The sequence below is a fragment of the Chenopodium quinoa genome, unplaced genomic scaffold (genome assembly GCF_001683475.1).
Source record: "Chenopodium quinoa cultivar QQ74 unplaced genomic scaffold, ASM168347v1, whole genome shotgun sequence".
In the NCBI taxonomy this organism is placed as follows: Eukaryota; Viridiplantae; Streptophyta; class Magnoliopsida; order Caryophyllales; family Amaranthaceae; genus Chenopodium; species Chenopodium quinoa.
In genome coordinates, this window is record NW_018743175.1 from 5,276,127 (window position 1) to 5,416,876 (window position 140,750).

Below are 140,750 nucleotides of genomic sequence, written 5' to 3' on the forward strand. Positions count from 1 at the left end.
AGTTACAAGAGAGCTTCTTAACCCTAACAAGATTAGGAATAAGATAGAATATTAACATAACTAGGAAATCTAAAGATATTATACAATATACCTAATAATTATCTTATCTAAAGATATTTACAACTTAATTGGGTTAAGGTGGTACATAGATAAAAATGAGATACGATATTGGCACACCAAGCTAGGGCTTATATGATGGTTGAAATCAACATTTAATCTGCAGATCAAAAGGTTCCTTTAAATTAGTCGAATTGGTTCATCTCATAAATTTGAGAAATAAACTAACACGAATAACTATAATTAGTATGAACATGTAACTCTAGTTTCTCAATCTCCTAATTCTATGAAACCATGCATGACAAGCTAAACGACGCCCTTATTTTACCAGGTAACGCCCACATTTAAATATGAATGGACAAACATACCCTCACGTGTATTGCATGTGGGAGATTCGAAAATTCTAGGCATTTTATCCCGTAGAATTCTCCAGTTTTTTTGCATTTTTTGTTTTTATCATAACTTTTGATCCCAATGTCGGATTAAGACAAATAATATATAGTTGGAAATCTCTGGAAGTCTACTTTCCAACCCAATTCAAATCAAGTTAATATCATTTCTAGATCTTAAGATATGATCGCAATAGTGCAAGGGTGTTGATTTTGGACCAAACTTAGTATTGTAGCCATATCTTAAGATCTAGAAAGGATATTGATCTGATTTCAATTGGGTTAGAAAATGAACTGCTAGAGCTTTTCAACGGTATATTATTTGTCTTAATTCGAGTTCTGGATCAAAAGTTATGATAAAAACAAAAAACGCAAAAAATGAAAAATTCTACGGGTGGAAACGCCTAGAATTTTCGAATCTCCTAGGGACTTTTGAAAATTCTTTCAAAAATTCTAGGCGTTTCTCCCCTAGAGTTTTGAAAAAATTTAGGCGTTTGGCCTCCACAAAAAAAAAAAAAAAAAAACGACTTTAATTCCGGCGATGTGTCCGATGACCTTGCCCTCGGTCGGTGATGGTTTGTTGGGAGAAGAGAATGTACGATTGAGTTAGAGGCCAGGGAAGAAAAATATGGAGTACAAGCAAGTGTAATTAAGTGTTCATTTTTTTTTCCTACTCTAATTTAAACCATTTCGTTCTTTGTCAAGGCAATGATATGATTTTTAATTATCCAATTATTGACCTTTGATTAATCTATACGGACAAGTACAAAACCCTAGTCATCAAAGTTTGAAAAACATGACAATTAACATCAATAATTCAAGTATTTTTAATAAATTGACCTAAATTTACACATCATCATCACATCATTCATTATATATTGATTATTTAATTAGTCTTCACTAATAGAGTTATAAATCATCACTATATTATGATGTTTATACTACATATATACCAAAGAAGCAAGAATATATAGATAACCACACGCTAATTCAATCAAATACAAATTATCTATAATACTATACAAAATTAATTTACATCATAAAATTAAAAAGATAATCTTATTCAACTCTTTCATTGGTGGTTGATCAAAACCACTCTATTAGAGTAGGTAACTTTACTTTGGACCTTACCTAATAAAAAAACCATAATCCCTTCAAAAACAACTTTTGGCATCATTTGCATGAAGATAAAGTATCAAATATATCTTGACATTAAACTATATAATTGCTTACAACATAAAAATAAAATCTTAGCAAAAATTAGTAGAGTTGTTAGAGTTGTTGTAGAAAGTATATCAAATCATCTTTCATTTTTTAATAAAACATTCAACCAACTATAACATAAAGCTCATATATATATGATCCATTTAAACCTAACCAAATTAAACTTCATTGTTCATAATATTTTCCCATATAATTTTTTTTCTTCATTTAAGGAAATTTTTCCTAATGACAAAGGAAGTAAAAAGTGTAACAAAATCAGAAAAACCATGGAGACCTATAACAACAAAGTGTTGTTCAGTAGAGGACTCAGTGATCCTAGGGATAAATTTCGGTAGGAAGTCCGGAACGTCGGAGCTTATGTCGAAGAACATTGCACCGTTGCCTTCGTTTCGAAGGCTGGCGTATTCAGGCCACCTGAGCAACCTGAGCAGCTGCTCGTCGCAGCGGATAAACGAGGACTTGGCACAGTCGTTTGGGCCGGACTTGATAGATTTTCAGTTGAGTGAGTTAAAGGTTATAACTCAGAATTTTTGTAGGAGTTATTTGCTTGGGGCAGGTGGGTTTGGAAAGGTGCATAAAGGGTATGTTGATGAGAATTTTAAGAGTGGGTTGAAAGCTCAAGCTGTTGCTGTTAAACATTTGGATATTGAAGGGTTACAAGGTCATAGAGAATGGCTTGTAAGTTTTTATTTGTTTATCATATATTTTGTATTGTTTGACATAATGTTCAATCGGTCAATCTTGCTGACTTTTTAAAATCACGGGTTCATTTTTAAATTTCCATATAAGATTGTTCTATCGTCATGTTATATTGTATGTTATTAAGTTTTAACTTTCAAGTGACATGCGTTATTTTAAAAGTAATTTAACCAGTAATCTTATTTTATTACTATAATTATATGTTGTTATTGTATATGTAAATTGAAATAAGTATTCCAAATAAAGAACGAGAAAAGATTATTAATTAATATAACAGACATATAATTTTAGTAAAGTGGATAATACGTGTATTATCATCATTTTACAAACATCTAGCTAGGAGCTACTGATAATTGTTTAACAAAACACCTTAATCATGAATTTTGACTCTTATGATTAAGGTTTCTTTGAATGAAATGAACAAGTATACAATATCAATTCATTTGGTACGTTGTGTAATTTAAAATAATTTAAGGCGACACTCCATTATGCATGAATTGTGGCTAGTTACCTAATAATCATCAGTGGTTGAGTTTGTTTAATAATCAAAGAATTATATTGATTAACTAAATTATATTGTGGGACAGTCTGAGGTGATATTCTTGGGGCAGCTAAGGCACAAAAATCTGGTAAAGTTGATTGGATATTGTTGTGAAGATGAAAAACGTCTACTTGTCTATGAATTCATGCCAAAAGGCAGCCTCGAAAATCATCTCTTCAAGAGTAAGCCTATAAATTGATAATGTTACGCTATTTTTCTACAAGACAGTCGTACACAAATGTATAGGACTATACTAGCACGTGCTTTATAAGTTTATAAAGTCAACCCGATCTTACAATAGACTTTTATGCAAAGTTTCACTTAGAGTCGCGGTTGTTGTACATTGGCAGGGCTTTCCTTATCAATGCCATGGGGTACAAGACTAAAGATAGCAATAGGAGCAGCAAAAGGCCTTGCTTTCTTGCATGGAGCAGAGACACCAGTCATATACCGTGATTTTAAGACCTCCAATATTTTGCTTGATTCTGTACATCTCTTCTCATCCTTTAAACCCTTTCTTTTGTCACAATATCTAATTTTTTTATAGGCTAGATTTATAAATAATGATTTACTTAAGGAAAAAAAATATATACTCATAAATTTGTTCTGTTTTTGGGTTTAGGATTTCACTGCTAAATTGTCTGATTTTGGGCTGGCTAAGATGGGCCCTGAAGGATCCGATACCCATGTTACTACTCGGGTTATGGGCACCTATGGTTATGCTGCTCCAGAGTACGTTTCAACGGGTAATGTTTCACTTTTCATATACTAACTTTTTTTTAGCTTTAAAATTTTACAATTATGAATATTATGATTTTTTTATATGCTCTTGACTTTTTATGTGTGTTATATATAGGACACTTAACAACCAAGAGCGACGTCTACAGTTTTGGGGTGGTATTACTAGAATTACTTACAGGAAGGCGATCAATGGAAAAATCGAGGCCAAAGGGAGAGCAACACCTAGTTGATTGGACAATGCCATACTTGTCTAGCAGCAGGAAGCTAAGGTACATAATAGACCCAAGGCTAGGAGGGCAATACTCGGTGAAAGGAGCAAAATATATGGCTCAATTGGCTCTACAATGTGTGAGTCTAAACCCGAAGGACAGGCCGAAGATGCCCATGGTTGTACAAACACTTGAAGGGTTGCAAAACCACAAGGATATGGCAATTGCTTGTGGATTATGGCCACCACCAAATACAAAAACAAGTCGAGTTAATGGAAATTCTGCCAAAGGCAGGGGTTATTGTAAACCCTCACCTGTTGCACCAGTTAGGAAAACATAATTTTCTAGTTGGTAAAATAAAATTATAAGAAGTATATTATTATTAGTGAAAAGGGGGTGTACCCAAGTTATGATATATTATGATGCCATCATATATAGATAGTTAGATGTGATAATAATATGTCAGATCATGCTTAAATAGTTGTTAGTATAAGTTGTATAGGATATATAATTATATATGGTCCTACTTAGCAAAGTAAGCAAAACAACTTTTAATAGAAACTTTTTTCAATGAGCACCTTTCATTTTAATTGTATATATTAGTCTATATGAACCAAATAAACACCAGTTGCTTTAACTAATAAAACAATCGGTCAATCAAGCTAATTAAGGGTAGTTGGTTAAGGATCCATCTTGTCCTTTACCGAGTCCCTCTCCTCCCACGAAACTAAGCACAATTAGAGGTGTTAGTTGAGTAACTTAGATGATAAAGTAGGACTTTAGCCTAAGCTCGTTTCCATACCTAGGAACATAACAGCTAAACCTATAGCGTATGTAGGTAGTTTGATTGATATCGATAATAGATTCTGATACTGATTTTTCTTAAAAACCTTACTTTTCTTTGTACACATACGAGTTCTTTATTCTCGAGTACTTGTATAAACAAAATCGATTCAACTAACAAAATTTTCTAGTTGACATAAGATATTGAATATGTATCCCAATTAAGGTACACCTACGTCACTAGAATAGAAAAAATATCTTTAAAAGCTAGGCCATAACAAACATACAAGTAATGACATAACACATACATAACAATTACCTCTATTCATTGGGCTCAAGTTGTTAAAATGGAAAACAATAGTCAGCAAAATGGAAAATTATAGCTCGAAGTAGACACTTGTGTATAAATGATGAACAAATTGCTTTGGTAAAGTTGGACGACCAAAGAGTTTATTGTATTACATCACATTAAAGTAATAAGAAATAACAATAGAGGGTTCGTTCACATTATATATATATATATATTGTTGTTGACCGTAACTACTACCCCAAATTCAAGCTATATATCTTTACATGTAATTCATGCATTTAAATATAAGAAAGGCATCTAGCGTTATGGTGCACTTGAATCAACACTTATCAAAAGCCATAAGCAATGCTAAGAGCCTATCTATCTCATGATCATCAATAAATAGAAGTATAAAAAACAAAGCTTTAGTTAAATCGAAATTTAGAATCCAACATACTCTATAATTGGCATTGATAGATGCACATAGATTCCGAATTAAAGTCTTCTCATTGATAACCAAATGATACGTATCAGCCTATTAGGTAAGTCTTCAACTACGAGGATCCAAATTACTAATAATTCTCCAGAAATCCAAACTAAGCGACCATATAAAAAGACAATTTCCTTCTATAAAAATACCTTGTTATTAACAAGTTACACCACACAAGCTATAAAACCGAATACATGTGATACTTTCAATAAATAATGCTAGCTAGTACAGAATTCAAGACTAGCAGTTCACTTGAAAAACACGGCGCCATTCTTTTTCAAGAAGAAGGCAGCTATTAATTTCCTATAATTTGCATCTAGAATATATATTAATTAGTAAAAATACTGCAACATTTTGACCAAAACTTAAGAAAATGAATAACAAATTTAGCATTGCTTGTTAAAATGGAAAAGTTGGGCAAATCTCCACAACAAAAGCGTGAGAAAGGCACTACCTCACGTTGAAAGTCCAACACTCTCCCTAACAAAGAGGCACACATGCCTTTGTGCGTGCTTACCGCCTAATTCATCATACTTCTTTAATTCATTTTAGCCTAAGTTTTTATTCATCCATATGCCCAAAAATCCCATTTATTTTATCAAACAATGGCATCAAATATGAATAACAAGATTAAAAAATCTCATGCTTCATCAAATTCTAATTTCAAACTTTGTATTACACTTTTTTTTGTTGTTATTTTCACTATTCCTGCCCTTTTTCTCCTCCAAAACAACCCTTCTTCCTTGTGCTTCCCACCTTTCTCCACCACTACTATAACCAACTCGTGGGCCGGGGACTTGCGAGCTGCCACCTTTGCTTGGAACCACCTTGCCTTGGCTGAGCATGGGCCTCGGCCACTTAAGATCGCGGTCTTTTCAAGGAAGTGGCCCGTGGGAGCTGCACCAGGAGGGATGGAACGTCATGCATTTACACTTCATACTGCCTTGGCCAACCGTGGACATAAGATCCATGTCTTTACATCCCCTTATGATAAAGGGATGATGCCAAGCCCAAGCTCATCATCGCCGGCCTACCCGATGATACATTGCCATGAGGGCGAGCCAGGGAAGTGGCGGTATAACAAGGCGTGGGAGCAGTTTACTGAGGAGAATGACAGGGAAGCCTTCGACGTGGTCCACACAGAAAGCGTGGCACTCCCTCATTGGCTAGCGCGCCAACTAACCAACCTAGTGGTTACTTGGCATGGCATAGCCCTTGAAAGCTTACAATCAAGCATCTACCAAGACTTGGCTAGGCAACCTGGTGAGCCTATGTCCCCTGGTTTTAACCAAAGTATTCAAGGTACTGTCCCTAAAGTACTTAATGAAATAAGATTTTTCCACAATTATAAACATCATGTTGCTATTAGTGATAGTTGTGGTGAGATGCTAAGAGATGTGTACCAAATACCATCTAAAAGGGTACATGTTATTGTCAATGGTGTTAATGAAGGTGACTTTAGGGAAGAAGTTAAACTAGGCCGAGATTTTCGGTCCAAAATTGCTTTGCCTAAAAATGCTACCTTAGTCATAGGTGTGGCAGGGAGATTAGTGAAGGACAAAGGGCATCCATTGGTTCATAGGGCATTAGCTAAGTTTGTGAAGAACCATCCGAATGTGTACCTGATCGTAGCAGGGTCAGGTCCATGGGAGAATCGATATAGGGAATTGGGACCCCAGGTGCTAGTCTTGGGGTCCATGAAGCCATCTGAGCTAGGAGCTTTTTATAACTCGATTGATATTTTTTTGAACCCAACCTTGAGACCCCAAGGCCTCGATCTCACACTTATGGAGGCGATGATGAGTGGAACCCCTGTGATGGCTTCAAGATTTCCGAGTATCAAGGGGACCATTGTGGTGGAAGAGGAGTTTGGGTTCTTGTTTGCTCCAAATGTGGAATCGTTGGTGGAGACATTGGAGGAAGTGGCTGCAGAAGGTCCGAAAAGGCTAGCTCAAAGAGGAAAGGCTTGCAAGGACTATGCACATACGATGTTCACTGCACACAAAATGGCCTTAGCATATGAAAGGCTTTTTCTTTGTGTTAAAAATGAAACATTTTGCATATATCCTTGAAAGTTTAAGAGTAATTATTTTCTTATTTCATTTTTGGCATAAGTTTTCTCCCAAGTAGAGTATACATAATTCATTCAAGTACTTGTTTTACCAGAGTTACTTATTTTAGAAATTACAGAGCAGAATTACTGTAATGCAGATCAGGCATTGTTAATGGCATTTCAGATCTGTTGTACCAATATTTGATACAGGTTAACATTGAAAAACAGAGATTTTTTTTTTTTTACATTTCTGCACAAATTTTCCGTCAGATCTTTAGAGTATATACGACTGCAAAGTCCAAATTTGCAGGTTCTAACTCTTGTTCTTAACATATCGAAGCAGACACAATACTAGTACAGTTGATCAAAAGCCGTAAACACAGATATGAATATTCAAGATATAAACATAAAAGTTTCATGTTATTGAGTAAGTAAGTAGACTTACAAATCAAACAAACAAAATTTTTAGAGCCAAACTTGTTCAGAAGAGATCAAGAACAGTCAACCATGCTGTACAATGATTACTTCAGAGATTAAAGTGATGGCTCTCCACATGTTAGCCCTTTCAGCATTACTCAATGTGTTTACATTTCCTTCCAGCAGACTTGCAGTCTTGCAGATTTGTCATATAGCAGGATCATGAATTTTAACGCTAATAAGTACAGATTAGAATCTCTATATGTATCATTTCCATCATATGGAGTTGGGGGAAAATAGAATGTTATTTATATTTTTTCTGTACAAAAGGGAGTGCAGACAAACCCTCAACCTCCTCTTAATCCAGTTGGGAAGAAATTCTATCACGTTCAAACCGCTCATAAGCATGCCTAGTTCTCAAGAACAAGAGCACACACGAAAAGAGTCCAAAAACAGAGAGGCATCCCCACCAAAAGAAGGTCCAAAAATAGCAGTGTCTCCCCATACAAATCAAGGTATCAGTAACCATTGAGATCCCCTGTGACGAGTTTACAGCGTTAGAATCATACACTACAGCAGCTAGTAAACCATAAACCAGGGAACCGATGGGGATGTTGGTGATCAGGATATTGTGGTTGACCCCTACACTAGAAGGGCCAAATAGCTCAGATGTTATGGAAACTGCTGCAGCAAATATGAAGCCAGAGCTAAGTCCAATTAGCGACGTTCCTGCTTGGAGTGCCAGGGCACTTCCAGATCCTGTAAGCAAGAAGAAGGCAATGGGAGTTGGTGTAAGTGCGATTGCTAGCCAACCAGTTCTTGCGAAGTAGAACTTCCTGTTCAAAAATAAGAAAACTGCAATAAGTTATGCATCCCACTAAATCACAGTAGTACAGGATAGATAGATGGGAACTAATTACTTCCACAATTTTTTTAAATAATCAACTATATGCTTTAAGTCAGGACCAATTAATTGATACTTAAATGCAGCTTGATATATAAGATATGTCATTTAGAAGGATCAGTTACTCACGCACGAATATAATCAGGAGTGGCTGATAGTAAGCGACCGAAGAAGGAAAAAGATGAATAGAGAGTTATAAGAGTTGTGATGCTGGAACTCTGCCCAAGTGACTGAGCAATCTGTCCTAGATTATTACTGTAAACCAACCCAATTGTACCTCCACAAAAATAAGCAATATAGTAGAGCCAGAAATCCACCCTGCGAACAAGTACAGAAGCAGGATGCTCTTCCCCTAGAATCAGCAATCGATCCTTCCTGATCACTGGCCCACAGCAAACTTCACTCTTGGCTGCAGTAGGCTCAGTGAAGCTATAAGTAGATTCATCTCCTTTTTCTTTCCAGTTCCCGAGCAAAGACATGGTATCACTAGCATAGTCACCCCCTCGTATGGACATTTCCCTATGGACCTCCAAATCATCATCTTCAACAAGAATGAAACCCGAGCCATCAATTTGGAAATGTGAATGAATCTCTTTGAACCACTCTCGAGCATATACAACACCGGGAATGCATAGGGGAAGGATAAGCAGGAAAATCGCCCCACCAAAGAGAATACGTGCAGATGACATATCATTTGTAGATGAGGAAAGGAAGAGGAGGTAAAGGCCAGTCAAGACTGCTAAGAAGTTAAGGAAAAAGAATATAAGGGAATCCCTTTGAATAGCTTCAGAAGGGAGAGGATCGAGTTCAGGTTGCCTTAGGATTGGGATTAAGGCAGCAAGGGAGGTTAAGAAGGGAATGAGGGCATTTAGTAAGAGGTAGAGGGAATGGGACGATGGATCAATTGAATTAGCTGCTAGGGTGTATAGTGCAGCACTTACACCATTGAAGCCGACTGTCAGGGAGAGTGCAAGAGATCGGTTTGCTGGGAAGTTTTTAATGCAGAGAACAAAACACACTGTGTTAAACCAGCAGATGCTACACCCAGCTAATAAGCATAGGAAAAATACCTGTCAAATAAAATCAACATTATCTTATAAACATGATGTACAAACTTTCATGTCCCATAGCCAGTTGAGAGCAGTTTTGAGTCTTTACTTTTATGACAGGAAAAGAAAAGGGAAAATTCATGCTATTAATTGCTAGAAAAGCTTTATAAGGCAAATTATGGTCACAGGGTTGTAAAGATTCTTATTTGTCTGACTGAACCTAACACAATCTCTAGCACTTGAAGGTAAAATAGCCTAAAGTTCTAGCACATTCTTGTTATAATGTATTCACATTTCACATTATGCTATATATGGAGCTTATTGCAGCTAACAGGTTCGGTGGCAATTTACAATCATAGAACAACTGTCTTTTGTCTATTCAATATTAGATTGATCATCAGAGCTTCTTGTATAAAATAGATGCAGTTTGATTTTCAAAATATATTATGATTTGTTTAGAGAAGGTAAAATTTTCCTAGGCCAATTTGGACCATTATGGAGCAGAAGAGAAGGGGAGAAAATTCTTCACAGAAGCATGTAGAATCCAATCCTTACTTCTTGTGGTTAGAAGATGATGAGGGAGTCACTATCTTGCCCCCACTCAATTCTCTTTATCACTAGATATTTTCAGTTATTTTTCATCTATTTATTCAGTTATTAAAGTTTTTCCTATTGCAGGCTATTGGATACCACCAGAAAAACTATGACCATATAAAAAAAAAAAAAAAAAAAAAAAAAAAAAAAAAAAAAAAAAAAACTACCACTATTTTAGAAAAGTGAAAAGATGGGGGGATACTCCTTTCTAAAATTAGTAGAGCTCTGAAGAATCAACTAAAATGGGGTAGAGAAAAAGGTAAAGGTGGCAAATGTCTAATGAGTTGTTTGGAACCGGGTTTGATTTAGGTCAATACGGTTTGGGTCATATCCAAGTGATGAATCATTTGATTATGTTGGGCCATTATTACCTTTTTTTTTTTATCATTGATATTTGATTTCAGTCATCAAAATTGAGTTGTCTTATTTAGTGTACGTCGATTCTGGGCCATGTCAATCTTATCGGTCTTTGAGAAAAGTGCAATTGTAAAGTTAAACTTTGAGGCTACAAAAAAAAAGGTGCTAAAGAGACTTTAATTTTAGCACCATCAACTGATTGGGTAAATGATGAAGTATCTCTTAGCATCCAGAAATTCCTAGTGATAAATAAAGAATGGACCCTTTTACAAAAGGTGGGGTTAAATTGGTGGTTATGTACTATTGTAATAAATTATGTGGTACAAGTATCCCACACAGGCAGCCAACCATCTGTAATCTGTTCTTATAGAGGGGGGAAAAAAAAAAGGCTTGTGAATGTCAATAATTATTCATTTTTGTGTACATATTTGTTACACATTTGACTAGTAAAAAGGAATTCTATGTGAAAGAGGTAGAAACTAGAAAGGACTTTAAGACTTTTAAGGCTTGTGAAACTCTATTATGTCTTATTCTGATGTGTTTTTACATCATCAATTCATCATGTATGTACAAAACTACAAAATGTTATGAAATTGACTAATCCGTTAATCACTCATCAATCCGCTTTCCACCAAACACGACAAAATTTAACTTAGATGTATGTATGTATTCTTTTTGAAACCCAGAAGTGTAATTGAAGGTACCAATCTCTTAGTTAGAAGTATAGAACCAGCAAGGGGCAACTTTTTCTTTTTCTTTACACCCATTTTCTATTGTTTTGGCCTTTTGGGTAATAAACAAAGCAAAGCCTTCACCAAACTTCAGCTAATTTGCTTTAGATTAATTGGAAAAGAGTAATGAAATTATAAAAAAAAAAAATTAAGTTTCCACCAAAAATTATTAGATGGTCTTAACCTCCACATTATTTTTAATTCCAAACCCAATTAACTATAAACTACTGACATGCTTCAATTCATTTTTAATTTGTATATCCTTGTTATGATATACCTTATGTCCCCGTGCATTAGCATGTGCATAAACTAGTTATTGATTAAATACTTAACCATTACTCTGAACTTTGTAATCCTATACCAAGCAATAATCTCAATTTCAACAATACTACTAGCAATTATTGACCATTGGCCATTTGCAGTAAATGGGTAGCCTTACTAAAATTTATCAGTTTCCTTGTTTCCAAAAACAGTTATTGAATATTGAATAAATTACTTAACCATTATTAATTATTGATTGAATAATTAACAATTACTTCAAGTGTTTCCGGCAATGACAGATCAGTAGATCAGGGGCTCAGGGAGTATTTTCGTCTCTTACCCATTCCCAAAAAAAAATAAATAAAATAAATAAAAACCAACAAAAACCATGTCGATTGATTATTTAACCACTTGAAAATGCCATTTAATTAATTAATTCTCCGTATCATTTAAATTATTCAAGAGCATAAAAAAGTATTAGCTACACTAATAAAATTAATTCCGTGCGCGCGCAAAACTTTTCAACAAGGCATAACATCAATGACATTGACAGAAGTACTAACAATAAAGAAATCCCACTTTTGCATAAAAAAAAAAAAATAAAAAAAAAAAATAAAAAAAAAACACACTCCGTAAGAAAGAGAAAGAGGAGAGAGAAAAATAAAAGAAAAACGTACCACAAAATAAGGGGGAGAAAATATGCCACGAAGAACAAGCCATTGAAGACCATAACCAAGAAAACCCATGAAAGCAGCAATGAACATAACAACCCATAAAGGCAAATACATCAAAGCTAACCCAGATGACCAACCAAACGCTTTTCCTAAATCCGACGCAACGGCTAAGTAATTAAGTTGTACTTGTGAGATTCCGAGCATAATCTTCATTTCTGAAGAATATGCAGAGAAATCGAAGTTTGTACCAGTGAATGCCTGCAACCATATTGTAGCTACTAGAATTGCCCACTTTCGAGATTGTCCTGCCATTGATATGATCAGAAATAATTTTGCATAACAAAAAAGGCGCTGTTTTCGACGTCCAAACCAAGATTGCTTGTCAGCCTTTGATGGTGGTGGTGGGTTGTTATTAATGGGGGAATACTTGTAGTATGAAGATGATGTAGGGGAGTCTTTTAAATTGCGAGGTCTCATTTTTTTGTTTCTTTTTATGGGTTTATATATCAAGGAAATAAATTTGGTATTTTTTTTTTTTTGGGTATTTTTGGAATTTTGGGTTTGATGGGATTTTGATTTTTAGGTGGGCTCACTTTGTTGTCACTTTCATTGGATCATCTTCTTCAATGAGGTGAATTGATTGACATGTGATAGTGAGGAGAGAGAATTAAAAGGAAGGTACTAGTATTCTGGAAAATGGAATATTAGAAGGAAATGTACATACATGGTTGCACATTCGACTTTGATAATTTTTTTTGTCAAAAAATAAAAAAAAAATAAAAAACTTTGATAATTTTAAGTAAAAATAGCTCAAATTGTGAGAATGCAATCATTTTGTGAGAATATAATTAAATTTGGTTGGGAGGAGTATAAATAGATGGATGTAAAATACATTTATGAAATAATGATGTGAGATGGAGAATGTAGAAAATTTTAGTTCTTATATAATGTTTGTTATTGAGTATTCTAGGATGAAATCCAATTTGATATGGCATTTACTAGTTTTGTATTTTTATTATAAATGTCGTATCACGTTTGATTTAAAACTTAATTGTGTTGTAAATACTGTTATATAAGTCTGGTCATTTTTTTTATTATAAATGTCGTATCACTTTAGATTTAAAACTTAATTGTGATGCAATAATGTTACATAATCCTGATCACCACTAACAAAAACTATGAAAAAAAAGAGAAGATTAGTGGAAAGTAGATTTTTCTTTAAATAAATTTTTTTATTATATGAAGGAGAAAGATATTTAAAGACAATACTGTTATTATTACTCTTTTTTTTTAACCATTCGGAATTTATTAAATAACGAATTTAACAAAATTTCATAAAACTAGGTATTGTTTAAGTGTTACACTTTCTTAATCATCCGCTTTTTTGAAACGAGAGGTCTAGTCCACTTTATTAATCCATCGGTATCTTTGTAAGTGAAATGTTACTCCTGACCACGCATGCTAATACAGAACTTTGACCATTAATATCTTATTTATCACGGAGTAATAAGTAAAATTATAACAATTGAATATTAATAAACTATTCATTTAGGCGATTCTAACATGTACCCTATAAATCACTAACATTAGTCCAATCGATTAGGTGAATAGTGTAAAAAGACAAAACGTTTCACTTAAAAAAAATACGTAATTAGTATTTACTTATTTCAAGTCAGATTAAAAAAAATGGACATACTTTATTGTTTTAAGTGCAAATTTTTATCACTTAATATTCATAATTTCTTAATGAAAAAAATTGCGTATGTTAAACATCGCCCACAAATTACTACATAAAGCTCACAAAATTCACTTGGTTTCCCAAGCCCTTGACCTTAAAAAAAACACTCACACTCTCATCACTCACACTCTCATCACTCACACTCTCATTGCTCATCTTCTTTCAACCTCTCTAAAAAAAAAAATTTCAAAATAACGGCAATGTCGAGGCGGCAAGGCAAGGAAGTGGCGGCGGCGGCGGAGGGAAGGATGTCCCAAGGAGGAAAGGTATATTTTGTTTAAAAAATAAAAAAAAAAAAGGGAAAAACCGCCGTGAACGCGGTAGGGCGCCCTGGCTGGACGCCCAGCCAGCGGTGGTGGCGCCAGATGCAGACGCCGCCACCAGTTGGCTGGCGCCTGGGCTGGACGCCACCGCCACGGTTGTGGCGTTTATTCTAGGCGCCGCAGCCGTGGCTGTGGCGTCCAGCCCAGGCGCCAGCCAACTGGTGGCGGCGTCTGCATCTGGCGCCACCACCGCCGGCTGGGCGTCCAGCCAAGGCGCCCCCCCCCAATTTTTTTTTTTTTTTTATTTTTTTTTTTTATTTTTTTAATAAATTGTTTTTTTTTTTTTTTTGTAATATAATTTTGAATTGTTTTTATATTTTGTTGTTTATTTTTATAAATTTTTTCAATTTCGTTGTATTTTTTCTACGTTTATATTTTGTTTACAATTATTTGTATGTTTTTAGTTTATTTGATTTGCGATGATGATTATTTATCGTATAAATTTTTGTATGTTTATATATTTTAAAATTTTGTGTAGGGTCGTCATGGTGGGGGGAAGAATATAGAGCTTCTTAGTAGAAGTTATTCAGTGGAGAGGTCGGGGCATAGACATGTCAGATCCCGTGGTATTTCGGCCTCAGTTCGTAGAGAACGGATCCACCGTCGGGATGAGGATGACGATGACGATGATGATGCTGAGGAGGGTGACCAGGAGGAGGAGCAGGAGGAGGGCGCAGATGAGGATGAGGATGTGGACGATGGCAGTGGACCGTATGATGATTACGGTCCATTCAGTCAGAGGGTTGATGACATGTACGAGGCGCATATGGTGGAGGTGCGTAAGGGTAGGGGTGGTAGGTTTGTTAGTAGATCTGGCACATCATCTGCGTCCACTGTATCTGGGGCAAGCAGGAAACGGTCGAGGGCGGGTAATGATTCTTGGGTTGTTAGGAGTGAGGTGCCCGGTGGGCCTGTTGACGGGAGTATGATTCCTAGCTTTCTAGGACACATAGTTGCCCGTATTTGGGAGGACCAGGAGAGGCCTTCAGTTACGGGGTTGTTGAAATGTCATACCCGGGAAAAGACTTGTAGCTTTTTGCGTACATGGGCTGAGGCCTGGCCGGCGGAGAGCGAGATGTTCGAGCGACTGGAGGGCACTGGGGTGAAGCACGTTCCTGCCACCATGCACGATAAGATTGACAGTACGCTGATCACGGCTTTCATTGAGCGATGGCAGCCGGATACAAACTCTTTTCACCTTCCGTTCGGTGAGATGACGATCATGTTACATGACGTCGAGGCCATTCTGGGGATTCGTGTTGAGGGTAAACGACTTTGTGCTGTGGCTGATGCGGATCAGGCAGATTCGCTGGCGGAGTTGTTGGCGGTGGACAGGGCTGCACTGTACACCGAGGCGCTAGGTGTTTGGGAACACGGAGGTGTGAAGATCGCATCCGTGTTGCAGCGGTGTTTGTACCCGAGTGCACGTAGGACGCCCGACGCACAGCTGAGTGCTTATGTTTTTCTACTCCTCGGATGTACCTTGTTTCCGGATAAGAGCGGCGGAAACAAGCTCAGGCCACGCGACATCGTAGAGGCGTGTGACCCCGACAGTGTAGGCCAGTTTTCCTGGGGATCGGCTACGTTGGCGTATTTGTATCGCCAACTAGGATTTGCGAGTCGGGCTGACGCGGCAGGTATCACTGGGTGTCTGACTCTATTGCAGACTTGGATATACGAGTACTTTCCTGCATTGCGACCACATCGTGACCCAGTTCCTATTGATGAGGGGATGCCGCGTGCTTGTGCGTGGAGTCCGCGCTCGGAGAAGAAGTCCGTTGACCGCCTCCGATCGATACGGTTATTACTGGACAGGCTGTCCCCCTTAGAGGTAACGTTTATTTATAGAGTCTACATTTTATTATTTGCACATATTATATTCATGTTATTAAATTTTATATGTTGTAATTGTACAGGTGAACTGGATGCCTTTCGGCCCAAACCCTAGTGTTAGGGTACCCAGGACCCTGTACACGGGACTCATTCAGTATCGTGACATCGTCGAGGCGTACATGCCCCAGCGTTGTCTTCGCCAGCTTGGATTTGTCCAAGTTGTCCCTCCTCCCCCGGCGTGTCCGATGAAGGCGGTCCGACCTGCATCGTCGAGGGAGTACGTCGTGGAATGGCCGGATATCATGACCGGGACGTGGGACCAGTTTCCGATGGTGGCCCGCTTATGGACAGCGGAGTTGCAGCGGCCGCCCTCTGGGGTTACTCCCATGTGTGACCATTACTACATGGAATGGTTCAACCGGTATTCGCACCCGAGGTTGATCGCTGATCTCGACCACAGCGATGATGATTATGTGCCACCGCCTACTGCCACGGAAGCGGTATGTCTTTTATTATATTTATCGTTGTCTTTTAATTAAGTTTTATTTGTTGTTATTGTATTTCATCTTCTGTTTTTTGTTGTATGCAGTGGATGGGAAAGATAATGCAAGACGTTCAGAAACTCTCTCTTGAGAAGGACAGCATGAGTGCAACAGGGAGAGCTGTTGTTGATAGTCTGGAACAGACCCTTGCGCAGTGGGAGTCGTCGTCGAGGAGGGATTACTGATGGTTATTGTATTTTATTTATAGAGCATTATGTTGGACATTATGTTGTAAAATTGTAACATTTTAGATTGTTCTTTTAGCTTCCAACTTAAACATATTATCAGTGCTGTTTTTAAATTTTGATATAACCGTTCGTGGATCCGCGCAACTTACCCATGCAACATATAGAATGCAGTAAGCAATACAATATAAAATATTAATGTTCTCATTAAAAGAGCAACGTACAAATAAGATTACAAATAAAGAATGTAAACAAGAAAAACTAAAATGCAGCTAGGTTGTTCCATTCGTGGATCCGGTCATTATATAGCGCATCCCAACCCTCTACGCTCGCTGTGCGAATGTTGTACCACCGAGGTATAATCGGTGACACCGGAAAATCGGTTGACATGTCTAGTCGGATGAAATGTCTGTATGACGACCCAAGAAACGCAATAGCTAGCTCTCTGACCGGTGTGGTGACAGTCTCACGCGACCGCCAAGGGAGAACCGTGGTACAAGGATAATAAGCTTGACTATGCACTCCCAGGCCGAAATGCATGACTGCGCATTTGTAAATGTTTGCAACGGCAAACAGATCTAGGGGCGCGTCAAAATAATGATTTTCGCCGCAAGGTCCACCTCCCCACCGGATACGCCGGAGAGCGTCATCCAAGTCATCCTGGTACACATGACGATAAACATTTCGGTTAGAGGCAATTTCGCTGTACATCAACTCACGCACCAAACCGTAGTTGTCTTCGCCCATTTGAAAAATATCAGCCACGACCCGGAATCCGCAGTTACCATCTCCGATTACATCATTCCACCCTTCCAAGTACGACATGATGATCGCAGGTATCCTTTCCTTGTACGGAAACTGATCAACATCGTTTCTTCCTATTCACCATATAATTAATTATAGACAGTTAAGAAGGCAGGAGTAACACTTTAAAACTATGTGCAATAAAAACAACCAAAACGTACCAGTTCTCAGGGGCATATTCACAGACGATGAAGATTGACTACGACTAGATGACGATGTCCGACCACGAGAACGACCACGACCAAGACCACGGATATACTCAAACGCACTCCTGTTCCGCCGTTGTCGACCTCGAGGACGGTCAACTCCTTCGGGTTCCTCATAATCTAAGTTAGACGGGTGGAACATGTCATGAAGTACATGAGTAGCGTCACGAATAATAGAAGGATGGCTGGAGGACACTCGGTCGTACATCGAACGGAACTGCTCCAACTCCTCCTGTTCACGGTCGGCCGTTTGATTGTCTGCATGCTCACCAATAACAAGCGTCCTCCAGAATGAATGGACCTGATCAACATGTAACGACGCCCTTTCTTCTGTAATAACGCGGTGAATGGTGCATGCGCAAGGTAATCCATGAGTTACTGAAATAGTACACCCACACCGAGTATACACTTCGTCAGCCAAGTCCCTCACCCTGTTCAGCTCAGTGAGAATCAACCCCAAGCAGTAGTGCGACACACGACCTTGGAGAATCTTAAATATAAAATGGCTATACATCGTACCATGTCGTCGTCTGGAGTCCTCTAGAGAGTTCCTGATGTCGTTCTTCTGAGTTTCAATTGACTTGTTCAGTCTAGCGAACAGTGTATCCAAAGCAGCGGTCGATGAATCAATCCAGTCCTTGGTAGCTCTATGAGCGCTCTCAACTCTACATGTTGTAGTGTTCCCAAAATGAAGTACCTGGTTTGTCCAATATTTGACAAACTTTTCCCTGTGAGGGACCCATTGATGCATCACATAGTCCACCAGTGCCGGACACCACTGGTACGAATCCCTGAAGTTAGCCAATGCTCGCTCATACGCTTCCTCTGTGGTAGCCTGTAGGATCTTCCGCCACTTACCATTCACCAATCTCTCTGCCATTTCCAAATTCTTCTTGAAAAGGTTGTAGGCTTTCACTTTCACGCAGTTGTTGATGTGCCATGTGCACAATAAGTGGTTCGATTCGGGAAACAGCTCTGCTATGGGGGCAAAGAGACCTCCCTCACAGTCGCTGACGATGGCTGCTGGATGAACATTAGGCCCGATGTGGTTTCTCAGCTTCTCCAACACCCAATAATAACTTGGAGCCGTCTCATCCCTGATGATTGCATGACCAATCAGAAAGTTCTGGTTCGTTGGAGACATCCCAACCATCTCAACCAGAGGGAACTTGTACTTGTTTTTCTTGTACGTTGAGTCGATCAAAATCACAAATGGCCAAGACTTGATCATATCAGCACAATCTGGATGCACAAGGAAAAGATGAGTCACCTCCGCTGTATCTTCATCAGAATCAAACCAGAACAGGTAACCACGTGATTGTGCCTGGTGTAGCAGCTGCTGTATAGGGTTCCTTCCCTCTGACCGTTCAAACCTGAGTTGCTGTCTGACGTTGTAGATGTGTCTTCGGTTTGGATGGTCTTCTGGAAATTTCTCTAACACAGATGCTAATATTTTAGCAGGCTTCACTTGAGCATCACTCATTTCTTTCACAACTAGTTTTGCAGCAGGACTTAAGCCGCTCAGTTGTCGATGACCCTCTTCATATACTATCATCTCATGGTTGTGATACCCCCATTTAGAGTAACCTATCACTTCCCAACCGTCACGACTCCGTAGTTGTCGAACCTTTACTCTGAACTCACACCCACAACCTTTCCGCTTTGTGTCAAACCGAGTGGCTGTACGAAAATCTCTTTCTTCTCTTTTGCGATAACGGTCACATCTCAAAATGCGATCCATTCTACCATCCCGTTGAGATTTATGAGTTGCTACTACCAAGCAAAATCCAGCTGCAATTGCAACCTGTTTTGCCCAATCAATCGCCTGTTGAGCTTCTTCGAATGGACCATCATGTCCAAATATCTCACTGTAATCATTTCCGTCTCCACCATATTCCTGCATCAATTATATATTACAATAAATACATTTAACGGATAATACATTTAATTTCTATATTTCCACATAATTAACACAAAAAAAAAACATAATTATATATAATCAAACTTAATTTTTATAAAAACCCAATTCGAATTTTCAAACTAAATTTAAAAATATACCATTTCGAATTTTCAAATTTAATTTTAAAAAAACCTATTTCGAATTTTCAAATTTAATTTACAAAAAACCCATTTCGAATTTTTTTAAAAAATCATTTTCGATTTTTTTTTTCACAAAAAAATTAAATAAAAAACAACAACAAAATCAAAAAGGAAAAAATAAAAATTAATTATTAAAGGTGGCGTCTGCCAGGGCTGCCACAACCACTGGACTGGCGCCTGGCAGGGCCGCCTCACCCAGTGGAGTGGCGTCTGCCCAGGACGCCAGTCTGGTGGTCTGGGCGTCTGGGCTGGACGCCACTCTGGTGGTCTGGGCGTCTAGCCTGGACGCCACTCTGGTGGTTCTGGCGTCCGGCTTGGACGTCCAGGCTACGGTTTGGGCGTCCACCCTAGGCGCCGGAGCCACTACGACGGTAAACCGTGAATTTTAACGGTGACTTACCTCGTTTTCCGTCGACGACGACGTACCTCCGGCGTCCCCCGCATCTCCGGCCTGCCATCCGGTCTCCCCCGGCGAGCCAGTACGGCTCCACATTTTTTACACCGAGATTATTTCAATTTTAGCAAAAGGGCATAATGGTCAAATCATAACATATTTGTGGGCTTTATATGGTAAATTGCGGGCGATGTTTAGCGTTTCACTAATACAAATCTAATAAGATCCAATTTTAGTTTAGCTAAAGGTCATACTCTAATTAAGGTACGTAGAAGAACCTTCATGCTATGATGCTATGTATATATCTTTCCTCTATGACTAGTTATGAGTTATGAAGATGAGTAAAACCAAGGAAATGCCCCTCGAGTAGGGATGACAATGGGTCTGGAACTCTACCCAGACCCTGACGGACACTACCCTAAAATACGGGTATAGGTCTTTTTTTGTAGACCCTATGGGTACGGGTAGGGTATGTGTCTAGGCGGCATCAGGTAGGGTAAGGGTTCGAGTATGATTTTTTTAGACCCAAACCCTACCCACGGACCCTTGAGACCCATACCCTACCCAGACCCGCATAATATATTAACTTAGACAAAGTTTCAAAATCAAATAGAAAAAAATCTTAAGGATGTTGATTTTGTAGGATGTTAATGATGAAATCGAGTATGATACGAAAGACGATTATAAATAGTAGGCTATTAACTTTCTAGTCGTGCACTTACTTTTACAAAACTATGATTGTAATGTGCTTATGGATAATAATAATAATTTGTTTATCTATCATTCTAATATATTTTTTTTATTTAATTTAAATTGTTTTACAATATGTCTAATTAATCGGTCATGTTCTTATGTATTAGTTTATTTGTTTTTTGCACAATACATGCAATTGTACAATATAAATTAGTCGATTAAAATTTGGAAAAAAAGGTTAGTGAATGGCCTATATTGGACCCTGAACCCTACCTAGACCGTGCTAGACCCATAGGGTCCGGGTAAGGGTCTTAAAATTTTAGACCCTAAGGGTTCGGATAGGGTACAGGTATGGATTGAAAATTCCAGGTACGAGTACGAGTATTATTAGACCCTACCCAGACCTTACCCATTGCCATCCCTACCCTTGAGTTTCACGAGACATAAAAGCCAAGGAGCCGTGAGTATTACAGTAGTACGAGATATAACAAGAATCATTTTTTTTGGCTTAAGTAAGCTCTAATGTATGTAATGCAAATTATAACTATTGAACATAAAGTATTATCAAATAATAAATGTTGCTTTGCTGATAATTGTATACAAGACCAATCCCGATGCTAAGTTGATAGTTGAAATCCTATGATTAATTTTACACTCTGTCGGAGTATCAGTTGGACTCGCAATATCTAAATCAATTGGCTATACAAACACGTAACAATAGTTTTCCTCGCATTGATTTTCAAAATTAAAAATGGATCAAATCATAAAGTAGTACGAAATACTTGTATTAGTTGTATATCATATGGTAAGGACCGTCATCACCCATAGAAAAGATTATAATTATAAATTCATAGTCACATAATTTAATTAATCACATTGTTAAGTGTATTCTCAATTAGAGCTGGTGATGTCTTATTGGGGCCAATGGAATTAAGATGCAAACAAGTTGGTGACTTCCAAATTTGGTGTGTAAAAAAACCGTTAGCAGTTTACATGTTGGATGAATCAGGATGACTTCAATTCATTTGATGAGTTTATAGGAATTTGGAAGCATTATTGTTCAGCAATTACCTAGTAATCTAGTATTAGTAAAATGTTAGTTAAATTCCTGATATATTGCATAGTGTAGCAATTAGCTTAGCAAGTGTAAACCCTTTCAATCCATGGAGGAAGGGCATGGAGAGTAACGAAATTTTTTGACAAGGCTTGCTTGATATTGTCGGGCTAATTAGGTATTCTAACATGTGGTCATGGGACTAGGTACTCTTTTCTTGGATCCAATAGATAAGAAAATAGCTATGAAAAATGTTAATTATAACTTTTATAGTTGGATGTTGATCGTTGATGGTATAACAAATTTACTAGTGATTCTGATAGAGTACATGACCCATCATTATTTTTCTTAAAAAGTTAAAGCTTTTGTTCATTCGAATGCTTACATTGCCAAAACTTTGACTATGAAGATGACTAGCAAGTAAAACTTCTCGAGTACAAGAAAAGATTAAAGCCCCATAACTTGCTTTGTTCTTGTTTGCTTATTGAGATTTTAGAGGGTGAAGCCATAAATTAGTCTTTTGATTTATATACTTCATATAATTATGTAGCTTCCACAATTATGACTATTATGTACTTCATATTAACGTAGACTCTCTATGTTTACAATTCTCCTAGGTTCGAAAAAATTGTAAACTAGAGCATAAGGTGATTTTATGAGTCATTTGTCATGAAATTTAGATCATACACTCGAGAGCATGATGTGCATTATGCTTACAAAAGACTAAATAATTTTAAAGTAAAAGAACCCCAACATCATTTTGAACGATGTGCATGTACACTCGCATGTAAGATCAAATTTGCTCATCCTAAACACTCATTAATCTAATCACTTTGCAATAATATACCCTTCAAAGTAAAAACGTTCAAGACCAGAGTTTACTACATCTGCAAACTTTTATCTCCAGAAGAGCAAAATTAGCCCAGGCGCCCACTAACTCCTTTGAATTGAATAACCCCATTTTTATAATTCTGAAAACTCGAAGAAAATCAATCAATTAAATCACAACTGATGTTGAAGACCCTTTCTTTGTTTCCTCGTTTACCCTTCTCCTCCTCTCGAAGGTCCATTTCTCTTTCCCTCTTTCTTTCAGATTATTGGCATTCTTCATATTCTTTTGATTAATATATACCTGTTATCATTTCTGGGTTTTCATTAATTTTGATTTTTTGCTGTTAATTTTTAATGGGTTTTGCCAATGTTGTGTGTGTGTGTGTGTTTTTTTTTTTTTATTTTTTTTTCTTCTCAATTTCTGTTCATGACATTGAAAGTTTGGAACTTTTTTTTTTGTTTAATCTATATTTATGTAAGTTTTATTTCTTCAATAGGGATATCTGGTGACATTGGCCTGCCTTTAAATTGATTGAATCAATATTATGAAAACAGGAAGTATGGAAAAGAAAAAGAAATTGAAAGACATGAATTTAATAAAACCACTACAAAAATGAGCTTGACAAGTGTTGCATACTGTTGAATTGCTGAAATTATTGATTCTTTCTTATTCTTGTGTTTTTATCGATTCGATGGCTAATGCAATGCATTCAATAGGATGATAACGTTTATGCTTCTACAGTAAAGTCTGATGTGATGTGGTACATTTTTAAGGATGATTAGGTTGGTGAGCTCTAGTGTGATGTGCTGCTTGAAAGGATGATTAGGTTGGCCCTTTTATAGTAGGTTCTAGCCAGTTTTCTTCCCTTATCAAACAACTTGAATTGATGAGTCTTTCAACTCAGATGTCTACTCCGATTGTTTCACTTATATGCCTCATATTGATTGTTGATGCAGTAGTTTAGCAGTAGATGTAATCAAATGCTGTTGTTGATATTCGATCAAGATCCTATTATATATCTGAAATAATTCTATATAATTGATTTTCATTCAGATTTCCTAATTTTGCCACAATGTCTGTGGAAGCAGTACCATTGTGTCCCAAATTTGTTCCTGTGGAGCAAAGTAAAATTATTTCGATCAGCAGCTCTGAAGGTAGGTTTGTGCTTTATAAGTATTGTCCTAGCAATCAGGTCTGCCAGTTCAAGATATGGGGCATAATCTTTTATCCTGTAAAGAGTGTAAATCAATGATTCATAAGTGTAACATGTTTTTGATGACATGCATTTTCTGAACTGATAATTTGTTAAGCACTTAACTGAAAATCTGACACGTGATATAAATATGAATTTTGTGTGACCCAAATGGGCCCAATGGGAAGCCTGATCAGTTTCATCTCCTAGCCATGCTTTGTGATTAGCAGTTTAACACTTTAACTTCCCTCATCTTGATTGCTTGTAAGAGAAAGTCTCCAATTCTTGAATGGTATCATCCTCAGAAGATAGTAAAGAGTCTATCATTGTTTTCTTTCATGGGAATTTTTTCCTGAAGCAAGCTAACAAGAAATGAATTCTGTCATATGATATTTTGATGAAATAATGGGCTATCTATTTTAGCCTTCCTATATGGGTTAATAACTGTATAATATTGTATACCATGCACTTTTTTTCCCTACCTTTTGACTCTAGATCCCTAACCGCTGATCATGTTAGTCACTACCATTGGAACTTTTATGTAAACCATGTCTAAGCAAATTACTCTTACTATTGCCCCACCTTCTTATATACAGGAAGCCTTTTTTTTTTTTGGGTGCATTTATCAAGAAATTGCAATTATAATATGATAATATCATCCTATTTTTTAGTCTAAGTATCTTATGTGACTTATGGCTGACTGGCATGCCTTTTTTTGTTTTGTTTTGCAGCATACAAATTCAGTGTAGTATCATATAATATTTTGGCACAGGTATGTGATGTGCTTTAGTTAGTGACAAATACGGAGTTGAAGAAATTCCTTATCTTTGTGTTTATTAATTCCGAGCTATGTTACTTAGACTCTTCATTTCACCTTAAGTACTTATATTGGATCATTGACACTTTGACATAGTGAAGCGGACACCGGGACGTGAACTCCTGTTGGTCATGATTACCCAGTCTGAGTAATGTAGCTTCTGAGTGAAAGTTTGCTATTTTGCTTACTGTTTATGTTTGTAGCTGCTGATGAGCTAGAAGTTTCATTTAGTATAACTTACAACTACTGCATATGTTATGTTTTGCTATAGTAACCTTGCATTTTGTTAATGGAGAACCTCGTCAACATCAACCTTAACGTAATCCCAATGTCTGTAAGCAGGCTTTCCTCTAAAGTAGTGGGCAAAATGGATGTATGCAGTCTGCGATAACCGGAAGGTTGTTTTTACTAGACCTTCAATCTAAAATGTAATAATTGTTTACTGCTTTGTATTGAATAAAATTTAGATTATATAAGTTGATGGAGAACTTGTACTACAGAAATCTGACTAAAATTTAATAAATACTTATCCAAAATGAGCTACTGGTGCATCAGTAAGAACTGTGAACTTCTCACCCTATTCCCATGGGATTATGAGAAGAGGAATTATGACAAAATTTTCAACTTACAATAAGATCTTAGGATCAACAAGTTATTATTCTTCTTGATAGATTTACAGCTTGACACTGTCTTCCTTATTCCTGTAAATTATTATATAATTCTTGTGTATACTTCAAGTAAAACTAATTTGTAGTCTTTTTAAATGTCTGTTTGCCTACTACTTTCACTACATTCTTCAAAAATAGTTTACATTTGTTTGTGTCCCCCCCCCCCCTCCCCCCTTTGAACTGGAAATTGAGAGTTGAAAGAACAGTCTCACTGCTGTGTCTATTGGCCCTGCAGTGATTCCAGATAATGGTAGTGGTAGACTGGTAGTCAGTTGTTTGTCAACCTATATGATTGGTTGGAATGTCATTAGGTGATGTCAATTGTAAATCTTACTAACTTGCTTACCCTCTTGTAAGAGAGGACAGTTATGGTATTAGAACGTCTTTTCAAATTTCATGGTGTGATTTTATATTTGATTCCATTTTGTAGGTATTTGTGAAGAGTTCCTATTTTCCACACTCCCCAAAACCTTGCCTCAGGTATATTATTTGTTTGAATTATGGGTTATTTATTTGGTGTTTGATCCTGCATCTGTTGGTGAATAATATGCATCCATGCTGTTGTACATGCCCAATTTTTTCAATATATTCGAATTTTTTTTCTCAATTATCTATTTGTATTTGTGCATCAATTTTGTTTCCTTTGATTAATTGGGTATAATGAGCTGTGTGGCAGATAAAATACATCTATACAGCATTAGAAAGTTGAAGGAATTGTGCTATTATATCCCTTGATGTCACCATTAACCTTAGGTGTTGATCCATGATACTCGACTGTATTATGTCAAACAAATTGGCTTTATTTAACGTGCTTCTTATCGTATTCTCGTGAACTTTCTTTCAAGGAGGGTTTTTGTTTGTACAGTTTTATGTATATCTATAGTTTTTAATTTTTGAAGTTCTAGTTCTGAATGATTTTGCTTCAGCACTTGATGATAAAATCTCCTTCTATGTTCTATGTGACGAGTTATAAAATTAAGAATGTGGCAGTACTGAATTTGAGACTGATTGTTCTGGGGTTATCCATGATAGATGGATCTAACATAAGGGCTGGATATAACTTTAGGGCTGCATGGTGTCAAATGGCTAATAGCTATGATTTTGTTGAGAAATAGATGATGATTGATAAAATCAAAAGGAGAGAGAACTTGCATTATAGTAAGTGCTAATTTTAACAAAATTAATTTCTCACACTTTTATCCAAGTCCAAGCAGTAACTTTTAACTGAAGGTTGGTCTTGTGTTTTTGCAGATGGAAGGCTCGTTCCAAAGCTGTTTTAACTGTTCTAGGAGATTTTGATGCCGACTTTCTCTGCTTACAGGTCCTTTAGCTTCTCTGTGACAACAATAGTTCGTGTTTTATCTCTTATATCTACTGCTGTTAAAAGCTGCAATGTTAACATTGGTGTTGTTCTGGCCAAATCAGGAGTTAGATGAGTATGATAGCTTTTATAGAGGCAATATGGAACGACTTGGATACTCAAGCATCTATATCCAAAGGAGTGGCCAAAAGCGTGACGGTTGTGGAATCTTTTATAAGCTGACCAGGTACATGGTGCTGTCTGAATCCTATGTTTTTCCTTAATCTTAGATGATCAAGCTATTATTGTATCTGATTTCTGCTATGTACAAAGTTTTAGTTTGTTAGTTGCATGTCCAGTGTCGGCCATATGAAGCATTAACTTATTAATGCTCATAAGTTGTACCCAATCCACATGATGGTGTATTGTTGTGGTGAATGTGCTAAAAAAGCTAAAAAAACTGAGAGCGCTAGTTAAAAGCTTATAGGTTGGCACAATTCACCTTGTTTTATGAAAATCCAATGTTGGAATCACTTGAGCTTGTTGTCACATGAACAATTTTTTAAACAAATACTTAGTACTTTTTTTAGTGGTGGAAAAATTACAGAATTCATAGAAAACACTTTCGTCCAATTTTTATGTAGTTTGGTTGTTGGTAGACGTGATGTCACGACCATATTTTTTTGGCAAATGATGTCATGATATCATGAACATAAATTTTGGAATTGTTTCTTATAGTTCATGAAACTAGGTATCATAGTATCATACAGTGTATTTAATTCATGCACCTGTTAATTTTTTGCTATGCTCAATATTGATCTTTGTTATAGTGATGATTATGCTAGTTGTGGATCACATTTACATAAAATATTTTTTCCGCTTGTTGGCCCTGTTCTTCTAATGGCACTGACTATGGTGCATATATTTGACAGCATAAATTGAGTGGACACCTAGCTACTGGGGGGTTTTGGATAGAAAAGATGAATATGTTCTTACCTTAATCTTTGAGCAAAAAACTCTGCCTTTGTCATAGTCTATATTTTAAGATCTTTCTTAGTGTTGCAGCTTTTCTGATATACCTACGTTACATCTCATTTTTTGGTACTCCTTACTCTATTTTGTGTATCACTCTTTATATTATTTCCTTATCTTAGCTTTTGGCGTGCTCCAGTGCAGAGTTGGTCTTACAAGAAAATATTGAATATAATGATCTAGTGAAATCTATTGACGGAGAAACAAATAGTAGAGTGATGGATAGTGCTGTGTCAGTTGCTGGAGGAAATGCAAATGCTGAAGAAACCCAAGGTTATTATTATTTTTCTTTTTGTCTCTAATTATGATGTCCTCTCTTGATATTCTAATTACTTACCAATTTAGGTAAATCCCCTACTTCCCATTTCTTCTAAACTCCCCTGTATTACCTTATTCCTCTAATCTTTCCTGATCCATTCCCCAATCTTCATCTGAGATCCCTCTTGCTGTTCTGAACCTAAATGGCTGTTAATGTGATTTCTCGCCCAAATGTTGCTGCGGCTATATTACTCCACATTTAACGTAAATTAATGAGGGAGAAATTAAGACGTGGAATCTTCTACGGAGTATTAATTTCTTAGCTGTAGTTTCATTAGGTTCTCTCTTTCTAATATCCACCCACACCAAATATGTGATCATTACTTCTCATGGTTTTTTTAACTTTCATTTACATGCGTGTTTTGTCGAATTTCAGGTTCGACAGAGAAAGGTGCTGAAAAAGATCGTGGAGACCCCAATGATCCTCGTGTCAGACTAAAACGCGATTGTGTTGGAATTATGGCTGCATTTAGACTAGAGAATCATTCTCAGCATCTTATTATTATTGCAAATACACATTTATATTGGTATGTTGACTCATTTTTCAGTCTCTGATTATTTGATTTACTTTGGCTCGTATGTATCTACTTTGACTAGCATTCTTACCTCCAAGAAAAAGAAATTCCTCTGATATTATTGAATGGCTGTCATCTATTCCAGGGATCCAAAATGGGCTGATGTTAAGCTAGCTCAAGCTAAATATCTACTGTCGCGTTTAGATCAATTCAAAACTCTAGTTTCAGAAAAATTTGAATGTATTCCTTCTGTTATTTTGACTGGCGATTTCAACTCTACCCCAGGAGATCAGGTAGGATTTGTCAACTTTTCTACCTTTTGCATTTTTAATTTCTTCAGAAAATTTTGTTGTATTCCTTCTGCTATCACTTTACCTAACAGTTTGGAGTTCTGGCACTGCTGCTTATTGGGTTAAAACCTAAATTTTTATTCCCTTTTGCCTGCCAGGTGTACAATTACCTAATTTCCGGCAGCTCTTCCTCGGAGTCTAGGGTAGAATGTCCTGATGAGTTGCCCATTCCATTGAGCAGTGTCTACGCCTGCACAAGAGGAGAACCGGCATTCACCAACTGCACCCCTGGCTTTACAGGTACTTTGGATTACATTTTCTTTTCGCCTTCCGGTTGCATACAACCTGTGAGCTTCTTAGAACTTCCTGATGAAGACTCTCCCTCTGTGGCTGGTGGGCTCCCAAACTATCAGCATCCCAGTGATCACCTTCCCATTGGTGCAGAATTTCAAGTCCATGCACAATAACACTACCTGTTCCTTTTGCTTCTGGGGTCCTTTTCATGTTCTCATGATTAAATTTTGTGATCATTTATTCTTCTCCAAACCATGCTAGACTACAGTAATTGATTTTGACAATATAGACAAATTTTTGCACTCCTTTTAATTGTCTCATTTCTTGTTTGAACTGCTCTATAGACACGGTTGTTAGTCCTAGACAGAAGAAAATTGACTAATTTGAAGTGTTAGACCACGCTTTGACCAATTTAGTCCAATGCATCAAGCCGATCTTGCGTTTGGGTCGAATATCTGTCACCTGACCGGCAATACCGAATAAAGCAGGCTTTTCTAGCCATTGCATGGTTAAGACGGACTGTTATGCCTGCCCAAAGCATGTTTAATTTTTAATAAATGGGCCCAAAATTTCTGCGCGAACCCAGGTTGTTTTTCGGGCCAAGCTAAGCCATTCTTAGCCAGACCACTCTTGATTCTTGAACAGCTCTAGTGAATGTTAATAATTTCATAATTTGATACACTGTACTCTCCAAAAAAAAAAAAAAAAAAAAAAAAAAAAAAAAAAAAAAAACATACTCCTTAAAAGAAAAAAAAGGGAACAAGGATTAGTGGTTGACAAAATAAATGCAGCATGAATAAAATTGATGTACAGCTGGGTGGGAAATGAACAGAACAAGGGTCAAGTCTAAGGCGGCGTAGATTTGCGCTGATATCCATGTCTTGCAGAGTGTCGGTACTAACGCGTTAAACAATGTCACATACTATCATTACTTCATGCCATGTGCCTAAATCCACCCCACCTTCTGCCCCTGTTTTTCTTCATTCATGTCCAATGGAACCTCTCATGTTTGCTTATCCGAAACTACTCGGTCAGTCCGATAGATCAACGGTTAAGAATACATGACGAAAAAGAAGGAGTATATGTTTTCGGAATAGGGTTCTTATTCTATAATTGAGAGATGGGTGCAAAGTTATGGAGAATATTTTTAATGTGTTTGGTCATAATGAGTTCAAAGACGTTATTTATTATGCTAAGCCTCTAACGACTAGGAATGATCAATCAATGGCTCCAACTTAGTTTGAAGAGCTAATTGAACATAATATTTCCATGGATATAATTTTAATTGAATGTTAGAAAACCATAAAAGTGATTTTCTTACATAGTTACATGTGATTGTGTTGATTTGTCATATATACATATGTTACGACACTAGTTTTTTGAATGCTTGCATTAATTTGGCTTTTATATATGTCAAATGTAAATCCATAATTATTAGCTTCATTATATCCGTGTTGATATTATAATTTAGAAAATTAAATTACGAGCTAATCAGCTAATGACTACGACCCTATGATTGAGTCCCTAATAAAGGTTGACAGCAAATTGGAAAATACACGAATATGATCCAATACAATGTCCACCTATATGGTTGTTTTCTTAGCTATCCTTGTCAAAATTGCCATGTATGTAGAGAAAGAGATATCAACCACCAAAATTGAATAAAAGTGGATGTGATTTGTTTCTAGTAGTAACACATACACTTTTAATTGTTAGATTGGATGCTTTACGTAAAGCTTTTAGTTTTCATCCGTGATTATCTAACCTTAGTTTAAGGTTTAATCCCTCTTTTGTGTACGCGTGTTCACAGTTGAAAGTATCACGCTCGAAGTTCATAATCAAACAAACCTTTAACACATATAATTATAGTAATATTTTTTTTAACAAATAAATTAGATTTTTTTAAGTTTAAAATTTGTTACAAATTAAGTTAACAATTAGGCACAGTAGAACTATTATGCATGGAATGCCTAATTTTTTCTTGACACAGCTAAGAATGCCTAACTTTTTATATCAAACACTTTCCAAAAAAAAAAAAACAAAAAGGACCACAATAAACCATTAATACTTTGTCAAATTATTCACCATAAGTCACATTAAATACTACTAAATTTAAGACACATGATTATATGAAGCATGTGTACCTAAGTTTTAAGTAAGCAATTAAAGTTCTTACGAGCCTAATTGAGTGAGGAGCAGAGTTAGATTAGAGATTGAGAGAGGGTGCCTCAGGCTTCTATACAATTGTTATTAGTTTTGATCGGTAAAATTTAGTTTTGCTAATAACTATCAAGGTAATTCATGTACGTAAAATCACGTGAATATAACAAAGTTGTAAAATTTATAGACATTTTACTAACATTCATAAAAGTTGATTTCTATATTTTCAACATCTTCTAATTGATAGGGAAATACTGATCTTAAATAAGTAATAGTCAGCCCTACTAAGAGATATAGCCAATACATCCTTCTTAAATATCCCAAAGAAGCAAATGCAAACAAATGTCAACCAATACAGTATAAAACCAATTTGAAAATACTGTATATATAAGTAACATTTTATTTATTTCTAACACACTCCTAAGTCAGAGAAAAAGCTAATAAATATTTGACTTTTTCCCATAAAACAGATTATTATAAAATACTACTGTAATTTTACATCTTTGATTCTTGTCTTCTCAGCTAAAAACCAATAGCTATTAGCTACTTTAACTTTTTGTAAAGGAAAGAACTTCTCTATTATCTTTTTTTTTTTTTTTTTTTTTTTTTTTTTTTTTTTTTTTGTATTATTCTAGGCAACTTCCTTATATAGTGAGCACTACATGTTCCTTTAAGCTCCAATGGCTTCATTAAGCAAACCTCATTTCAAGTACTTTTTCTACCTTAATTTAAGACTAATTTTTTTAGCTAATTTAGTAATTTTCTTCTCAAATATCTTTTTTATGATATTAGTAAGCTTGAATTTCCTTTGAAATAGATTATGCATAGATTTGTTTTTGGTTTGAATTTTGATTGGAAAATTTAACAAGTTTTGTGTTTTTGTTGTGAAAACAGGATGTGTTATTCAATATGGTTTCAGTTTCTAGTTTGTGTTCTAATGTTGTTGGGAGTGAATGGTTTTCAAGTTCCAATAACTTTTGTTCAAGATGCTGTTGCAAAAGGAGGTGGTAAGTCATAAGTGAATTTACTGTCTTTTACTCTTTTGTTCTAGCTTTATTAAACTTGTAGAGTCGTAGTTACCGACTTACTGTTATAGTAACATTGTCGATGTGGTGTTACTTTAAGATGATTAGCTAATGTAGTTTTACCATTGGCTCCTTTTTATACAAATCTTTCCTCTCGATATTAAGAGGAATGTGTGAGCCCGCGAGGGTGACATTGTAAGATGGTGTTATTGTAATAATAAAGATTTTTTTTAAATAAAGCTAAATTTGTAAGAAAAACGTAATTTTATGCAGTTTGCTTGGATGGGAGTCCACCAGCTTACCATTTTGACAAGGGATTTGGTGCTGGCATTGATAATTGGTTGATTCATATGGAGGTATGTACCCTTATATTATATGGCAATTATTTATTTACATATGTAAAAAAGTAAAAAAAAAACCATTTCATATACAATATCGTTGTTTTAGCATGCATAGTGTACTAGATGTTTAGATGCACGCAACCTTATTACAACGAGGCCTCTAAATTACTAGTAGGTTAGACTAGCATCTTGCTATGGAGCACATGATGATGACGAGACAGATTAAAAGAATAAGTACTTATGCAAAATCACGATTTTGAAGGTTTAGATGTACGCAACCTTAATGTCTCATAGCATTAGCTGCAAAGGCCACCAATTCATTTTAATTGTAACAATGTGCTATAATACACAATGTATGTAATAGGATGTTTGGTGTAGTATATGTAATTTCTCTTGGGTTTTTTTTGTTTGGCTAGGGAGGAGCATGGTGCAACAATGCAACGACTTGCCTAGAGCGTACCAGAACTCGTCTAGGCTCGTCTAAGCTAATGACAACACAATATACTTTCTCAGGGATACTAAGCAACAAGGCAAAGTACAGTCCTGGTAGTATATGTCCACTTCCTAATAATATTCATATACTTCGTAGATTGTAGTATAACTTTCTTGATTCTGCTTCTATTATATGGTTAATAATAATAATTCTAAGACGCGTTATTGTGATTGCTAGACTTCTATAATTGGAATCGAATTAAGGTCCGATACTGTGATGGATCATCTTACACTGGAGATGTTGAAGCTGTTGATCCAGTATGTAAATTCTAAAACTTCAACTATATCATTGTCCAAACTTATTTATGATGTATATTTCGTATTTTGTAACAATTTAATTTGAATTTTTTCGATGTCATAATGAGCAGAAGGCTAAGGTTTACTACAGAGGAGCTAGACTTTTGAGGGCAATTTTGGATGATTTATTAGCTAAAGGAATGAAGAATGCTAAAAATGTATGATTTTATTATGATTGACATTTGTGCATTACAAATTACTACTGATACTCTAAGAAACTTTAAAAATTTGGTAAATGCAGGCAATTTTTGGTGGGTGCTCTGCTGGTGGACTAGGTGCCATACTGCAATGTGATAACTTCCGAGCTATGCTACCTTCCGGTGCCAAAGTGAAATGTTTCTCTGATGCCGGTTTCTTCATTAACGCGTAGGATTCTTGAAATCTCTTTAACCATTTCACATTAGTTTTCTGAATTTTTTTCTGAAAACTGACTGAAATTGGTCATTTTTTACAGCAAGGATATCTCTGGAGAATCACATATTCAAGAAGTATTTGCTGACGTTGTCACTACACATGTATTGTTCTCTCCATCCCGAAGTTTGTTAAACAGATTAAAGTTGAATTTTATTTTCATTTTTGATAGAATTTTATTGTTCGTGTTTTTATGTTAGGGATCTGCGAAAAACTTGCCTACATCCTGCACCTCTAAATTCGATCCTAAACTGGTAAGCATAATTGATTTTTCTTAAGCAAGGTATGTATTAGCTTTAGTATTTTTAATAAAAGGACTAAAGTATCAACCATTTTTCAGTGCTTCTTCCCTGAGTATGCTGCAAGGGGGATCCAAACACCGCTGTTTTTACTGAATGCAGCTTATGATTCATGGCAGGTTTGCTCATATATACTTCGTATTTTTCAGTTCTCCTCATCTGTATTCTAATTGTGAAAGGTACACTTGGGAGCCAATTAAAAAAAAAAAAAAAATCTTAAATGTTGCACGAAATCTATTTGATGTGATCATCTTTGAAAGTCATTTTGATATGTATTATAATTGTGAACTTTTATGCTGAGCTAATAATTGAACAAGGGCATGTGATATAAAGTAGAAATCAAAAGCATCCTATACACTTTCTTAGAAAATGACTGGTGAATTGATTTTATTGTGGAATGTAAATCTGTGTGAAAATAACTTCTCCAAACCATGTGTTCGAAGGATTCCTAATGTAGAAAGATAGGCAAAAGTAGCAACTACCTAAAACAAGTACAATATTCATATGCATTGCCTTAGAAAAAATGTCGTAATGTATAAGTTTCATGAAGAGTAACTGTATAAGTACATATAAGGGATAGTTAAGCTCAGTTCACACCAAAATAAGTTCGAACAAGGGACTTAAGTTAAGACAATCATGGTTTATAAGGAAGCCAAAGTCATTGAATTAAATTCAGGATGATTTTACTGCTGCAGATAAAGAATACGTTGGCACCAGGTGTTGCTGATCGTCATGGGACATGGCGCGACTGCAAGGCTGATATACTCAAGTGTTCAGACAGTCAGCTCCAAACAATGCATGGTAAGTAACTCAGATATACTAAATAAAAATTGGAACAAACTCAAGTATTAGAAACCAATCAAGAGATGTAGAGAAAGAAATAAGCAGATTAAGCTAATGAATTTACTTTCTTACAAAAGCATTATCTTTGATGTACTAATAAATAATGATTGACTATTAGTTATAGATTGACACAATTATAAACTTGAACTTTGTACAATGTTTCAGGCTTTAGGCAAAACTTCCTAGCCGCGTTATCATCCCTCGGCAACTCACCCTCTAGGGGGTGGTATATCAACTCTTGCTACAGCCATTGCCAATCAGGAACCCAAGAGACATGGCTAAGGGATGACTCTCCCTTGTTAGATGGCACGGTATGATGAGACTCAGACTCCCCTGTTTATATATAATCGCATAGTCTAAAACTAACTATTAGTCACCTATATTATTTAAGGATACTAAAAAAAAATTCTATTAAAAATTATGGCTTATATGATCATTTTTCCGAAAAGCTAGGTTCTTGCATAAGAAAAGATAAGGAGAAATAGACATAACACAACTATTATGCATGGTATATTACGTTAGTAAATTGATAATGTATCCTAATTTTACTAGAAGTTACGATAATGTGGCAACTAATTTTGGACAAAAGTGCGTAATTCTCATTTAATGATACTTGTTCATCATAACATTTTTCTCAACCTTATATTCTTGCAGACTATTGCAAAAGCAGTGGGCGACTGGTTCTATGATCGGAAACCATTTCAGAAGATCGATTGCCCCTACCCTTGTGACAAAACTTGTCACAACCGTGTGTTCGAATAATATACATAGAATCATCTCTTATATTACTGGATACAAGATACAACTCCATGGATCAAGAAGTTATACTAAACACAACATATTTCATCACAATCATGTATGCATAAGCATGTCTAATATATGTATCAAGCTGATCATATATAATTTTAGGCAAAGGCAGGCAACTAAGCTGTACAATAAGTGAAAGTGTCTTGTAATTGTATACTTAAGTTATCATTCATCATGTACCACTATACATTATTTGATCTATTTGGATTTATATTATATGAAAAAAATGGATAATTGAACTTTATGCTGAAAATCATAACTTTAAGAATAATTTGTGAATGACACTTTACTTTTGAAGAAATTTTGCGAAAGACACTTGTTAAAAAGGTATTTTGTAAATAAAAGCATATAATTTAAAGTCCCATAATAATTAGGTGACAAAAATAGCTTTATAGTGCTTTCATGAAGTTGTATTAGGCAAAAGATCGAATGGGTTGTATTGTATCAAAAGTCCTTTTTTCTTTGAAGATGTTTAATGTTATAAAAACAAGGCACATGGTACTTTGAAAGGAGATATCATGTAGATGTATCCCAAACTTGAGTATCCAATTAGCTCACTACTTACATATCTTCCACATTAATGCTTGAATGCTCAATTGCTCATATGATTGACACTAGGTTAATAGTGATGGTGATAGTGATTGTAATGGTGTGGTGTGTAATTAGATGTATTGGATCAATTTGAATATTTAGTAAAGCAAGTAGCAAGGGTAATAGTGATTACTTTTTTGTCATTATTTTTTGTATATAATATTGATGCTGCCAACTTTGTCGTTATCTTTATCAAGTTACCTTGTCGTTATCTTTATCAAGTTGTTACAGTTGTTTATGTTTATCGTAACTATTTCCTATAATTTTTCTTATACATATCTTACACAATGTATGTAGCCATAAGTTGTATCTAATCGATGTTTATTGAGGTCTAGTGCTTCCTCATATACAATAAATATCCAATATGTAACAAATGGTCAAATAGAGTCAAATAAAACTTAAAATCTATATATATTCCTCTAATCTGTACTTGTTACTACCTTCATTCAAACTTGCCTATCTCAAACTACAATTGCTAGAGATAACTAGTTTCGGAATGAGTTAGTGTTACAATATATGCTACAATAATATTAAATTTAATTGTACATTATAGAAGTAATTTACAAGTGATTTTGGCCATAAAATGCAGTGGTTGAAACTGCAACTTGAACTGACTTAATGTAGTTAGGATTTCGTTAAAATGTCACTACTAAGATATGATATGGAAAGGGCCCCACCTAAGGGTTGGCCCATAAAACATAGGTTGGTCATATAAAACTTGATGAATCAACTGGCAGATATCAGATTTCCAATATGCCCATATATCACGCATTTATTGGTGCTTCTAATCTTCTATGCTATGCAATGTATGCATGTTTTGTTAATTTTGTTGGGTGCAATAATGTCAAAAGGCATAATCACCATTTAACAATTTGATGATTATCTAATACTATTTGATCCACCTTGTTGTATTGTTGTTTATCTTGTTTATCTTGTGGGGTTTTAACCAAACATTATAGTTTTTATTTGAGATGGACAAAATCACTAATTATAGCTTTAATTGATGGTGGGAAACACCAAGAATATCTTAGTGATAAGTCAATGATTATCTTAATCTTTGTTAGGATTAAAAAATTTATCCCGAAAAATGAGATATCTTATCTGAATTTTTAAATCGAATTAGATACATGATTTTTCTCATCTGTTTAATATGTGTTGTCACCTTGGCAAGATAAACACATTTATTTAGCTGTAAATATAAGAAATTATTCCATTACTTCTAATCCAAATGATAACCGGTGTATCAAATATGAAAAAATGTTATTTAAAATGATATATCTCATGCCTTAAACTTATGGATTACTCCTACCGAGTATATTCTTTATTTACTCATTACTTTTGAAAGCTACATACATGAATCCATTTTTGCTAAGCTAATAGTTATTGATCCCTTAGTCCTTATCATAACAGTTATTAATCCATTAATTCTTACAATTAGACAAAACTACTTTATTATTACTAGTTATATACACGTATAAGATAGCTGCTTATACTACAACCGTAGTAAAAAAAGAAAAGAAAAAAAAAAAAAAAAAGCACGAATCCATTAATGTGTCTATACTTAATTGTTTGACGGGGGCTAATATTGATTATTCCCTTCCCATTAAAGAAGGAATAAATGTCTCAACATAGGGTTAAGCACTTTTGCACCAAAATTCAAACCCAAATTATACTCATGTCATCGTCTTACGTTTTAACCTTACAAATAAAAAAATAAAGAAAAAGTGTTGCACTGATTCCATTTCTAATACAATGTCTCTTTCTTATTTTGGTACACCATCTTTCTCTCTCTTTCTCTTTCTCTTTCTCTTTCTCTATCCTATTGGAATTGGCTTATTGCCAAAGCTTTCCGCCGTTTCCAACTTCATTATATATATACTTAACTTTTCTCAATCTTATTTACCCTTTTGGTAATCACAATTATTATTTTTGTAATTATTTTTCCTCTGTTTTTTTATTTTTTTCTTACAATATTCAAGGTATATTTGTCATTACTATATACTAATCATCTATATACTGTCATATCTTCTGTCTTTTACCATAAAGTTTCAATCTTTCGTTTGTTGTTATTTGTATTTTTATTGTTTTTTCTGGGAAATTTCTGGGTTTTATAATGTTCGATTTTGGATGATATTGGGTTTAGGTAAATTACAGAATTGGTAAAGAATATTGAGTTCTTTCTACAATGTGAAAACAACCTAATTCTGTAAAATGGGTTTGTTGGTTCTGTTTTGGGTTGAGTGATGAATGTTTTGATTTGTCATCTTCTTAATTTCTTTCCTTTGTCGATGGGCATGGGCTATGTACATTTTAGGCTATTTTAGTGGTAGACTCGAGGCCGAATCGGCCCAACTATAACGGGTTTGGGTAGAATTTCTGGTCCGGAGATAGGCCCAGCCTAGCTGACCACTTAGCCCTTCGGACCAGCTTTATTTTGAGAAAGTCCGGCTCGACCTGTGATCACCTCTGCCTTTTTATTGTTACATACGTATTCGAGTTATATGTATGTCATGATGTTAGTTATTGACAGTGTTGAAATTAAGGAATTTCAATACCACATCAATCATGTGAAAGATTGATTTTGTCAGTGCTACTGTTGCAAGTTATATCCTTTTATATCCCTTTTTGTGGGAGTAGCATTTTTTTTAGAATTTATTTTATTTTATTTTATAGTTATATTAATCTGGCAATGTCTATTTTTTAATGTGCAGAATGACCTTCAGAACAATCCAACAATGGATGAAGCTTCTAATATTCATGGGTGTATTTCTGAAAACAGAAAGTTTATATGTTGGAATTACAAAAGTCAGAAGTGCAGTGGCTAAAGGAGCTGGTGAGTAGCATGGTACAAGTTGTGTTACGTGCTACGTGCAACACTCTTTGTTCAGAATTAATTGTCATACTTTGAGCGTATCCAATGAAGGCTGTATAATTTGTTAAATTTAGAAAGAATTATATATGTGACCTTCTCAAATGCTGCATTATCAAGTTTAATCTTAGGTGGTTGTTATTCTTGTTGTTGTGATTGTACAATCTAATTTGTTTGTCAAATGTAATGTTATGCAGTTTGTTTAGATGGTAGTGCCCCTGCATACCACCTACATAGAGGACATGGAACTGGTGTTAATAATTGGTTGGTTCATGTTGAGGTTAGTCCTACTATATATTAATGAGTTTTCCTAGTAACATTTTTAGCATTTTCAATGAATTCAACTCTAGAAAACACAATTTAATGAGGTGATATTATGATTTTCTAGGCTTAGTATATAATATTGAGATAAAATTTGGCTTGTTCAAACAAAAACACCTTGTTTTTATAGGATGGATTTGTTTGGATGATTTACCAGCTTTGTATTTGCTTATTCAGGGAGGAGGTTGGTGTAACAATATCACAACATGCCTCGAACGAAAGTACTCTCATTTGGGTTCATCCTGGAAAATGGAAAAGCAGCTTGCATTTTCTGGAATTTTGGGCAATAATCCAATGTTTAATCCAGGTTTCACCAATTTTCATGCAATGAATTATAGTCTATAGTTGTGTTTAAAGCTTGAACTTACTTAAAAATTGTTTTTTTTTTTCTTCAGATTTTTATAATTGGAACAGAGTTAAAATTCGATACTGTGATGGTGCCTCATTTACAGGAGACGTTGAAGCTGTCAATTCTGTAAATTTATTACCTAACATATCTTTAGTTTATGCTTTCATTTACATGAATTTGTTGATGAATTCTTTTTCAAATTTCTTTTGTTTATAGATTACTAAGCTTCACTTTCGCGGAGCTAGAATTTGGCATGCTGTTATTGAGGATTTATTACTGAAGGGAATGAAAAATGCTAAAAATGTATGACTCTATGTATTGTTAAGCTTAAGTGTTTTCCTCGCTTCTTTTGCGTTACATACACGTGTTTGTCGTGACTGCTGAAAAAAGTTGCTGCATTAGGCTATTCTTTCTGGGTGTTCAGCTGGTGGATTGACTTCCATTTTACATTGTGATAGCTTTCGAGCTCATCTCCCTGTGAGTGCTAGGGTAAAGTGCCTCTCAGATGCTGGCTATTTTATCAATGTGTAAGCAAAAACTGCCTTTACAAAAACTGTTTTTCTTTTCATGTCCTGCCTTCGGATTGTTTTCCTTGACACACTTTATGTTTGATGTAACAGAAAAGACGTCTCCGGAGCATCACATATTGCTTCTTATTTTGATCAGATAGTCAAATTACATGTAATACTCTACTAGTTTAAATTAGGAATGTACCCTTTACTTAATGTTAATATCTGTGAATTTTTTCTCATTTTCTTCTGATTCTCTACATATATGATCAGGGCTCAGCAAGGACTTTGCCTGCATCTTGCACCAGGACTTTAAGACCTGATTTGGTAAGTTCATGTTTCTGGTTTTCTCTAGAGTCAACAAGTCATGATCGCTTCAGTTCTTCAGTCTTATTTGATGCACGGAATTGATGTTTTTCAGTGCTTCTTCCCACAATACATGGCAAAAAAGATCAAGACACCACTCTTTATACTAAATGCAGCATATGATAGATGGCAGGTTTGGTGTTCTTCTCTTGCTTGGAACTTTGCCTGAAATAATGTCAATTAGATGAGATATCAATCTTGTACTATCCTGTTCTCTTTGATTATCGTGACCTTAACCTGTTAACGCATAGTATGATAATAGCCTCGTATGGTAATTAGAAGTCAAGAAATAGAATCATTTGGTTTTACTGGCATATAACATTAGTAGATACTGCAGAAAGTATTCAGTTGTAATATTATTTATAAGGGTGTCTTTTAGTATTGATAAATCCAATCTTTTACTGATTGAAGTGGCTCAATTGTGTTCAGATAAAGAACATTTTGGCACCCGTTGTAGCCGATCCTCAAGGCTTCTGGTCTGACTGCAAGATTGACATAAAGAATTGCTCAACTAATCAGCTTACTGTCATGCAAGGTTCACAGAACTCTTCAATATACCTCTGCTGTTCTAGTGTTCTTCCTTTGATTGTATCAAATATTATACCTGTAAAATCTTGTGACATTACTAGTTTCATCAGATTTTAGGTCCGAGTTCTTAACTGCTCTGAGTAAACTGGGAAAGTCACCATCTAGAGGATTGTTCATAAATTCGTGTTACGCCCACTGCCAGACAGAATTGCAGGAAACATGGTTTAGTCATGACTCCCCAGTTTTGCACAAAACGGTATAAAGTGGTTTACTTTTTCTTAATCCAATTGTTATTTGCTAACTTAATGAAGAATAACAAAACAGGGAACTGAAGTGAGTCTTGTGTCAATTATTATGCTTTGCAGAGAATAGCAAAGGCAGTTGCAGACTGGTTTTACGACAGGAGACAGCTTCAGATGATAGACTGCCCATACCCTTGTGATCATAGTTGCCATGACCGGATTTTTGAGCCAGACGAACCACATCATCACCATCATTATCAACAACAACAACAAAAAGTATAGTTATTTCTACCCAGCTAAAACACATTCATATTATTTCCTACTAGGTGGTAAGAATTGGATCAATATATATAGGAAATTCATTTCTTCAATTGAAGGTAAAGTATAAAGTTGATACAAAGAAAATATATTTTTAAACACAATTCATTGTTTGCCAAGAAATTTATGGCATTTTTTTCCTTTCTTTGATGAAAATATGTAATAATAATTCATTATACATTTATATACAATATATACACTCATTTTACAAAAGCTTAATACAAGAACAGTCATTTCTGTATGAATTTTGATGGTCAAGAACAATCTTTATTATTTATATACTCCCTTTGTCTAATTTTTATTGTCCTTTGAATAATGAAGGATACCATGATTTTACAAATTAGATTAATTTAAAAAGTATATAATAGAAAAAATAATATGGAATACATTCACAAAGGTTTACAATATAACGCGACAAACTTTTTTGCACGTTCTAAACCAATACAAAGTATATGTGACCATTATACCAGACAAAAGATCAGAGTATTTTACATGCATACTAGATTAAGTTGGTACACTAATTAAGCTTTGATTTGAAGCTTGACATCACATATACATGCACAGGGCGAAGGTGAAAAACGATGGAGATATATGTTGCTCGAGAAACTACTACTAGTTCTATGTTTATTTGGCTATGTAACCATTTTTTAGATGGAAGTTTTTATTAGGCTTTGTAAATGATATGGCTCACATGCAATATACTAGTGATACCGTTTTTTCTGATAATATTATTTCATTTTTTTTCATCTAGTTGTATGTCATCCAATAATAATAACCTTATAATCAGGCCATTTAACAAAAAAAAGTTGCACAACAACAAGATTACATGCAATTTTCAACCCAAATTAAGTTGTGAAGTCAAATCTTACCACTAGATCAAGTCTTGGTCGATATACTACTTGAGTAATCGAGGAGTGAATTCATACACATTAGCAACAAAAATAAACCGATGTTTCTATTCTATTTCCATTGACAGATGCTGCTAGAACCAAAAACATATATCAATATATAGTAGTACTACTTGTTGTTTGGTGTTACAGGAGAAATTACCTAAAGAAGGATGTAATGTTTGGCTCTGATCTCGCCATCAAAGGTAAAGCACTTGCCACCAACAAGAGTGACGAGCACCTCTTCAGGAGAGGTACGTTGGACTCTGAATAGAAAGAACTGAAGATTGGTCTTGAGTGGTTGATTTACAGGAGTTGGCCAAGCACAAAACATTGTTGCCCAAATGAAGCATGCTAAGGAATTCAGCAATGCAATAGGGGGCAGGAAAATACTCAGAGTACGCAACCTTCAAACAAGTTTTGCTGGACAGATCATAGGCAGAAAGGCAATCAGGTTTTTTCTGCCTATGAAAGTAAATAACATCGTCGAGCAAGGTCGTGGGCCTGAGACCAGGGCCAGAAATCATGTGCGAGACAATCCCAAGTAGCAGTAGCAGGATAAAAAGCAAAGAGGGCAGAAATACACTTGACATGCATTACAAGCCTATGATGCTAGGTAGTCCACAGCACGCTGAAGAGGTTAATGCCTTTCGGAGGATGGTAGGAATGGCAAGTCCTTCCACTCTCCAACTTGAGGATCAAACACCTGTACAAGGAGGCCTATATCAGAATGTGTAAAGGTATATATATTCTACCGTCGAATATGGAGCAAAGCGAGGATGCAGCAAACGAGGAGCAGCTTGAAACCTAGTAGACTTTACAACCAATCCGCCTTTACGAGCAACAGCATTAGCATCAGTATCAGGATCAATATCAGTTGTTTGTATATTACCGTCCTGTGGTATGATCAGCTCAGCACAGGATGCGCCCAAGTGAATGTGGTGATCGCCAACAATAAACTTAGGAATGATCCTACTTTCTAAAGACTGCCCGCCAACAACATAGATCTTGGATCCTAAACAAACAGTGTAAGCACCTTGATTCAACAAAACGGCAACAGGGTTTTTTGTTATTTTCTCTGTTTCCAGATCCAATACATAAAATTCTGATTTCCTTCCTAACACCGCAAGATTGTGAAATGGATATGATGATTACTGAAAGAAACAACAACTTACCTCAGAAGCTGCTGATTACCATAATTAGTGCGCTTCAATTAACCTTTGTAAAAAACAATGATGATGATATAATGTTAAATACCTCATTGTTTTTAAACTCTTAAAAATAGTGTGTTTGAACATTTATACATTTAAAATATTTCGATACGTATTTTCCCCTTATTAACGCCGACAACAACTAAAGTTATGACATAGACAAAACAAAAAAAAAAACTCTTTGGGTATGGTTAGCAATGGCGTATGCATCGCGCGCGTTACCCGCGCTAGTAATTATAAAACTAAATATGTAATTAATAAAATGTAACTATATAGTGTGTAATAAAGTGATTATGAGACTGGGCTTACATTTTGGGCTTGTAGTATATTCTATTATATGGGTTGTATATTTATACTTGGTATGTTACAAATCAATTGCTTAGCTTTAGCACTTTCACTTTGCAAGAGAGTGTCTTAACTAAAGACACGAGTGTATTATTTAGCCATTAATTTTTTTTGCCGATTAACATATATAAAACATAAAACATCTAGTCATATTTTGTAACCCACTATTCCATGTCACCAGATGGACTCAGTGACTCACCACTCAGGTTTCATTAATACAACACTAATACGTAGTACTAGCTAATTTATACGAGTACAATCCAACCTGCTAATTTGTTTAAAAATACACTTAATACTAATTACATCATCACAACAGAGATCAGAATTTGTATACATACATAGTTTCAAATAGAAGCCCAAGTCCAAAATAAGATATGGGCAGATACTGTCATAAGTATCCAACTGATGAAGGCAACTATAATTGAAACCATGATCATACCACAAGGACCTGGTGTTTCCAAGCAATTACCCTTATCGTGTGCATATAGAACTATGGCTCCTCCTGATGAGCTTGTCGTAGCGAGCGATGTAATCCATGTCACCTGATATCAATTTGTTTTATAGTTAGTCTATTATACTCTTAATACAAATTAAACACATATTTATATATGCATACTACATACCGCGTAACTCACAACATCATGATTTCCTAGTGTTTTTTGAAATATGCAATAAACCTACAGCGAACTCTATGATTTCTTAATTATAATCGAAACATACCCGATCACCAACAAGAATTACAATGAAAAAGGAAGTAGTCCTTAGATCCTTGTTCATTTTGATAGCGAATATATCTATAATTTCATTTTGACGTCCTTCATTTTGCTTTTCTTCTTGCTAGCTGCTCCGTTGGTCGTTGTTGCTATTGTTGAACGATTGATACTGCTGCTTTGAAAGTTTATGAGATTTTTTTTGTAAGAAAGTAAAGTAAAAGGAATAATCTATCTAAAATCAAAATGAATACTCCCCTGTTATCCTGCTTCTTGAATTGAATTATTGGTAAATAAATGTTAGCGTGTTTAAGAATACTCCCCTGTTATCCTGCTTCTTGAATTGAGTCCATGTTAGTTGCTCGTAGCTTAGCAAAAATCATCTGTAATTAGTTAGAGGAGTACCTGAGGCTATGTAAAGATCTTCAACTTTTGCTTGATTAACAAAATGCTAATTAAGCTTGCTGGTGGTGATTCAAGCTCTTCGTCGACGGTTCAAACTCAGTCCATTGTGAATTTGTGATGATGAAATGTTTTTTCTCACATTTCCACCTAATCCCACGGAGTATTAATTTCTTACTGTGTGTTCAACATAACAGAAATCTTTTGTCCTATATACATATTCATATGATAAAGACAACTCCCAATTGTTCACTCTTCGTTTTATTATACTTGGAACAATTTGACTTTTACACTATTTATATGTTTCGAATAACTCATTTGTAAAGGTGGATCTCCAAAGACAAAATACTTCACCCGGAAAATCACCTAGAAAAAGTTACTTAAAAGTTACAAAAAATGTTGTTACGACTGAGAAAGATGCACAAATCAAACTTAGTCTATATGAGCCATCAGAGTTTCATTTCATCAACCCGAATAAGAAGACACAAGTTGGAAATCCGGTTGGGTATAAACTAGTTCCGGGTGCTAATGCAGCGAGCTTGCTTGATTTGGAGGATCCGCCTCAAAAGAGGGCGGCATTCACCAATAACCAAATATGGGTCACCCCATATAACCAAAGCGAGTTGTGGGCTGGTGGGTCGTATGTTTGGCGATGACACTCTTGCAACATGGTCTAATAGGTATGTAAACATGTACAAAGTATATAACATAAGTTATATTCATTCGGTTCCTAATTAATTTGCAAATATTATTCGAGTTTTGCAGGGGCAGACCTATAGAGAATAAGGATATTGTACTTTGGTACATCTTAGGCTTCCATCACATACCATGTCAAGAGGATTTTCCCGTCATGCCAACAGTTACTTCAGGTTTTGATTTAAAACCTGTTAACTTTTTCAGCAAAAATCCAATACTTGCAACTCCGCCAAATTTCGAGAATGATCTAATTGTATGCCCAGCTACTTAGCTATTGTGCCTTCTTGAAAAACCCTATCAAGCTTAATATAGAGAGATCATTAATGTATAATATGATTATGGTTCTTTACTTCTTCAGGTTTTGAATTAAGCTGTAATTTGTGACATTGTTTCCCATATGGGTGATCGATTATAAATAAACAGTTTCTCAATCTTATTGTTTTGTAATTAGGCACCCTCCTCACAGTACTCTTTTCATTTTGTGGAAGAATACAAATTCTCAAATCCTAAATTATTTCACCCTAAAATAGCATAAACTAAAAAAATCAATCATAAACAAATTCTCTCATGGCCATGATTCAACATCCAAACCTCAATACAGGATAAAAATCTCAAATCCTAATTTGTTTCACCCTAAAAGAGCATACACTACAATGCCTAAATCAAATATTATAGCAGCATGAGGCTCACGTGAGAGAACTTCACAGTGCTACTTGTTCCTTCGAACAAATAGCTTGTGATCAAGAGATACATGTGAAATTGCTACTTCTTTGTCATGTCCAACGAATGATTTTTAACATAACAAGTGTTTAGAAGGCCAACAAACCATATTTGTGGAAGGAAGGAGAGCGTAGCATCTTCACTTTGGCAACCCTGTTTCTGGATTAAGAAGAGCCTGACTTTCATCTGATAGCACAATAGGGCCTTGTCCAGGTCTTGTACATATAAAGTAACTAACGTCTCCAGCATACTTCTGGTTGGAGTTGACATCCTTGATTTCTGGAGGTGATGGCAGGGACTTCACATCTTCCATGTCTTTAATCCCAGCATCTTGAAGAATAGACTTATCACCAAGAACATAGCTACAGAACACAAACAAGGTTTAGATTAGTGAAATCGATAAGCTATTCCCACAAGAATAAAATGATGGTTGCTTCATAACATAGTCAATCTACTGATCTAGCAAGTACATTACCTATTCAGATCAACATCGGCACCAGGGGGGAAGTGAAAAAGCATCCGTCGCAAAAGCAGAGAAGCAGTCTTTCTGTCACGTGCAATTAGGACAGCATTTGGTCCTGCATCAAAAGTATATGCCACCTGCCAATTTTCTAGATATTAAAATATTGTAGATAAAGCCAAACCAATGTAAATTTTCTTAACAAAACAGCTATAGTGAAAATATTACACAACAGCCTCACAAGAAAATAAGAAATATGCAAATAGATGATCACTTAGTTCTGAAGCAGACAAACTATCAGCTGAACAGTTTAGCCTTTATGACCAGGGCAATCCTACATAGATATTTTAGAAACATCTTGACAAAAAAAAAAAGCCAAAGCCAAAGCCAAGCTAAGCCAAAGAGATAAAGGCACAGTCCCTAGCTCTCTACAGCAATTCTTAGCGTTCCTAAGTGGCAACTGATAACCAACAAGTCGATGCAGTTAAAATGAGGGCAGCCCGAAAACATCCGGGTCAAATATGGCTTTTATACAAACTAAACACATTCATTGAACTGTGTTAAATAACAGAGCTGAACTCTACAATTAGAGTTCAACCACCAATTCTTATTGAATTCCACTGAAAAAACTGCAGATAGCAAGGTAAAATTTTTGCTAGGCTTTTTAGTGGCTCAATGATCCCAAAGATCATGCAAACTACAATAATAGTTGACATTCATGTGACACATTCAGGTTTTCAGATCACATTTACGTGTAATTTCTCTAATACAGAGAGGGGCAATGTCAAAGTTAAGGGTTGGATGCAGATATACAATCAAAGCTGACAAAATGGCTATTTGAGTTACAACCTACGAAGTAAAACATTAGATAATCCAGTTTGTCATCTGTGAAGGCACAAAGACTATTTTCCAAATTCTATCTATCCTTTCAAATCAGCAACATAGCTATTCCTAAACTTGGCAAAATTTAGCTTTAACATTGCTAGCCAAAGATCATGTATCAGTTAGAGGACAGTCAGGTCCCTCCATATTAGCTTTCCCCATAAAAACATTATAAGAAGTTTTTTATCAGGGTAAAACAAGCATACCAAGAATTTTGTTTTGATTCATACCCTGTTGCACATTTCCATTATTTTCATATATTATAATGCAATTTACCCTTCTGTACCAAATTTTCATCCACAAGATTAAAAAACACATCTTCCATTGTACCTTAAAGTGTTTGAATTTGTTCACAGCAAATTAAGGAATCACCAAGACAACACGATAACAGCATAAACGTTTAGGTTTTTATATTCCTTCTGGATAATTCTTATCAAGTGATTAAGTCTTTTTGGTATTCCAAGACAGAGACGACACACAACACATATTTGTAATCCCTATAGACAATAAATGTAATTATCCTCCAACATATATCAACAATTTCAGATCGTAAACATCAGAAAAACAAATTTTGAAAAACTGTGTAAGTATTGCCACTTTCTAGTGCATGCAGCATTCAAGCTGTCTCAAATAGGAATATAAGAATGTGGCCAGAAGACAAACCTGAGGTGTTGTTTCAGCACGATTCCACTTCTCCACAATGCTAATAATCCTGAATTCATATAATTATGTGATAACGTGTTCAGATTGATAAATAGTAAGCTTAACATACTACTAATTGAAAGACCAAGCAACAGGGAACTTACTTATGAGATGTGTCATTCATGTAAAATATAGGAGGAGTTGTGTCCAGGCAAGTAGCATGGAATTGGTTGCTATCAGCACAAGCAAGACGAGCAAAAGAGGGAAAATCTTTATTTTTAATGGCTTCTTCCATCTGAATCATGCGCTTCGGTACTATTTCCTACAACAATTGTAGTACACAGGTGTCAAATGACACATGAATACATAAGATAATCAACCACTAAAAGTAACTAAACAGTGGTAAACAATGATCAATAGATCATTTTTAAAGGCGGTGAGGGAGTAGAAAGGGGTAAACACAGAACTGAGAGACTTGGAAAGTACATATAGACATTAGTGATAACACCACCAAACAGGGTGGTGGTACCCACCATTGGCAGGGAAATAAAAGTCACTGAGAAAATTTGCATAGCCTTTCTCCTAACTAAGAAAAATAAGCAGTTTACAAGAAACAGAAGCTTCAGCACCAGTTACTAGAGAATGAAGGGAGCTGAAGCACTTTGGTAACATGTCAGACATCTAGATACTTATTTAACATTATTTAATTCTAATGATGCAATGATGTTGATTGAAAGGTTTTACAACTCCCTGCTAAAACAAACTTTATAGACCACTAAACAATTGGATTTCTGGAATTTTCTTCATCAATATGGTTTCTTATTGCCAAAATTCTACTGTGCACTAGGAGAAGTAAGGTGGTGATATGGGTCTTGCTAGAATCCCTACACAAATCTGGTGACTGAAATGAAGAAGTCAAGTACCTGTGCTCTGTGCTTCAGCAGCAAGCTTGTCTCAACACTCTCACGCATCCCAGATGTACTGCTTGTCTCTTTTTGCCGAGAGCTTACCTGTATAGTATATGATCGGGATTATTTCATAGATTGTGTAAGCAAAGACCTATAATTGGAACAGAAGAGTTCAATATACAAACATATGGAAGATGCCAAATCAACAGAAAGTAAGGCTTTAGTTTGCATAGCATACTTGCAAGGAACACACCATAAGCAAACATGCAGAAAGACAAGCATTTTGCACATATTTATATCAAAAGTTTCATCTCAGGTCAGAGCAGACTATATACAAACAGCAGATTTTGATGGAGAAGCTAATGGCGAGAAAAGCTGGTTAAAATTAACCAATATAATGTCCACAGGTTCAACCAAAGAGAGAAAAATCAAGAAACAGTAACTTGAATAACACTTTTCAGAACAAGCATGGTTATAGTAATGACCACTCAAAGAATATTACATACCACAGCAATCAAAATGACAAGATCATCCCAGTGCTTCTCATCTGTGACTTGAACTGCAAAACTGTCGCTTCCATCATCATTCTACATGTAATCCACACCAACACTATTAAATCACATGAAAGTAAAAATGTTTCCTCTTGACATAACTACATAAGTAAACAATCCTCTAATTTCAATATGGTTTTCTAACTTATTCTTCAGGGCTGTCTCAATTTTTACTGCCCTAAAGCTTTTAAACTCACAGTCTGTTTGTAGCTTGACAGTCCAGCCAAGTGTTATAAGAAATGACATAGCCCCTCCATTTTACAGTAATTGTTAGGGTTTAAAATTAGCAACTTTCTAATTGACAGTCTAGGGGTCCATTATCTGTTCAACTAAAAGATAATTCCTCATGCTTCCCACTTTTCTTTCAACTATGTAACTCAGACATAGGTGCTCGAGTAACATAGAATTTAGCTTTGGGAAAAGATAGGCTTTGATTGATTGATTAATTGATTGAAAAGATAGCTAGGATGATAAAAGTAGTATACCATTAAAAACGTTTCTATGTATTTGTAGAAATCCAAGCAAGACATTTAAGATAGGCCAGCAGGAAAGAAAGAATAATTATAACAAGAGCTTACGTTTCCCATGATCCACTTGACAAAACCACCATGTAAGCTGCGACAAGCACTACCAGAACCTTGTCTGTAAAATATTTAATTTACAAATTAACAATTCAAGCAATAATTAAAATATTTTGTTGCACATTCATAATAAATACTCTGTAGAACAGAGCCACATATATCATAGCTGTCTTAGATGTACATGCAAAATGTAGCACCTCAAAATAGATTGAATACCTTGCTATGGCAGAAAGCTGTGCTTGATCTTCCTTTAAATTCATGAGTTTTGCTAGAGAAAAAACTGCGAACATAGACATAACTGACTTTTAGTACAATTAGATTCTTAGAAGTCTATCTAAAGGAAAACATTAGAAAGTCTAAAAATAACTAATAGCCGTGAGGGGAAACATTCAATAAACATGCATGGAAATGAGCTTAAGGTAGAATTGGAATCAAATACTTCCTCCCTCCCTAAATGATAGGCCACATCATATCAATATTATTTCTAAGAAACTTGCATAAATTTATTATATCCATCCTTCGCTTTAAACTTCACGTGGTCATTACGTGGAACCCTTCATAAGGGTAACCTTAACAGGGTGTTTGAATAAAGGAAATGAGACTTGGAAAATTAAAGGGTGGGAAGGGGAAGGGGAAGGGGTGACTGAAAATGCAATAAGTAGTATCTACAACTAGCCTCTTTTCTCATTTACTGAATGGCAATTTGGTCTTTTCATATAAACATTGTTTCCAAGCTCCCATCCCAATTCCGTAAAATAAAAATAGAAATGCCCACTTAATATGATTTGGACTCCCATTCCAAACCCCATATTCACTAACATAGACAACCCCCTGAATTGTGATAAGGAAAATTAACTTCAACTAACTAAATCTACAAAAAACAAAAGCCCAAACTAGAAATGTCACATACTCATACCATTTAAGACCGTAGGGAATACAGAAGATGAACTGTGAACCAAACAACAGATTATCATAAAGTAGAAATGATTTCCAAGAAACATCAGAAATTACCAAGGCAAGCCAAACCAGCAGCTGAAGAAGCGAGCCCAGCAGCAGTGGGGAAGTTATTGTATGAAGCAATATGCACATGTAAATTTTCCCAATCCTTCTTAGCTATTTTAATGCCTTTCTCCTCCTCTTCAACATCATTAGCACGTTTACGAATTTCTCTCAGACAATTTTGGAATCTATCTCCAGCTAGGGAAATCTCCTACACTAACCCAAAAAGAAGACCAATACAACAAAAATTGAGCTTCTTTTTCTAGAATAAATGTAACTATTACATTAAATGATGCAACTTGCGATCAAGAAAATCAAACTCTATGCAATTACTATTTACCAAACATTATACACTCATAGTTGCAACACCATCAAATCATACAATTTTCAAATGATAATTTGAGCTAAAAAAATATTAAGGCTAATGTTAATTAAAAAAAAAAAAAAGGCTCTGATCACACTAATACCTATCCTAATTCAAAAAATTTGGTACATTTGAAACAAATTAAGATTTCTGCAATCATATGTGAATCATACAAATTTCAAATGCAAAACTAACCAACTATAAATATCACTATCAATTACTCTTCAATCAACACACAAGCCAAATGATTACACACATTAATTCCAAATAGCTCTAATTTACAGCAATTAAAAAAAAAACACTTGCAAATTATTACTCAAATCATACAAATTTCATATGCAAAATTTGCCAGCTATTAGTAATATGATTACCAATTTTTTGCAAATTTCAATTTTTCTTCAATTAACACAAGAATTTGCAAAAAATTACACTTTAATACCAGAAAGCTCAACTTTCCAACAATAACAATAAAATCATAGCAATACCTTGCCATTGAGCCACATACGATCTTGATGAAATGCAGGAGAAACAGCAACAGTAGTAGTAGTACAAAGATGATTAGGATCAAGAGTAACACTCAAACTATCATTAATCGGCAAAATTAGGGTTTCATCTCTCTTTCCCCAGTACTTAATCACTGCAATGTTCGTCGGCGTTTGCGCCGTCACTAACCTCACCCAACTCTTTTCCGCCGCCATTGTTGAAGATCTCTGAGAAAATTAATCGATTTCTGAGAAAATTAATCGATCGATGAAATTGATAAGAAGAAGAAGAAGAGAGAGAATATGATGAGATCTCTGGTTTTTGAGGAGAGAGAAAGTGAAGATTAGTGTGATGAATTGACATGGTTTACTCGTTGTTTTCTACTCTGTATTTATAGTCTATGCTGCCCGACCTCGTGGAAAATGAGGACGTTGGTTGGAAAAAAAATGTGTATAAAAATATTTATAATGTAATTATTTTGAATATTTTTAGCAAGAAAATAAAATCAAAATATGTGTATTTTTGATGAAAATTGGAAGATTTGGTGCTTGGATCAACTCGTTTCCCTCGAGGGGTATATACTTACCTAAGATTGCATTTGATATGATGATATATATGTAACTATGTTTGATTAGTATTTAGCCAACCTAGATTGAATTTAATTAGGATTGTTTTGTTTGATTTGATTTTGTTTGGGGTGACTAGTAGTGCTAACAACTAGTCAAGTATGTCTAGTTTGCAACATAAACTAGATTGAATACTTAAGTCGAGTAATTTCGTGTTGTACATAACGGTTTGTCTGACGTGTGTTCATGGACACATGTTAAGTTATCAAAGTAAATGTTATTAGCAGTGAAATGTGTTGAAAAGCGTGTATTAGCTTAGGTTCATCACTTGTAAAATAGTTAATTGTCGAGATATTCTTATTTTATTTGGTATAACATTTGTATTAACAAGGAATCTAGTGCTTGTTAATTTTGCCCAATTTAAAAATTCATGTCCAAACATATCTATATTTAGAAATAATTAACTTTTAAATTTCTCATATTACATATTTACACGTAATTTTACCAACTTACCATCACCCATCTTAAATGGAGTGTAAATCAACCACCCCCCCCCACCCCAAGATTTTAAAAATTCAGATAATGACTATTTTTGTTTATTGATACCATGCATAGAAATGCATGTACTAGTAAAAATTAAAGAAGACCGTGTTATTTTAACTCTTTTTCTTAAATTCTATTCCCAAAAGACGATCTACGAGTTACTTTGTACTTTGCACAAAGTATTATTTAGGATCGAAGGGATTAAATCCTTGTTACATTGATAAGTCTCTTTAAACGCAACAATATAGTTTTCAATACTTAATCTCCTTCTCGTTGATTTGTGGACTTTCGTCATGTGATCTTATTGTTTGGTGTAAGGCCTTATTTGCTTGAGTTGGGTAATAGTTTATGCCCGATTTGCATCCCCAGTTTTATCTGGCTAATCATCGAAGTGACGACTCCAAATAAGCATTAATCTCACCACAAATCAGATTAAAAAAAAAATTCATTAAGAAAACTTGTTGAATTCAACGACTGTATCATCATATAATGTTGGCCTCAAATATTGATTTGCTTGCCGTTATACTACGTATATACTACCTCCGTTTTTTTAGTTGACATGTTTTGACTTTAACACTATTCACACACTCCTCCTTGACCGTGTTTTGTGCTTTATATGTAATGAAAAATATAGTCACGTGAGATCTTGATATATATTTTCAAAATATCAATTTTCATAATTTTTGCTTATCGGTAATTAAAGATATGAATGGTTGAAATTATGCATTGGCAAACGTGATTAAAGAAATATATCAACTAAAAATAAACAAAGTAAGTACTAATCACTGATTAAAAAATACTCCCTCTTTTTTTATTTGCATCACTTTGGAATGCACAGAGTTTTAGGAGAGTAATATAATATAGTGAGTGAGTGAATAAATTATTATAGTAAAAGTAAGATGGGGACAATGAAAGAGAAAATATGTGAGAGAGAAAAAATATATTTTTATTATTTAAGTGGGGACCCTGAAAGAGAGAGAAATGATAAAATAATTTGAGTGGGGTTTAAAGTAAGAGAGCGGAATGATAAAATATAGTATAAAGTAACTAAATATAGAAATAATGCATTTAAAAAAAAATAGAAATAATGCAAAAAAAAAAAATATATATATATATATATATATATATATATATATATATATATATATATATTAGCACCAACCACGCATGTGAACACGACTAATCAAGGTGGATTTTATAGGATCTGGCAAGCTCAGCATCTGACAAAAGGACTAATTAAAAAACCAATTATTTTTCAGAGAAAAAATATTCTACATAACAATATTAAATTAAAGGTTGTAAATTTATCATTTTGTCCTTAAATTCGGACCCTTTAGATTCTGTGTTAGACCAAACAAAAGGAACAACTTTTGTATTTGCTTAAAGACATACGAGTACTCCGTAGTAGAATCATCACCTTGAAATGTGTTACATTAAACAATTACGAATCATATCTATGAAAAACTGATTACTCTCAACCTAAACTCTAGCGAAATAATCAAACAAGTGCTTCGGAAATACCTCCACAAAGCACTATCCCGAACATATAGATTGTTATGTGGTTCGCGATACAGTTGTTCAATTTTGGACTAGTTTAACAAATTTAGGTAGCTTCAGTCACATACCAGAAATATAGGCTACCTAAAGGGCTAAATCCTGCAATACATAGCAGATTTGTGTTGGAAATTTGGAATCAAGTATATTATGTAGTATGCAAACTTAGTTAATTATGATTTTTATTAGTGTAACGTGTAACTGAAGATGTAGGGATTATATTCAACTTGCAGCAAAAAATCATGCCTTGTTGATAACATCAATGTAGAATTACTATAATCAACCCCAATCAAAGGAAGAAAAAGGAAAAAAAAACAATCAATGAATCAATACATCTATATGTAGCGCAGTGCTTTTATTAAACTATGTGTAGGGAAAAAATTAAGCCCATATTGCCAAGAGGGCCATGATCCCGGCACCAAGAAGCAAGGTTACATTGGCGCCAAAGAAGAGCCTAGTGTTGGTCTGCACCTTTGAGTTCATGAAATCTTGAGCTAGAAGATCGACAAGAGCCATGTAAATCAATATTCCACCAGCGACTGAGTTTAGCAATCCTTGCACGACTAAAGCTGTTGGACTGCTATCATCGTAAACATTTGTAATTCCGAAACCAATTGCTACTCCCACTGGAGTTGTGAGGGAGAAAAATAAAGCCATGCACAATGTGGATCCAGATTTGAAAGCTGCCTGCAAAACATAGGAAGTATGTGGTCTTCAGATTAGCTTCTTGTCAGGGTTACTAAATTTTATGACAAAATTTAAGGCTTTAAAGAAGCTGATATGACAAAAGATTAGCTCGATCTAGGCTTGGTAGATTATGCTTAACACAAAATAGAATGGAAGCTGATTCCCTCTAATAGCAACCAACAGATACAAAATTTGCATACTAAATGCAAATTTTTGGCAGGCAAATCCTATTTTGAGATAAAGTGGTTTTATGTTGAAGGTGAGGGCTTAAGAAAATCACATCGTTGTTGAATCTGATTCTAATCTTCTATTAGCTCGAATGGAAGGTAACGAGGCTTGCTAATAAAGCACAAGATTCTTCGAAAAAGATTGAAAGGTTAGCAAGTTGCTGGTTACTAATTTACAACATAAGTCCTTCAATCCCATCAAACCAGCAGACAAATTCAGAGGCAGAGAGGTCATTTCTGATAATCAAACCTATTATAATTCTTATAGCAATAGCTTAACTTGTTAATGACCATCATGTAAGGATAAACGTGTTACAACTTTTCTTCAGGGCTCATTCTTATTGTCACAAATTCGATTTTCAATTTTATACATGACAGTTCAGCCTATCCAACTGTTGTCAGAAAAATGAAGGAACAAAAAATAGAGACGAAGTTTTTTTGAACTTCTTCATACCTGTGCAATGCAACCACCAAGTCCAATGCCTTCGAAAAACTGATGGAAACACAATGCTACGATGAGAGGCTTGATCGTGTCAAGGCTCTGAGACGTACCTAGTGATATGCCAATGATAATTGAGTGAACTACAATTCCCATCTCCAGTACCTGAATATATATCAGCAAGAATACATATCATCTACATTAGAAGCTACTCGAGAACTCTAAATGTACATAAGCATAAGTTTAGCTAGTTTCCCTCCCCTAAATGTACATAAGCAAAGAACCATTAGACATTAGTCATCACATCATTATATGTGCTCTATAAATCGAACTTATTTGCCAATTTGATTAACTGCAAGGCAATATTTAAGTAAATTTCTGTCAAATTATGAGTAATATAATTACCAAGAAATTGTACTTAATGTAATTTTCTTGACAAATTGGTTTGTCATTTGGGGACCACAAAGCACCAAAGTACCCCCCTTTTCCACTTTAGGCCTTATCCTTCCCTACTGAAAACTATGGTCCACTCTAACCTATTCGAGTATTAGGCGATATGTACAAATGATGCAGACGGAATTTGACCTAATCTTATCGCACAATTGCAAAAACAACTTGACAGCTACTAGTAAAAGCTACCAACTTCATCAATTGTAATTATTATAGCATTATAAGTAATGATATGCTAGCTAGATTGAAAATCAATGGAACAGTTGAAAAAGTTACCTGTGAAGTAATCTTATATCTGATACGATCAAAGTCAGTCAAACCATCCAAGTTCGCTTCCAATGGACCAGGACCATGAGCATGACCATGTGTAGCATGGGTGTGAAGATGAACATGACCAGCATGCTCCTCACTTGTCTCCTCCACAACAACCCCATCAGCCGAACCCGAATGCTCACCGAAGTGGGCCCTACGATAATGCCCCGTGGCGATAGCATCTATCATCAATGACCCAAGCGCCCCAACCATGGCCGCAAGGCCAGTGAAGGGGAACTTACCCCAAGGGGTGTCCTTAAGTGTAGGGCTGTTAAGGTCTTCAAAGGCATCAGGTAATATATGGATAAAACCCGTGGACAAAATTACCCCTGCCGCGAATGACTTGATCAAGAAGAACAATTTACTCTGCGGGTGTAAAATGGGAAAATTCTTCCCTACTATAGGAAATGTAACACCTATAGCACTTGCTATTAAAATGGATAAAATCGCCGCGATTTTATACTTTAATAAGATGTCTATACCAAGGTTTTGTGTTACATACTCACAATTACATGTAGAATTTTCTATTGAAGTTGTAAGAAATTGATCAAATGGAAAGGAAATATAGCAGCATAATGCTCTAGACAACATGGTTTTCTATTGTATTTGGTGGTTAAGGTGGAGTAAACGAGGAATCCTATATTTAGATTTGAAATGGTAGAATATCAGCCAAAATAATGGAAAGAGTGTGCACAGGATGTCGTCATTATTGTACTACATAATTCCAAAACCATCATTTCCTGAGATGATCAATTGGGCCCTATATAATTACTAGTAAGAGTAATATTGATAATCTAATCTTAATTTCTAATGCATTATTTTCAACTAGTGATTGTGATACTATCGTTATTTTAATTAATTAGCCGTCACATAATAATCTATGCTTGTACGTATGTATTCTGAAAATGAAAGTTGACTGCTTATATAGGACGTAACTATGAAGTAGTGGATGTATAATGAATATAAAATTTATAATGCGAAAAAGATTGAGAATGGTGTTTTTTTTTTTATCACTTGATTTATTTGTAACTTATTGAGGTATCCAATAGCCAAATCAATTATTGAAAGATGTAATAACTCCAAATAATATGATTGTGAAAATAGATTAAAAGGTGTAGATTCTTTTTTTTTTTTTTGAAAGATAAAAGGTGTATTTTTAAATATTCAAGAAAATGCCTTTTAACAGAAAATCATTTTTCAAAGAGAGAGTGAACAAGAAAACTTTCTCGATTGTGACAAAGAGAGGATTGATGATTGAAACCCAATTAACAAGCAAAACACTGATTAAGATATCCAATAAAAACAATTGAACAAAAATTAAAATCAAACAGATTTTAAACAATCGGAAAAAAAAAATTCAGGAAAAAGTAAGAACAATTTACCTTAATCCAAATGACAGAATGACAGAATGACAGAATGAATCTTCTTTCTAAACAAGAAGAAATCTTGAATAACTAAAATTAAATGTACAGTAAAAAAGGAGGAGGATTAAGAAAGACTAGCAAATGCAAACATATTAATGGGGGTTTAATTTTTAGAGTAGATTACAATTGGAAAAAGCTAGATTATTTTCATCTACTCAGTATGTGATTTCGACCCCAAATACATGTACTTGGTACAATATTGGTTTCATCTATTTTTATGATTTTCTCTCTCCAAAGTCAACGATTTAGATTTTAGGCTCATAGATCATAAATCGTGATGACCCGTATAAATTATTATTTTTTATTTTTTTTAACGGTTTAAGTATTTATTAAGGAAGAAGCCCCATTTTATCATCATAATAATAAATAAATAAAACTATTTGTTTAGCGGCAATTCCATCAATAAATCAACAAAAATTTCAAACATTTTCGTAAATAAATCAATATTTATAAGAGACACATTTAATAAAAAGTTGTTGATTTATTTATGAAAATACTATTAGATTTATTTTATTTTATTTTTTTATTTTTTTTGGTATGTTATGAAACTTGTATTTTCCCTTAAGATAGGTGATCTCGGCCTTGCTTGTGCATTTGTCATTCCATTAAGAAGTAAACCCATGATGTACTTGATTTTATGGTGTTCTTTTACAGCATACGTTGCTAAGAATTTTAAAGAGCTGCACAATTTTTGGGGATTTTGTATTGGTGATTATTGATTTAATAAATTGCATTGTTTTTGTATTTATGTCCACGAATTGTGTTTGGAGATGTTTTATAATTAGAATGGTATATATATTTTTTTGTGGTGAAAATTAGAATGGTATATTATATATATGAAAACCAAAATTCTAATTCCGTATTAATTAATTGTACATGTCAATGAAATCAAAGAAATTTTTTGCATAATCTAGGAGAATCTAGTATGAATCGATTTTTTTTTCCCATAATTTAAAAATGGGTGGAGGCTAATTTTACAATGTACAAACTTAAGGAATTGGCAAAGCAAAGGGTTTCGTCCTTGTGTTGATAGTGCTGCAGCTGCTACTGCTGGCGACTAGTCGAGGCACTACGCCACGAACACGAAGATAGCCTAAAAGACTCGTGGGCTAGGGGCAATGGTCTCTCTGGTAGCTTTGGTATGTCAATGTCCCCTTCCAACATCTTAAGGGCTTGAGCTATGGTAGGCCTAAACGCGACCATAACATGAGCACAAAGTAGACCAACGCGTACATATCTATCCATTATGCCCTTTGGACCTTCATTCCTTATGGATTCGTCGAAAGTAGCCTCAACATTTTGGGACTTAACCAAACTCCAAACCAAATCTGTGATTAGTGGTGTTGAGGTGTTTGATGTATCCAAAACCTTTTTTCCAGTCATCGTCTCTAGAATCACAATTCCGAAGCTATAAACATCATTCTTCTCGGTCAATTGCCCGTATAAAGCATACTCCGGGGGTAAATATCCATATGTGCCCGCGACCCTAGTAGTAAGATGAGATTGCCCTTCAACACTCTGCTTAGCCAACCCAAAATCCGCCACCCTTGCCCTCATCTCCGAGTCTAGAAGTATGTTGGTAGTCTTGATGTCACGGTGATAAACCGCCGGCTTCACACCATAGTGCAAGTATGCAAGTCCCTTAGCAACATCAAGGATTATGTTCTTCCTTTGAGGCCATGTTAACTTCTTTTGATGGTCAAACAAATGATCACTTAGGCTACCATTCGGCATGTAGTCATACACAAGGTACCGCCTTTTCCCCTTTAGATTATCACTTGCTACACAACATCCTCTTAGAGGTAAAAGATTTCGATGCCTAATTTTGCTTATAATATCAACCTCATTGCAAAACTCTTCATCCCTCATGGAATCCAAATCGTCCGTGATTTGTTTCACCGCGATTGTAGACCCACTTGCAAACGTCCCCTTGTAAACAACCCCATAACCGCCTTGACCAATGAAATTTTTTCGTGAAAATCCATCGGTAGCGCGTTCTAACTCTGTCACATGATACCATATCGTACCTACATTAGGTGAAACTTGACCCCTAACACTAGTAACAAACTTATCATGGACCGCGATTTCTTTTCTCCTTTTATCCCAAACTCTACACAAATGAATCAATCCTATAACCATCAAAACACCAACTATACCCCCCAAAAACCCGAAAACAAACCTATATTTAGTGTTTTTATTCAGTTGCCCTGAAGATTGACCGAAATTGTAATGCCCTGGAGCCAAGGGAAGGCCTAGGATGCAAACTGCTGACCCGAAATCTGCTGGCCCAAACTGATTAACAATCCCAGCAGCATAAAAAATGGTGAAGTAAAAGCACTTAGTTGAGTTAGGTGCTAAACTTACCAATTGAGCATTCATCTTCATACCAGCATCAAAGCAAGAGTTACATTGTGTTAATCTCCTCATGTCACCCTGGCAAGACGTGTTCAACTCCGGTGTAAGGCCGGCTTTTACATTCCACTCGTCGATAGTCCTAATCCCAGCACAGTCTGATGGGTGGTTTAGCAGCAATTCATTTGAGTTGTTCAAACATGTAGAGACTAATGAGGCATTCATCCTTGAAATCGTGGCAAGTTTGGTTTGAAAGGCAGAGAGGCAAGAGGAGGCTAACTCAGGAGTTGGTAAATAGAAATTTGAGGAGTCTTTTAGGTATGTGGCTAATCCCATGCCTAATAAGCTCCTAAGTGTTTGGCAACAAGATCTTGATTCGGCGTTTTCGCCGCATTCTTGGGTGTCCCATGGGAATGTATTGACATAGGTGAAGTCTATTGGACATGATGCAGTGTTGTTGCTTGAATTTGCTAAGCAGAAGAAGGAGATAAAGAGAAGATATGAAAGAAACAGCCAAAAGTTTGACATTTTTCCTTGGTTTAACTTTCTTTGCTACTTGGCCAAATGTTTTGTTAAGTAGCAAATTAAAAGAGTTGTTTGGAGGCTATGTTATGAATTATGATGTTTTTGTAAAGTAGTTGTTCGATCAAAAGCAATGAGTATCAAATTAGGTAGGCTGCATAAAGTTGAAGTCAAACATCAAATTTTGTGAGCTTATTTCTGGACTAATATAGTAGTAGTATACCAATTGCCCACATGTAATTAGAAACTTAGAATTATATATAGTGGTAATAAGCACTTTTTCTTAACAACTTTTGTCAAGATATAATCTGTAGTAGTACTTTATCATTTCATATCTAATTAAAATATTGTGAAATAGTGGGTAGAGAAGATAAACTTAAATTAGAATTTCGAATAACTTATTCTCCGTATATTATAGACAGAAAAATGTCAATTATTGTTTATGGTGTTAAAAAAAAAACGCTTAATTTAAAGGTTGAATTGATAAATTGTGGTTTAGTATAAGGCCTTGTTTAATTTACCTTATTTTTACTTATTTCAGAAAAATTAAGTTCAGATCAGATCAGAAAAAATAAGTTCAGATCAGAACATCGTTTTATGTGCGGTTTTTTATCGCTAAATATTCTTAATTTCGTAATGACAAAAATTGTGAAAATTACATATTAATAAACTACACATTATTACGAATCTAACAAGATCCCACTTGATATAGTTTTTCCTTATAAATTATCATACACTTAAAGTCAAAATTTGGTCAAATCACACAATCAGATCAGATCAAACCAGCAAAAATAAGGTGAACCAAACAAGGCCTAAGATTATAAGATAATGTTCCAACTCCAAGCTTTACAGAGTATATAGCCTGGAAAATGTGGGACATTAAACAGACAAAGTTTTATTTGTTCAATTGTTGACACTTGGCAGTCAAAAGAAAAAATGGTATTATTTGGTGGCTGCAAGGTTATTTCAGTGTAAAAACATCAGGAGTGTTAAAAATATTTTACTGATGGTAAGATATTTATCAGTGAAGGGATGAAGATAGGAAGTAAGTAGTAGAATGGTAGGAAAACTCTTTTCTTGTTTTTCAACTTAAGTTCACAATACGTGAACTTTCATTTATATAGCCAAAATAATTGAATACAATAATATACATTATTGTACTTTATACAAAATATTGTACTTAGTAAAGTCTTCATTGACTTTAATTACCACATGTGAAGTTCAATTCAATCATGTTTCTCAACACTCCCCCTTTGAACGTTCACACGGAATGGGGTACAAGTTGCCTCATTAAAAACCTTGCTAGGTGATGAGTGACATTTATGACACTCTTAGGGGTAGTATTTAGGTCTTTTTCCTTTTATTTTTCTTAGGTTTTTCCACCTCATTATCCTCTTATGGCTTCTTTTTGTGTTGATGAAAAGTAATGCTTATTTCGATAATCTTTATGCATTATTTTATCATCCCCATGCTCTCGTGAACTTTGGTATCTTCTGCAGGTTCCGTGACGGTCCTATGCACGGTGGGAGGCCCCTTGGCCAAGTATGGAAGCCATGGACAAAGGCAAGAGGAGCAAAAGGGAAGGAGAGGAAGCAAGAAAAGGAAGTGCAAGAGGAGGTGTGGCCGAACCTCTGAAAGGTCCGGTCGAACCTTGGTGTGGTCAAACTTTTGAAAAGTTCGACCGAACCTCCAGGGTGCAGTGAAGGCAGTGTCAAACCAGTTTTCAGCAATTTTGCAGGAGAGGTCGAACCTCAAAAGTTCGACCAAACAAGGATCAGGGAGGTTCGACCGAACCTACACAGGGTTCGACCGAACCTACCCTGAGTCCGACCGAACCTACCCAGAGTTCGGTCGGACCTTTTCCCGATCTCAGCCAATTTTGTACGGACTATTTAAGGTCCTTTTGAGATCGTTTAAAAAAGGAGAAGAAGGAGGACAGTAGCCTAGTTTTCAGAAACCTCTCTTAGTTTGAAACATTCCTTAGGATTAATTTAGCTTAGTTTTCATCAAATCAAATCATTGTATTAGTGAAATTCAAGAATTATTCTCAAAGTTTGGCAATTTGCATTCCACATTTGAAGCTTCAATTAGTAATTTCTCCAACCTTCTTCCTTTTAATTTCAGATTTTATTTGGTATTTGCATGTTATTTAAATCTTCTTAGTTCTTGGTAATTTGTTATTGGATGATAGTTATTTCAATTGTTAACCACTTTTCCCCAATTATTGAAGTATTTAGAACCCTAATTCTTGATTGCATGTTGATAAACATGAGTTGTGAGTAGTTTTCTTGCTAGGGGTTGGGTGAAGCTCGACCTTTTGGGTTAACTATGCAAATGTGGGAGAAGCATTGATGTTTGTATTGCAATTAAATTGATTATATGAGATTGCTTGTTAGTTCCTCATGATAGGTTTAGCTACCCTTGACTAAGGAGCTTGATAGTATGATATGCCTAATTTGACATGGAAGTGTAAATTGAGTACGTCATTACTTATTGTAATTTGATTATGTATCATCTATTGCTAAACTAATGAGGAATCTAAGTTTAGTAGTGTGAGTTGTTTTCTAATTGCATGAGGTTGATTTTACATATAGTCCTTGCTATATCTTGTCTATTTTACTCCCCGTTTGCCTATTTGCCTTGGTTGAGTGGATCTCATTCCCTAGTATCTTTAATTCATTGATTTAGAACCATAGTTTGTTTGTCTTCTTGACGAACCCTAATTCACCAATTGACTTCGAGTTAGCTTAAGTGTAAAGATCTTTGGCAATCATATCCTGTTCCTTGTGGACCGAACTCTTACTTGTCATTATGCTTGGTTTGTAAGGTGTTTGTTAATAAATGTGTTTGATTGAGTGTGGAATGTACGACCGTTCTAACGCCCATCACTAGGTAAAACCCTTATGGGGTAAATACCATAGCTAGGGAAAAAGAGTACAACGATATAGTATTATATGCTTTGGTATACTGCCTCGTTAAAAACCTTGTCAGGAAAAACCCGGTGGGATAAAAACCTGATCGAAGGGAAAAAGAGTGCAGTACATATTATACTCCCCCTGATCTCAGCATAGTTCACGAAGATGTCGCATTCCGATTTTGTGAACTAACTGTTCAAATTTCTTCGAAGGAAGTGATTTGGTGAAAAGGTCGGCAAGATTTTCACAAGACTGAATTTGTTGGATATTTATTTCCTTGTCCTTTTGCAGATCATGTGTGAAGAACAGTTTTGGGGCAATATGTTTCGTTTTATCTCCCTTAATATATCCTTCAGTTACTTGAGCGATACATGTTGTATTGTCTTCAAAGATGATGGTTGGGTCTTCTGTTATTGTGTTCATTCCACACTCCTTTTGGATATTAGTGGTCATCGACCTCAGCCACACACATTCTCGTCCTACTTCATAGAGGGATATCAACTCTGCATGATTTGATTATGTCGCGGTCAATGTCTGCTTTGTTGATTTCCATGATATTGCAGTGCCGCCATAAGTGAACACATATCCATTTTGTGACTTGGCATTTTGTGGATCTGATAAGTATCCAGCGTCTGCATACCCAATGAGAGCAACATCTTGTTTTGGTTGGTAATATAAACCAAGGTCTTGTGTCCCTCGTAGGTACCGGAATAAGTGTCGAACTCCCTTCCAATGCCTATATGTTGGTGCATTGTTGTGCCTGGCTAACAAATTCACAGAGAAAGCTATGTCGGGTCTAGTATTGTTAGCTAAGTACATTAAGGCTCCAATTGCACTTAAGTATGGTACTTCTGGACCCAAAATCTCTTCATTTTCTTCTCGGGGTCTAAATGGATCATTTTTCATATTCAAAGAACGAACAACCATTGGGAAGTTGGTTGGGGTTGCTTTGTCCATGAAGAAACGTTTCAAAACTCTTTCTGTATAGTTTGATTGATGGACAAAAATGCCATGACTCAAGTGCTCAATTTGTAGTCCAAGGCAAAATTTAGTTTTCCCAAGGTCTTTCATCTCAAATTCTTTCATTAAGTATTTTGCAGTTTTCTCGAGTTCATTTGGGGTTCCGATGATATTTAAATCATCAACATAAACTGCAATGATAGTGAATCCTGATTGTGATCGCTTTATGAAAACACAGGGACTAACTTGGTTGTTTTTGAATCCTTCTCTCATAAGGTATTCACTCAGACGGTTGTACCACATCCTTCCAGATTGTTTCAATCCATAAAGTGACCTTTTTAGTTTTATGGAAAGCAGTTGTCTAGGCTTGTGGTTTTCTGGTAGTTTTAGTCCTTCGGGGACTTTCATGTAAATGTCCGTATCGAGTGACCCATACAAATACGCAGTCACTACATCCATTAATCGCATTTGCAGTCCTTTTGTGACTGTCAAACTTACCAGAAATCTTAATGTAGTTGCATCAACCACTGGAGAATATGTTTCTTCATAATCAATCCCTGGAATTTGAGAAAATCCTTGGGCTACAAGTCTTGCTTTGTATCTAACTATTTCATTTTTCTCATTACGTTTTCTCACAAATACCCATTTGTATCCAACGGGTTTTACACCTGCTGGTGTAAGGGTTATTTTCCCAAAAACTTCTCATTTTTCAAGTGACTTTAACTCAGCCAGCATTGCCTCCTTCCACTTTGGCCAATCACTCCTACGTCGACATTCTTCTACAGTTCTTGGTTCAACATCATTTTCATCAGACACGATGTCGATTGCGATGGAATTTGCAAATGTTTCATTAACGATAACAACTTTCCTATTCCACTGAGTCTTTGTAGAGACGTAATTCATTGAAATTTCATTGTTATCGATGTTTTGAACATCTTGTTCATTCCTCGTAGGGTTGTCTTCTTGTTCGTCCCCTTTTGGATTATCATCATTTTCTTTACTTTCATCCACATTTGGTTTTTCTTGACCTTCTGACGGGGGAACATCATTAGTCTCATTTTCTATTCCATCCAATCTTTTCAATTTTCTTGGCTTAGAATCTTTTGAACCAAGTGGTCTTCCACGCTTTCTGCGTGCCTGAGATTCATTTTCTATGGCCTTATTACCAGTTGGGATTTCAATACGTGCAGGGGCATTTTCTGCTGGTATATGTGATTTTGTCACCTTCTTTGTGTCTACAAATGCATCAGGCAATTGATTTGCAACACTTTGTAAATGAACAATTTTCTTAACTTCTTGTTCACACATATTTGTTCGTGGGTCTAACATCAACAGTTGTGTTGAATTCCAAATGAGTTCAATTTCTTTCTTACGTGGGTCCACTTTCTCTCCCCCTAAGGCTGGGAATACTGTTTCATTAAAGTGACAGTCCGCAAATCTAGCCGTAAATAAGTCACCAGTCAATGGTTCAAGATATTTAATTATAGAGGGGGATTCAAACCCGACATAAATTCCCAGCCTTCTTTGTGGACCCATTTTTGTTCGTTGGGGTGGAGCAATGGGAACATATACAGCACAACCAAAGATTTTTAGATGTGAGATACTTGGTTCTCGACCACAAACAAGTTGTAGTGGTGAGAATTTATGATAAGCTGTAGGTCTCAATCTAATTAGCGCTGCTGCATGTATTATAGCATGTCCCCAAGCAGATGATGGAAATCTTGACCTCATTAATAATGGTCTTGCAATCAATTGTAATCTCTTAATTAGTGATTCAGCTAGACCATTTTGTGTATGGACATGAGCTACTGGATGTTCAACATCAATTCCAATTGACATACAATAATCATTAAATGTTTGGGATGTAAATTCCCCAGCATTGTCAAGTCTTATTTTCTTTATTGTATGATCTGGGAATTGTGCTCTTAATTTGATGATTTGGGCAAGTAATTTTGCAAAGGCAACATTTCTACTTGAAAGTAGATTAACATGTGACCATCGTGTAGAGGCATCAATTAAAACCATGAAATATCGAAATGGTCCACATGTTGGATTAATTGGCCCACATATGTCTCCCTGAATTCTTTCCAAGAATTTTGGAGATTCAGTAGCAATTTTGTTCATAGATGGCCTTATCATTAATTTGTCAAGTGAGCATGCACAACATGTTAATTCATCTGATCGGGGAATTTTGAAATTTCTTATTGAATGTCCAACTGAATGTGCTATTATTCTTTGCATCATCCCAGTTGCTGGATGTCCCAAACGATCATGCCATAAAATAGTCAAATGTTTGTCATCTAACTTCTGGTTAGATACCATATTGATTTCCACGGGTCGTATGTTTATACGATATAACCCCAAAGAGTATGCTGGCAATTTCTCATATATATGTTTCTTGCCATATTTTTCTGCCGTGAGGCATATATACTCTTTTTGATCTGTTGTCATTGTTTCTAGATGATAGCCATTTTGGCGTACATCTTTAAAGCTTATGAGATTTTTTCGAGATTTACTCGAATATAAAGCATTATTGATTATTAATTTTGTTCCATTTGGAAGCATTATACAAGCCTTTCCAGATCCTTCAATTAATTTAGCTGACCCGGAAATGGTGTTTACATTTGCTTGAAACAACTTTAGTTGTGAAAAATAATTTCTATCTTTTAAGATAGTGTGCGTTGTTCCACTGTCCAAAAGGCATTGATATTCGGAACTAACTTCAGGTAGATCCATATCTTCATAAAATAAATTTGAGATTAGTTTAGAATAATATCATACAAACTTTTATTGATGATAGAGATTAAAAGTACATTAAAATACAGGGAACTAAGAAAATACATTAAAACATAGCATATGTTACATTAGTAGATGAGAAACCTAAGTATTGTTGTTTTCTCCAAGAATGAAATCATTTCCAATTTCAGCATTATCCATGAAATAATCAGACACATCAAGGCTGGGACAAGGAGCATTTTCCTCATTAACATAATTTGCTTCTGCATTTTTCTCTTTGCCTTTTACAGAAGCCTGGTAAAGGTCTACCAAATGTTTGGCCGTTCGACAAGTACGTCCCCAATGTCCTGTCATGCCACATCTGTAACATGTGTCTTTTCCTTTCGAAGGAGTTTGTTTGTGGCTTCCAGATAACTGTCCCTTCTGTTTTTCAAAATTTTTGAAATTACTGTTTCTTTGAAAATTATTTCTACCACGACCACGGCCGCGTCCGCGATAATTTCCACGGCCTCTTCCACGACCATTGTAATTTCCATGTCCACCTCTTCTTGTAGCATTTGACTCGGGTTGATAGGAATTTGTTGCATTTGCCTCATGATGAGTGGCCAAAGACCCAGTTGGTCTGAGATTATGATTTTTCAACAAAAGATCGCTATTTTGTTCCGCAACAAGCAATACACTCATTAATTCATTAAACTTCTTAAAACCTCTTTCACGATATTGTTCTTGCTACAGTATGTTGCTTGCATGAAAGGTAGTGAGTGTTTTTTCAATCATTTGTTCATCGGTGACTGAATGATCACAGTATCTCAATATAGATACTATCTCATGTATGGTTGAATTGTAATCTATTACAAATTTGAAATCCTGGAACCGTAAATTTGTCCAGTCAAATAATGCCTTAGGAAGGAGCACCCTTTTGTGGTGTCCAAATCTTTCATTAAGGCAGTCCCATAATTCTTTGGGATCTTCAACCATCATGTACTCAGTTTTAAGGCCTTCATGTAAATGATGCCTTAGTAACACTAAGGCTTTTGCCTTTTCTTGTTCGGTAATGGGTTTTTCAACCGTCATTGCAGAAGTGGTAGTATCAGTTGTTTGACCAGGGGGACTTTTATTTTCTTTAACAGTGTGCTCCAAGCCTTGAGCTTTCAAATTCATCATTGCGTCCACTTTCCATTCCAGAAATTTTTTTCCAGATAAATCTAAGATGCTGAACTGTCTTTTCATAAGGTCTCCCATTTTAGCTACAACAAATTTCGTGATAATTAGATTATAATAACAAATTATATGTACAACTCACATGTTTAGTTCTTCCATATTTATATTTAAGTTAATAAGACACGTGATAATTAAATTTAATAATAATAAACCATAAGTAATATAGTATTTTCTCCCCCTTGGTTTATTATTGTGAGTAATTATATGATTAGACAAAAATTAATCATGTTAGTTGCAAAAAAACAGCAAAACGACAACAATGACAGTAGTAACAATAATTATAATGATAACGGTAATATTATACAATGATGATTAATAACAACAAACATACATAATAAAACAAAAACAAGCTTTTAATATACTAAAACGACAAAATAAGTGAGTTTTACTTATACATAATGACAAAAATTAATATTGCTACTAATAAAACTACAAGCGCCGTAATTAAAAGGAAATATTGTTTTATCTTCATTAAATCTTCCTCAAAAGTGAAGTTGTGGGTGTTTTGGTTGCCGTCGTCGGGGAACATATCGGAGAAGAAGGGGGTGAAAAAAATTTTTTTAGGTGATTTTTGGATAAAAAGTGGGAAGAGATAAAGGATTTGTGGTGAAATTGGGGGAAAAATCCGTCTTTTATAGAGGTGGGTTTATCCGTTACTGTTCTGTACAACTATAAAAATATCATATAACAATCTAATATACTGACAAAAATTATGGTCTAAATATATATATTTATAATTGTAAAAGGTTATCACACTGGGAATGCAAGCCATAGTGGTCCAAGAGCCCTAATATCTTGTTAATCTAGTTAATAATAATATGCATGCAAAGCTACTACTTAGCAATTATAATAACTAAGATAAAAATTTACGTAAAATGAGTATGTAATATCAACATGGATCAAACAAAGAAATATCAACATGAATAAACAAAAGAGAACTTTCACCGTTGTTTTTGAGGTATATATAATACAGTAAATGTTTGAGTTTCTGGTATAGAGGATCCCAAATATGGGCAACTATAGAGCATACTCCTCGAAATATTTAGAAGTAGATAGTATTATTTGTTATAAATTTTTTAGAAGTAGGTATAAATATACCTGACTGAAAACTGGTGCTGATAACGTGTTAAAAATATTTTACTGATGGTAAGATATTTATCAGTGAAGGGATGAAGATAGGAAGTAAGTAGTAGAATGGTAGGAAAACTCTTTTTTTGTTTTTCAACTTAAGTTCACAATCCGTGAACTTTCATTTATATAGCCAAAATAATTGAATACAATAATATACATTATTGTACTTTATACAAATTATTGTACTTAGTAAAGTCTTCATTGACTTTAATTACCACATGTGAAGTTCAATTCAATCATGTTTCTCAACAAGGAGAAATTTCTTAGTTGCTGCAAAAAATGGCAGTTTAATCTTACATACTTAGAAGAATAGTATAAACAACTACTAAACTATCCGTTTTGTGCATGCATTAGTATGTAGATAATTTCAACTTAGAATATTGCACCAATTGATATCTATAATTTTTTTGACGGGAAAAAAAATTATAGATATTGGTGCAATATTCTACGTATACCTCAAAACTTAAAAGTTTAATTTTAAGCATAATGAAATACGGAGTACTTAGTATAAAAAAAAACTTCTCCACCTATTCCGTATTATTTCTAATATACCACATCGATGTAATACTTTTACCTTTTTGTTAATTTTATTATTATTTTTAATTTTAAGTATCCTAACTTTAAGGTTATGAGTAATGACTCTACTGGGAGCTTTCACTTCTATTGAATCTAAGCTACAAAGATCAACCAGATTACATGTCAGGGGTAGTAACTGCCTAACTGGTAAGTATAGTTGGTTTAATTCTCTCTCTCTCTCTTTTTTTTTTTTTTTTTTTTTTTTTATGAAATATGAAACCTTAGGGATAATTATAAATTTTTAATCATCGATATGGTATATTTTAATACTCCGTAATATTATACTTATCAAATTAAGGATATAGGACAATATTAATATATTCACTCCATATATAAGAAGATTAAAAAGAAAAGGATTAGCACCTATTAAGCATGATTATGGAGTATTAATTATAATCGAATAATCGATGTATTGATGTACCAAAGCCACTATAAAGAATATATTCAATCCTACAATACCATAAATTGTTACTCTTGACGTATTTTCTTTTGTTGAAAATAAATAAAAATAATAATAATAAAATATAAAAAAAAGCTTAGTATTTTCACTAAAAAATACCTTAAATTTTTCATTCATTTAAAAAAACAAAAAGAAATTGGCATATAATCTTGTTTTTGCCCTGTATTCTTCGCATGCTCTTTCTTCACCACATTCATAACGCCGTCACCGGAAAACATGCGAAAACTCCGGCAAGCTGTCTCCCTAACTCGTTTTTCTCTTTCTTCTCTGCAATGCCATCCAAAAATGGCGTCTTTCACACCCACCAAATTCCTTCCTTCTAGAACCCTATGCAATCTTCTGGAATCACCACTTCCATCATCTTCTTCTTCACTGCGTTCTTTCTATGCTGCTTTTCTTTGCAATTCTAGAACTTTCTCTACCAATGTTGTCGATGAATCTCAAGTTCCCGCTCCCATTGATTATAGGTACTCACTCTCAATTTTCTCTAAGTATGTTGTAATTTTTAGAATTTAGGGTTTTTTGGGGCCAAAACTAGTAAATTAGTCTGGAACTGGGGAGAATTGAATTGGGTATTGTTTTTGAATTTTAAATGAATTAGGAAGTTGCTGGTTTAGAATTTTGATTTGGGTTAGTTTGAATTTGAAACCCTTTTCATTGTTGGAATTGAAAGTATAATTTTTTTGTTTATATAATTGCTGTGCTGCTGTTTGAGGGTTTTTTTTTAGAGATGATTTGCTTTCTTTTTATTGTTGAAGAATTTTTGTTTAATTAGATGAATAAGCAGCTTAAGAACACTGCAAATTCCTTATTTCTAGTCACTGATGCTGTTTGTGATACTAGTGTATATCAATGCGATCGTGATAATAATTGATGTGAAAACAGTTCTGTGCTTCAGGAAGACGAGTTTCATCGGCTAGCGGATTCCACCATACATCATCTGCTCGAGAAACTCGAGGTAATTATATGCCAATTGGTATTAGCTGAAGTCTTCCTACAATGGATTTCATGCCAATTGTCATTTAAGATATTAAACGCATTGCAATGGTTGTATCCTATGTTACATGGACTCTTCATTTTACCTCTAGTACCCATGTCGGAACCTCGACACTCGGACATGGGTATGCCACTTAGATGCTTCACTTTTAGTTCAAAATCAAGGATTTTTTTCACAAAATAGCCAAGTCGGACGTTTGGACACATACCTGTGTCGGACATGGGTACTCGAGTGGGAGTGTTGGTAGCTGTATAGAAGTTATGTGTTTTCTCTTGTACTGAACTTAACAAATGAACAATAATTTAATGAAGATTTAGTGTAGGTGATATGGCTGGCTCATCCTTTTCTTGATTGGTGGAGATTTGAGTTGTTCTTTTGTGTTATGTAACTTCAATCTCAGTTAAGGTCTGTCTTTCTTTTGAAAGAGCATGTGCCCTTTTTGGTCCATTAAATATTCTCACTGTAGATATATCATTTTTATTTTCAAAGTTTTGCACTTGTAATGTACCCCGCTAAAGTAGGCTCTATAGATGCTTGAGGCCCCTGATAGATACATATTTTGATATTTCTGGTGTTTTTAGGTAGTTTGAGTTGTAGTGTACGCATTCTGTGATTTTTTAGTTTAGGGAAAGCTAAAAATAACAAGTTGTGTTCGACAGCAAAAACACGCGAAGATATCCTGACATAGCATGTTGTGAGATCAGGATATTTGTTTCTGAAGGACTTGGGAAAAGAAGTAAAGAGAGTTAATGACTAGTAAAATCAATTGATGATCTGCCAACTATAGTGGGCTGTAATTTGGGTTCATGCCAGTTATGGAATTGATGGAGAACAATAGAGACATCTGGAAATTCTACATATGTATGAAAGTTACTTATGGACGTGTCAAAAGCTGCTTTGAGATTATAGCCTGAATAGAATAGGTTGTTGAACTTGCACAGAAACTGCACAATGAATGTTTTGGCATAATTGAGTTGGTTGTGTCTATTTTTTGTTTTTTATCTGCAATTTTTGGAGTAAAGGATAGTCGTAAGGGATATTGTCTTGGTCAACAGCATCAAGGTTCATCGGTTATATGTCCTGAAATAATTGTTATCTTGGCTTATTTATTTATTTATTTATTTATTTATTTTTATAATTATTGAACCTACAATTTGACTGCTAAAGCTGCAAGTAGTTCACAATAGAGACTGTTTCTGCTGGCCTTCAAATGGTTATGATTGTGTTAGCTTTTGTTATTCCTGTTGCTGTGCTGATGCTCTATTTGTAAAGTGCTTGAGGTGCTCCAATTTCTAGAAGCTAGGATGCATTTTGTGTAAAGGAGTTCATAGCTTTTCATTTCTGCAAAATACTACCGAGGATTATTATATCTGTTAGTTTTGCAATTTTTATGGTGGGTGGTGAGATATGGAGTACATATAATTGAACAATATGTCAAATGCTCTTTATATGTCTGTCCTCCCAAAGTGGATTTATATTGGATATTTCTTTTCTTTTAAACTCTATAAATTTTCTATAATATTTATTGACTGGACCATTTACATTTGTTTGGAAATCCCTTGGAAAGCTTGTATCAATTCTGTTTGTGTAGTTATCTTTATTCCTAGAAATGTTCCGGCATTGAATGTTACCAATATCTAGAAAACTCAGGTCTTCAGAGGTTAGCCCGTGCATATATATATATATGGATTATGGATAACAAATGGATGAGAGCTCCCTTGACCTTTGTGGTCTTGTTTAATCTTCTCCCTGCTCCTCAATCAACACATTAGACTTTGTTCTTTTGATAGAAAGTAGAAATTTTATTTGTAAGATCTTTTTTTAAAATTTTGTAAGGAATTATCTGCAGTTATTTTTTGTTGTGAATTGATGAGACTTCCCTTGTTTAAGTGTAGCTAAATACGTTGGTTTTTTTGGTTTTTTTTTTTTTTTTTTTTTTCGAATCATTTTCCTGAAACTTGTATTTTAAGATGAAATAACAAAGGCTAAGAACAGTGTATGCTGTTTACTGTATAGTGAGTGAAATAGAGTATGGGTATCGAGAAAGTATTGATGGGATGGAAGAGGAAAGGAAGTAAATATTTTAATTATAGAGTTCTCTTAGAATTGTGAATTTTATTTTGTACTACAAGCAAAAATGTGAATATATCTGTATAGGAATGGAGAGAGTTTTTAGTAGTTGATTTGTTCGTGTAAATGCAAAGATCAAACTCATTGTTGAGAGAAGAGTCCCTTAAGTCCCCTTGTGTATCTCTAGTAAAAAAAGTACTGGAGGTGATACTGACCATAGACCAAATACGCGAGGCTTTATACACATTCAATGTTGTCAGAATGAATTAATGAAATTTGTTACTTTGTAGTTAATTGGTTATGATCTCCAAATTTAATGTCTGACCCTTTGGAATGGACTTTTGGGTTAATTTATGAACTCAGCTCCTAGCTGGTACTGGAAGTTTTAGATATTAGTTTATCCTTTAAATGGAGTTTAGGCCAATTTAGGGTTTAGTTGCCAACTTCTTATTTTGATAATCACAAGGAAAGCTTAAATGTAAGCTTGTAAAGCTGAAGTGGTCATTAGATGTATAAATGAAAGAGAAAACAGGAGGGAATATAGGATTATACAGACATTTGTACTTTCCCGTGTGTAATTCTTATGAAAGTTAAGGATTTGTACAGTGAACTTGGCAATAAATTGATGCAATAAGTATGCTTGAGAGAAAGTACTAGTCTCCATAAGTCCATAGTATAACTTGTTTTGTATAACTGGTGTTTAGAAAATTTTTTATGTTACCTTCCAGCTCCTTGTCTCCCAAATGTTGCTATATCAAAGGCTGATTGTAATTTTTCAATCACTAGGCTAGACAATGTGGTGCAGGATGGTGTTTCATTCTGTTAAAGATTTGTAAATCTCTTGTCTGGCTTGAAGTACCTAAGGATGCAGATGCAGCTTTGCAATCCCCTTTTGTCCCTAGGTGCGTTAAGAGAATCCTATGAGGCATCACCTTGAGGTGTGTTATGTATTGTATCTTTGTTACCTGTCGAAACGCTGAAGGTATGTGTGCTTCAAATGGTTTTTGTTTTAAATTTGCCAGAAGCCGAGTATGACAGTTTTTAATTTTTCTGAAGACAACTTATGCTGTATCAGCCAGTTGTTCTGTAGGTCTACTACCGTATGTGACCATGGAAGAGAAAATGGGTTCCTTTATTTAGCTCACTGTTTTACCATGCTGTATTATCATGCCTTTTGATTGAACAGCCATTAGGGTGTTTGATTCACGGCTATTGATTGATATAAATACATCTTGCTAAGCTATAAATGATTTTATCTTAGTGTTTGATTTGACATCTGTTCCTTACTAGTTTGATTACTGAAGACTTCTTGTATGTTACTACCTTGTGAAATTTATCAGAAGTTAGAATTGCCCTTGAATAGGGATGGCAATATGGTTACATAAGTTTTATTTTGCTAAATAGAATGTGAGGGGCGTTCTTTATTATGTTGTTGACATCATTGCTTTATTATTGTCTAGAGTAAGATGAGCAATAGGGATAAAAATTACAAAATAATAACTTTTTTAGTATGCAGTGCTCAAGACCTTAAGTAGACGCTACATAGTATGAGTATGATTATTCTATAATTCTATAGGTATGTACGCTATAAGTATGAGCAATGCACTGTTAGTAATTGTGTGCAACACTGTTTGATTCCTTTTGGGTTTTGATTTCTTTTACATACGGAGTAGTACTTTGTACTCGTATTTGTTTTAGCAGTCGTGATGCTTTAGGAGAAAATTATGATATGATTTAGTTGCCAGAGACTTTTTGTCAATTTGAGTTGCTATTGGCAATTTTGTGTTTAATAGGAATAAAGGATTTACGTTCAGATTGGTATGCAAATTTGGAAGCGATTGACAAACTCTTCTTATTGAACGCAAAGTGGAGTGGGGATTGAGAAAGAAGAATTTAATGGGACAAGGTAAGAGAGTGTGAGAACAGAAAGAACATATGTATGAATGTAGAGGAAATGCTTCAGGGGAAAAAGGAGTGTTGAAGTCTTGAAGACTTGAAGGTGACAGAGTTAGGGGGATACTTTAGCTAACCTAATTGATGTGTGTGTGGTATGATCCTAGTGTCAAAAAGACTCGAAGGATATAATTTTTAATGGCATTGTATACAATGTTTGGGTCTTGGAGTCCATTCTGAAACTCAAAAGGTTTTTGAAGCTCATACAAACTAAAAGAATATTGAAGTAAATAAAAATAAAAATAAATAAAAATTGTAGGGGAGGTTGGGGAACTAATTTATTTTGTTGAGTATGTTATAGTTGTGGCTTTATGGATTGTTATTATGAGATATTTTTCAGATTAAGTTTTTTTTTTTTAATCGAATCCGTACATGCAACTCTTGCCAAAAGTTAATCATGATGGCCCACATTAAAACCTCCTCCAGTCTTTTTTTTTAATCCGGAAGTCTGACATCTAGGAAGTTAATTACTTCTGCTTGACCAGCAGTCTTGGGTAAATCCCACATAAAGAATTGTTGCTCACCTCAAGACTAGATATATCACTTGAGGACTTGAGGTAAAACAAACATGTGGTGGCGTGCAGGGATTGTTTTTATTATGTTGTTATGGTTTTTGAGGCATGACATTTCAAGATTAGTGGAGAAATATGGACTTAGATAATTGCTGTTTAGGACCTTTAAGACAAGGTATGTTTGATTTAGAGGAGCATGGGGAGTTTCTTTGGAGCTATGGTTTTCTGATAATTATGTGGTATGGGTGGCTAGAAATTCTATGTTCTTCAGAGATTTAGTGAATTTTCTATTTTTACATTGAACTGTTGCATCCTCAGCTTTTGTGACATTTTCTGTTATTATGTGTGTGTGTGTGTGGGTGGGTGGGTCAGTGTGTGTGTGTGTGTGTGAGTGGGTGGTTTTTATTTTTTATTTTTTTTTTAAACGAACGTCTGAAGAAAAGAAGTTGAAAGAAATAGGACAAAAGGTTTTTTTTGTTATAAAGATTGGTGATTTAGATATGGGGTAAAACTTAAAAGCGTATCAACATATTTTGACTTGGTAGCACTGACTGATTTCTTACTTTAAAAATGAAATATGAATATCGATAATATTAATACATAGCAAAATATTTCTAACTTGGGGGCATGATCTAAAAAGGCCTTCCGTATTGACCCGATTGGTTCTTCAGTGCGCTGGCATCTGGATTATAATCCTTATAAGACTGTTGTTTATCAGAAGTGGTAGCCTCTTATCATTTACTTCTTGATTAGAGCATTGGCCGTACTTTGCTTCATGTGGCCCAACCATTAGAGGGGAGTCTTTTGCCCTTATTTCCTATCATACAGTTTCTTGTTGTAGCATCCTAACTAACTATATTGGCCCTATATTTTACTGGACATTTAGAATCATCAGTGTAGCAGGGCTAATGGCCATTCCGTTGAAGTTCAGATATAATGTGTAAGGGATTTCTTTGACTCAAATGTCAATATTCCTTCTCTCTGTCAAACATGTTTTAATTGTATGGTTTACATCTTGAGAAAATTGGTTGATTTCACTTGGAAGTTGCTCTCCACAAGCAATAATTCCACTCTATATTTAGTGAAATTTTCATATAAATTGATATCTGCATACTTTGTCTCTGTTTTGTTGAGATCCAATGGATTTTCCTGCAAATGTTTTTTATAGTTGGAGCTTTATGTTGACATATCTTTCACATTAATGCCATTTGGCAAATATTAAAATGACCACAGGGGACTCCTACATGTTTACTTCAATTTATTTATTTTCAAATTTGGTTCAAAAGCATGGATTAGTCTACAGTTTTAGGAAATTTTCGACTTTTTCGGACTCAGACAGGAAAGAGGCCAGGGTGCTTCCAGTGGAACCCCCCCCCCCGCGGCGGCAATTTGGGCTGTTGAAAATGTCTGCTTTGCCTTTAAACTATCAATTTAGCTATTTATCTATATGCCTCCCTTTATTAACTCAAGGCTACCATGGGCCTTTACGTGATCTACCAATGACCGAATAAGGGTCCAAACAACTTTATATGACCTTTGGATACATCCCCTACCATCCCTTGAGTTTTTGATACTAAGTCCCGAAATCTCAAAAAATGGTCCGATTTCATGTATTATAGCCTTCATATTTGGCCTTTGGAGAACATTTTTGGATCCAACAAGAATATGCCACCAGGTGCTTCTTGGGGAACCATCTTATTCATGCCTTGGCCTATCCTTCGTTGTCATGTCTTAAGATGGCTTGTCTTGGCTTTGTTACCTACTTACATTGGCTTGGTCTTGCGTTGCCTTGCCTTAACTAAGCCTTGCATTGCCTTGCTTTGGCCAATTGCCAAAATAGGTGTTTCTTAGGGATGAGTTTATTATGCCTCATCCCCATGCCCCATGCCCCATGCCTAGGACATGGGCGTGCAATCACTTGGGCAGCAGCGCCCAGCCCTCATGCCTTAGCGTACCTCGGCTTGGGCAGCACAGCAGTCCTATGCCTTGGCTAGGCAGCAGCATCAGCATCATCATCAGCACCGCAAGGGCCTGGGCATGCTCATTGGCAGCGGCAGCCGCATCAGCATCCCACACGGCCACATTTAGGCATTGTGCCTTGGCCCTCTCTCATACTTAGAAATTTTTAGCACCCAAGATACTATATACCCTTGTTTAGCCAAACATAAGGGGAGGTGGGGATAGACCCATGGGTATACCTTTTTCAATATTTTCTATTAGTCCATCTCCATGGCAGATTCAGGTTTCTGTCTGGTATTCTACAGAAAGGATGAATTGTAGTTGGTGTAATTGATCATATTTTCTGTTAATGAATGATTTTCTCTGTTGACTGTAAATTCTCCTGACATTGTCTTTGTTGTCTAACTGTATCTCCTGTCCACACTTGTGAATAAGATCTTATTATTATCTCCCTTTTTGTTTTTAATTTTTATTTTTTATTTCACGATCTTCTTGGGAGGATGTTTGGAGAGGGGAACACCCATCTTCTTTGTGCTATTAACGTTTGGAATCTTCGTTTACAAAGGCATCCTCGCGATAGAGAATTAGATTGAGCTCACTTTGCTTTTTGAGGGTGTCAGTGTGTCACACAACTGTCGGAGCTAGAGGATAATAAAAAGTGATATGGGATACAACGGGCACCTTTTCTTGCAAATCTTCTTAGGTCTGCTTATTCCCGGTCCATAGATTTATTTGGAAATTAAAAGTTTCTCTGAAGGTGAGAGCATTTGTGTGGACTTTTGTGCTGGGGAGAACTAAATGTTCTAAAGAAGATGACCACAGGATGGCTATTTCACTGGATATGTGCATGCTGTGTTGTCCCTTGATTGAGATGTGCTCACACATATTCCTACATTGTGAGATGGTTTTTTAATGTTTGGTAGAGGCTTTTTGCTTTGCTTGGGGAGTACCAGGTATCTCACAGACTAATCTGTTCAAGTCTGCTATGTAGGATTTGGAAGGGCAAAGGAGAAGGAATATATTGTGACAAAATGCTTTTGTGGAGATTTTGTAGTGTTAGTGGTTAGAACAGAATGTGCGAATTTTCTGGGGAACTGCTATAAGTGTTTGGCTGTAGGATAGGACAACTTATCTAGCTTTTTTGTGGGCTAAGACAGCAGAGGAATTTAAGAGTTTCTAAGTCAGGGAAATTCAATGGAACTGGGCTGATATATAATCTGTTTTCTGCTGCTGCAAGTGCAATTTGTCCTCCGTTCTTGCACTTGCTGCTACTTGGTCATGTATAAAATATATGTTTTCCTGTAAGCTTTAGTTTATTCAAAAAAAAGTATGCCAGGGCCTGTGTTGTGTGTGCACCCTGTGATGCTTATGCGTTTGGGTTTCCATTGATTGGTTTTTAAATTTTATATTCAAGTCTTTGGTTTATCTAGGTATATTTGATTATTGACATGGCTTTTCATGCTTGACAGGAATATGGTGATACTGTTGATGTTGATGGGTTTGACGTAGATTATGGGGTAAGAATTGTTTTGCTCCTATAAATTTTGTTTTGCACACTAGCTTGCCTACATCTCCCATACGGAGTGTTATGTTGAAAGAAATTTTAATTGCAGAATGAAGTTCTCACCATGAAACTAGGGGATCTGGGCACTTACGTGGTGAATAAACAGACGCCAAACAGACAGATCTGGTTGTCTTCTCCAGTAAGGTAATTAAGAACATAGTATTCTTGCTTACATTTACTCCCTCTTTTGTATTACTAGGCATGATAACAGCTACACGCATATCGTGAATACAACTATCTTAATTAATGTTGCACTGGTATAATTAGCTGACATAAAATATTGTGCTGGTATTATAAAGTTGCTTTTAATTGACATAATAATTGTACGCGACTTTATATTGAAACTAAAAGAATGGAAAATCAAATTTTGAAATAGAGGGAGTAGTTTCTTAGTCTATACCCAAGTACAATTGACTAATTGAGATTAAACATTATGCGTTTGTGAAAGTCTGATTTAAACTATTGCCCTTTTTCCATGGTAGTTTGTCTTTTCTTTCTTTCTTTTTTTTTTTTTTTTTCTTTTGTTTTTGGTAATTCTGTCTCTGGGTTCTGCATCATATGGCTCAGTAGGTGATTTTGTACTTGAATTGCTTGAACAGGATAAGCTCTTACTACAGTTCATGATTCACTTTCAACAATTTACGTTTAGTTGTCTGCAACCCTCTTAGTTTTATTGTCAACACTTTTAAGAATGCTTGTCCAAATTCACCTTCTAGACCCATCTACTCAAGATGGATAGGTTACATGTGCTTCCTCTTTTATTTTAATTGACACGTTTTGACTTTTGACACAAATAAAGATCAGCCCATTTTCTTTGAATACCCCTTACGAGGGTTTTTTTTTGTCCTTCTCAAAAGCCCCTGCCACTCTGCCAGTCTATGTAGATGCCTAGTAAATTATTCCCTTAGAAAATTACTTGCTAGAATGATTACCCTTCAAAGCTTGTCAGTTGCCCTCGAGATGGACCCAATCATGTCTGTATAGTCTCTCAACTGATAAAGTTGGTATATGAGGATAAGATTACACGAAAATGATTGTGATAATGCTGCAACAATTGGAAGAGTGACCATCAGAACCATATTGAATTATTAATGAGCATTCTCACTGATTCCTGTGATAAGAATTGTTTTGGGAGGTGGAAGGGGAGGGAGATGCAAATCAGACGGGAAAGAATACCCCAAACAATTGAACTCTTAAATCCCCTACCCACTACAAAAGAGAATTGGTAAAGGGTACCTATTCAGGAAATTGCTGCAGCATCTGTAAGTTCTCTCATCTTATCAGTCATTAATGTTCTGTATGGGCTCAAATACATTTGACCGAAAAATATGCATGAATATTTGAGTATAGATTAATAGCTTCAATAGTTTTCTGATTATTATTATCATGGGTTTGGGCAGATCAGGCATTGAATGTCCTATATAGTTCTCAAGTCTTAAAGTAAATGGAGGCTATTTTGTTATTCTATCCACATAAATGCATCTTTGTCTTCTTTCCTCAATTCAAGCAGCTTTTTGCTCACATATCTCCATAGATATGTATGTGTAATTTGTAGTTTGATGAGCAATGCTTATGTCCGTAGATGTTAATCATGTTATACTTCACACTGAGCATCAGTGTGCCATGGGAAAGCAGTTCCCCATACTTCCAAATATTCTCTGCTCTTGTTTGTGCCGCGGGAGAATGAGTGATATCATTTCTTATACTATTTGATCAGTCCTGTCCTTGCTGCATCATGTGTTATACGTAGTAACTGTTATTAATGTCACTCCCACTGCATGAAATAAAATTCACAAAAACCATGCAGCAATGTCCTGAAAATGTTGCCCTATTCCTAAAAATGCTAATAAAAACATGGTTGGATTTCCCACAATATCCTCACTGGAGGTTTACAGCTATCACATAGGAATTTTTTTGGGTGAAATTAGCTTAGTTAATTTGTTTAATTCGGAGTCTAGCATTCACACATATCTATGTGCATAAATTTCCTTTCTCTTCCTACTGTTCGTTCTAACTTCTTAAAACACCTAAGCTTTTTAATCTTCCCTAACCAGACCTTTTGAATATTATGTTTCAGTGGTCCTTCAAGATTTGATTGGGATCCCAGCTCTCAAGCCTGGGTTTATCGACGAAATAAAGCAAATTTGCTGGGAATTTTAGAGGTCGAGCTGAAGCAGCTGTGTGGTGAATCTGTCAACCTCTCTTAATCTTTTATTCATATATTTATTTGTTCATTTAAGCTGATATGGAGATATTCAAATAAGCAAATGAATAAAAAAAAAATATGCATAGGTACGCCTAGAATACATTTGTACCTGGGTACATGTAAGAATTTTTACCCCTCTTTTATTTTAACATAGTTATGCAGTATTTTTTTTTTTCTATTGATGAATAATTATTAAGAATTTTCTATAGCTGAATAATTATTAAGAATTTTAATTTCAGGTTTTTTGGCATATTCTTTCTTCTTACCTTGTTTTTAAATAGCTTCACACAAGGAAACAAAAACTTTTAATTTACATGGTCCTTTCTTCCTCCTAAATTCCTGTGCATTTTTTATATTTTATTTATTAAATTTTTGGATAATATTAATGTGCACTTGCCAAATTTTAATGAAAATCTGCAACTAGCCACTCTCATGTAATGATTCTATGCCTTAAATTTTCAAAATTAATAATATTTAGTTTTAAATTTCTTGGCGCTAACGAAGTCAGAAATCCAATGTTTTTTGTATTTTGTGCTACATAATGTACAGATCTATAATACGTTTGGCCACGAAATTCTATATAGTCCTGCCAATTGGAAGAAAATGAGACATAATTTATTTGTGGTTACTAGAGCAGCACAAAAATACTGATTTTCTAACATTGAACAATTACAAACTACCCTGTTTTGGGATCAAATTAGATTATCATTTACTACTTCTGTTACTTTTTAGCTGTAACAAAGGAATTTTTTATGTCTCACAAATATAAAAAATACCTTTTATTGCATCTGAAAAGTAATGAAGGTAGTGTATTACTTCGTAATAATATCCTATGTGAAATATATAATACGAGCATGATCATTCAAAGGTGTACAACAGTAATTAGCATACGTAACGAAGGTAATCTATCTACGTATATAATTTGGTTCGTGTTACTTGTATAACTTTGATGATTATATAACCTAAGATTATTTCATTAGACTAGTAATCCATCTATTGGATTAACACTTCTGACGTCCCACATCACAACAAAGGAATCTTTTGGAATCCAAATATTTCCTCCCTACTTTATCTTCAATCATAGAGTACGAACAATGAATTATATTTTTATTTTATTATTTGTATTTTTATAATGTCGTTATTTTGAATCTTAGTGGTATCTTACGGCAACTAATAGATTTTTTCTTAAACAAGTGTCCTTCCTTACTACATCTATATATCATTCTTACTACTACACTTTTCACCCACTTCACTCTCTGTCCTACTCAAATAACACCTAAAAACTATGGAAGGAAAAAAGTTCCTACGTTTGCTTTCACTTCTACTTGTAACTTTCATTCTTTTTATCTTCATATTCATTAGAAATTCCGACCTTCCTTCGTCTAAGAACTTCCATTATGTTAACAAGGCGGCGGCTGAACTCGAGCTTCAGCCACCGCCACGTAAGCTCACTCGCCATGTCCATGTGTCGGACATGGCACGACATCCCCTGGACCCACTTACGGTCCAGGAGATGAACCGTGTCCGGTCCATTGTCATCTCACATGTGCTCTTTAAGGCAGCTAAGTGCTACGCACTTCACTCAGTTGTCTTAGAGGAGCCACCGAAGCCACTTGTCATCAGATGGAAGGAAGGGGATCCACTTCCACCTAGGAAGGCTTCTGTTATAGCACGTGTGGATGGAGGGACACACATGATGAGTGTTGACTTGGGTTCGGGTCGGGTTGAGTTTGTTGATGTTGGTCAAGTGTCTGGCTACCCGACTATGACTATTGAAGATATGAATACGGCGACGTTTACACCGTTCGGGAGTAAAGAGTTTAATCAGACGGTGGTGGCGCGTGGGGTTGATCTGAAGGACTTGGCTTGCTTGCCCATTTCTACTGGTATTGTCCTCCTTAACTCTTACTGTAATAGACTCTTATGATAGTCTTCAATTTTCTTTAACAGTTTATAGTACAAGTTTTTTTAGTCAACTTTATAGAATAGAGTATCTATGAGTTATTGTGCATAGTTTAACTAAACTCCATATCTTAAACCTTATTTATGTACAAGTAAATGACAAAAACAATCGTACTTTAGATGAAAGGGAATTCATTTAACTAATGACAAAGTACTCATAAAATGGGATAAATGTTGCTCTGTACATATACTCTTTATGACTCCTTATGTATCTAAAATGACAGAGCGAGTATATGATAAGGTGCCCATGATATCCGTAGTACTAGCTAGACATCGAATTGCAACATGTACTAGCTAGCTTTATTGAATGCATTTAAATTTAATTTGATTCAATTAGCTTTGTTTGAATGCATTTGATTTGGAATGATTTTAATCTTTCTTCTCATAGAATAATAATAATGATGTGCAGGATGGTATGGTAAAAAAGAAGAAAAGAGGAGGTTGATTAAGATACAATGCTATTCCATGGAAGAGACTACTAATTTCTATATGAGGCCCATAGAAGGGCTTACTGTAATTGTTGATATGGACTCTAATCAAGTGTTGGAAATTTCTGATAATGGAAGTGACATACCCATTCCTCAAGCAACCAACACAGAGTACCGCTTTTCGGCCCAAAAAAACATCCACCATAAAATCAAGCCTATCAACCCAATATCCATTGAGCAGCCCAAAGGCCCAAGCTTCACTGTAGAGAATGGACACATAATCAAATGGGCTAATTGGGAATTTCACCTGAAACCCGACCCAAGAGCTGGGGTGATTGTATCACGGGCCATGTTCCGGGACCCGGATACAGGGGAGCTAAGAAATGTCATGTACAAAGGGATGACTTCAGAGTTGTTTGTTCCTTACATGGATCCAAGTGATGCATGGTATTTTAAGACTTATATGGATGCAGGTGAATACGGGTTTGGGTTAACGGCGATGCCTCTTGACCCGCTCAATGATTGTCCGAGGAATGCATACTATATGGATGGTGTGTTTGCTGCTGGTGATGGAAGGCCATATGTCAGATCAAATATGGTTTGTGTGTTTGAGAGTTATGCTGGTGATATTGGGTGGCGTCATTCTGAAAGTCCAATTACAGGCATGGAGGTAACTTTCATGTTAAAAACAAAAATTAAGGCTATGTTTGGCCACACACTTCGAGTACCTTAAATGATGAAATGCTGAAAATTTTGATAGATTGAACTGTTGAAGCTGTACCAGTGAAACATATTGCTTATTTTGTGTCTTTAAAGTCTAAGTTGTTATGTACTCATAGTAAGTAAATCTTTATATCTTGTGGCCTTAAACTTGAAGAACACATTGTTATTCTTACGTTGTTTGCTTACATGATTTCATGCAGATCTGTGAGGCAAGGCCAAAGGTGACTTTAGTTGTTCGAATGGCAGCATCAGTAGCAAACTATGATTATATTGTGGACTGGGAATTTCAAAATGATGGACTTGTCAATATTAAGGTTTGTATTTTTGCATCTTATAGCATGCCTGCATTCTTTCTGTTCAGACAGTTGTCACGTTAGTACAGTTGTCACGTTAGTAGTTTAACTTACACATCAATATTCGGAGCGTATACTAATTTAAGATTAATCAAAGTACTAGCAAGTTATGATAGAAATGATTGGGTTGAAGTTATCATTTTTAGTATGATGCAATTGTTTATTGCAGGTAGGATTAAGTGGCATATTGATGGTGAAAGGTACACCATACACGAACTTGGATCAAGTCTCGAATCAAGAAGGCCTCTATGGGACCTTATTATCTGAAAATGTCATTGGTGTTATCCATGACCATTACATCACATTCTATCTTGACATGGATGTAGATGGATCGGATAATTCGTTTGTAAAAGTGAACTTACAGAGGCAACAAACCTCCCCTGAGGAGTCACCTAGGAAGAGCTACTTGAAAGCCACAAGGAGTATTGCCAAGACTGAGAAAGATGCACAAATCAAGCTCAAGCTTTATGACCCATCTGAATTTCATGTGGTTAATCCAAGTAAAAAGACCCGAGTAGGGAACCCTGTTGGGTATAAAGTAGTCCCTGCTGGCACCGCGGCTAGCCTACTTGATCTTGACGATCCACCCCAAAGGAGAGGAGCATTTACCAACAACCAAATATGGGTCACTCCATATAACAGAAGCGAAGAGTGGGCTGGCGGGTTGTTTGTTTACCAAAGCCATGGCGAAGACACCCTTGCTACCTGGTCTGAAAGGTAATAATCTGTCAGCCTTTGTGTTTCCTCAATACTTGAAAAATCGATAAAAATGGAGTAAATGTGCAAGTTTATGTGCAATTTACTATTTTTGAGATGCTTAAAAAGGATGGCATCTTGTTTTGCAGGGATAGAGAAATAGAGAACAAGGATATTGTGGTGTGGTACACCTTAGGATTCCATCACATACCGTGTCAAGAAGACTTCCCAATCATGCCAACAGTCTCATCAAGCTTTTCTTTGAAGCCTGTTAATTTTTTTGAAAGAAATCCCATCCTTGGAATCCCGCCGAACTTTGAAAAGGATCTCCCAGTTTGCCAAGCAACTTCTTCAACTTCTTGAAAGGCCATAATTCCTGAGCTTGTATGTTATATGTTGTATAATCGTGCAACGTGTAAAATAAGCTTCCCTTTGGTCTTTTGGTATGTTTATCTATTCCTTTTTGTTCCAACATTAAGCTAAGCATCTCAATGTGCAAGTTCAGATACAAGTTTATTATCTTTACATCAGATTGAGAAATGCATTACCAGTGCTCAATTTCACAAACACAAATGATTAGATTAACCTTAAACTACCGGTGTTTAAATAGATCTTTGAAAATGAGAGGCCAAAATTTTTATGATGTTTGTCAGTCATCTGAAGCACTGTATTTAGTTCCTGAACAATACAGAAAGCCACCGGAAGAACACACTATATTTATGATGAATTTTGTTATGCTGCTATAGAAAATATTGTAAAACACAGCCCTGCAGACAGGAGTTTGTAGGCGGTTGATTCTGAATAGTGAGGCATACAAGGCAGGTCAAATGAAAATCTACGTTAAATTTCAATTATCCTAGGTACTCATACTCAGGTACTTGTGCCGGAGAGATTTTTGTTCAAAGTGTAAGTCTAATGAATTGTTTTCGTAACTTAGGTCCAAAATGTAGTGTTACATCTGACACGAGTTTTTAAGCAGTAGAACAAGATTTTACAGGAAAAATATATGGTGAGGAAGAGTACAACCATTCAATGTCAAAAGGGAATCCAAATTTATCATCACATTTAACAAGACACTCATACATCTTTTTCTACATTGATTGTTGGCTCTATGTGCAGTAAAGTTCGATCATCAATTATGACCACAATATTTTAACAGTAGTTTGTCACCTCTGTTAACAATATCAGGCAGGAAAAAAATAATGTCCAGCAGGAAAAACACAAATAAACCAGACTCAAATAACAGGGCAAGCTGAAGGCAAATGACAAGGAAAGACAGTGACTTACAAAACAATTTAGTTCTCGTGTATAAGAAGCCACACATTTAGTTATGAAAGAAACATTCAGATTTCATTGCCTTCTTACTGTATCTGAGACATTGGTTTCTGCTAACATTACATATATGAAAGAGTCTTGAGTAAGCACGCCAGTCTCGTATAAACTTATTCAGTAAAACATTAAAAATGATTGAGCCTAATTAGAAAGCAAGTAACCTTTTTTTAAAGGGAAAAGAGTAAATACAATATAACAATCAAATCACTGTAAAACTGTCTGTTATTTTCAGGCTAAATGATGCACACACTCTGATTCAAGTGAAAAAAGAAACTACAGTACAACCATCAAATTACCTTCAGAATTATTCATTATTATATAAGGCTTTGTTCTAAGCTATGCTTTGTAGTTTCTTCAAAATGCTAATCTTTAAAAGAATAAAGCTCCAAGCTAGAGAGTCTGGGGATTGGGATAGCAAACAATGGTTTCGCTTTTTTCGCAACAAGTCCAAACTTTCAGACGTATCAACATCCACTGAGCCATCAGACGTGTCTCCGTAATAGTCATTGAAAGCTCTAGAAATGGTCCACCAACATATCATATGTGGTGGGTAATGCTTGAAGATACTATAAGTTGCTGAGAAATGATATAAAGCCAGATATTCTATATTCTCAACATGTAAGGAGTTCTGGATTTACGGCTGCATGCGGCTCGTATAGGCACTAGCCTAAGGAAAAATCGTTACCAGATGTTATTGGGTGGATTATATGATCTGATCTCAACCAGAAAACAAAATAATACATGAAATAAGTATGAATCATAAACTAATAATACCCCTTCTTCAATCCAGAGCTAGCATGTACCGAAAAAGAATTTCCAGCTCAAAGTTAATAGTCTGCTTTTGTCTACTGATACAGGATGGAAGGAGTATTACTGCTGTCATATAGATGCAGCATTTTTTTTCTTCTTTTTTTTTTTTTTTCTTTCAAGTATGCTTAGCTAATCAAAATCAGGCCTCAATGTGTTCCATCCTATGAAAGTAAACAGAGAATTACCTTCTCTATTGACAGGACTGCATTAGATAAATAAAAATATAGCAGAAAACGTTGTAGTTTAACAGATTATTGTCAGAAACAGACGCCCAAGATTAGATCACAAATAACAGTTCTTTTTTCTATCTTGATTGGAGAGTTCTAATATACTCTTACAGCTATCAAAAAATGCAAAGGAACCAAGTGAAAAAGGTGTGATAAAATTGAAGGTTCGGTGCTCATAATATGTATGTGCATTACTCTAAAACCATTTGCTATTGAGATACATGCTAAATGATGTGCAAACTTTGTTTCAAGCAGAAAAAAGCAACTATGATACAACTATCACATTACGACCAATTTATTCATTATTGCATGAAAATTCTACTTAGCTATACCTTATAGTTTCTTTTAGAAACTAATCTTCAAGTGATTAAAGCTCCAAGCTAGAGAGTCTAGGAGTTGGGACAACAAGCAAAGGCTTTGCTTTTTTCACGACGATTCCAAATCTTTCAGATGTATCAACATCCACTGAGCCATTAGGTAACTTCCACTGGAAAGCATGAAGCAGTGAAGCCAATACTAGCATCGCTGTCCTCTCTGCAAGTGAAACGCCAGCACACATTCTCCTTCCAGACCCAAATGGAAGATACTGAAAATAGTTGCCCAAGTAGTCCATTTTCTCAGCAGCAGACTCACTTAAAAATCGCTCAGGTTTAAACAGCAATAGATCTTCCCAAAAATGGGGACCCCTCTGAATAGAGTATACATGTAGGAAGACACGCACACCCTTTGGTATGCTATACTCTCCTATAGTAGAAGGCTCACTTGGACTATGAGGAACGAGGAGAGCGAGAGGTGGGTGCAAGCGAAGTGTCTCTTTCACAACTGCACTTAGATACTTCAACTTGGGCAAATGAACCTCTTCAACTGTACTATTTAATCCCACAATCTCAGTCAATTCTTCTTGGACTTTCCTCATTACTTCTGCATGTTGCAACACCTCTGCCATAGCCCACTCAACCATAGCAGCGGTTGTATCAGTTCCCCAATCAGAGTGTCCTAGAAAATAATAATGTAAAGATATATAAACATACAAAACAGGACGAGAAAATTTGAAAAAAATAAATTGCATGAGATGGTACATACCATAAGCATGGCCTTAACTTGAGGCAGGGTTAGTGATGTTGCAGGATGATCAAATTTGGTTAGCTGCAAGAGGTGCCCCAGGAAATCCTTCTGCTTATTAGTTTCTTCATTATTGTGATGATTTATGGCCGAATCAAATATAATTTCACAGTGACCAGAGATCATCTTCATTCTGCGCTCTATTTCCTGTAAATCAAACCAAGCAAGGAAAGGAAACATGTCTGAAATATTTGGTGCCCCCATGTGTTCCATTAGTTCAGTTATGAGATCTCGAAATTCAGCATTAACCTCACCCCCTTTCAGTGTATCGGCACACATCATGCTCATTAGTGAGTTGACAATGGCTATAAAAATTAATTCACCTACATCAACAACAAGACCAGCCTTTCTATAACTTTCATACATCATTTTCTCACATGCCGCAGAAAATACTTCTGCATATTTGGATTTCCAGTACTGTGATGATTTATGGCTGAATCAAGGATATCTTCAAGGCGGTGAGAGATCATTTTCATTTTACGCTCTACCCCCTGTATATGCTCTACCCCCTGTATATCAAACCATGCCAGCAAAGGAAAAAAGTCTGAGATGTTTAATGCCCCTAAGAGTTCCACATCTTCATCTATGACAGCTCGAAATTCAGCTTTAATCACAGAACCATGCTCTCCATTCAATATATCCCCAGAAGGGTAAACAAAGCTAATTCGCCTATATCAACCAGCTGACCAGCTTTACTATAGATCAATTTTTTCACCTGCTGCTTCCTGAGATGATAACTAGCATCAAGACTAGCACGACTCATCATTTGACTGACGAAATCTTCCTCATCTTTCTCCATTCAAATCCATATTCTGAGAACCCAATATCCATCGTGTAAGGATTAAAGTGTTCAACTAACTTGCAATCAACCCACAATAGCAATGAACAAACAAGCATAACAATCAAGAACAACTTTGAAGGAATTAAAGCAAGTAAAAGGAAGACAATGTTACCGTGGGAAAACCCGAGAACCGGGAGAAAAAACCCACCCTTGCACTATGGAGTAATATTGATGATGAATGAACTCAAGAATTACAAGCATGAATTGTATAGAATTCAAATGCTCCTCACAAACCCTCTCAAAACCTCTCTATGTGTTTAAATGTTTGTGAATAATCAACAAAGAGGCTTAGAAAAGGTATATATAGTCTAGGTAGAAAATACAATCCAACGGCTAAGATTAAAGCAAATCGCACAAGCCGAAAACGAAGCGACGAAATAGGGAGCAGGGAGGTTCGGCCGAACCTACCCAGAGTTCGGTCGAACCTGGGGTGGTTCGGTCGAACCTCCTTGGGTTTGGTCACTCCTCCTCTAGAAATGTAAACTGGTGCACCTACTGACTTAAAACCGGGTTCGACCGAACTTTTCACAAGTTTGGTCGAACCTTAACAATAAGGCAGCTTCTATGCAATCTCCTTATGTCTCTATGTATTTATCTATCTCCACACTAATCCTAACAATCTCCCACTTGGAGATAGGATCAAACATGCACCATAGACTACCACATACACACTCCTTCCTCAAGAACACTTAATACATTCATCAAAACAATTTCACCATAGCACAACACTCCTTCAAATTAATGATGGAGTCCAATTGAGGTCCTACACAACCTCAATTTGTCACTAGAAACAGCTTTAGTGAGCATATCCGCCGGATTCTTTGAACCGGCAATCTTCCTCAAACACATCGTGCCATCCTTCACCAAACTCCTAGTATAGTGATAACGCCTCTTGATGTGTTTAGTGCGATAATGAAACATAGGATTCTTAGCCAATTGAACCGCACTTTGGCTATCACTATACAACGCACAAACATCTTGTTTCATGCCCATTTCTTCAAGGAAACCCTTCAACCATTCCATCTCCTTTCCCGCTTCCGACATAGCCACATACTCGGCTTCCGTCGTAGACATAGAGACACACTTTTGGAGCTTGCTCATCCAACTAATGGCCGTACCACCAATAGTATACACATACCCCGAAGTTCTTTTGCTTGAATCATAACATCCTCCAAAATTGGCATCAACAAAACCTTCCAAAACAACTCCATTTCTCCTAAAGCAAAGAGCCATACTTGAAGTACCCAACAAATACCTCAATAGCCACTTCACGGCTTCCCAATGTCTCTCACCCGGATTTGACATGAACCTACTCACAACTCCCACTGCGTGAGCAATGTCGGGCCTCGTGCAAATCATAGCATACATCATGCTACCAACGGCCGAAGCATAAGGAACAATGGCCATTTTGTCCTTCTCTTCCCTTGTCTTTGGGCAATCCTCCTTAGTCAACTTGAGCTCACTTGAAAGAGGTGAGCTTCGAGGCTTTGCATCAATCATGTTAAATCTTTTAAGCACCTTCTTGACATACTCCTCTTTAGATAACTTCAACACACCCGTTGAGCTATCCCTAGAAATTCTCATGCCAAGTATTTGCTTGGCCTCACCCAAGTCTTTCATCTCAAATCTTCTTGACAACTTCTTTTTCAAGTCATTGACAATTTCCATACTAGTTCCCGCAATCAACATATCATCAACATACAAAAGCAAGTAGATATAGCCATTGTCATACCTTTGAAAGTAGCAACAATGGTCACCTTCCGCTCTCACGAAACCATCGCCTAGCATGAAATTGTCAAACTTCTTGTACCATTGTCTAGGAGCTTGTTTCAACCCATATAGACTCCGTTTAAGCTTGCACACCAAGTTCTCTTGACCCGGAACTTGAAACCCTTCCGGTTGCTTCATGTAGATTTCCTCCTCCAAATCACCGTGTAAAAACGCGGTTTTTACATCCATTTGCTCAAGAAATAAGTCCTCCGAAACCACTATAGCCAACAAGATCCTTATAGCGGTTAGCTTCACAACCGGAGCAAAGATCTCATGATAATCAATGCCCTCCTTTTGTGAAAAACCTTTCACCACAAGTCTTGCCTTGTACCGAATTGTACCATCCGGTTCTTCTTTCTTTCGAAAGATCCACTTGCACAAAAGTGCTCTCTTGCCCTTAGGCAACTCAACCAGCACCCAAGTGTTGTTTTTCTCCAATGAAGACATCTCATCTTCCATTGCTTGCTCCCACTTCAATGATTCACCCATGCCCATTGCCTCTTTATAACATTCCGGCTCACCGGAATCCGTCAACAACAAATAATGCAAGGATAGAGAATATCGGTGTGGTGGCTTGATTGTTCTTGATGATCTCCTCACCGTTGGTGGTGTAGATGGCTCTCCATGAACCACAACGGGCTCAGCCATAACTACTCGCTCATCCGTTTCCAAGTGATCATCATCATCCGAATCACTTGAATCCGAATCCACCGGAACATGAGCACCATGTTGAGGAGATGCTTGTTGAATTTGCACCTCAACTTCTACCTGTTCAACTTCCTTATCACTTCTAACCTTACCATCTAGCTCAACAAATTCCCGCTCATCTTCAATTGATTCTTTCTCAACGGATTTCCCACCAAAGTTGTCTTTGTACAAAGAGCTCTCATCAAAAGTGATGTCACAATGCCTAACAATCTTTCGATTCTTAGGATCCCACAATCTATAACCATATTTCTCACATCCATACCCGATGAAGTAACATTTGATGGCTTTTGGGTCTAGCTTGTCTCTCTTTTCGGATTGCAAATAGGCCACACAACCAAAGGTCTTCAAGTGAGTGTAGGACACCTCCTTACCACTCCACTCCTCCTCCGGTATCTTGAATTCCAAAGGTACCGAAGGTCCACGGTTTATCAAGTAAGCCGCAGTACTAACGGCATCCGCCCAAAAACACTTTGGGAGGCCCGCAAACAACCTCATACACCTTTCCCTCTGCAGTAAAGTCCTATTCATCCGCTCCGCTACCCCGTTTTGGCGAGGTTTACCGGGAATGGTCCTCTCCAAAACAATGCCATGCTCCTTACAAATGTTTTTGTAAGCTTCCAACTCATACTCTCCTCCATTGTCGGACTTGATTGCCTTAATCTTCTTGCCCGAAACATTTTCAACCTCCGTCTTCCAAGTCTTGAACTTCTCATTCACTTCCGACTTGTGCTTCATGAAATATACCCATACTTTCCGGGTTGAATCATCAATGAAAGTGACAAAATAGTGAGAATCACCAAGGGACTTGATGGGGTATGGGCCCCAAACATCCGTGTGCACAAGTTCTAGCTTCTCCTTCTTTAAGGACCGTTTGGTTTTTGTGAAAGACACCTTCTTTTGTTTCCCAAAAACACATGTCTCACAAAATTTCATGTCGATTGATTTCAACCCCGACAACTTACCCTTTGAAGCTAGAAATTTCATCCCTTTCTCACTCATGTGACCAAGCCGAGTATGCCAAAGCTTAGTCTCATCATTTGCGGTTGTAGCAATCATGCTTTTACACCCTAAGGTAGTGTACAATGTGCCGGTCTTCGTGCCCCGAGCCACCACCATAGCTCCCTTTGACACCTTCCAAGTACCTTCACCAAACATGGTTCTAAAACCGCTTGAGTCTAGTTGACCCAGCGAAATCAAATTTTTCCTTAGCTTAGGTATGTACCTAACATCTTCAAGCTTCCATGAGCTCCCACTTGAAGTCTTGATCATAACATCTCCCTTCCCCACAATATCCAAAGGTTCATCATCCGCAAGGTACACCTTTCCAAACTTGCCACTCTTGAAGTTTTGGAAAATCTCCTTACATGGAGAAGAATGAAATGAAGCTCCCGAATCAAGGATCCAAGACTCAATGGGACTATCAACACTCAAGATCAATGCATCACCGATTTCATCGCTTGATGCCAAGCTAACCGATGAACTAGCATCATCGTGGTTCTTGTGGTTTGAACCACCCTTCTTCTTGGGATTAGGACATTCCCTCTTAGTATGCCCTTTCACACCACAACCCCAACACACAATGTTCACCTTCCCTTTCGACTTACTCCTCCCTCTAGACTTTGATCTTCCTCTTTGAGCACCTCTTTGTTGTCTTCCACGTCCCCTACCTTCACTAGAATAAGCACCACCCGATGACTCACCCGAGTTCTTCCTTCTCAAGCTCTCACTCAAGATTAAGTCCCTCACATCATCACACTTCAACTTCGACTTTCCGGAAGAGTTGCTAATGGCGGCTACAACGGTATCCCAACTTCTAGGCAACGATGACAACAAGATCAAGGCCCTCACTTCATCATCAAACTTAATCTCAACCGAAGCTAGTTGAGAGATTATTGAATTGAATTCATTTATATGTTCGGGGGCGGAACCACTATCATTCATCTCAATTTCAAACAAACGACGCATCAAGAACACCTTGTTCATAGCCGATGGCTTCTCATACATATTGGACAATGCTTTGATCACACCAACCGTCGTTGTCACATCTTTGACATTGTAAGCAACACTCTTAGCCAATGTCAATCTAATCACTCCAAGGGCTTGTCTATCCAATACTTTCCACTCCTCTTCCTTCATACCCGATGGTTTACTAGTAAGGGGCAAATATAGGTTCTTTTGATACAAATAGTCCTCTATTTGCATCTTCCAAAACCCAAAATCCTTCCCATCAAACTTCTCAATTCTCAACTTGCCTTCTTCCATTGCAAATCAAACACACAAAGTTCACAATAGGTTTTCAACAACAAAGAATGCAACTTGACACCCAAGACTCAAACTTTGAACACCTAAAGTTCCAAACTTTGAAACTCAATCACAATTTCAAGTTTAACACAAACCCTAAATCATCAAAACACCAAAGATTCAACCTTGGCTCTGGTACCAATTGTAAGGATTAAAGTGTTCAACTAACTTGCAATCAACCCACAATAGCAATGAACAAACAAGCATAACAATCAAGAACAACTTTGAAGGAATTAAAGCAAGTAAAAGGAAGACAATGTTACCGTGGGAAAACCCGAGAACCGGGAGAAAAAACCCACCCTTGCACTATGGAGTAATATTGATGATGAATGAACTCAAGAATTACAAGCATGAATTGTATAGAATTCAAATGCTCCTCACAAACCCTCTCAAAACCTCTCTATGTGTTTAAATGTTTGTGAATAATCAACAAAGAGGCTTAGAAAAGGTATATATAGTCTAGGTAGAAAATACAATCCAACGGCTAAGATTAAAGCAAATCGCACAAGCCGAAAACGAAGCGACGAAATAGGGAGCAGGGAGGTTCGGCCGAACCTACCCAGAGTTCGGTCGAACCTGGGGTGGTTCGGTCGAACCTCCTTGGGTTTGGTCACTCCTCCTCTAGAAATGTAAACTGGTGCACCTACTGACTTAAAACCGGGTTCGACCGAACTTTTCACAAGTTTGGTCGAACCTTAACAATAAGGCAGCTTCTATGCAATCTCCTTATGTCTCCATGTATTTATCTATCTCCACACTAATCCTAACACATCGTCCCAAAAAAACACTCCTTGCAGCAATAGTGGGATCTCCCCAATTAGCAAAAATGACATCCTGGTCCCTGACCACCTCTTTTACTACAGATGGGGAGGTTACCACGATGAATGCTTAAGTTCCAAGCTTGACTTTGAAGATTGGACCATACAAACTGGCCAAATAATTAAAGCTGTGGTGGAGATTGGAGCCCAGAAAGGGGAGATATCCAACAAAAGGTAAGCCATAAGGTCCAGGAGGTAAAGGAGGCTTCTTGTTTCGCTTCTTGGCATTGAAAACAAACCAAAATATAATCAATAAGGGGACTAGGATGGTCAAGATATTTCGGGAAGTTTCATCAGCTTTATTGCTCGTGCTCCACCACCATGACCACACACTGGTTCCATCCTGTGACATGTTAGTATATGGAAATGAAGGTATAGAATTGCATAGGTAGGCTCGTCAAGCTAAAGGTATATATGGCCGTACAGAAAAATTAATGAAGCAGTTCCGAAATGAAACAAATGACAGAATGCTTATCCTCTAAGAATGCAGAAAGGCTTAACAAAATATGTAGCTTTCACTGCAAGATCTACAAAGGGTCCTCCAATATCTCATATGTGGTGCTCAGAACCTCAAAATTTTCCTGAAGATATTATAACTACACATGACAAATATGATAGAGGTAATTGGCTAACTTGCAGCAGGAAGTCTCAACAAAACAAGTAATTGTCATTGAAAGCTTTAGAAAGGGACAACATTTCATATGTGGTGGTTAATGCTTGAAGATATTATGTTTTTAAGAAATGATATAACGCATCTATTCTAGGCTTGCAACACATAAGAAGTTTCTGGATTAAAGGCCCCATGAGGCTTGTACAGGCACTAGCCTAAGGAAAAGTCGTTAGAAAATGTTATAGGGTAGATTAAGTGATCCAATCTCAAACAGAAAACAAAGTAAAACATGAGACTAAGTACGAATTACGAACTTATACCCCCTTCTTCCACCATGGTTAGCACGCACTGAAAAAGGATTTCGCAGCTCGAAGTTAACAGTCTACTTATTTGTACTTAGTACCTCAAAAATCCTGAAAATGCTTTGTAATCAGGACCTCAAAAATTCCTGAAGAATGCTTTGTAATCAGGAACTCAAAAATTCCTGAAATGATACACGACAAAGATGAGACTGCAGCCGCCATCAGGAAGTCTCAACAAAATAAGTACTTCGTATTAGTCAATGAAAGCTCTAATAAGGGTCCACCAACATTTCACATGTGGTGGTTAATACTTGAAAAAAAATGATATTATGCCATATATTCTAGGTTTGCAACATATAAGTTCTGGATTTACAGCCGCAGCATTAGGTTCACGCAGACTCTAGCCTTAAGGAGAGATCATTACCAAATTTGCTGCAAAGATGTTTATTTAGTGTACATTTCATTTACTGTGTAAAGGAAGCTAACATTTTTAAAGAAAAAGAACAAAAATATTCACAGCAACTAGTAGATTGTGGTGGGAAGAAAACAATCCTTGAAACAGCCACAAAAAACAAACTTCATCTAGGAAGATCCTAGTCATGGAGGAGGGTAATGACAAAAAGATAACGTAACAGAGTAAACAAGCCGCAACAAATAGATTTTGGGGGGGGGGGGATATATTGGCAGCAAGAATGCAATTTTCTTATAAGGCAAACAGAAAGCAGAATTAAGCCTCATCTTGCAAGACATTAATCATATATCTTTGCTAAGTCAGGTTTTTTTTCTTTTTTTTTTTTTTTCCTTTGAGACAATGCTAAGTCAGTTCACTTAGTACCACATCACATCTCTTTCTAGATTGCCCTTATTACAGCTTGAAAAAGGCTCATACAATATAAAGAAACTCAATCACCAGACCGACCAGATAAGTAATGGTGTTCAGCGTTCTCTAATAGATTGCCAAACAGAACTAATATGGTTAACAAAGGCAGATAAATGATAATCACACAATACAATAAACCTGTAAAGTCTATATAATTGGCTTAGATGCCACCACACTTTTAACATTGAAGAAATACGCAGCAAGCATGATGAGTTATCAAACCTGAAACAAGTGCTGGAATGAAACTCCGTAATAAGCTAACGCTAAAGTATAAGATATTATAAGTTATAACTACACATGACAAATTTGATAGAAATCACTGTCTAACTGAAGGAAGTCTCAACGAAACAAATTATTGTCATGGAAAGCTCTAGAAAGGGTCTACCAACATATCATATGTTGTGGTTAATGCTTGAAGACACTATGTTGCTGAGAAATGAGTTAAGCCAGATATTCTAGGTTTGCAACACATAAGAAGTTTGATAGAATTTGGGCACACGCGGAAGTTTAATGGACCCGATATCATATAACAATTTTATGATTTCATAAATTTCATCATAAATTGTACAAACATGTTTGTGAGAGTTCATGTCTCTCACTCTCTTGATAGAACCCTTAATTTCTATCAACCATTGGCGGAGTTCATGATTAGCTCACTTCTTACTCATGCACACATAAAATATTTAGGCCTTGTTTGGTTGACATGGAAAAAAAATTCCCATAGGAAATTGCATTTCATGGGAAGTTATTTCCCTATTGATTGGTTGGCAATGTGGGAATTTAGAAATCCCATGAATCTTGATTGACCTAGGGGGCTAGGTAATTTACTTTCCTCGTTTTGTGGGAAGTTGAAATTCCCATGAATTTCCATTTCTTTCATTTTTGCTTTTGTGTCAACCAAACAATTCCTCAATTTATCAAATTCCATGAATTTCCACTTCCCCCATTTTATGTTGTCAACCAAACAAGGCCTTATAGTGGTGTTTTCCCACTTTCTAGATTTTCTACACTTATCTCATATTACATGTATCTAGATTTTTCTATATCACTCATCTTAGATATTTCTAAACCTCTCTTGATTTTCCTACTTCATTCTAGATTTTTCTAATCTACACACTAGATTTTTCATACCACGTCTAGATTTTTCTAGATTAATCTCTAACAAAGTTCTGGATTTACGGCAGCATGAGGCTCGTACAGGTACCAGTCTAAGTACGATTAAATGGTCGATTCTCAATCAGAAAACAAACTAAAACATGAAATTAAGTATGAATTATAAACTGAGTTGCAATGTTACATATGAAAGAGGTAACTTGATCAGAAACAATGATATGTATAAACTCCACTACAAATGCACTTGTTAAGAAAAATAGAGTGAGCATCTGTGATGTTAAAATAATTCAATAAAGCTAGCGATCTAAAATACAAGCCGTTTCAGGTAGAGCAAAAGATCATATTGATCATTAATCATGACCACAAGATTAAAAAAAAAAATTATCACTTACTGAAGTTTCAGGTAGTACAAAAGAACATCTAATTAATTTGCAGGCAAAACACAACTAATCCAAACAACAGACTCAATTATCAGGGCAAGCTGAATTAGATATATGAAAAAGTGAGTCTTGATGAGATATGTGAATCTCATAGCTAAAATATAGTCTCACCTTGATAATAAGGCTTTTGATATTAATATCTGTGGACAATGAAAATGGAACTACATTTCCGGTTCAAGAAAGAAAAGAAACTACAATATAGCCATCAAATTACTCACATAATAATTCATTACTGCATAAGATTTTCTTCATCTTATAATTTTAAGGAAAAAAATAGCTAAGCCTTGTAGTTTCTTTAAAAATGCAAATCTTTATATGAATAAAGCTCCAACCTGGAGAGACTGGGACAGCAAACAAAGGTTTTGCTTTCTTCACGACGATTCCAAATCTTTCAGATGTATCAACCTCCACAGAACCATTCGGTAAATTCCAATGGAAAGAATGCAGTAGTGAAGCTAATACAAGCATTGAATTCCTCTCTGCAAGTGAAATACCAGGACAAATTCTCCTTCCAGAACCAAATGGAATTGAAGATACTGAAAATGATTGCCCAAGTAGTCAATTTTCTCAGCAATACCCCCACTTAAAAACCTGTCCGGTTGAAACAGTAATGGATCTTCCCAAAGTTGTGGATCTCTCTGTATAGCATATACATTCAGAAAGACACGAGCATCCTTTGGTATGGCATATCCCCTATACTAGAAGCCTTGATCGGACAATGAGGAAAAAGAAGAGGAATAGATGGGTGCAAACGAAGTGTCTCTTTCACAACTGCCTTTAGATACTTCAACTTGGGCAAATGAACCTCTTCAACTATATTGTTTAATCCCACAATCTCAGTCAATTCTTCTTGAACTTTCCTCATTACTTGTGGATGTTGCAACATCTCCGCCACAACCCACTCAACCGTAGTAGCTGTTGTATCTGTTCCCCCAATCACAGCATCCTATAATGTAACGCAAAGATAAATAAATATGTAAAAATTTCGTATATAAGAAAATTAAAAATAATAAAAGGAGTCTTGCAGATGACATATACCATTAGTAAGGCCTTAACTTGAGGCAAGGTTAGAGAAGTTGCTGGATTTTCAAACTTGGTAAGATGCAAGAGGTGACCAAGGAAACCCTTCTGCTTATTATTTTCTCCTGAGTTGTGATTATTTATGGCTGAATCAAGTATATTCTCACAGCGACGAGTAATTATCTTCATTCTGCGCTCTATCCCTTGTAAGTCATATCTAGCAAGCAAAGGAAAAAGGTCTGAAGTATTTGGTGCCCCTAGGTGTTCCATTTGTTCAGTTCTGAGAGCTCGAAATTCAGCATTAACAGTATTACTCTTGCCCCCTTTCAGTGTATCACCCTATATCATGCTCATTACTGAGCTGACAATGGTTATAAAAGTTAATTTACCTACATTAACAAGATGACCAGCCTTACTATAAGTTTCATCCCATGCCGCTTCCTAAGATGATAACTAGCATTGAGGCAAACATTATTCATCATCTCACTGACAAAAACCTTCCTCATCTTTCGCAATTCATGCCCGTAATTGGAGAAAGAAATATCCATTGTCCCGAACAAAAAGCTCCTTACAGCAACAGTGGGATTTCCCCGATTAGCAAAAATGACATCTTGATCCCTTACCACCTCTTTTACTAGAGAAGGTGAGGTGATCACAATGCAGTCTTTCATTCCAAGCTAGACTTTAAAGATAGGACCATATATACTGGCTAAGTTTTTGAAGCTTTGGTGGAGATTCGAGTCCAGAAAAGGCAAATATCCGACTAAAGGCAAGCCATGCGGTCCAGGAGGCACCAGAAGTTTCTCCTTATCCTGCCAAATATTAGAGAAAATGAACCAAAAAAAAAAAGAACAAAGGGATTAAGATGATAAAGATATTTCCAAAAGTTTCATCAATTTTATTATTGCTAGTACTCCACCACCATGACAACAGACTGATTGCTGTCTGCGACATGTTAGTATGTGAATTTGAAAAAGATAAATTCGTAGATAGGTCTCACTAAGCTTAAGTTATATATGGGAGTGTGCCACTGTCCTCAATACCTCAAAAAAAATCATGAAAATGTTTCAATTGTTGCTCATTATTGATATCAGACATAACTTGATTGGCCTACTTACGGTTTGATTATTTGGCATGAAGCCTAATGAAAAATAATATTGGCCCTTGTCTTTTCAATAATCCTAAAAAAAAACCAACTTTTAGTGAAGTTTCCCAACATCTCATGTGTGGAGATTAGCTTAAGACAAATATGCTTGACAAGATATAATGACGACGAATCATATTTTCTTTGGACAAGACTGAAGAAAAGTTTAAGGCTGTGTTCTTCAGCAGATAATTGAAATAAACAGAGGCCTAATTTCAGATCATAAAATATTTCAGAAAAAAAGATATTTTTAGTTTAATCGAAGTTGACAGTGTAACAAAAGGAAAACATGAACTAAGTTGCATAGGAAAGAAATAACCTTGATAATAAACAACGATAACCTCCACTGCCATGCATTTGCAGAGATAATAAATAGGATAACGTCTTTGATAGTCTTTGTTAAAAACAGTTCAGTAAAGCTAGCATATAGTGCCACAGTTTATATAGCCTCCAATCTAAAATACAAGTCATGAAGCAATTATCCGAAATGAAGCAAATGACAAAGAATACCCGTCCTCTAGTAATGCAGGAAGGCTTAGCAAAATAAGCATTTTTCACTGCATGATCTAGAAAGGGTATCTCAAAGGTGGTGCTTATTGCTTAATGCTTGAAGTGTTGTGCTTAGGAAATTCTTTTGCCACATCTACTCTTAAGTCAGTTTTTTTTTAAACTTCAAAATCTAATGAAACAAACAAACTTCTGCATCAACATGCATGCTCTGAAGTAATTCACAGCCAGTTAACTCAGGTCATTTGATGTGCCAGTTTCTGAACTTTAGTATTTCACACAAGTAATCTTTAGGCGAAAATAAAACAGCAGCCATCCATACAGGATATGGTTTGTTCAGACCATGAGGTTTTATCCCGGATGAGAATACTTAGTTAACACTGATATCCAGTTTCTACCCAAGACAATGTTAATATGTGCTTTTTCACCCCCCCCCCCTTCCTCTCGTGTTATCATTCTTAATGCCAACTAACCAGAGTAACCAGGAAAAAGAGGGTAATTAGCAGCAAACATGTGTATTAAATGTACATTTCTTTTATTGTGAAAAGGTGTGAAATGGGATCTGACATTTTTCAAAAGAAAAAGAACAAAATTTCAGACAGCAACTGGTAGATTGTGGTGGGAACAAAACCCTTCTAATTAGGATAACATCCACAAAAAACAAACTTCATCTAGGAAGATCCAGGTCATGGAGGGCAATGACAAAAAGGATAATGTGACAGAGTAAACAAGCGACAACTAAAAGACTTTTGCGAGGAAAATATGTGAAGACAAAGAATATCTATTTATTAGGCAAAAGGAAAGCAAAATTAAACCAATTCTTGCAAGACACTAGTCATACATCTTTGTTATGTCAGTTAGCTTGAAATGCAGATAATATCATTTTAGGACCACAAGATCATATCTGTTTATAGGTTTCCCCGATTACAGCTTGACTGGCTCAGACACTGTCAAACAAAAAAGACTCAATCACCAGACTGACCAGATAATGATGCTCATACATGTATTATAATAGATTGCCAAACAAAATTACTATGATAACAAAGGTAGGTAATCACACAATCAATAGAGAATAGACCTCTAAAGTCTATATAATTGGCCTAGATGCCACCACACTTTTAACTTCGAAAGAGATATGCGGCAAGAAAGATGAGTTATCAAACCTGAAACAAGTGCCTTCTGCCGCTCTGAATTTTTAACCACAGTGTTCTATTGAGATAAAAGATTTGTCAGCCAAAGTAAATTTTCCTGTTAACAATATAAACAAATGAAAAATGTGGACACTTTGATATAAGCAAGAAAAGCAACTACAATATAATTACCATAGCACTTAATAAAATTATACGAAGTACATCATTGCAAGATATTCTTCTTCTAGATCTTATTCTCTCTTTATTTTCTTTATATTCTTAAAGTACAGGTAGCTAGGCCCTGTACTTTTGAAAATTTTCAGTTATTGTACGAATAGAGATCTAAGTTAGAAAGCCTAGGACTCGGTACAGCAAACAAAGGTTTTGATTTTTTCACAACAATTCCAAATTTCTCCGATAAATCAACCTCCACTGTGCCATTTGGTAACTTCCACTGGAAACCATGCAGCATAGAAGCCAAAACAAGCATTGTAGTCCTCTCTGCTAGTGGAATTCCGGGACACATTCTCCTTCCAGACCCAAACGGAAGATACTGAAAATGGTTGCCCAGGTAGTCTGTTTTCTCAGCAGCAGACCCACTTAAAAACCGCTCAGGCTTAAACAGTAATGGATCTTCCCAATTATGGGGATCTCTCTGAATAGTGTATAAGTTGAGGAAGACACGAGCACCCTTTGGTATGCTATACCCTCCTATAGTAGAAGGCTCACTTGGACAATGAGGAACGAGAAGAGGAATTGGTGGGTGCAAACGAAGTGACTCCTTTGCAACTGCATTCAGATACTTTAACTCAGGCAAATGAACCTCTTCAACTGTTTTGTTTAATCCCACAATCTCAGTTAGTTCTTCTTGGACTTTCCTCAGTACTTCTGGGTGTTGCAGTATTTCCGCCATAACCCACTCAACCATAGCCACTGTTGTATCAGTTCCCCCAACCACAACATCCTAAAAGATAAAACAATTTTGCAGATAAATATATAACTAAACAATAAACATACATTATGTGCACACACAAGCAACAGCATCCTAATTTATACCAAGTATATAATTGAGAAATCAGTAAGAAAAGGGCATATTACACTTACAATGAGCATGGCCTTAACTTGAGGCAAGGTTAGAGATCTTGCATGATCCTCACATTTGGTAAGCTGCATGAGATGCCCTAGGAAATCCTTCCTCTGAATACTTTCTCCAGCATTGTGATGATTAATGGCTTTATCATAAATCTCTTCATTCCGTTTTGAGATGATCCTCATTCTGCGCTGTATTCCCTGCAAATCAAACCTAGCAAGCAAAGGGAAAAAGTCTGAAATATTTGGTGCCCCTAGAAGTTTAAGTTGTTCATCTACAACAGCTCGAAATTCAGAGTCCATGACAGACCCCTCATCCCCTTTCAATGTATCCCCCCATACCATGTTCATAACAGAACCAACAAGGGTTAAAAATGCTAGGTCACCTATATTAACCAGCTGGCCAGCTTTTTCATAGGTTTCATTCATCATTTTCTTCACATGCTGTTTCCTTAGATAATAACTGGCATCAAGGCGAGCATTACTAAGCATCTCAGTGGCAAATATTTTTCTCATCTTTCTCCATTCAACACCATAATCGGAGAAGGCAATATCCAACGACCCAAACAAAAGACTTTTAGCAGCAATGAGGGGTGCTCGGTTAGCAAACACGACATCATGGTCCCTAACCACTTCCTTGACTAGAGACGGTGAGGAGACCACAATGCATTCTTCACTTCCAAGACGGAATCTGAAAATTGGACCATATAAACTGGCCATCTTTTTAAAGCAATGATGGAGATTGGAATCCAAAAAAGGGAGGTATCCCACTAAAGGCAGGCCACGCGGTCCAGGAGGCAAAGGAGGTTTCTCCTTGTTTTGCTTCCTGACAGCGAAAATGAACCAGAAAACAATAAACAAGGGAACAAAGATGGTCAAGATGTTTCGCGAAGTTTCATCAGCCTTATTACTGGTACTCCGCCACCATGACCACACACTAGTTGCTTCAGGCAACATACTAGTTTTTCTGAGAAGACTATGAAAAAAGACTGAACTGGTTAGGCTAGACTGAGTTAATGGTGACAGTGCATGTATTAGTGACAATAAATAGGCTGCAAAATAATAGTATCACAGATACATGGTGCTGATGTAATAGACAGAAATTACTCAAATAGCAAATAGGGTGCATACGATAGATCCAGTATCAAGACAAATGTCAAAATATCATCCACTGTAAGCTCAACAAGGGTCCACCACCGTCTCATATGTGGTGGTGAATGATTGAATTGTGTTCAGGTATGAAACTCTTAATTCACATAAATCTGATAATTACTTTCTTTCTTGCTCATTTACCATAATTTGCAAATAGAATTAAACACTATTCTGGTCTGGCATCAAAATTCAAGTAGATGTACCCCTGAAAGTATACTTGGAAAGGCAGTGATGAATTGCTACAAATTAAATAAAAATACTGGCTTTCAAGAAACAGATTTAGAGATAATTCATGGATGAAATATAATTAAATACTTAATATTTGGTACTTGGATATAAAGGTGGACAAATTTCTAAAATTCCAAGGTAAAGCATTTGCTTTTTTTTTTTTTTTTTTTTTTTTTTTTTTTTTGAAAAAGACTATAGAATCTTATTGGTCTGAGTATTAGCCATTCATCATTGTAATAAAAACGCTATTAATAGTATATAATAACTACCTTACAAAAATTGTCATAATGGAAAAGGCAAACATCTTGAATAGTCATAGAGAAAATACTTCATAAGAGCTAATGAAACACAATGCAGTAATTTATAAGAATGCAATGTAAAAAGTTTATAAACAGCTATTCCTCTTGTTTACACGAAAATTTTATGCATTAAGAATTTTTTTTATTGTGCATCAACAATTACATGATTAGAATATACCCTGAAATGCAAAGCAACATACAGAAGAGCAGAATAATGCATAGAGCTTACTTATTCATACAGAGATGGACTAGATAATCTACACTCAGGGATTGCTAAGAGAGGCTTTCTCAGGGACATGACGATCCCAAATTTCTCCTGAATATTCAGTTGTTCTCCCTCAGGCAGTTTCCAGTTAAAAGAATGTAGCATTGAGGCCAGTGAAAACAGCACCATCTTCTCAGCCATTCCTATCCCGGCGCAAATCCTTCTGCCTGAGCTAAAAGGTAAGAAATTGAAGTCGTCATTTCCACGGAAGTCAATTTTAGCACTTAAGAACCTTTCTGGGTCAAATTTTGATGGGTCAGTCCATATTGTAGGGTCTCGATGGATAGCCCATACATTGATGAAAACTCGGGAACCCTTGGGGATGGTATAGCCTCCAACAATGCAGGACTCACTCGGGGAATGAGGAACTAGCAAGGGAAGTACAGGGTGCAAACGGAGTGCTTCTTTCATGACAGCTTGCAGGTATGGTAGTTTATAGATGTGATGCTCCTCCACAATGCTGTCTCTTCCAACCACTGTGTCCAGCTCTTGCTGGATCTTTTTCAGCACCTCTGGTTTGTTCATTATTTCTGCCATTGCAAGTTCAACTGTGTTTGAAGTTGTGTCAGTTCCTCCCACCACCATATCCTGCTCATAAAAACACATTATAATAAATATTTATATAAACAGAATGAAATGTATTGTTTTATAATGGCGGAACAATAAAGAATAGATACTGGAGATGAGCAAGACTCTAAACAGGGGAGGACATATATTTCCACCAAAATTACTTGTCTTCAAATAGCAACTACAGAAACATTGTTGTGTTATTAAATACAGTAGCCTACAACTTTCAGAGTCAGACAACCATAATCAGGTTAAACTTCACTAATACCCAAATTTAAAGCGATTACATAAGAAGCTTAAGATAACTGAGGCCTACACAAGCTTCAGATTAAGTTCAGTCTAATTCATGTAGCCTAACCAAAGTTCAATCTGTATGATTCCTACTAAGAGTGTCAATCACAAGGCAAAATCATATCTTGAGGCATTAAATATGTAAAATTATCAGTTAAGATTTTCAATTGTAATCAAGAGTATTAAAGTACAGTAAAGAAGCATACCATGAGCAAAGATTTAACATGGGTCATGGAAAATGACACCTTACCATTGCCTTCACCCTCATAATCATCCTTCAATTGCAACAAAACCTCCAGAAAATCCTGTTCTTTCTTCCTCCCTTCATTTCCCTCCCTATTATTTCTCAGCCGTTGATCAATCACCTTCTCAAAAATTTCATCCAACCACTTAGCACACTTCCTCATATTTTTCTCTATACCCTGCAAATCAAACCGTGCCAAACTCGGAAAAAAGTCTGATATATTCGGTGCACCCAACAACCTTACAACCTTGGTCACCGCCACTCGAAACTCCGACTCAATCTTTTCTCTATCTTCAATCCCCATGGCACCTCCCCACAACATCCCTGTCACCACCCTGATCACCACCAAGAACACCTCCTCTCCCAGATTAACTGCCGTCTTTGTCCCCGCTTTCTCCGACAATCTCCAGATCATCTGCCGGGTTTCCTGCCAACGGATGCCATACAGAGCATCAAGTGTAGCAGCACCAAGCATCTCTCTCACAGTGACTTTACGCAGCAGCTGCCACGTGGGGCCGTAGGGGGACCACACAATATTGTGGCCACCATATGTGGCCAATTTCCCAGCAATGGGTATGTCACGGTTGGAAAAGATGATGTCATGATCTTTAAGCACCTCCTTAGCTAGAGCAGGAGAGGAGATGACAACACCAAGCTTGGTCCCAAGCCGGAGAGAGAATATTGGGCCGTGGGTTTGGGCCAAGGAAGCGAAGTAAGTGTGGAGTTCTGGGTCTAGTGAGAGGAGGTTCCCTAGTATGGGAAGGCCCAGTGGGCCTGGTGGGAGTGGTGGTTGGTGGTGGTTCTGTTTTCTGGTGAGGAGGAATATGGCCAAAAACACAGTGAGGAAGGTCAGTAGTGGAATTACCCAGGTTTCTGAAATCATGGTGACTTTTTTTTCCTCTTTTTGAGACAAGCTCTAAAATGGTTGGATAAACAATACAATAAAAACAGGCAAACAGCAGCTAATAAGTCTGAAAAAATAAACATATTACTCTGTCCACTTTCTTTTTGTAGACTTTAGTTTCAGAAAAAATTAAGTGAGTGTAAGAAAAATATAGGTGAAAGTGGAAGTGAGTAAAAATTGTGGGACAAAGGAAGTGTGGTTGAAAAATAGATTAAACCAGTAGCGGGTACATAAAAAATTATTAATGGGTACACAAAAAAAAACAGAGAGTATTTAATTAGATACTCTAGTGCACATCTCATTAAATGCACTAGCAGGCTAACAGCCAAATCTGTGCCTGACGTCTTAGGAGTTGAGTGGATGAATTTTATGCCTTAGTCAAAAAGTCAAGCAAATTGGACCTCAAATAAAATTTAAAATAGGCACCAAAATTTGGATAAGCAATCAAGCATAGATAACGAATATTTGGTGCCTGTTGATTCTGAACTAACCTCTAAATCTGCTGTCAAATTATTCATAATAGCCTTAGGTCAACTAATGGTCACATAGAAACCACCTCTTTGTTACTGTAGAGGTATGTATAATTTATTTATAAGATGTGTTGCAAATATATGAACTTGGTCACCCTTGTTGGCTCTATCCCATCTTAAGTTGGATTATGGTCAAATGTATAAAAAGTGATATAAGTCGAAACTTATGCTTTAGCAATTTTTTGAATTGCTATTTCATTAAGGGTTTAGTAATAATGATTCTCAGTGAGTCCATCAGAAAAGGAAAAAAAAAAAAAAAAAAAAAAAAAAAAAAAAAAAAAAAAAAAAGAGAGAACTTGAAGTTACCTCCCAAGGAGTTCAACTAGTCCCAGCCAGGTAAGCAGCAAATATATACTTGCTGAAACGCCCACCAACAGCAAGTTCCATATGTGGTAGTGGCTGCTTCACATCTTCCGCATCCGAAATCATGAACCATGCATGAAATTGAATCCGGGAAGGGAAGTCAATAGACATAGCTTCCATCATCTGGTTCTTCACACAACCGATCATACTGCTGTTTGCAGACAATACTACTTGGTCAATTGATGTTTACTCTAAAAACACATATGAAGTAATGTTCATCAACATGCTTAAAAGTTAAAACCTATAGCAAATATCTCACAAACTGCCCCTGGACTTTGATAAAACTTCACATCTGATTTTGCACATAAATTTAACCTTGAATAAAAGGTAACAAAAAAGCTTGGAGTAAAAGAATTGGACAGTAAGATGCTTGCGTCAACAATATTGAGAAATCCATGAACCTAGGTAAAACAAGCTCTTCAAAATGTGAGCTTTGCATCCATGAAGAAGAAGACAGCCTTTCTTCTTAGGAAGCATATTGGCAATGGGTGAACAGTGAACACAATCACAGTTCCAATTCAGAGCTTATTAGACACGCAATCAAAGATTTGTAGCCTTACCTCCTGTTATACAAAGAGAATGATTTTTATTAAGGCATTATATTTGCACCTTTTCATGCACCATTTACTTGATCATCTGAGTAAAGTGCAAATCTATAGCAAATCAATCAATCAATCTATAGCAAAGTTGCTTCTTAATCCTTGCTACTTTACTGATCTGAGTCAAATTTACAGTCATACAAACCAATTAAAATAAAAACAATTTTCACATGCCACGTTATCCATTGAGACATCATCAATAGAACAAGTGAAAGAAGACTGCTTCATTTTGTGGGTGAAGAAGGAAAACCTTCAAATCATCAAACTTGGGCAGCATGCTAAAATTCACACATGTAATATATATTTCCATCATAAAAACTTCCTACTCATGCTTAATCACTGATTATTAATAATTCAGTTCATAAATTCATACAAATATCAAAACTATCTCCATGAGATCAACGAATTCAACATAATGAATTGATGAATATCAGTCTGTCATTAGGTCCATAGCCAATTGCTAGTTCAAAACACTGGAAACTTTAAAGTAGTCATGCCATCAAAGCTACATTCCTTCAAGCTGCATTACCTAAGACCAGCTACATTCCTACATTCTTCCTGACAATTGAAATGAGGAAATCGGAGAAACAGAAAGATTGAATAGACAACTAATCTACAGTCACACTCATAGAAGCACACAGATTGAAATAGTAAATACAGATGTTCCTAGATGAACCCTCCTAATTCCTAATATGATCCTTCTCTTATCCTACAGTCAAAGTCACTACTCTAATAATCTTTAGTCTCACCTATTCCTGTCACTTGTAAACTATTTCATGGCAGCAAGAATCCAGAATTCATAAATTATGAAAGCTGTAATGTTCTGTACTCCAAATTTTCAACCCAGCCTAGTTTGCTGAGAGTCTGATATATTCTTAACATACAAGGGGACCAAAAAAGACAGGTATACTTTGCTATCAAAAGACTCCCTGCATAGACAAAACTAGTATCACACTAAGAATTAAAAAAAAAAAAAATTATATATATATATATTGGCGTATTAATCAGGTTGCAAGAAGGCTATTGAATTATGATATATTGATATACATAGCTAACAAATGTTTAGTGCTTGGTTAATCTGAACAGCAGAAGCTAAACTAACCTTTTATCAGCTACAAAAAACGATAAAGAAGATGTAGAAAAACGTTAAAGAAGATGTAGAAACATCCTCTTTGGTAAATTTATAAGTTGCTAAAAATGATAAAACTACTGTAAACCATTCCTCTTATTTACTCGAAATGTTATGCATTCACAAAATGCTTTTTTGTATATAAAATTATATGATAAGGCACGAATCTCCTGAAACTCAAAACAACTGACAGAAGGACAGAATAATGCATAGAGCTTACCTATTCATATAGAGATGAACTAAATAACCTTAGCTTAGGGATCACCATGAGAGGCTTTTTCTTGCTCAAGACGATCACGAACTTCGCCTGAAGATTTAACTGTTCTCCTTCCGGCAATTTTACAATCAAAGGAATGTAACAGAGAGGCTAGTGAAAACAGGACCATCTTCTCAGCCATTCCTCTTCCAGCACAAATCCTTCTGCCTGAGCTAAAGGGAAAGCTTAGCATTCACAAACCTTTCCAGGTCGAAATTAAATGGGTCAGCCCATATTGAAGGATTTTGATGGATAGCCCATACATTGATGAAGACTCGAGAACCCTTGGGGATGGTATAGCCTCCAACAACACAAGACTCACTCGGAGAATGAGGAACTAGCAGGGGTAGTACAGGGTTCAAACAAAGTGCTTCTTTCAGGACAGCTTGTAGTGATACTCCTCCACTATGCTGTCTCTGCCAACTACTGTGTCCAGCTCATGCTGTATTTTTTTCAGCACCTCTGGTTTGTTCATTATTTCTGTCATTGCAAGTTCGACTGTGTTTGAGGTTGTGTCTGTTCCTCCCACCACCATATCGTTCCCATCAGAACACCTTGAAATTAGAATAAATAAATGAAAAGTTATATTGTATATTGGTATAACAAAGAGGAATAAAAATTGGAGATAAACAAGGAGATACCTATCTACAACATTCAGAGCTAGACAACCACAATCCCATAACACTTCATTAATACTTAAAATTTCCAGCAATTTGCTAAGGATCTAAGATCATTGAGGCCAACTCAAGTTTCAAACTAAGTGAAGTCTAATTTCTTTAGCTTAACCGAAGTTCGATCAGTGTAACCTTAATTAGGGTCTCAATCACAAGATGAAATCACAGCTAGAGGTGTAAAATTTGCATTTGAGTGCTTGTTATATCAGACTTCCTAACATGTTTCCATCAATTTATCAGTAAGTTTTCAATCTTATCACAAAATCAATAACATTATTGACTTACCACAAAAGCACTAACAAATACTATAATCCATCTTTAGTTTTTCCTAGTAGTACATACTTTTTGTTAATGTAAGGCAATTGACTGCCAAATTATCTACAAAATATAAAGCCACAAAGCAGTATAGAGCAGCTAAAATTATTAAGCCATATAGGGGTATTGAACAGTTACGCAGCATACCATGAGCGAAGCTTAAAGATGGGTCATGGAAAATGACACCGTATCATTACCTTCACCTTCATAATCATCCCTCATTTGCAACAAAACCTCCAGAAAATCCTTCTCTTCCTTCCTCCCCTCAGCTCCCTCCGAATTAATTCTCATCCATTTATCAGTCACCTTCTCAAAAATTCTATCCAACCACTTAGCACACTTCCTCATCCTCCTCTCCACCCCTGCAAAAATCGAACCTCCCCATACCCGGAAAAAAGTCTGACCCAACAACCCTGTAAACTCCATCATAGCCGCTCGAAACTCCAACTCAATATTTTCTCTCTTCAGCCCCCATGGATGATGGACCCTCCCCACAACATACCAGTCACCACCCTCATCACCACCAAGAACACCTCCTCCCCAATATTGACGGTTGTAGTTGTCCCCATTTTCTCTGTCAATCCCCAGATCATCTGCCGGATTTCCTGTCGACGGATGCCATGCATGGCATCAAGTGCAGTGGCACAGAGCATCTGTCGCACACAAACCTTCCGTAGCAGCCGCCATGCAGGGCCATAGGGGGACCACACGATGTTGTGGCCTCTGTACGTGGCCACTCTAGCAGCAATGGGCACCTCATGGTTGGCAAATACGGCGTCATGATCTTTAAGAACCTCCTTGGCTTGAGCCGGCAAGGAGATGACCACAACAAGCTTCATTCCAAGCCGGAGAGAGAATATAGGTCCATAGGTTTGGGCCAAGGTGGTGAAATAGGTGTGGAGTTCTGGGTCTAGTGAAAGAAGATTCCCTAGTATGGAAAGGCCCAGTGGGCCTCTATGGCTCTATTTGCTGGTGAGAAGGAATATCACCTATAACACGGTGAGGAGGGTCAATAGAGTAAGAACCCAAGTTTCTGAAATCATCGAGATTTCCTCTGCAATGGTTAATTAGATGCAGCAGCTAATCATTCTAAAAAAAAGCAATGGTATTAATTTAATTTATATACTGGAAATCTGCAATAATGAACTGACAACCAAATCACATGTCCTATGATTCCTGCCAAATCTGTGCCTAACATCTTACAGGTTGCAGGAAAGTTAGTGATTTTTGACATAGATAGATTAAGAATGTTTGGTGCTTGATTTAATTTGGAATGATTAGGTTGCAGGAAGGTTATTGATTTTTCATATTGATGGATGACAAATGTTTGGATCTTGATTATACTGAACAGCTGAATTCAGCTCATCTTTTATCAGCTGTCAGATACTTTGGTGTTCTAGAAGTAGTAGGTCACGTAAGGGTCATGTAGAAACATCATCTTTGAAACTACACAGGTAAGAGTACATAATTCTTTCCTACTCGTTGGCCCTATGGCCTCTATCCCATCTTATGTTGGTTTATGGTCAGTGGGTAAGTGCACACTAACAGATATATGTCAAAACATATGCTTCAGCAATTGTATGTATTGGCATTCTACTGAGGCTGAACACAAAAAATAAACTTTTACAAATGCACCATAACAAAGAAGCTTGGAGAGAAAAAAAAAATATTGGGAAGTAAGAAGCTTACATAGTTACATCAACAGTATTAAGAGCTCCATAAATCTCCAAGGTAGAAAAACCTCTTAATATGTAATCCTTTGATCTTTGAAGAAAAGGGCATCCAAAGAAAAGTTTAGGACAGCCCAGCTTCTTTATAAGCATTGAAGCAAGGTGAATAGAATCCATAGAACCTTTCCTGAGCAACATATTTGTGAAGTCAAAAATTTGTAGCCTTGCCTCCTAAAGTATGAAGAGCCTTTAAATTTGCTGATTCAGAGACACATTTGTGCATCATTAACTTGATCACCTGAATTGAATATGTAAAAGTGAGTCCCCTGCTACTCCATATATAGCTAATCTCAGTCAAATATACAATTATACAGACCAAACAGACAATTTTATCACATGCCATATCATTAATTATTGAAACATCATCAATAGAACAAGTGTAAGAAAATTACCCATAAGAAATATTTTGCAGTAAAGCTTTTTTTGACATATCTTTAGCCATATTGGAGAAGAACTGAAAATCCAAAGAGTTTTTTTGCCTCATTTTGCGGGTGAAAAAGATGAACTACATTACATCAAACCACTTGGGCAGCAACCTCAGCTTGCACAAAATCATATATTCACAAAAGAAAACATGAAGTATTATATAAAATAACAATCAGCCAGCTGATAAATCTTTCCATCATTTAAACTTGATTCACAGTGTGTGTAAGACAATAAAGATACAAATGTTGATACCAAGAGTACCCTGGACAAAACTGTCTTTAATCATCCCTAAATTTCACTAAACACTCACAGATGTAACCTCGTATTCTTTCCAGATGTGAAGTTCAATGATTCTCATAACTTGGAGCTCTATAACCTACCCCACAATTTATAATTGAGTGATTGCGCACACCATTTCCTAATAAAACAAAGATTTAGGCCATTACTACAAGAAATTAAAATGTGGAGAAGGAATGCTGCAGCCTTTTAGTCAGCAATTTAGGATCATGCAACATTTTCTTCTGCGCATTATCCTCTAGGTGAGGTCTAATGGATAAAAAATTGTGGCAACAACTGAGACATTCCAGTGCTACCATGCATCTGACTAAAGTCTCGAGGTAGCATTTAAATGAGCATATTGAGCACCATCACTAGAAGATGAGCTACTCTGCTACATAATGGGCATAGACTACTTCATCTACTCTGGAATTCACAAGAGTTTTCTGATTCTTTGGCGAGAACAATGTTAAATCATGCCCTAACATCATCAAATACATATTTGCAGGGGGGCTACATCCTTTGTTTTTATCTAATCAAAAGAAGCTTTATTCAGTAGATTCCTACACTGAACTATCATTGACTGTAATTTCACTAACCTTCTAATTTGTCATAGTTTCACAGGAACCAGGTTCCTAAAAGCATCCTTCTCACAAACCATTTATGATTTATGTATAAATGGTAAAAGCTAAGGTTTCAAGAAGTTTAAACTAACTGAGGATTCAATTATCAGATGAGCAAAGAAAATCTCTACAGTTAATCAATTTTCCTCACCAGAACACTTCATGCTTATCTTATAAGAGAAATGAGAATCAAAGTAAGTAATACATTGAAAACTGGAATGCTCTAAACTGAGACAACAAAATCTGAAATTTGACCTCGTGAAGAGATTCAGAATCATAAAAAAATCATAGGAAGGGATTAACAAGAGCAGGTTACATTCAATAGTAGAAAAGGGCAGTTTCATAGCTCCAAAATTTTCACATCTCAAATACACCATATTATAATATGTAGTTATATGATCTGTCACAGGAATTCAAAGTTTAGATTGCTAACAAAGCTTGTCCAATCAAAACAAAGGGGCCTTCAATAGCTTTTTGAAACAAAACACTTCCTGTGTCTTCTATATTATAATCACACCAGCTTGTGGTAGATAGGTCTCAAGACTCTTAACTCCCTTCATACTTGTCTATGTACTGCTCTATACCATCTTTTAATTTAGTGTACAAAGATTAATAAGATAGTACTAACATAACCCCTTTGAAGCCTGAATGAGATTAATGAGATTCTAATAGCCATGAAGCTAAGTAAACAATCCACAATCCTATATGAATGAAACTTAACAAGTAGCAGAAGACCAATAACAGAACACTAAAAGACAAAACAAGTATATACCCCATGTTTTCAAAATAACAAGACATTTAGCTTTCAAGGACAAACCTTCTCAATTTTGACAATTACATTCAATCGGTATATCATCATAAAAACAACAAAAAAAAACAAAAAAAAAAAAAAAAAAAAAAAAAAACACTATTATAAAGACCACAATAAAATGAACAAGGACAAATTAAACAACACAGTTTAAACTTCGACAGCTAAGGTCAAATGTAATCCATTATTTCATAACGATGATCACATAGTTCAGCCTACATTCACGGGAAATAGAACCTTTGGTGGTACTATGGCTTTGACATTGTTGTTGTATTCCACTTTCAAATTCCCAACTTAAGACAAATTAAGCAACTTATGTGTCTCGTGGTCCAAAAGTAGAACTTCCCAACAAATTAAACTTCTTATAATTTTGTCAACCTAACAGTTTTCCACTCTTTGATAAGTACAAACTCTTACTATTTTATTACGTAGTATACATTATCCTATGCATGCCAATTAAATAGACGGCGCAATTAGGATGTAACTAGCTTAGTTGATTAAAGTCTTGAGGGTCATATCCAACACCGTTATCAAACCCCATTACATTACTCACCTTATCTGACTCTCTCTACACCAAAAAATAAAATAAAATAGCGCGCAACACAATTTTTTTAAAAGCAAAATCATACAATTGTCAATTTTCACTAATATTACCTCAAAAAAAAAAAAAAAAAAAACACTAACTTTTTATAAGTTTTGACATACACAAATACACAATTGTCAATTTTCACAAATATACCTCAGAAATCACAAACATAATAGGACGAATTTCAATTAGTAACCAACATCAATTCCGAAAATCGAAACAAAATGCAGCTTATACATGAATTAACACGAATAATCGACAACTAATTGATAAAAATAGGCATAAAATGAGGAGAAAGAAAGAGGAAGAAGATTACATGTCGGATATCGCCAGAAAATTAGGGTTTCGCGGAAATTTTTGATCGGCGATTTGCAAAAGTCAGACAACCCAGGAAATACTCCGTAAAAAATTACGTACTGTAAAAACTTGTACCAGTAAAAAAAAAATTACAAATCTTAGGCTGATGTTCAAAAAGGATAATAAGTATAGTCAAATTTGTGTTGATTTTGAATAAAATGGGGTGGTGGCGCAGTTGGCTAGCGCGTAGGTCTCATAGCTAAGTTGAGTGATCCTGAGGTCGAGAGTTCGAGCCTCTCTCACCCCATTTCCATTTTTGCAAATAGGCCAAGCTCAAGCCGCACCATTTATTGCAAATAGGTCGAGAGTTCGAGCCTCTCTCACCCCATTTCCATTTTTGCAAATAGGCCAAGCTCAAGCCGCACCATTTATTTTAATTTCACCAAACTTGAACCGAATTCTAACCTGGCTCCGAAGTTTGTGTTAAGTTTTACTGAACTTGAGCTTTGTCGATGAAGCATGTTGGTTCGAGTTTGAGTAGAACTTGAGCTTAGCTCGATAAAACATGTTCCAATAGTAAGCATATTGCCATATTCTAATACCAATGTTGTGTAAATTAATTGTACCTACAAATGTATTATTTGGATAGTCGGCGTGGTTAATATTCTCATTTATTTGTCATTTAATTAATAATTTGAGCTCGGGCTCATTAACAATCAAATAAAGCTTGAATTGAACTTTAACTCAACTGATTTTGAACTATTCACAACAAGTCACTCTATTCGTGTCCATCCCTATATTATACATGTAGCATGTACATTATTGATATATACACATCTAATTAGTAAGATATCACATAAGTTTTCCTTATACATCGACTAGACAATATTGTATAAATAGTGTCAAAAATCAGGACACAGGAGACATACATAAGTACATTACTTGCCGCCAGACAACCACGAACTAATTGCATATATACTAAAATGGCATATAGCTTTATATTTTTGGTTGTCAAAACACGTAGTTTTTTTTTGTATGAGTTGTAGCACAGATGGCCAAATTCTAAGGCCATGGAAATAGGATAGAAACTAATTAAAGGCCCACATGAAGTGTAATAAACATGATTATGAAAAATATAGAAACTAATAATGATAATGGCAAGTACTTTAGTTAAGCACTTTGCAATAATCTTCCTTCCTGGCACAATGGCATTCTGGCACTTTGCAATAATCTTCCTTCCTGGCACAATGGCATTCTGGCACTTTGCAAACTCTCTTTAATTTAGCTTTGTAGATAGTGTGTATGCTATTGTTATTGTGTACGTTATTTACGTGTTTGTTTCTCCATAACATTATAAAAATATGCTATTATTGGTGTTTACTTTGGCACCCAAATTCTTCTTGCATTGTTTACTAAGTGGGGATTGGGGGATCATTAACCTACCAACCCTCATTCTGTGGGCCACTTTTGTGGAGATTTCTCATACATCCTCCTAAGTGGATGAATTGGTCCACTTTTAGTAGATACAAGATTTACTTTGTATACTCCTGCTCTCTCAAAAGAATAATGAGGCCTTACTTAGAGACTGTTGAAGTATATTCTACCAAATAACACATGTAAGTGTCCTATATTGAGAAAAGAAGAGAGAGTCGAACACTGTATAAGGCTAAGGGGTTACTCCTCCTATTGTCATATGGTTTGGGGATGGAACCTCCTTTGGTCTTGTGAAGTGGACACTCTCTCTTGGTTGCGGGTGCGGCCCAGACTCGTATTTAACAGAGACCTGAGTCGCATTTGTCATCAAAAGAGATATTTCACTTCACAAGTTCATGGTTTACGTTGTTCCATTCCAAAATCATATGAAAATAGAAGTTGTCTCTTAGCCTTATATAAAGCTTTTAATTCTCTTGTCTTTTGTTAATGTAGGCCGAGACACTTACATCTTAAAAACGCTATACTTCAATGATTTTTCATATTCCCGGTGTTGAAACTGATTATCATACGGGAATAACTTTATTTAAGTTTGACTTGAATTATTGAACCCTATTGAACCAAAGTTAAGCTAGGGCGGCTATGCCTAACAAACGAATGATCTATCAACCAAAGAATAATTTGGTTCAACTGTTTAATGCCATCGTTGTCCTATATAATTTGGTTGTTTAATTAATCGAAATGAAAGGCCATGCCTAGTTTAAAGATACTAACTAAATTTAAACCACCATTATTCAAGTGGATTAAATGGTCCCCTCACAATACGTAAATATATACTCCTTATACGCTTATGATCTCTTGTTTAAGGTATTAGACAAAAATAATACTCCGATCCGTATTTTGTATAAAATATAGAGAAGTTAAAAAAGGAAGAATGAGGTCGATGGGGATTAAAAATAAGGATTGGAGACACTTTACCTTTTATCATATCATGAGTGAATATTACTTGTATATATTATGGGGCTGTGCCCCTCCTTAGTCCTTAGCATAAAAAACATTGAATGTATATTCATGTTGTTTTCTTCTTTGGAATGTAATGGGGACCTTATAATTTGGGTTCGTATGGGGCGGTCCAACGTCTCCAATTCGACTGACATATGTTTTGTTTTTGCAACAATATAAATATAAAGTAGAAGATGATAAAAAGAATAATTCGAAAAATAAAAAATAATTGAAAGATGAAATAATGATTCAATATTCCACTAACACCAAACGTACAGTATCTCATCTTCAATTCTTGTTACTTTTGTAGGAAAGCCAGGTCATTTCTCCACAAACTAACCTAGCTTCAAGGGTTTGTATAGTAGGACCATTTTGCTTGGCATGCTTTCATGGGTTTTGTGGTTTTGACTTCAACCGTTTTGTTCTTAATTGCTTCATAAGTCTAACTTTAACATAAGGGAGTGCATCACCCTGCATTCCACTCTTGTTGTATAGTTGTTTTGTAACGTTAATGTGGCGGTGAAGGATCGTTACTCAATTTAGTGCACTTTTTAAGTCTATAAAGTCTTGGCCTGGCTATTACCCTTATACATGTCTCAATTATTACTATTTTCGAGACTAGGTTCTAAAATGTTCTTTCTACTCATAATAAATTTAGTATGGTAGTACACAAATTCACACACATAATAAGGATAATTTTTTTATCTAAATTAGAGATAATACGTACAACTACTCGTATAAGCCAACTTTATTTCACTAATATTGTGATTATGGAAAAATCAAAAACTTGCCATTGAATAGGATGGAATCTCACTATTGCGATAATTAAAGATTGCAAACAAAAGATCGATGAATAATTCTATAAGAAAAGGAAATTGATATATAAGAAATTAACTATATATACTGTATGATAAGTTGCTTTTAGATTGAAATAGCAAAATTTGCAAATTAAGGCATAAAAACATGCTAAAGTTATTATTCACGTTTTTAGTTTAATTTGTGTATATACTCAATTATTTTCCCACTCCCGTACTAAGCAAAGGAATTTTTTAACGTCATCAATAAATAGGTAATTACTATTAGTAGCAAATTGGGATTCTCATGAAACAATAAGCATCACTAATAATATTTATATCATTAATATAATATAATAATGAATTAATGTAGTTCTTAATTATGTAATAATTGCTCCTTAACATTCATCAGCCTCTTATCATGCTTAGGTAAGCTAAATAGTAGGGTTGTATGAGTTAAGCTTGTAGGTAAATAATTGTACGTACTAGCTCATTAGCAACTATAGTTATGTGGTCATGATGATGCAAACAATTGCGAAAGTTGGTAGTTATAAAATTCCATAAAAGAGGAGAAAGTAAAGATTTAACTTAAAATTTATACTTTGTTTTGATCATTAGTTTGAAAAAATTAGTGAGACGTATCTTATTATATGTGATATGATGTGTACTTGCTCGTTACATTGAGTGGATCCGAATTGATACACTATCTTTGTCAAAAAAAATTGGTTACTTACAGTTTTAATTTCATATGTTGCACATCTTATCTTGATGTAGACTTGGGTGAGTGTACGTAGAATGTAATTCTACCTTTATATAGTTAGTATATCTACCATGTCAACGATTTCATTACTTACTTCCAATCGCCAATCCACGCATTATGCACCCTCTCACAATCTATTTTATGTCGTGGTGTATGTTGGGTACTACGCAACTTTCTATTAACATTACACTGTCTTTTACTATGGAATGAACCTCTGAGACTAAAATCTGTAACGAATTAATCATGTATATATGCAACACAAACAAACTTTTATACTGTGTTTCCGAGTGTTTACCTTGTTCTCTTTAATCATATGCAATATTAACAAACTGAACATCTTGAGATAGATATTCATTTTCTTCGAACAAGTATCCCTTCAAGTTGGTTAGCAGACATCAATCTGCACTAAAGAGTATAATTAACTATCTTCTTTAGTAGTAAAATTATTCGACCTTCTCACGCTATGACAATAAGGGTACGATAATATGCGTAAATAATGCTCCGTATTACTTTTCGTAATCTATTGACAGGACTAAGAGGAGTCTCATCAACTCTACCGTCCGTGATTAGCAATTGCCAAAAGCTAAATCTACCTGATAATTTGGTGCCACAGAATATATTTATCATGTAATACGTGACAGTTTACTATGATTATACACCCCCACTTTGTCGGAAACAAATACTTACTCTTATACAAAAAATATACCCGTAATAATTCCGTGATTCGCCAAAAGGTAACGCATATTTTGTTCATATAATATGGGGTATGTAGGCCTTGAAACGAAAACTGACCAACGTTAATTATGTGTGACAAAATTAATTAAATCAATTGAAGTTACAGCTTTAATTCCTATAATTGTCTTGTTATACTATATAGTACTTTATCATGCTATGATTATGTCACTAAGTACAAAACTATAGGTGATTAATTAAGTTGAAAAGAAAATGACTTTGGTGCTTATATTTTGTTGCTTAAAGCGCAATTAATGAACATATAGTCTGTTTGGGTCCAATTTAGTCCAATTGGGCCTGGTCACTGAATGATCCAATTAAAAGCCCAAGGTTAAGGTTCAACTCTCCAAATATGCTAAAGTCAAAAATCAACATCCTCAAAGCCATGTCAAGGTCAGTCAACGGCCCAATCAGCTTGGCCCAGCCCAACTGACTTCCGGGCCCAATCCGCCTCCTTCATTAGCCAAGGTATAAAAGCCAACAATTTGGTCAATTCTTGGTAAGACAATAAAGCCTCAAGCAACTAAACTCTTGCACAGCTTTCTCTCTCTAATATACTGACTTAAGCATCGGAGGGGCCTTCCTCGGCGTCCCCCCCAAGGCTAGTTTACGTGTATTTGTTGTGCAGGAAACCCTCGGCTCCTGCGTCGTTCGGACCGAGACCAAGTTCCCTCAAGATAAAAGGATCTTCCGAGATTCGATTGTTTTCATCCGAAACAATTTGGCGCCGTCTGTGGGGAACGCTACTAAATTTCGCGTCAGTCATCAAACACTCCGGCAGTCGCCATGACTAAGAGTGGAAAGAGTTCCAAGAAGGCTAAGAAGGGAGGAGGCCGGATTACGGTGAGGGAACGCCAGCCGGTTTATCCCTCCCCGGAGCAAGCCTCTTCCGAATCGGAGGCCCCCATTTCTCCGGAAAGGGAAGCCTCAAGAGGTCCTAGCCTCCAGGAGGAGAACACCTCGCACCACACTCGGCAGCCGGGGCCATCCCCGAGACCGAGTGGCTCAGGTGCGAGGAACTCCCCGCCGCGCCATAGCGTGCAATCCAGGTCACATCCGCGGGAGACTCCTCCCTCCGGACCCTCCACCGAGGAAGTGGCCAGAGCAGTGGCCATCTGCATGGAGTTCCTTAAAGCTCAAGGGGCTCCAATCCAGATGCCTGATGATCACCAGCCGAGAAACCTGAAAAGGAGGATCGGTCAGGATGATGGTGGACAAGTTCCACCACATAGAGAGCTCGGCCAGAGGTGGCGAGGGGACACCCGAAACTCCAGTAAGGAGAGGAGGAGGAACCCTCAACCCTCTGACCACTCTGAAGCTCAGAATTCCATGGGGCCCTCCAAGGACCCGGAATTCGCCCGCCAAAGCGTTCACGAACGCTTGGGTTCGAGGGAGGTGAGTGTGCATAGCCGCCTCACCTTCCCAGAGGATACCGGACCCCACCCAACCTTGTCTCAGCCGGGGACGAAAACCACTTCCACCTCTGAGAGAGGAGGGAGCGAGGTCCCTGAGGCCGGGTACAAGGGGAAGGCGGTCATGGTTCCATCGAACTCGCCCTTCCAGAAGTGGATTCTGGAAGAGCATGTGCCAACGGTCAAAATCCCGGCACATATTACTTACGATGGTACCTCAGATCCTAAGGATCACATTGCCTCTTACGAGGGGCACATGTATCTGAACCCGAGGTCTGAGGCTACCTGGTGTAAATACTTTCCTACGACCCTCAAAGGTGTTGCCCAATCCTGGATCACCAAAGGGCTCAAGGAAGGCTCCATAACCGGTTGGAACGACCTCTCCAACAAGTTCAAGAGCAAATTCTCTACGGCCAACCGCCGAGAGAAGACCACTGCAGAGCTAATGAGTCTGCAGCAGGCGGAGGACGAGAGCCTCCGCGACTATCTGACTCGCTTCAGCAACGAGTCATCCGGAATCACAAGCCTGGATCAAGGCCTGGCCGTGTTCGCGCTACGGAACGGCCTCCAAGCTGGAAAGTTCCTGGACTTCATGGTCATGCATCCCCCGCAGACCCTGGAGGAAGCCTTGGAAGCATCGGATAGGTTCATCCGAGCCGAGGAGTGGAACAGATCCAGGTCTCAGTCTCGTCCGAGAATTGAGAAGCCGAAAGGGCAGCAGCCCGAAGTCTCGGCGCAGAGGAAAGGGAAGGCTAAGGCCTCAGAACCGTCCTCTGCTGCCGAGCCGAAGAAGGACAGACACTTTCCCTACACGGGAAGGTACGATTCATACACTCCACTCTCCCTTCCCCGTGCTAAGATTTTCAGCACGACGAAGGACGAGGGGAGATTCAAAAAACCTCGTCCGTTGCCTCCCTGGCATCAGACGAGGGGAAAGGACCAGTGGTGCGAGTTCCATGACTCACCCGGACATCGCACCGAGGACTGCGTCCAGCTGAAGGACCAGATTGAGGATCTGGTCCGCAAGGGGTACCTGAGCCAATACCTCGCGGACAGGCGCGAGGAGAAAAAAGCTGAAAAAGATTCTCGGCAGGACCTCAACTTCGCTCGGAAGAAGGATAAGGGACCTCAGGGCAAGGAGTCCCTCGACATCCTAGTTATTTCCGGGGGAATCTCGCGAGGCACAGCCAAACGCCAACTGAGGGGTCTAACCCATCAGATTCATCAGGCTGAGCTTCGGCAGTCCCAGTCACCGGCGCCGAACATCCTGTTCACAGCCGAAGACTGTGAGGGGGTGGTATACCCCCACGATGACCCACTAGTAATCATTCTGGGCATCGCCAACCGCAACGTCTGGCGGACCCTCGTCGACGGCGGTAGCGGGGCGAACATCCTCTTCCGAGGAGCGTTCGACCAGCTGAGGATGGGAGCCGAGCACCTGGCCCCCGCACCCTACCCGGTGTCTGGATTCAACGGCTCTTCCTCGTATCCTGACGGGAAGATTACACTTCCTGTCACCATCGGCGAAGGCCGAGCAGCTAGGAATATCATGGCCGAATTTTTGGTCGTAGATGCTCCATCTGCATACAACGTGATCATGGGGAGACCCCTCATTCACGGCATTCAAGGAGTCGTCTCCACGTATCATCAAATCATGATATACGTTTCAGACGAGGGACGCTCCGAGAAAATAAAGGGCAGTCAAAAAGAAGCCCGCCGATGCAATCACCTCAAGCCATCCACGTCTCGCCGAGGCGACCGTGGCGATGGGGAGGAAAAGCACCGGGACCGAAACGCCAAAAAGCCGAGAGGCTCAGACGTTTCGGCTAATGAAGCCCCAGACAACGAGAAATCTGATGGGGGCCAAAAGGCTGACTCCGCCTCAGAGCCGAACGACTCTGATGGTCAGCCGCGGTCAGGAAAGTCTGCTAATATTGATAGCAGGCCGGAATTCGAGGAATCCAACTCTAAGAGCATGGAAACGGATGACCTGACCGAGTCAATAGAACTGACCGTAGGAGATCCGAACAGATGTGTTAGCATCGGGTCGTCACTGGAGCCAAACACCCGTGCGGCACTCGTCCAACTCCTACGGGCCAGTGGAGACGTGTTCGCCTTCTCAGCCGCAGAAATGCCCGGGATTGATCCGGACTTCGTCTCCCATAGGCTTAATGTCGACCCCTCCAGTCGACCCATTAAGCAGAAAAAGCGGAACTACTCCGCCGAAAAGAACCAGAACATCGCAGCTGAGGTCGATAAGCTCCTAGATGCTGGGTTCATTGAACCCTGTCAGTATCCGGAGTGGCTGGCCAATGTTGTAATGGTTCAGAAGGCAAATGGTAACTGGAGGATGTGCGTTGACTTCACGGACCTGAATAGGGCATGTCCCAAGGACTCCTATCCGCTGCCGAGGATCGACCAACTGGTCGACTCGACAAGCGGGCATGCTCTGCTCAGTTTCATGGACGCATTCTCGGGATACCATCAGATCTTCATGCACCCCGAGGACCGAGCTAAAACAGCGTTCATAACAAGTTCCGGGTTGTACAATTACAGAATGATGCCCTTCGGATTGAAAAATGCGGGGGCAACATATCAGAGGTTGGTTGATCAGGTTTTCGCCGAGCAAAAAGGCCGAAACATGGAGGTTTATGTTGACGACTCAATCGTCAAAAGCATAAAAGAAAAAGATCATGTCACGGACCTAGCCGAAACCTTCGCCACCCTCAGAAAATACAAAATGAAGCTGAATCCGAAGAAATGTGTCTTCGGCGTGAAGTCAGGCAAGTTCCTCGGCTTCATGGTCAGCAAGAGGGGGATTGATGCAAACCCCGCCAAAGTACAAGCTGCTTTAGACCTCCCCGAGCCGAAGACAAAAAGGGATATTCAGCGTCTAGCCGGGAGAATGGCTGCCTTGTCCAGGTTCATCTCACGAGCCTCAGACAAAGGGCTCCCTTTCTTCAAGGCGCTGAAGCTCCAAAATTCAAAAGGCATTGAATGGGGAGACGAACAAAAGTCAGCCTTTCAGCAGCTCCGTGAACACCTGGCTCAACTCCCAACACTGGCAAGGCCAGTCGTAGGAGACATCCTATACTTATACGTGGCGGTCAGTCCAGCCACGGTAAGCGCGGTGCTGCTAAGGGAAGAAGAAAAAGTTCAACAGCCGATCTATTTCGTCAGCCACACCCTGACGGATGCCGAGACGCGCTACCCATTGTTAGAAAAAGTGGCTTATGCAGTGGTGGTGGCTGCTCGGAAGTTGCGACCCTATTTTGATTCTCATCAAATAGCGGTTCTAACTGATCAGCCGTTAGAGAAAGTCCTCGGCAAGGTTGAAAAATCCGGTAGACTAGCAAAGTGGGCTTTCGAGCTCACCGAGTTCAGTATCGGTTATCAGCCGAGAACGGCCATCAAGGCGCAAGCCTTGGCAGACTTCTTGGCCGAGTGCTCCTATCAGGAGACTCTGGATGCAAGGAGGAAAATCTGGACCGTCTTCACGGATGGGTCCTCCACCGTGAACGGTTCGGGGGCAGGGGTCGTCATCACCTCTCCCGAAGGCAAAACCTTCGAGTATGCACTAAGATTTTCATTCAAAGCCTCTAACAACGAGGCCGAATATGAAGCAGCCATTGCTGGCTTAGACCTGTGCATATCGTTGGAAGCCGAGCATGTCTACCTCAAGACAGATTCTCAGCTGGTCGCCAATCAGATCCGGGGGGAGTATGAGGCTAAAGAGCCTTCAATGGCAGCTTACCTCACAAGGATCAAATCGACAATTGCGAAGCTGAGATCTTTCGAAGTAGAGCTGATCCCAAGGGGTCAAAATGCTCAAGCGGACGCACTCTCCAAACTTGCACGCTCAACTCTGACTGAGTTAAGCCGTTCTGTCTATGTGGAGGTGCGCCGAGAAAAGAGTGTAGCCGAAGCAATATCAATCTGCTGCGCTGCACTCGAGCCGAGCTGGATGGATGACATCCTGGCTTATAAACTCAGGGACGAGCTCCCCGAGGATAGGAATTCGGCCTCCAAGATAAAGCGGATCAGTTCACGATTCCTCGTCTTCGGCGGCCAACTCCTCAGAAAATCCTTCTCCGCTCCATTGTTGAAATGCGTGGGTCCAACGGATGCCGACTATATTCTCCGAGAGATTCACCTCGGCATCTGCGGAAACCACATAGGAGGGAGAACCTTAGCCCACAAAGCTCTCAGGGCAGGGTATTTTTGGCCTACAATGATCTCGGATGCAAAGAACATGGTCAGAAAATGCGAGAAATGCCAAAAATTTGCACCGATAATCCATCGGCCATGCCTAGATCTCCAGCCAATTCTTAATCCTCTTCCATTTGCACAATGGGGGTTGGATATTCTGGGACCCTTTCCCGAGGCCCCATACAAAAGAAAGTGGCTGATAGTCGGAATCGACTATTTCAGCAAATGGATTGAAGCGGAAGCTGCTTCAAGCATATCTGAGCAAACTGTCAGACAGTTCATCTGGCAGAACATAATAACTCGGTTCGGCATCCCAAAAGTTTTTGTGTTCGACCACGGCAGACAGTTTGACAACCTGCCCTTGCGCCGATACACTGATCAATTCGGGATAAAATTGGCTTACTCCGCGGTTTGCCACCCTCAGAGTAATGGCCAAGCCGAAGCCGCAAATAAACAGATCCTTAACGCTCTCAGAAAAAGAGTAGAGGATCAAAAGTCCAAGTGGGTAGAGGAACTTCCGGGAACCCTCTGGTCACTCCGGACAACCGAGAAGGAGGCAACGGGGCATTCACCTTTTCAGCTGGTGTATGGATCCGAAGCAGTGCTTCCAGTGGAAGTGGGCTCAGAAAGCCTACGAGTGAATCTCTTCTCAGCCGAGGAAAATGAGCAGCTCATGAAAGAGTCCCTCGACTTCCTTGACGAGATTAGAGATCTAGCCCGAGAAAGGATGGCTGCACACAAGCTCAGAATGAGCAAGTCCTACAACCGAAGAGTCTATCAACGACCTCTCAGAGTTGGGGATTTAGTTTTGAGGAATGCTGCAGCTGTTCAAAAAAGTCGCATTCATGGCAAACTCTCAGCATCTTGGGAGGGACCTTATGAAATTTATCAAGAGCTTCAGCCCGGTACCTTCAGACTCAAACAAATGGATGGCACCGAGCTGAAAAACCATTGGAATGCCGATGTGCTCAAAAAATACTATGTGTAAATCCTTCGGATAGTACAATCTATGTAAGTACACTGATTTTGTTTATAAAAAGGCCATCGAGCCAGTTTAAGTCTTTATGCTTTCTACGGTTTTTCAAAAATTCAAGGTTTCATTCGGCGCTGTCCGGGGTATTGCATAATGATGCCTTGTACCTCGGCAAGCCGTAAAACCTGCCAAAAAAGATACAAGCCCGAAGTATTGCATAGTGATGCCTTGTACTTCGGAGAATCTGTTCCTTTGGGCAAAAAGGCCATAGACTTATCCGAAACATAGCCTAAAAAATAGGAACTGATAAAGCCCCGAAGTATTGCATAGTGATGCCTTGTACTTCGGATGAATCAGTTCCGGGTGGTAGTTGCAACTCTGAAGTATTGCATGATGATGCCTCGTACTTCAGATAAACTGCTGCCCCGGCATGGTGTTTCGGATAGTTGTTCCCTTGGATGAATTGAAGAAAGTGTCACAAGAGTACCATCTCTAGAGTGAAAACTCTCAGGTGGGAAATCAGTACTTTAAAAACAGATGTAGAAAATAAAGCAAAGTGTTCAAAGATCCTCGGCTTAGCCGAGAAAAATTATCAGCCATTCCAGAATTCAGAAGACCTCATCTTCAGATTTCTGGGGGGGCAGAGGGAAATAGAGAAATGGCACAACTGATCTAATACCCTTCAGCTCAGCCGAAGTTTGATACTTATGTCAGTTTTTTCACAAGTTGAAAACATCCGAGTACAAACGGCAAAAAGAAGTCTCAGCAGAAATGATTCTCGCTAGCCGAAGTTCTGCACTTAGCAAATATTTGAAAGATCATTCAAAGAAAGCAGTAAAGTGCGAAGACTGGTAAAGCGAAGAGAAATAAATACACAAGAAAGCTGAGAAAGTGAACTTCTTTGAAATAAAAATGTTGAATTACAAAAATAGTCGGCAGCCGCCCACAAGCGGAAAGTAACAGCTGCCGAAATACGTACAGGCAAAATAAAAATATAATAAGCTGTTGTACGATAAGGCAAGCTGAAGCAAAAAAAAAACAAAAGGCAAAAATTCAGAAAGCGGCAAGTCTAAAGTTGAGCGCATGATGAACCGCAAGATTCTGAAGACGACTGCCCGAGTTCCTATGCTTCAGCCTGAGGATCAGACTGATCAGCTTCATTGGGCCCAATGGTGGTCTCAGCTCCAGCAGCAGAAGAAGCAGGCTTTGCACTCTGCCGAGCCTCCCTTTCCCTCTGCTCAGCCTCCAACTCCATCCTCTCAGCTTCTTCCTCGGCTTCCTCAGCCTTAAGGATTTCAGCTTCGATTGGAGTGGCATACTTCATGTGAGGGTCTTCGGGATCTTGGACCCATTCAGCACATTTGGACCAGTCCAGCTTCGGCTCAGCATGAAGGCAGACCCTTCGGCACACTCTGAACCCGTTTCTAAAACCCATTTCATACTCTTCTTGGGTATAGATACGGACTTTGAGTAGAGCCTCAGCGTCGGCCAACTTCTTCTTCGTCTCCTCCAAGTCTTCCTCGGATCTCTTCAGCTCATCGACGAGCTTGGAGGAGGAGCCTTTCAGCTCGGTAAACTCTTGCTGAACCTGGGAAGCCTCGGCCTGAACTTGGACCATTTCTTCCTTCTTGGCAGTGAGCTGATCCTCAGCCTCTTGTAGCTTAGCTCTTTGAGCTTCAGCAGCAGCAGCAGCCCTTGAGAGTTGGACATCCCTAGCTTGGAGCATCTCTTCAGCAGCCATTCTGCTGGCTTCAAGAGATTCTAGCTGATGCTGCACCTCAGCTTGTGCAGCAGCTCCTTGGATTCGGCTCTCGATAGCAGCCTTGAACTTGGAGATGTCCACCCCCAGGTGCTCTTGGAGGAATTTTTCCCCTTCCATCAGTGGGGGAAAAACCTCCATCTCCATAGCATCACAGAAGGTTTTCAGAGCTTCGGCAGCTTTTTTACCGTACTCCTCAACCTCCTGCTGCTTCTCTTCAGCTGCTGCTTGCTTCAGCTTAGCAAGCTTAACTTCCTCTTCAGCCACCTTCCTTTCGTGCACAGCAGCGTCTACCCTATCTTGTAGGGTATCAATCAGCTCTACAGTGAGAGTCTGATTGTGCACGAACTGAAAACAGGAAGACAAAAAAATAAGTAATAAGAAAAAAAAAATAGAGCTGAGTTTCGGAGGAAATGAAGGAAAATTACCTGCATCATCAGCAGTTGGTTAGACCTGGCTGGGTCAGGAACTGATCTACTGGATTCGCCCATCCCAGCAGTGGCCTTCAGCGACCAGATCCTTGCCCTGTCTACTTCGGACATGCCAGCAAAATTGCCGAAGTAGGCTGCAGCTCCTTCTCGGTTTTGACCCCATATGAGGTCCCAGATGTGATCTGGGATTGGAATTCGGGGGGCCGAGAAACCCATTTCTCCAGAATGCAGAGTCTGGAAAGAAGGGAAGGACGACGATGGAGCTTGATTAGCTTTGGTTGTCTCAGCATCGTCCTTCTCAGAGGAGTCAAGTACTATGACCTCCTCTTCTTCAGGGGTGAGGACGAAAGCCTCAACCTCTCTTGCGATATCTGCCGTGAAGCCTTCAGCACTTGACATCACGGCATCTTTATTTCCGTGCTCAGCAGCACTCTCCTTGATTTCTTCTTGGACCCCTCCCTTAGGTTCGGGAGTCCTCTGATCCACCTCCATCTCGGGAGGTGGCGGAGGGGTCTTTTGAGGAGATTGGGGTGTTGGCTGGGGAACCCTCGGCGATCCATTGCCTTCCTCAGGTTCCCTTATTGCGACGCCGATGGTCATCGGCCTCTGCTGAAAGTCATGAGGGCCGATGATGGCCATCCTTCGGCGCCTTTTCAGAAGAGGCTGCTCGTCCATATCTGAGTCTGAAGACTCTTGTATTTGATCTTCGGGACGAACAGGAGCTTTGCCTTCTCTGTGTCTGTTACTCTCTTCAGACTGTAACAGACAGGGGGGAAGAAGAGTGTGAGTAAAAAAAAAAAAAAAAAAAAAAAAAGAAGAAAGACAAAGTTAAGTCTAAAGGCTCACCGAGGTCTTCAGCAAAGCCTCGTCTTCTTCAGCTGCCCTAGCCGCAGCTTCTTCAGCAACTCTGGAGGACCCTTCTCCACCTTCACAAGCTTCAATAACCCGTGCAACCTCTTCGGCTGTACGGGCAGCTTCAGCTTCTTCTTCCAGCAGCTGAAACAAGGGATCTCTCTTCTTCCACCAAGGCTTCTGCCTCTGATACAGAGCAACAGCCTCAATTTGGAAGTGGGAAGAGTCTAGGTGAACCTCTCGGCGCCTTGGTTCAGTGATAGGGGGAGCCCGATCAGTTACGACTCGTTCTCGGTTGACGCCAAGGCGAGCGTAATCAATGCCGACGTTGGTCTCGTCCCGTTCTGAAAAAGAAAAGGGGAGAAGTCAATTCAGTTAGTTCGGCACATCACAAGAAAGCAAAATGAAAGAAGAAAAGAGATAATTAAAAGGCCTCGGCCCCAGCCGAAGAAGATTACCATCCCTAAACTTTCGGCTGAGGCCGACAGCTGCCAGCATATTCTCTTGGAAAACATAGTGCGTATCGGGGAGCCAAGTCTCCGGGATATGCTGCATTCGGCCGCTGCCTCCCCGGTTCGGCAGCTTGTCGAAGATGTTCTGCTGATTAAGGTTCGGGTCTGGCCCGCTATCTTCAGGAGGACCTAAACTTCCCATATCAGGATCCGGCTCGGCAAGATACCGGGGAGCGCTGAAAACGTAAGGGTGGCTCGGCTCCGTGGGTGCCCTAACCCAAATCCATTGACCTCTCCAGTCCTTGTCTGAAGAGTCGTTCGGCCACATGGTTAGGAACGGGGGCCGAGACTCAATCCGATACCACCCAGAGCCATGGCATCCGTGCCCACTTTGAATGTTTGGCACTAGCCGATGGAGCCTTTTGAAGCAATGCAGGTTCGGCACGTACCTGAAGAATTTGCAGACCCATAAGTACGTCATTACCCTTCGGATGCTGGTGGGGGTCAGCTGGCACAGGGAAATGTTGTAATGGATCAGCAAGTCTCGGACGAATGCGTCCAAAGGGAACCTCAGCCCATACTGAAGCTGTCTCGTGTACACCCCCACATACCCCGGGGGTGGACGATGGATTCTATCGGATGCTGAGGGCATTCGGCACCAATATCCATCAGCTTCAAAAATGCCGTAGTGCAACTCAATTTGCTCGGCAAATCGATATTGATCGGCGTTCTCTACCCACCATGAGTAGGGGCGGTTCTTTATCATGGCCGAAGCGACTTCGGCATTCTCCCACTCTGAAAACCCAGGGAGGATATCCCAAAGGACAGCGGGAATTTCATCGTCCCGTCCAGAAGCACTCGGCTCATCCGTTCTCTGAGGAGGAGCCGAAGAAATGGGAGTCGCCCTAACCCCTTCAGCAGGGTCAGACTCTGTCCTTCGTCCATTCCAGGTCCCAATCCTGTCCCTGGGATCGGGGATTAGCCTTGCTCTTCTTGGAGCACGGGCTCCACCTCTAACTCCCCTCACCATTGACGAATTTCGAAGGAAAAAGTCGAAAAAGGGGAAAGAGTGCAAAGTCGAAGAAAAATGAAATAAAATCAAAGGAATTTACCTTGATCTGAAGCAAAAGTCGCCGATTTACGAATTGGTAGTGACAAGTCTCAGCTTCTAAGCTTAATGCTCGGGGAATTTGCGAAGTTTTGATGCGGGCTCTTGAGCGTTCTTGAGAATTCTGGGTTTGTGTTGATGAATGAGTGGGGAGAGAAGACGCGCCTCTATTTATATCTCCAGAAATGGGAATTCAAGGAGTCTGCGTTTCAATTTCTCTCAAGCACCCCACTAAGTAACCGTTAAACACACGACCTTGCAGTTAAATCGCCCACTACCCGTCCAACTTCCGCAATTATCCACATTAACTGTTGTTATCTCATTAATCATGGGTTAATTACGGTTTAAATTCACATTTTTGGATTAACAAATCATTCACTTCCCTCCTTTTCTGATTAAATCAAACCCGACCCGTCATCCTTCCAAATCGGGTCTGGGGGGCAAGTTGTTTGGGTCCAATTTAGTCCAATTGGGCCTGGTCACTGAATGATCCAATTAAAAGCCCAAGGTTAAGGTTCAACTCTCCAAATATGCTAAAGTCAAAAATCAACATCCTCAAAGCCATGTCAAGGTCAGTCAACGGCCCAATCAGCTTGGCCCAGCCCAACTGACTTCCGGGCCCAATCCGCCTCCTTCATTAGCCAAGGTATAAAAGCCAACAATTTGGTCAATTCTTGGTAAGACAATAAAGCCTCAAGCAACTAAACTCTTGCACAGCTTTCTCTCTCTAATATACTGACTTAAGCATCGGAGGGGCCTTCCTCGGCGTCCCCCCCGAGGCTAGTTTACGTGTATTTGTTGTGCAGGAAACCCTCGGCTCCTGCGTCGTTCGGACCGAGACCAAGTTCCCTCAAGATAAAAGGATCTTCCGAGATTCGATTGTTTTCATCCGAAACATAGTCTATATTTTTTGGTGACTAAAAAGTATGCAAAAGTCCTTATCCTTTATAGTTGAGTGGACGAGTGGTATAATTATTAGTAGTAGAATAACTCAATGCACAATTCCTTTCCCAAACAACTAAACTAGAGATATATATGTGGCTATGTGCAAATTATGTTAAGAAGCCCTTATGTCACGAAATTCATCATTTCTGAGTTGTACAATTACTTATTTAAATTGTATATAATAAAAATTCAAATAATTGTAGATAGATAAAATGAGAGAGATATGTAGAATGATGTTAAAATTTCCGCGAGCTATGCCCAAATTGAATGTTTGATGACTAAATTAATACTCTTGCAATTTTTTTATACGTACGTGTGTCTTATATAATTATTTTATGGTGGATAATAAAGTTCTAATAATATTTTATACACGTGTCTCACATATTCACATATATATGAAATAAACTTCACATCGATGTCCTTATTAGAGTGCAGATGCATTTGAAGGACGATATTCTACATGCATCACAATTCACAAGAATATACGATAGTACTAAAGTTCCAATTGAAAAACCTTCAACTTTAGCTGTCAATTTAATTTTCATGGTACCACTATTTTAAAAATTCTTGCTTATCATGTGGTCAGCCCACAAATAACAAAATCTTGCATATACATCATCAATAGATGACACATGTAACACAAAGGTGACCAAAGCCTCTACTAATCATGACATGCTCCCAAAAAATTATATCCGTTTAATTTTGAATTAAATGTAACATTTGACTTTTTAAAATTAAATAATTTAAAATTTTAATCTAATTTTTTAATATTATGTAACATTGACCATTACCCAGTATTAAAATGATATGCATATCAGTTAAAAATTTATAATTTATACGTATATCGTGGTATATCAGATGTTACACTTAATTTGAGACATAAATCGAGTAATTATCTATGTAAATGGAGCAACCACAAAAAAATAAAGTAAGCACAAAAAAAGAAGGAATCGATCAGCCAATAAAAATGCAGGAAATATGTAATGGAGCATAGAAGTAAGTCCTAGTATATACTCTCTAGAGTTAACTAGGTAGTGCCACTTATAATGAATAATATAAATTGGTAATATCCATTGATAGATTGATAATGATAGATCGTACCAAAGTAGGGAATTGTTTTGTTAGTGGCAAACTTAGGTAGTCGGAAAGCTACAATTATTATTCACTCAAATAAAGTTTTTCAGCATATTAAAGTGGCATGACAGACAGTCTAAGGATGAATTATGAAGATAAACTAGTTTAATTAGACAAGCACCAATTATTATGATTTGCTACTGTATCTTTTTATTAATGCGATGTTGATTTGTTATTTATTTCTTTTCTTTTTTATTTCCATTTTTTTTTATTTCTTTCTTTATTTATCAATTGTTTTTAGACAATAATTAACATGTAGCCTTTTGCATCATTAACAATTAATGTGTCGTGTAAACACACAAATTCTCTCCCCACATCAACCCCTTCAAATAAAAATAAAAAAAATAAAATAAAAAATAAAAGAACAAAAACAAATTTTTATTCAAGAGTCAGTTTGCCTATACATGCATCCTAGTAGTCTCTCCAATATTGAGTTCTATTCGGTTTTTCCTAAAAAAAATAAAATAAAAAGAGTTCTATTTGGTAATTTGAAAATGTATATATATATATATATTCTCAATCAATCAACGAAAATAAATTAATCATTACTCGTTATTACTCCTTTCTATAAGAAAACATACCCGAGTAAGTACGTTTCAGATGTTAAGACTATAATGTGTGAATGGTCGTATAGAGCCCAATGTTGAAGGGATCATTACAATCCATTTATCGAGGGGTGGGCTATTATGTGCTAATAGCCTAATAGACATTTTTGGGAAAAATTACAAATTTGGAGATAAGATAGTTTACTATGATAATTATGATGTTAAGCTCGTTATTAATATAGATATTTATAACCGGCTATCAAATAGATCTTGGTCGTACATTCATAATAAATATTGTCTATGGTACCAAGTCTATAAACCATCCCATCCAAAGTAAAACTGGGCTTTCAAATCAATCACCATTCAATAAGGTTCCTCAAATAAAATGTTAAAGATCGATCCTCTCGTTAAATTCATGCATGTATAATTGAGCAAAAATATTACAATACATAATAAATATTGCAATATAGCACTTAATGAAAAAATAATTTAAAATCAATATTTATACTACTTTATATACAATACTAAAAACAAATAATTCGTATGTAACAACAAATATTATTATCATTATTCATCATGGTAGGTACATAATTTATGTACAAAGGCTTTCCTTTGCACAGGAAGACCACGCCAAAGGGGCGCCTCATCAACTTTTTGAACAATAATTTACAGACACAATTAATTAAAAAAAAAATAACAAATAAAAAAGTGCACTATTTTCATTTTTTTTCACTTTGGTATCGTATGATATTTTCACATATGGTTGGCTAAAAACAACCACCCGAGAGATGAAAATTAATTAACCTAATTTGGAAACATGCTACTTAATTTTGTAGCATCGTATGCCATACATGCATGTACGTACATACGTGTTTTCCTGGTGGTCATATTGTACGTGTACGTGGCTCGACTGTTGTTTGATTAATTACTCTCGATAATGACCCAAACCATCGCGCTAATTAATTATCATTATTGCTTGTTATCCATTTCTAACACATCCAATGTGTTCATAATTTCAATGTCATTGAAGCAATCAAGCCCGAAATCTTGGATACCGAAATCTTGACAATCGAATAGCCAAGAACAATTATCTTCCCATGTAGGCAAGGTATTGGTATTAGCAACATTATTGCTTGACAAACATGTTTGATCACTATTGTACGAGTAAGGCAACTCCAACGGTGTAACGTCGTCATCCCATAAGTAACTCATTAGCGCGTTATCAATGCTAATGCCTTCGATTAAGCTCGAAGTGTTAGATTGATTATTAACACTCGAGCTATTCTCTGTCGGAGGACTATTATTGTTAGTAATGTCCTCCGACATTGAATTAATGACCGTCATGCTATTAGCTGAACCGCTATTGGTTGTCTCTAATGATGATGACTGGGTTTGATTTAAGGACTCAGCTGTGCTAATATCGGAATTATTATTGTTGTTAGAAGATGAAGAAGACTGGTTTGGAATAATTTGATTGTTTGGGGATTGATCTTTATTTAAAGGTTCATGGGTGACGGGGTCAATTCCCATCTTAATAAGTTTCTTCTTAATATGGGTGTTCCAATGATTCTTGATCTCATTATCCGTTCTCCCCGGTAATCTTGCAGCAATTTTGGACCACCTGAATATCAGTAATTAGTTTCGTAATTAGCAAAAATGGTTACATAACTTTAATCATACGTCATTGTCGTACATACTATATTTTCTACACGGGGAAAAAGGTTAAAAAATAAAGAAATATAAAGGAATATAAAGAGGAAACTATATTCCAAAAAGCTCCGAATTAAAAACCGCCAAAAAATCTTAACAAAGGTATTTGAAAGACAAGCTTTTTTAAAGCATTGTTATTATTTATAGGCCCCAATCACATAATTAATTAATATCATTGTAACTTTTGTAAGGCCATTAAGTCATAATTTACGATAAATTTAATCGACAAGAAACTGTGTGCTACTCGTAGCTAGTTAATTGTCATGTTCATGCAAAGGTTAGGTGATTTTGTTACTTAAAAGTTACTTCAATAAAGAATATTTATCTTGTATACTCCATAGAATATCACCGTCACAATATAAGCTGACGATGATAAATTACCTATGTTAATTTTAATTGTCACGTTATTATTTTAAATTACGGTATTAAGACAGTCAATTATACTTTGTAGTACGGAGTAGCTAGTAGTCAAGATTTTAATTCTTAGAGATAATGAATTTATGGAAATCATATTTTTATAGCCAATGAGAAGCATTAAGTTTTAGACTTTTAGCAATTAGTATTTGTGATAACTTCATTATCATTTCGTAAACATGTCATTATTTTCAAACCATAAGATCTTTATAAGGAACATAATTGATATGGTGTTTTCATGAGTACTCGATTACAGTCTTTCAAGAGTTCACTTTAACTATGATTCTTTTTTATTATTGTATTATCTTAAGAAAAGGTAGACTTAATTAATTAGTTTCATTACAATTTGTACATTTACAATTTTGTATAGTTATTCATTTAATCTAATTACAAGGTAAACATTATCTAAATTTGTTACAAATAAAATACAAGACTTATGCATGAATATCGACGTAAAAATAATCTTACCTATTTCCAAGTCGAGCATGAAGATCAATAACCAATTGTTCTTCAGCATCACTAAGAAGGCCACGTTTCAAATCAGGTCGGAGATAGTTAGTCCACCGGAGACGGCAACTTTTACCGCAACGCCGAAGACCGGCGAGCTTAGGGACAGCCCTCCAACAACATTGACCATTGGTGAGGATAAAGTTGATAAGCTTTTTATCTTCCTCAGCGGTCCAAGGGCCTTTTTTAACACCTAGTTTGTCACAACAAGGTTGTCGTCCCATAACGTGTATAATAAAGCACCACCACTACCACCACCACCACGACTATGACTACGCTAGAGACTAGAGAATGAAATAATAATAAAAAGAAAGTGTTGTTACGTTGCTAGCTCTTTCTCCTAGAGTTGAAACAATAATAAAAACTTGTAAAAGAGCAAATGAGTAATGAAATGAGGATCACACCAACCTATATATATAAAAAATAAAAGGAAGACTTTGTTAATTTCCTCTTGTAATAAAAAGTTGTACCAACATATTTATAAATTTTTATGAGACAAAGATAAGACCCCACCGAGGTTTACTTGAAAGGTGCTTGGGAACAACAATCTAACTTCTTCTGGTGCTTCAACTTCTTGGTCCCACATCAATAGTGCGAATTGGGGTGACCCAACTATAGACCTACTTATAAGCATGTTTTTTGCATAAAGAACAACTTTTTTTTTAATAATTTTTTTTTATTTGATTTTATGTTTAATTAACAATTAGTCATTAGTTCATTACTATAATCTTTTTTTCCTTTTAAATAAGGGTTATAATAATGTTACTACTTCTTATTTGTCTTTGTTTTTAATTTGCTAAATACCTTAATTTTATGTCCTTTATACGGAATATATATATATATATAGTTTACATCCGTTACTTGTTGAATTCAGTCAAATTCATAACGTTTTAATCATTTTCTCTAGTAAATTCTATTGAGTATTCGAAAATAAAAATCCGTAAAAAAAATAAAAAAATAAAAAATGTTTATAGATATATCATCTTATTTGTTGAATTTCGATTATGCTACCATTAGCCGAAAAGTTTGTATGAAACTGATAAATCACTAAAGTTGGCAAACATTTAATTTTGTGTCACAGCTTAATTATAAAAATATATTCACAAATTACTTATATGGAATATTTGAAAAGATTTAATTAAGGAGTAGTTCATA

The 140,750-nt window shown here is 36.9% G+C and overlaps 16 protein-coding genes, 1 non-coding gene and 2 pseudogenes across 24 annotated transcripts; 8 read left to right on the forward strand and 11 right to left on the reverse strand.

The window, feature by feature from the left end:
* Positions 1-1,825: 1,825 nt before the first annotated feature.
* On the forward strand, positions 1,826-4,456 carry LOC110732708 (probable serine/threonine-protein kinase PBL15). The gene is made up of 5 exons (XM_021912691.1): positions 1,826-2,348; positions 2,957-3,092; positions 3,261-3,397; positions 3,533-3,656; positions 3,767-4,456. The coding sequence occupies exons 1-5, from the start codon at positions 1,896-1,898 to the stop codon at positions 4,198-4,200; spliced, it is 1,284 nt and encodes a 427-aa protein (XP_021768383.1). The 5' UTR covers positions 1,826-1,895; the 3' UTR covers positions 4,201-4,456.
* A 1,461-nt stretch (positions 4,457-5,917) lies between these two features.
* LOC110732710 lies at positions 5,918-7,717 on the forward strand. Its single transcript, XM_021912693.1, has one exon. The coding sequence runs from the start codon at positions 6,028-6,030 to the stop codon at positions 7,492-7,494; it is 1,467 nt and encodes a 488-aa protein (XP_021768385.1). The 5' UTR covers positions 5,918-6,027; the 3' UTR covers positions 7,495-7,717.
* A 144-nt stretch (positions 7,718-7,861) lies between these two features.
* On the reverse strand, positions 7,862-13,592 carry LOC110732709 (protein NUCLEAR FUSION DEFECTIVE 4-like). The gene is made up of 3 exons (XM_021912692.1): positions 12,466-13,592; positions 8,926-9,866; positions 7,862-8,728 (listed from the first exon to the last, which is right to left on the reverse strand). The coding sequence occupies exons 1-3, from the start codon at positions 12,937-12,939 to the stop codon at positions 8,251-8,253; spliced, it is 1,893 nt and encodes a 630-aa protein (XP_021768384.1). The 5' UTR covers positions 12,940-13,592; the 3' UTR covers positions 7,862-8,250.
* A 9,596-nt stretch (positions 13,593-23,188) lies between these two features.
* LOC110732711 (carbon catabolite repressor protein 4 homolog 4-like) lies at positions 23,189-29,896 on the forward strand. Of its 2 annotated transcripts, none has more exons than XM_021912694.1 (10): positions 23,189-23,398; positions 24,220-24,320; positions 25,090-25,130; positions 26,274-26,323; positions 27,095-27,164; positions 27,269-27,390; positions 28,315-28,448; positions 28,870-29,020; positions 29,154-29,301; positions 29,457-29,896. In XM_021912694.1, exons 1-10 carry the CDS (start codon positions 23,346-23,348, stop codon positions 29,763-29,765), a joined length of 1,179 nt encoding a protein of 392 aa, XP_021768386.1. In that variant the 5' UTR covers positions 23,189-23,345; the 3' UTR covers positions 29,766-29,896. The 2 variants fall into 2 exon arrangements, with proteins under 2 accessions (XP_021768386.1, XP_021768387.1); XM_021912695.1 differs by lacking the exon at positions 23,189-23,398 and adding an exon at positions 25,518-25,573 and having other exon boundaries at positions 24,231-24,320.
* A 2,436-nt stretch (positions 29,897-32,332) lies between these two features.
* LOC110732712 (pectin acetylesterase 8-like) lies at positions 32,333-36,520 on the forward strand. Of its 2 annotated transcripts, none has more exons than XM_021912696.1 (13): positions 32,333-32,461; positions 32,647-32,759; positions 33,051-33,133; positions 33,535-33,664; positions 33,789-33,868; positions 33,979-34,065; positions 34,149-34,273; positions 34,362-34,422; positions 34,519-34,572; positions 34,659-34,736; positions 35,313-35,418; positions 35,626-35,771; positions 36,115-36,520. In XM_021912696.1, exons 1-13 carry the CDS (start codon positions 32,433-32,435, stop codon positions 36,220-36,222), a joined length of 1,200 nt encoding a protein of 399 aa, XP_021768388.1. In that variant the 5' UTR covers positions 32,333-32,432; the 3' UTR covers positions 36,223-36,520. The 2 variants fall into 2 exon arrangements, with proteins under 2 accessions (XP_021768388.1, XP_021768389.1); XM_021912697.1 differs by lacking the exon at positions 32,333-32,461 and adding an exon at positions 32,522-32,543.
* A 2,224-nt stretch (positions 36,521-38,744) lies between these two features.
* LOC110732713 (pectin acetylesterase 8-like) lies at positions 38,745-44,370 on the forward strand. Of its 5 annotated transcripts, none has more exons than XM_021912700.1 (14): positions 38,745-38,768; positions 39,570-39,691; positions 39,925-40,007; positions 40,226-40,355; positions 40,444-40,523; positions 40,614-40,700; positions 40,800-40,924; positions 41,018-41,078; positions 41,180-41,233; positions 41,328-41,405; positions 41,702-41,807; positions 41,911-42,056; positions 42,166-42,318; positions 42,925-43,086. In XM_021912700.1, exons 2-14 carry the CDS (start codon positions 39,571-39,573, stop codon positions 43,009-43,011), a joined length of 1,311 nt encoding a protein of 436 aa, XP_021768392.1. In that variant the 5' UTR covers positions 38,745-38,768; position 39,570; the 3' UTR covers positions 43,012-43,086. The 5 variants fall into 5 exon arrangements, with proteins under 5 accessions (XP_021768392.1, XP_021768391.1, XP_021768390.1 ...); XM_021912699.1 differs by lacking the exon at positions 38,745-38,768 and adding an exon at positions 38,780-38,837; XM_021912702.1 differs by lacking the exons at positions 38,745-38,768; positions 42,925-43,086 and adding exons at positions 43,401-43,453; positions 43,560-44,370 and having other exon boundaries at positions 38,916-39,691.
* A 583-nt stretch (positions 44,371-44,953) lies between these two features.
* LOC110732714 (diphosphomevalonate decarboxylase MVD2, peroxisomal-like) lies at positions 44,954-53,569 on the reverse strand. Of its 2 annotated transcripts, XM_021912704.1 has the most exons (12): positions 53,204-53,569; positions 52,367-52,565; positions 51,572-51,635; positions 51,353-51,416; positions 50,730-50,810; positions 50,239-50,325; positions 49,480-49,637; positions 49,337-49,385; positions 47,807-47,931; positions 45,919-47,693; positions 45,524-45,688; positions 44,954-45,345 (listed from the first exon to the last, which is right to left on the reverse strand). In XM_021912704.1, exons 1-10 carry the CDS (start codon positions 53,414-53,416, stop codon positions 47,471-47,473), a joined length of 1,263 nt encoding a protein of 420 aa, XP_021768396.1. In that variant the 5' UTR covers positions 53,417-53,569; the 3' UTR covers positions 44,954-45,345; positions 45,524-45,688; positions 45,919-47,470. The 2 variants fall into 2 exon arrangements, with proteins under 2 accessions (XP_021768396.1, XP_021768395.1); XM_021912703.1 differs by having other exon boundaries at positions 45,524-47,693.
* A 2,448-nt stretch (positions 53,570-56,017) lies between these two features.
* Positions 56,018-59,305, reverse strand: LOC110732716 (zinc transporter 1-like). Its single transcript, XM_021912705.1, has 3 exons — positions 57,944-59,305; positions 57,233-57,382; positions 56,018-56,551 (listed from the first exon to the last, which is right to left on the reverse strand). Exons 1-3 carry the CDS (start codon positions 58,568-58,570, stop codon positions 56,246-56,248), a joined length of 1,083 nt encoding a protein of 360 aa, XP_021768397.1. The 5' UTR covers positions 58,571-59,305; the 3' UTR covers positions 56,018-56,245.
* A 621-nt stretch (positions 59,306-59,926) lies between these two features.
* Positions 59,927-62,548, reverse strand: LOC110732715 (annotated as a pseudogene).
* A 7,069-nt stretch (positions 62,549-69,617) lies between these two features.
* On the reverse strand, positions 69,618-70,130 carry LOC110732206. Its single transcript, XM_021912124.1, has one exon. The coding sequence runs from the start codon at positions 70,128-70,130 to the stop codon at positions 69,618-69,620; it is 513 nt and encodes a 170-aa protein (XP_021767816.1).
* Positions 70,131-72,198: 2,068 nt separating this feature from the next.
* On the forward strand, positions 72,199-83,787 carry LOC110732718 (frataxin, mitochondrial-like). Its single transcript, XM_021912707.1, has 5 exons — positions 72,199-72,743; positions 73,162-73,234; positions 81,237-81,284; positions 81,381-81,475; positions 83,409-83,787. The coding sequence occupies exons 1-5, from the start codon at positions 72,493-72,495 to the stop codon at positions 83,536-83,538; spliced, it is 597 nt and encodes a 198-aa protein (XP_021768399.1). The 5' UTR covers positions 72,199-72,492; the 3' UTR covers positions 83,539-83,787.
* Positions 83,788-84,713: 926 nt separating this feature from the next.
* LOC110732717 (primary amine oxidase-like) lies at positions 84,714-88,262 on the forward strand. Its single transcript, XM_021912706.1, has 5 exons — positions 84,714-85,423; positions 85,909-86,597; positions 86,851-86,964; positions 87,173-87,720; positions 87,849-88,262. Exons 1-5 carry the CDS (start codon positions 84,823-84,825, stop codon positions 88,060-88,062), a joined length of 2,166 nt encoding a protein of 721 aa, XP_021768398.1. The 5' UTR covers positions 84,714-84,822; the 3' UTR covers positions 88,063-88,262.
* A 1,475-nt stretch (positions 88,263-89,737) lies between these two features.
* Positions 89,738-91,285, reverse strand: LOC110732722 (berbamunine synthase-like). The gene is made up of 2 exons (XM_021912710.1): positions 91,152-91,285; positions 89,738-91,064 (listed from the first exon to the last, which is right to left on the reverse strand). The coding sequence occupies exon 2, from the start codon at positions 91,027-91,029 to the stop codon at positions 90,436-90,438; it is 594 nt and encodes a 197-aa protein (XP_021768402.1). The 5' UTR covers positions 91,030-91,064; positions 91,152-91,285; the 3' UTR covers positions 89,738-90,435.
* An 8,157-nt stretch (positions 91,286-99,442) lies between these two features.
* LOC110732207 (cytochrome P450 76C2-like) lies at positions 99,443-102,664 on the reverse strand. Its single transcript, XM_021912125.1, has 5 exons — positions 102,464-102,664; positions 102,012-102,332; positions 101,673-101,919; positions 101,306-101,509; positions 99,443-99,507 (listed from the first exon to the last, which is right to left on the reverse strand). Exons 1-5 carry the CDS (start codon positions 102,662-102,664, stop codon positions 99,443-99,445), a joined length of 1,038 nt encoding a protein of 345 aa, XP_021767817.1.
* LOC110732719 (flavonoid 3'-monooxygenase-like) lies at positions 101,020-107,518 on the reverse strand. Its single transcript, XM_021912708.1, has 4 exons — positions 105,879-107,518; positions 104,808-105,738; positions 102,012-102,805; positions 101,020-101,919 (listed from the first exon to the last, which is right to left on the reverse strand). Exons 1-2 carry the CDS (start codon positions 106,818-106,820, stop codon positions 105,094-105,096), a joined length of 1,587 nt encoding a protein of 528 aa, XP_021768400.1. The 5' UTR covers positions 106,821-107,518; the 3' UTR covers positions 101,020-101,919; positions 102,012-102,805; positions 104,808-105,093.
* Positions 107,519-107,620: 102 nt separating this feature from the next.
* On the reverse strand, positions 107,621-110,601 carry LOC110732720 (cytochrome P450 76C2-like). Its single transcript, XM_021912709.1, has 2 exons — positions 108,872-110,601; positions 107,621-108,395 (listed from the first exon to the last, which is right to left on the reverse strand). Exons 1-2 carry the CDS (start codon positions 109,790-109,792, stop codon positions 107,772-107,774), a joined length of 1,545 nt encoding a protein of 514 aa, XP_021768401.1. The 5' UTR covers positions 109,793-110,601; the 3' UTR covers positions 107,621-107,771.
* A 3,229-nt stretch (positions 110,602-113,830) lies between these two features.
* On the reverse strand, positions 113,831-115,361 carry LOC110732721 (annotated as a pseudogene).
* Positions 115,362-118,645: 3,284 nt separating this feature from the next.
* TRNAM-CAU lies at positions 118,646-118,732 on the forward strand. The gene is given in 2 exon segments: positions 118,646-118,683; positions 118,697-118,732. It is a non-coding gene; the product is annotated as a tRNA-Met (tRNA).
* Positions 118,733-137,491: 18,759 nt separating this feature from the next.
* Positions 137,492-140,061, reverse strand: LOC110732723 (protein ODORANT1-like). The gene is made up of 2 exons (XM_021912711.1): positions 139,557-140,061; positions 137,492-138,585 (listed from the first exon to the last, which is right to left on the reverse strand). The coding sequence occupies exons 1-2, from the start codon at positions 139,817-139,819 to the stop codon at positions 137,934-137,936; spliced, it is 915 nt and encodes a 304-aa protein (XP_021768403.1). The 5' UTR covers positions 139,820-140,061; the 3' UTR covers positions 137,492-137,933.
* Positions 140,062-140,750: the final 689 nt, after the last annotated feature.

What these genes read in the sequence shown, in the direction of transcription:
- LOC110732708 (XM_021912691.1), top strand. Translation starts at nt 1,896, where the DNA reads ATGACAAAGGAAGTAAAAAGTGTAACAAAATCAGAAAAACCATGGAGA. An exon ending in CGAAAATCATCTCTTCAAGA is followed by an intron (nt 3,093 to 3,260) that starts GTAAGCCTATAA and finishes GTACATTGGCAG; the next exon opens with GGCTTTCCTTATCAATGCCA. An exon ending in TCCAGAGTACGTTTCAACGG is followed by an intron (nt 3,657 to 3,766) that starts GTAATGTTTCAC and finishes TGTTATATATAG; the next exon opens with GACACTTAACAACCAAGAGC.
- LOC110732710 (XM_021912693.1), top strand. Translation starts at nt 6,028, where the DNA reads ATGGCATCAAATATGAATAACAAGATTAAAAAATCTCATGCTTCATCA.
- LOC110732709 (XM_021912692.1), bottom strand. Translation starts at nt 12,939, where the DNA reads ATGAGACCTCGCAATTTAAAAGACTCCCCTACATCATCTTCATACTAC. An exon ending in TTTCTCCCCCTTATTTTGTG is followed by an intron (nt 9,867 to 12,465) that starts GTACGTTTTTCT and finishes TTTATTTGACAG; the next exon opens with GTATTTTTCCTATGCTTATT. An exon ending in ACTCCTGATTATATTCGTGC is followed by an intron (nt 8,729 to 8,925) that starts GTGAGTAACTGA and finishes ATTTTTGAACAG; the next exon opens with GAAGTTCTACTTCGCAAGAA.
- LOC110732711 (XM_021912694.1), top strand. Translation starts at nt 23,346, where the DNA reads ATGTTGAAGACCCTTTCTTTGTTTCCTCGTTTACCCTTCTCCTCCTCT. An exon ending in CCCTTCTCCTCCTCTCGAAG is followed by an intron (nt 23,399 to 24,219) that starts GTCCATTTCTCT and finishes ATTTTCATTCAG; the next exon opens with ATTTCCTAATTTTGCCACAA. An exon ending in TTCGATCAGCAGCTCTGAAG is followed by an intron (nt 24,321 to 25,089) that starts GTAGGTTTGTGC and finishes TTTGTTTTGCAG; the next exon opens with CATACAAATTCAGTGTAGTA.
- LOC110732712 (XM_021912696.1), top strand. Translation starts at nt 32,433, where the DNA reads ATGGCTTCATTAAGCAAACCTCATTTCAA. An exon ending in GCCGGTTTCTTCATTAACGC is followed by an intron (nt 34,274 to 34,361) that starts GTAGGATTCTTG and finishes CATTTTTTACAG; the next exon opens with CAAGGATATCTCTGGAGAAT. An exon ending in TCAGCTCCAAACAATGCATG is followed by an intron (nt 35,419 to 35,625) that starts GTAAGTAACTCA and finishes ACAATGTTTCAG; the next exon opens with GCTTTAGGCAAAACTTCCTA.
- LOC110732713 (XM_021912698.1), top strand. Translation starts at nt 39,562, where the DNA reads ATGTGCAGAATGACCTTCAGAACAATCCAACAATGGATGAAGCTTCTA. An exon ending in TGCAGTGGCTAAAGGAGCTG is followed by an intron (nt 39,692 to 39,924) that starts GTGAGTAGCATG and finishes AATGTTATGCAG; the next exon opens with TTTGTTTAGATGGTAGTGCC. An exon ending in TCAGCTTACTGTCATGCAAG is followed by an intron (nt 41,808 to 41,910) that starts GTTCACAGAACT and finishes TAGTTTCATCAG; the next exon opens with ATTTTAGGTCCGAGTTCTTA.
- LOC110732714 (XM_021912704.1), bottom strand. Translation starts at nt 53,416, where the DNA reads ATGGCGGCGGAAAAGAGTTGGGTGAGGTTAGTGACGGCGCAAACGCCG. An exon ending in TGCTGGTTTGGCTTGCCTTG is followed by an intron (nt 51,636 to 52,366) that starts GTAATTTCTGAT and finishes CTATGTTCGCAG; the next exon opens with TTTTTTCTCTAGCAAAACTC. An exon ending in TGCTGAAGCACAGAGCACAG is followed by an intron (nt 49,638 to 50,238) that starts GTACTTGACTTC and finishes CAATTGTTGTAG; the next exon opens with GAAATAGTACCGAAGCGCAT.
- LOC110732716 (XM_021912705.1), bottom strand. Translation starts at nt 58,570, where the DNA reads ATGTTGTCTAGAGCATTATGCTGCTATATTTCCTTTCCATTTGATCAA. An exon ending in GATATAAGATTACTTCACAG is followed by an intron (nt 57,383 to 57,943) that starts GTAACTTTTTCA and finishes ATATATATTCAG; the next exon opens with GTACTGGAGATGGGAATTGT. An exon ending in TTGGTGGTTGCATTGCACAG is followed by an intron (nt 56,552 to 57,232) that starts GTATGAAGAAGT and finishes TATGTTTTGCAG; the next exon opens with GCAGCTTTCAAATCTGGATC.
- LOC110732206 (XM_021912124.1), bottom strand. Translation starts at nt 70,130, where the DNA reads ATGGGAGACCTTATGAAAAGACAGTTCAGCATCTTAGATTTATCTGGA.
- LOC110732718 (XM_021912707.1), top strand. Translation starts at nt 72,493, where the DNA reads ATGCGAAAACTCCGGCAAGCTGTCTCCCTAACTCGTTTTTCTCTTTCT. An exon ending in CCCGCTCCCATTGATTATAG is followed by an intron (nt 72,744 to 73,161) that starts GTACTCACTCTC and finishes ATGTGAAAACAG; the next exon opens with TTCTGTGCTTCAGGAAGACG. An exon ending in ATCTGCTCGAGAAACTCGAG is followed by an intron (nt 73,235 to 81,236) that starts GTAATTATATGC and finishes CATGCTTGACAG; the next exon opens with GAATATGGTGATACTGTTGA.
- LOC110732717 (XM_021912706.1), top strand. Translation starts at nt 84,823, where the DNA reads ATGGAAGGAAAAAAGTTCCTACGTTTGCTTTCACTTCTACTTGTAACT. An exon ending in TTGCTTGCCCATTTCTACTG is followed by an intron (nt 85,424 to 85,908) that starts GTATTGTCCTCC and finishes AATGATGTGCAG; the next exon opens with GATGGTATGGTAAAAAAGAA. An exon ending in CTTGCTACCTGGTCTGAAAG is followed by an intron (nt 87,721 to 87,848) that starts GTAATAATCTGT and finishes CTTGTTTTGCAG; the next exon opens with GGATAGAGAAATAGAGAACA.
- LOC110732722 (XM_021912710.1), bottom strand. Translation starts at nt 91,029, where the DNA reads ATGGTTGAGTGGGCTATGGCAGAGGTGTTGCAACATGCAGAAGTAATG.
- LOC110732207 (XM_021912125.1), bottom strand. Translation starts at nt 102,664, where the DNA reads ATGAAAGACTGCATTGTGATCACCTCACCTTCTCTAGTAAAAGAGGTG. An exon ending in TCAGTGAGATGATGAATAAT is followed by an intron (nt 102,333 to 102,463) that starts GTTTGCCTCAAT and finishes AGCATGATATAG; the next exon opens with GGTGATACACTGAAAGGGGG. An exon ending in AAGTTAAGGCCTTACTAATG is followed by an intron (nt 101,920 to 102,011) that starts GTATATGTCATC and finishes GTTACATTATAG; the next exon opens with GATGCTGTGATTGGGGGAAC.
- LOC110732719 (XM_021912708.1), bottom strand. Translation starts at nt 106,820, where the DNA reads ATGTTGCCTGAAGCAACTAGTGTGTGGTCATGGTGGCGGAGTACCAGT. An exon ending in AAGTTAAGGCCATGCTCATT is followed by an intron (nt 105,739 to 105,878) that starts GTAAGTGTAATA and finishes TTTATCTTTTAG; the next exon opens with GATGTTGTGGTTGGGGGAAC.
- LOC110732720 (XM_021912709.1), bottom strand. Translation starts at nt 109,792, where the DNA reads ATGATTTCAGAAACCTGGGTAATTCCACTACTGACCTTCCTCACTGTG. An exon ending in ATGTTAAATCTTTGCTCATG is followed by an intron (nt 108,396 to 108,871) that starts GTATGCTTCTTT and finishes TTTTATGAGCAG; the next exon opens with GATATGGTGGTGGGAGGAAC.
- LOC110732723 (XM_021912711.1), bottom strand. Translation starts at nt 139,819, where the DNA reads ATGGGACGACAACCTTGTTGTGACAAACTAGGTGTTAAAAAAGGCCCT. An exon ending in CATGCTCGACTTGGAAATAG is followed by an intron (nt 138,586 to 139,556) that starts GTAAGATTATTT and finishes ACTGATATTCAG; the next exon opens with GTGGTCCAAAATTGCTGCAA.